The sequence below is a fragment of the Diceros bicornis genome, chromosome 2 (assembly GCF_020826845.1).
Source record: "Diceros bicornis minor isolate mBicDic1 chromosome 2, mDicBic1.mat.cur, whole genome shotgun sequence".
Lineage (NCBI taxonomy): Eukaryota > Metazoa > Chordata > Mammalia > Perissodactyla > Rhinocerotidae > Diceros > Diceros bicornis.
The window spans coordinates 44,624,685-44,767,240 of record NC_080741.1 but is presented as its reverse complement, the minus strand read 5'-3'; the positions used below and the strand labels follow the sequence as shown (position 1 = coordinate 44,767,240).

Here is a 142,556-nt window from a genome sequence, read left to right as displayed (position 1 = left end):
GTGTAGAGCCCCTCCCGTTCTGGGCACTTGGGGTGCAGTATATAATGGTTAGCCACCAGGATAACCCCTAGGGTCATATAGTACAACCCATTTCACAGATGGGGAAACTAAGACTCCAATTAGTTAGATAAGTCATCCAAGACCATACAACAGAGTTCCGGCCAAGTTGCTCTGACTATAAAGCCGCTCTGCCCTCCTGCCCCTAGCCTGGCCTTTTCTCTCTGGGACCTGAGGCACCCCAGGGTTTTGGTCTCTGAATTCCAAGTTGTGCCCATAGGCCCCTGCAGTAGTCATGCCTGGCTGGCCTAGGGTGCATGAGGGAACTGATGCTGGCTTAGGCACCACCTTAGTCCATAATAATTTCACCAGGCAGGGTGGTGGGTGAGGCACAGAAGACCCGAAATCTGGGCCTGCCTCTGTTGATGTCTCACTGTGTGACCCAAGGCCAGCAGCATCCCCTCTGAGCCTCAGCTCCCAGTTGTTAAATAGGGTGCGGGGCTGGATGTCCTCTGAGGTCTCTGTGTGCCGCCATTCTTTGTCACTGAAGATGGCACGAAGAGGGCGACAGACCTGCCCCAGGCCTGCCATTCACCAGCAGTGTGCCCTTGGGCTCTCTGGGCCTCAGTTTCCTCCACTATGGGGTGAGGACAACAGCCCTCACCTGTTCCAAGTCACTGACATGGTCCTTCCTGGCCTCCCAGGCAGGAAGCCTCCACCCCAGGACTTTCCTGGGGGGCTTCTCCAGGGGATAGGGTCAAAGTCAGGTGCTGGAAGATCCCTGGCAAGGGGTCCAGGTACTGCCTTCAGGGGCTGTCTCCCAGCAGGGCATAGGGTTTCTTTTTACCCAAATATCTCCCCCACTGGCTGAGGGGCCACCATCTAAGCTGCTTTCTGTGGTCCTGAAAGCCCCTTGGATGTCCTTCTTGGCCTCGATCTCAGGGGGAGGGAAGTTGAGGACAGGAAAAGGGCATGGTCCCCGCCTGCCTGATTGAACCCCCCAAGGGCAGGCAAGAGGGTGTTCCTCCTGCTTCTCAAGGGAACACTAGTGTCCCACTGTTAGGTTCCTGCAGCAGCAGGGAATGGGTGGGTTGCTGGGGGTGGGGGGAGGCGGTCTTCCCTTGTCCTTCTCTACCCAGGGGCCATGGCTAACCCTCACCTGCCCTCCTGCTTGGCCGCCCAGGACCAGCTGAAGCAGCTACAGGAGATTCTGGGCAGCCTGAGTCTGCAAGAGGAAAAGACACGAGCGTCCCAGCACCACCTAGACCAGCAGCTCAACAACGAGGCTCAGCGGAGCGGCAGCCTCGTCGCCCAGCTGCGGGCCCTGGTGGCTGAGCGGGAGGCCAAGGTGCGGCAGCTGGAGTCGGAGATCGGGCAACTCAGTGTGCAGGTGAGTAGGGCGCTGTCTGGGCCCAGCATCCATTTCCAAGTCCTGGCAAGTCCATCCACCACCAAGAGAAATCTCAGCCGCTTCCGCTTCTTTCCACCTGCCTTCACTCAGGCTATACCTCGTCCTAGTTAGTCCACTTTGGCTCCCTGCTTCCATCTGACTCCCCGGCCCATTCTGCACACACCTTTCCTCTCTAAGGTACAAACCTGATTGTCTTCCTGTTCTGCATAAAGCCTGTCCATGGCTCCCCATCACCCTTGGCCTCGCCCAATCCTCAAGGGTCCAGGCTACTTCCAGCTCATCGTCTCCCTCCCCAGCTGTGGCCCTCATCCTCATGATCTAAGATGGTGGCTACAGTGCCAGCTTTTTCACTGACATTCCAAGCAGCAGGATGGCAGAGGGAAGCCACACTTCATCCAGCTTGCAGGGCACCATGTGACTGTCTCTTGCTGCCACCCTTCCTTCATCTTCCCTTCACCCCTCCCTTTCCCCCACACTCTGGTCACATGGATGCCATTTAGCTCCTCACATGGCCCGGCTTTCTCCCCACTCCAGGCCTGTGCACATGCCTGAAGCACACACCTTCCTTTCCTCCCCCACCGCCTCTGCCTGGCCAGCTGTTCCTCACTTTTAGGTCTTACCTAGTCATGAGCTTCTCTGGGAAGCTCCAGGGTTCCCCCCATTTTGTGTAACATGCCCCTCCTGGGTACTCTCCTAACTCCCTGTGCATCCCCAAGCCAAACTTTTGTCACATTGTGGGATCATTTTCCTGTTTTCTCTCCCAAACTCCCCTTGAGGGGGCACAGACATGGTACCTCGGTGCCTGGCACAGGACTGAGCACACAGTAGATGCTCAATAAATGCTTGTCTAACAAGTGAGCACGTGAAGATATTTTGCCTTGGCAGGTGTCTTGAGGACAGCCTGATCTGCTAGGAGTCAGACACCGTGGGCTCCCTGTGGCTCCTTCCTGTGGTGGCCGTGGTGCTCAGGGGGAGGGGAGTTGGTGGCCTCTGGGGAGAAGGATTCCTTGACATTCACACAGGTTTCCCAGCGACAGAGGAGCCTCACAGCCAGGTTGACTGGTACAGCCCAAGGTGTGTCACAGAGCAGCCCTGTCCTTTGTTCCCAGGGCTCCATGGTCCAGTCAGAGGCATGGGAGCCCAGGAGCCCTTCTGCCCTGGCCCCAGGCTGGTGTTGGCTAGTGTTGGGAGTTTGTCCTGCAGCCGTCTGTCTCCAGAGGCCAGGGCAGCCTGGGGCCACAGGATTGGCTGTGGTAGAGAATGCTGAAGACCCCGAGGCTGAGGAAGAGCCGAGGACAGAGTATGTGTGGCAGTGAGTAGGGGCATCACCTTGCGCTCCTCACCCTGCTTCTCATCCCGGGCTCACTGGGGAGTGAAGTCTGAAGGGGCACACAGGAACATTCCAGCATCTTCACCTCACCACTGTCCTGGCTCCAGGCACACAAGAGGACTGATCTTTACCTAAGAGGTCACCAGCCAGTGCACTACCCACCAGACAAGTTGGCGCATGCTGCAAGTCTTCTCAGAATGGGTGCGGCTGGGGGACATACCAGGTTGTTTGGGGCTCACACCAACCGTCTGCCCCTTGATGGTGGCCTGACCTCCTGCTGGGGGTCCTCCAATGTTCCTTTTTCAGCCCAGCCTCCCTAGCTATCCAGAAGAGGAAGGGGTGTGGGGAGGAAAGGGGGCCTGAGCAACCCAGCCTCCCCGCAAGGCTGCCGGCCCTTGCTGAGGCCCTGCTAGCCTCTCTGGCTCCAGGTGTCTGGAAGGTCCAAGTGTCTCCAGCTGACAAAGGCAGGTGGCCTCAAGTCACACCTGGCATTCATCCACATGTGAGTGGGGCTGCCCGGAGAGGTGGGCCCACTTGAAGATGTCAGTCTCTGATCTGCCCCGAATCATAGGCCACGCACTTCCCTTTGGGACCCAAATGTAGAACAGCTTCCTGGCCCAGTCACCACCTCACGCCATGTTCCTCCCTTTCTGAAGAGAGGCATTATTAGATGTCATTATCATGCATGGAGTGCCTTCACCAAACAGGCCTCGCTTTTCACTCCTGAAAAGAAGCCTCTTTCATATCCCCTGAAAGCCCCAAAATCAAGCCAAGGCCCCCTCCTGCCTTCTCCAGGCCTCTGAGCCAAAGCCCTGAGAATCGACCCCATATCTGTTCCCTGCAGTATCTTCAGAATAAAGGAGTAGATGAGGGGTCCAGTGGGCCTGAGGTCAACTCCGCCTGCACCAAGTTCCTGGAGGACTCGGGCCTGACCAAGTCCCAGGCATCGGCAGGTGACCACATTGGCAGGCTTGGATCTGCTCGGTAAGAAAACAATGGGATGGAGGGGTTGGAAAGTGAATATTAATTATTCAGAAGAAAAGCTGTTTCCTGCTGCCTCTGATGGGAAGCCACAGGTGCAATTTTAAGATGACTGTGGCGTTGTCCTTCCAATGCGTGGGTCTCTCCTATTCCATTAGCCCCGCATCTGCATGAAGGAACCAGTTGGGCCCAGATATTATTACTTCAAGAGCATCTGGTTGCAGCTCCCTGTAAAATCTTCTCCAAGCTGGCCTCAAAACTCACCTGCTTCTAGGATTCTCAAACAGACCTGTGTTGGATTGTTCAAGGCTCTGATGTCTCTTGGTTCTGTCTCGTTTTGAGCAAGCAAGTGTTCTGGAAAGAAGGGCAGTAAATCCACAGGGCTGCTACAAAGGCTGGCAGTGGCCACCTCTTCGGGTTCCCCAGATCCCTGCTGGCCCCTGCTCTCCTCCCAGCTGGGTGCATGCAGAGGTGAGGCCCAGGGGGGCCCAGCCTGCCTTCCCATGGTGATGAGCCCCTTCTGCCTTCACACAGCTCCGTGACCAGCCTGGGCCACACGCTGGTGGAATCTGCTCTCACATGGCCTTCGTTGCCCAGTCCTCATGGGGCCTCACCCAGGTATGAACTCAGGACCCCTGGGCCCTCACAGCCCTTCTCATCCTTGATGGGTGAGCCAGTGTTGCCATCCCATTAAAAGGAAACTGAGGCCAGGCCAAGTCCAGGGACTCTTCCAAAGTTACTTAAGGACATAGAGGGTCAGGGAGGTGCCTTGTCCAAGATGATAGAGTAAGTGGCTTCAGAACTATGGTCTTGGCCTCTGATTTGCAATCTAATGTTCCTTCCTGCTACCACAGAGTTAACATGAAGAACCTTCCAGAGCCTTGAGCCCAGCACCTTCCCTTGCCTTCTCTTGCCCATTGAAAATCAGTCTCTAGGGGGAGAACTTCATGTCACATGGGTTCCCACTTTAGGCCACTGATATCCCCTCGGCTCTCTGGCCCCCTCTTTGTTGATAGAATCAAGCCTTAGGGCTTAAATGGGCCCCTTGTTCTTGCTGCCAGCTCACAGACAAAGGGTGGCTTTGTCCTGCCTCTGAGTCCTATCCTGAGCCCTGCCCACTGTCCACTGGAACCATGCTCCTGCTGTCAGCCCCCACCTCCACCCCTCAGGCAGGTCAGCTCAGGTTCTGGTCAAGGCCTCTGAGTGGCCCTAATCCCATGTTTGACTTGCTGTGGGACTCGGGGCAAATTGGTCCCCTCTGGGATGCTATTTCCCAAAAAGTGCCTGAGACACTTCTGGCCTGACATTTGGCAGCACAGGGACCATGGGCCAAGGCCAGCCCTTTATCTGCCCCACCCATCATCCTGGAGGCACGAGGGCACTTGGGGGAAAGTGGGCAACTCGGAGCCTCAAGGGCACATGCCACACTTTTCACACCGTGGGGAGAAGGGACAGGCTCTGTCTCTCTGAGGTTTTAGTCACAGTAGTATGAGCAGGAGGATGGACAAAATGACCCTTCAAGATCCCTTCCAGGCCTATGTGGCTGTGACCTTTGTACTCCACAGGGATGCAGGAGCCAATGTGCTCCTACGCTACCCAGACTGCTGGTTCTCAAGCTTGTTTCTTCCACAACACACAGATATTTACTGAACCCAATCATGTGCAGGCCCTGCCCTCATGGAGCTTACAGTCCCCTCCCTCAGTGACTGGACAGGTGTTCCTGGGGCAGGAGTGACCCCAGAAAGTGTGTCTTTCAGGGCCGGTGTGGTGACTCAGATGGGGTGCCTGGGAATAGGGTGGGGTAAGGGGATCAGCTCCTGCCTCCTGTTGCTCCTCCCCAACATGTGAGATCACGAAGATGACGATAGTAGGGTTTTCCAGAATGCACACAAATGCAGCTGGGTATCTGCCAGGTTAGATGCTGGTTCTGAGTCAGTGGGTCTGGGCTAGAGACTGGGATCCTGCATTTCCAACGAGCTCCCATGTAATGCCACAGCCACTGATTCAGAGACCACACTTTGAGCAGCAAGGCCTTAGAGTATATTTAGGAGTCAGAACATGGAGGAGTCTGCAGTCTGCAGAGTCCATCTCAGCCAAGCCCCCACTGTTCAGAGGGAGAACTGGGGCCCAGAAAGGGGAAGAGACCTGCCCAAGACCACAGAATGAGTCAGCCTCTGGGCTCGCCTGCCCCAGCCCAGCACTCCCTATGTCCTGCAATGCTGGAAGAGCAAGCCCAGGGTCACCAGGGTCTTGCTGGGAGAGGTGAGAGCAAAGCAGAGAGCAGCTTAGGACTCACATGTGGGCTCTGGGTATTGGGGTAGGGAGAAGAGCTCACCTCTGTCCTGACCCCAGCCAGCAGGTAAGGGGCTGGTAGGCAGGCCCAGTGGTGAGGAGGGAAGCTGTGATGGGAGGGATCAGGGCTGGAGAAAACTGACCAAGTCACAAAGCCAAGTGTCCAGGCTCCAGGAAAGAGGGCTGGGCTTAGGGCCAAGCCAGAAGATGTAGGAGCGCTGCCAGGGAGAGAGAGGCTGGGCCCACCTGGCATTGGGCAGGGTGGCCAGGCCCTAGGCCACACAGGTACCCAGGGCACCCTAGGTCCACAAGAGCCAACTTCCATAACAGCTAGATAATTCCAGGCCCCTACAGGGATTGGATGGGCAGAGGTGCTGTTGCAACTCCAGCCCTGGTGGGGTTGGGCTTTGGAGCCAGCTACATGAGATCTGGAGACTGGAGCAGGGCCAGGAATGGTGGGCTGAGAAGAAGCCAGAGGAGGAAGACCAGGGGGGACTGGACTGACTTCCTTCTTTCTGGCTATCTCTGAGGACCCCTGAATGTCCTTCTAGTCCCTCCCACCATCACAGGGGTAAGTGTGTCTTCAGGTAACCCCATGAATGACCTCTGTCCCCACCCTGGTCCCCAGGTTCTCGGACTCCCCAGAACAAAAAGGCTGGCAGGCACAGGTGACAGAGTTCAAGGCCCTCTGGCAGGCCGCTGAGGTGGAGCGCGACCGGCTTACTGAGTTTGTCACTGTCCTGCAGAAACGGTAACAGATGTCACCCAGGGACACACTCTCATGGGCCTACATGGGCTGGGTGGTAGACAGCTTGGCACGAGGGCATCCCTCCTGGATAGGGGCCAGGCCTCATCCATGTGTAGGTCCACCTTACTGGAGACTTTGGCTCCTGCAGTGTTGGTCCAGGGCATTCCCAACCACAACTCATGTGCCCACCCAAGTGCCCCGCAACCTTGGGCCCCTATGGGCATACTTGTGGTTTGCCCTGTCCTACGTGTACCCAGTGGGACTGTTGCATGCATGTGGACATGAAGTAGGAGTCTCAGGGGAGAGACTCTCTGGCATAGTTAAATCGGTCAAATCAACCCACTAATAATTAAAACCTGTGATGAGCATGGCACCGTACTCGGCACCGTTGGAGGGTTTGGTGGGAAGAAGACAGGCTAGACTGACATCTGGAATTACAAAGAGGAAGAGAGCCGCTGATAGATGGGGAGCTGAGACTTCTCTGGGGAGGGAGAGGGAAGCGTGTGTCCCTAGGCAGTGGACCAGGAGGTATGGTTTTCTCCAAGGGATTGTTGACAGATTTCCATTCAGATAAATCAGTGCTCATCGTTCAAGTGATCCTTTTGGCAAGAATTTCAGGTGCCTGGGCCCAACCATGTGACCTCCACACTGAAAAACATAAAGGACACCACTGAGTTTCTGCCCTAACAGGCCATATCACATGTCAGTCAGGGCTCTTTGATGACGGACAATAGAAACCAGTTCTGGCTAGGTTAAGGGAAAGGCAGATTTTTGGAAGGTGCTGGAAGACTCCAAAGTGCAGGGCAGGAGAGAAGCCCAAGAGGATCCAGGAATCCTGGTAGCAGGAACCCTTTGGGTGATCTCTTCTGGGCCACTGGAACAACACAGGCCCAATGGCTTTCAGTTCTTGTGCCAGTGGGTCTGGGAGAGAAGGTCTAGCTGGCCTGGGTTTCTCCCATGTCTGTCCCTGGACACAGGCCAGGCACCCTGACTGGAAGTACCTCCGGGTGCTCATAGAGTGGAGGAAGGGCAGTTTGTGAAAGCGAAAAATGGAATATAATTACCAAAGATGGAGTTAGGGGTGCTGGGAAGTGGTCAATGGGTATCCGCCACCTACGCAGTGAGAAGTGATCAGCTTTAATTGTTTTCTTTTCATGTAGTACGTAGAGAGGACATGAATTTCAGACATACCCAGGTGTGTGAGAAAAGTGACATTGTCTTTTTCTATAATGGAAATGTGATGGACAGTACAAGCCTCTAGTCTATTAAATGGAAGAAACTTATTCAATTCAGGCTTTCTCTCCCATTTCTCTTGAGTTGCACCTGAGTTTGGGGGGTTTTTGTGAACCAAGTAATTCAGTTGTCTATTGCTGCATAACAAACCACCCTAAATGTAGTGGCTTCAAAGTTGATTTAAAACAACTTTTTTCGTTTAAACCAAACAGTGGTTTATTCTTTCCCATGATTCTGCAGGTTGCCTAGGTCATTCTTTTTCACTTAATGCCAGCTAGGATCCCTCACATGGCCCTATTCAGCTGGAAGCTCAGCAGGGGTGCCTCAGTTCTCCTTACGTGGCCTCTCCCTCCATGTGGGATCTCGTCTTCCAGGGCCTCTCCACGCAGAGCTGGGATTAGGATGAGGCAGGCAAGGCACCTGGGGCGCAGGATTTAAGGAGGCACCCGCTGTTAGAGTCATACATGTGTGATTCTCCCTCAGCTGATACCCTTTCCCTTCTTGGGTTCATTCTGCTGCTCTGTGTCATTTTGGGGTATGGGGAGCTCATGAGGCTGTCCTAGGCCTGTTAGCCAAGACACATGGCCTGTTCTACTCTGGGGCATTGCTAGCTCTCTGGGGTCTAACAAAGAAAGGGGGCCCAGGCCTCCTCGGCCTGATCCCCACAAACCTATTTGGATTTCTCACCCCGAAGTATGGGACCTCCCTTTCTCAGAGATCCTCAATGTCTACTCCTTTCTTTCTCTGAAGAGTCTGTCCCAGCCTTGCACAGGGGGAGATCTTTCTCTCATACCCTGCCCTACCAGTTCCACCTGCCTCAGCCCCACCCCCAAGCCCCCACTCTCCATTCTTATCCCATTGAGACTACCATGCTCTGCTTGGGATCCCCCTCACCCCCATAGTACAGTCAGGGGCCCCAGACTGAAAATAATAGTAGAGCTCGTGTCATTTGTTTCCCTTCTCTCAAGTCCTGTGTCCATTGTCCAATGTCTATTGTCCTGTTGTCCAGTGTCTGAAAACAACGTACTTCTTATATTTTATCCATTTTTCTAGTTGTTTGCAATAGGAGGGTCTGCCATGACAAGGTCACTAAATATGTCTCTTTCAAAAAACCATACAGGGGCCAGCCCAGTGGTGCAAGCGGTTAAGTGCACGCGCTCCGCTTCGGTGGCCTGGAGTTCACAGGTTCGGATCCTGGGCACGCACCAACACACTGCTTGTCAAGCCATGCTGTGGCGGCGTCCCATATAAAGTAGAGGAAGATGGGCACAGATGTTAGCTCAGGGCCAATTTTCCTCAAGGAAAAAAAGGAGGGGGGAGGATTGGCATCAGATGTTAGCTCAGGGCTAGTCCTCCTCACAAAAAAAATAAATAAATAAAAAGGCATATAGTTGGCTTTGTTTTTAAATTCAATCTTAGAATTTGTATTTGAACAGAAATTTAATCCATTTTCATTTTTGTAATATTTGGGAGTATTTTGATCATCTCAGTATTTTCTGTTTGCTATGATTCTGCTTTGCTCTTTTTCTCTCCATTCTTCTCCCTTATCTTGGATTGATCAAGTTTTGTTTCCCTCTCTTCTGTACAAGTTTGGAAGTGATACATTCTATCTCTATTCTTGGAGTGGTTACCCTGAACTTTTAACATAAAACTCAGCAAGTCTAAAGTCAGTGGGTTTCTTTATTATCACTTTGAGCAATAGAATAAATTTAGAATGTTTTGACTCTGATTTTCCTATTTGCGTCTTTCATGTTAATGTTTTCTAATATTTCTCTCCCATATTCTTTTTTAAAACCCTCTGAAATTAACCCTCCAAATTCATCTTTTTAAGAAATAGTCAATATTCCTTTACTTTTGCCAACGTGCTTAAAAAAAAGTCTTCCGTCACTGTTGCTTCTTACTTCTTTTTTTTTATTTTTATTTATTTGTTTATTTATTTTTGTGAGGAAGATCAGCCCTGAGCTAACACCCATGTCAATCCTCCTCTTTTTGCTGAGGAAGACCAGCTCTGAGCTAACATCCATTGCCAATCCTCCTCCTTTTTTTCCCTTTTTCTCCCCAAAGCCCCAGTAGATAGTTGTATGTCATAGCTGCACATCCTTCTAGTCGCTGTATGTGGGACGCGGCCTCAGCATGGCCGGAGGAGTGGTGCGTCAGTGCGCGCCCGGGATCCGAACCTGGGCTGCCAGCAGTGGAGCGCGCACTTAACCACTAAGCCACGGGGCGGCCCCTGCTTCTTACTTCTCAATCTTCCTCCTGGGTTCAGTTTTCTTCTTACTGAAGTGCATCCTTTAGTTCAGTGAGGCCATGTGAATGGTCAACTCTCTGGGTCTTTATTTTTTAATGTCTTTATTATGCCTTTCTCTTGAATGAGAATTTAATTGGACATAGAATTCTAGATGGATGGGTATTTTTTCTCAGCAACTGGAGGCTGTGATGGTCCATTGTGTTTGAGTATCCACTGTTGCTAAACAGAAATCTGTTGTCAGTGTGATTGTCGTTCCTTTGTACATATGTCCTTTCTCTCTGGATGCTTTTTCAGATATTCTCTTTGTCTTTGATATTTTGAAGTTTCACTCTGATGTGTCTAGGTATTTTATTTTATTTTATTTTATTTCTCCTATTTAGGAATTAGTGTGCTTTTTTAATCCAAGGACTTAAATCTATATATTGCCAAAGCCTTCTCTCCGTAAGTTGCCTCTCCCCCACTGTCCCTATTCTTTTCATCTAAAACTCCTAGTCAACATGTATTAGACCTTCTTATTCTTTCCTCCACAACTCTTAAAACTTCTTAATATTTTGGGCTGATTACTGGGTGGTTTCTTCGAATCTATCTTCCAGCTTACTAAATCTCTTCAGTTGCACTTCATCTGCCATGAAACCTATTTTAATAACTGTATTTTTTATTTCCAGCCATTCTTTTTTGTGTAAAACCTCCTGTTCTCTTTCTTATAGCATTTGTTCTTTCATTGAGATTTCTTGCCTTTTGCTTTTTAATAATTTTGAACTTACTTAGTCCCTTTAAAGTTGCTCTATCATTGTCACTACTTAGGATTCCAAGTAATGTCTATTAACTCCCCCTCATGGTGGATTATTTCCCTATGTGGTCTGTATTTTTGTGTTGTTTTTGTGAGCTTATCTTCAGTGGTTTTTTTTCCTTGTGAGAGTTCTTAGGTTATGAAAATGCTCCAACAGAATGGTTCTGCTTTTGTTACTGTGGGGCTTTTGAGGTTTCAGTGGTCTCTGATCAGTACTTTATGCTAATTTATTGGTTTAGGATTTCCTGAACACATGAGTGCTAGCCTTGTGTTTCAATTTAATTGGTACTTTCTTTCCCCCCTCTTAAGGCCCTGGTAGACTACAAGCTTCCTCACCACTTCCCTGGCTTACGGATGGGTATTGTCTCAGTCCTCTTATCACAAACAAGGCACTCTTTATAGGAGCCCAGGTTTATGTGTTCTGCCGTCACATTGGCATTAAAACCCTGCCTTATGCTACTGGAAGTTTTATTAATTTTCCTATTATAAATGTATACTTATTGCAAAAAACCTCTTTTACCAACCCCCAATTCGCCATTCCTCATAGAAAAGAACTATTAGAACTTCCAAAAAGGTTTTCTTTGCACATCCAAAAATACATATGCATATATATATTTATGTGTATATGTATATACACATGTATGCACACACATATATTATTAAAAGATGGACTCACACTAACCACGTCTTTACATTTTTGTGGGAGTATATTGGTATCATAAATTTCTAAAAGTAGAATCACTGAATCAAAGAATATGCACATTGAAAATGTCCACAAGTAATGGCAAATTGCCCCTTTAGAATGAATCAATTCACATTCCCACCAATAATGTGAACTATCAACCATTTCCCCATTCCCTCACCTGTACTAAGTTTTATCAGTCTTTAACATTTTTGCAAAACTAATAAAGGAACACTAACACCTCATTGCTGTTTTTATCTGCTTTGCTATAAGCATAAGTGGGGATAAGCATATTTTTCGCGTGTTTATAGCCTTTTACATGTTCTTTTCTAACTACCTATTCATACTATTGCACATTTTTTAGAGAATTGTTTATATTTTTTCCTTACATCTGTAAAGAGCTCTTTACAAATTATGTATATAATGTATAATAGTATGTGTGTTTGTCTCTATAAAGATCTTGTATCATTTGCATTAAATTAATTCCTGGGCAGGGGGACCGTCTTATCTGAGTATTCTTTCTCAGCATCCCAACAGTTACAGTCCCTATGAAAGCAAAATTTTTAACATCAAAATATTCACTAATGACTTGACTACTTAATATTCTTCACTTCACACTGCCATTGGGTCAATTTGGTCAGACTCTTGAAATAAAATGAAAATCAATTGCAAAGTAAAAAGGCAAATCTTTAAAAATATTTGGAATTTCATGAGGTTGATGCATGTGGTGTTGGACAGCTGTTAGAATCACCCTCAAAGCCATTGAGACGCGAGGATCTAGCTGAATTAGCCCAGTTAATGATTGAAGAAGAAAAAAATCAGTGAGAATGAAGACTGCTCAAAAGAGAATAATCGGAATCCCAGTGGGTCTGTTGGTCTTGCGTAGAAACTGAAATCTATAGAGGCAGGCAGAGGAGCAGCCCCAGACCAGGCCACAGGTGAAGCAGTGAGAGGGAGCTGGCTTTGGTGTGTGTTTAGAGGAAAAGCTGTAGGGCCTGCTGATGAATTGGAAGCTGAAAGCAGCAAGGAAGAAAGAGAAAGCAAGAGTGACCCCCCAGGGTTTTTGGCCAAGGAACTGCATGAGTGATGGTGACATTTATCAAGACGGGGAAGGCAAGGCACATTTGGAGGAAGAAGGAGAGAAATCGAGTTTGGTTGTTCCTAAATTTTGTTAGCATTCATAAAGTGCTTTAGCATTTTATATGGTGTTTGCTGTTAGATTCTTTTATTATTTCCCTATCACAAATGGAAAGCAAACATTAATGAAATACATAACAGAAAAATGAAAGCCCTTCCCCCACAGACAACTAGTCCATAACTGCTGGCTAGTCCTCTGTTTTCAGTACATCGGCTGAATGACATTAGCATTAGTATTTATTTGTTTTTACATTTTTAATTTGTTATAAATTTTTTAATTAGGTCATATGCATAATCTTCTACTACTTATTTCTACTTCTTATTTCTACTACTTACTAATATATCACAGACATTCTCTTCATGTCAGTACATATTCTTTTTATGGTTACAGAATATTTTATTGTGTTACTCCACTATGATTTATTTACCATTTATTGACAAAAATGGTATTATATGTATTCTTGTGGCACTTGCTTTTTTTCACCAATCGCATGAGTTGGAGATCTCTCTGTGTTTATACACGTAGCTCTACCTCATTCTTTTTCATTGCTGGAGCAGTGCTGTCCAGTGGACCTGTGATGATGGAGATGTTCTGTATCTGCGCTGTCCAGTGCAGGAGCCATTAGCTACATGTGCCTTTCAAGCACTTGAAATGTGGCTAGCATGACTGAGGAACCGAATTTTTTTAAATTTAATTTTCATTAATTTTAATTTAAATAGCTACACTTGGACATGAGGCTGGCAGCCACTGTGTTGAACAGCACAACGCTATCACGTTCTATCATATTTCATGGTATGAATATGTTATCACTTATTTTGTCTTTCCCCTATTGATGAACATTTAAGTTGTTTTAGTTTCTTGCTTTTGCAAATAAAGTTTCAAGGAACATGCTTGAACAAGTTGTGTTAGTAGCTGTGTACTGAGTATACAGTTTTGTGTTAGTAGTTGTATACTGTTCAAAACTGTCAGCATTCTGTTCCTTTTTGACTCTTCACTGACATGGAGAGACCACTTCCTCCAACACTGTAAATTTCCAGGCTGCCACTCTGATTTGCACATGTGTATGTAACGTTCTGCTTGGGTTAAATCTCAGAGAGTCCCGGCCTTTACCTGAGCCTTTGGTATCACAAAGATCTGGAATGCCATACCTAGCCACAGGAAGGACCTTAGCCCCAGCCCCAGTGAGATTAAACACATCCTTCATGTGAAATAACCAAATCACAAGGTCTTCAAGGCCCACGAATTCATGACAGGCATATAGAAAATAATAATGATAAATAATAATAAACAGAAAGCAATCACTAACTCCAAGAAAAGCAAACAATTAAGAACAAAAATGTAATCATTGCATTTCTAATGTAACCCCCTGTGGTAGACAGGATTTTGTCCCCCATGCCGTTTGCTCACTGCTATTGTGCCTGAGAATACTTGATGTTATATGGCAAAAGGGACTTTTCGGATGTCATTATCGTTATGGACCCTAAAATAGGAAGATTATCCTGGATTACCAGGTGGGCCCAATCTAATCACTTGAGCCCTTAAAAGCAGAGAAATTTCTCCAGCTGGGATCATAGAGATGCTGCAGGAGAAGTCTGAGAGATTCAAAGCATGATGAGGGTATCTGGCTGGCTTTGAAGATGGAGGGGGCCAAGTAGCCTCTAAAAGATAAAAGTGACCCAGCCAACAGCTAGCAAGAAACAGGGACCTCAGTCCTTCAACTGGAATTGGATTCTTCCAACAACCTGAATGAGCCTGGAAGCAGATTCTCCCCCAGAACCTCCAGGTAAGAACCCAGATCAGCCAACACCTTGATTTTGGCTTGTGGAACCTGGAGCAGAGAAACCAACAGAGCCTCCTGATCTTCTGACTTACAGAACGGTGAGATAATAAATGGGTGTTGTTCTAAGCTGCTAAGTTGGTGGTAATTTGTTATAGCAGCAATAGAAAACTAATATACCACCTAATATTAATTCAGCCAAAAAATGGTAATATAAGTACGTTGGGAAGTAGAGAGGTGATTCTGTTTGGTAAGGGGAGAATACTAAAATAAAACTAAATTCTCATGTTGTATGACAAGAAGTCAAAAATGATATTTAAACCTTAAAAAATAGCAACATAAGCATTTGTAGAAATATGGCAGTAAATAGTCAAAGAAACAGCTAAAAGTGTTATAAGTGTTGCTTTTGAAGAGCAGGAATTGAGAGTGAGGAGGGGCCGCCGATTTTTTCATTTTAAGCCTTGGAGAGAACTATATGACTCTTAATGCATGTTCCTGTGTTACTGCAATAAAGAACGAGTCCCACCACCACCAGTGTAAGATGTGCCCACCTCTGAGAGCCTGAGTACGTGGGGTGAGGGCTTCCCCTGCCTGCCGGGGAGTATGGCAGCCCCTCCTCTCTAATCACAGGGTAGAGGAGAGCAACAGCAAGCTCCTGGAGTCAGAGAGGAAGCTGCAGGAGGAGCGGCAACGCAGCGTGGTGCTGGAGCAACGTCTGGAGAAGATGCGCCTGGAGCCTGGGAGGACGTCAGCTTCTCAGAAAGCAGCCCCCAGGAGCAAAACAGGTAGGGGCTAGACCCGGGGCCCCCGTGGTGGGGGGAGGGAGGGCCACCTTGCTGCTAATGGAGGAGCCAGTCGGCAGCACCGTTCAGCCCCATGGAGGAGAATGTGGCAAGCAGAGGCCTCCATCGGGTGGAGCTCTGCCTGCCCCTGCTGCTGCGTGTCCTCTTTCCCTGGCCTCCTAGTCAGAACTAGGGGCCCCAGAGTGCTATGGGCCCATGTGGCCCTGGCCCAACCCATCTGCACGCCCTGAGTGTAAGGTGGCAGTGCCTGTGCTGAATGCCCTCAGCCACCACCCCCACTGCTGCCCCCACCCCGGCCCTCAACCCTCTGTCCTGAGCTGATTTTATTCAAAGAGGCAAAGTTGGTCTGCTGGGGAGGCCAGAGCGGCAGTGGCTGACCAGGAGAGGAATCCCTTTCTGCCTCCTGCAGCAGTCAAGCAAAGCAGTGATGGGGTGGCCTCTCCACAGGCTTGGGCACCTCCTCTGTCTTGTGTTCCGCCGTCCTCAACACGCAGCTTCCATCTCATGGTCTAAGATGGCTGCTTCAGCTTCCCCACCAGCAGCAGGAAGGGGGCAACCTGCTTCTTGCCGTTTAGGGCATGACCTAAGGTTGCTTGTGTCTCTTCTGCTTTCATCCCATTGGCCAGCTCTAGTCACATGACCACACCCAGCTGCAGAGAGAGGTTAGTTGTCCTAAACTGCAAGGTCTATCGCTCTAACACAGTGGCTCTCAAGGTGTGGTCTCCGGACCAGCAGCGCCAGCATCATGTGGGGCTTGGGCAAGCTGGGAGTGCAGGATGCCAAAGCCAGAAGCCATGTTTGGGGTAGCAGACTCCCATGGAGGAAGACTCTTCAGTGTGGAGGGGCTAGGCCTGCCTCCCTCTGACATCCCTCCCCATCCCAACCCCCTCCAGGCTCTGGAGTGGAGGTGTTGCCCCCCCACCATCCTGCCTCTCAACACCTCAGAACTCCCTCCTCCCTTCCCCCAGCCAAGGACACTCAGACCTTTGTTCCCGGCCCAGATGAGATCAGAACGTTTCAGAAGAACATGCCAGAAGTGGGGCACAAAGGGGGAGTTGTGCCCTTCTCCCTTCTCCCATCAGCACAGCCCAAGACTCAAGGCCCAGGAGCTTCTGGGAGTCGAGGCTGAGGAAGGTCCCTGGGGCTTAGCCCTGCTGACCCTTCTGGGCCCTCAGGAATAGGTCCCCTAGGACTGTGGTGTCCCCAGGGCTTGAGCTCACCTCCTACAGGTGGCCAGGCTCCCAGCCAGGGAGGGCTGAACCACAGCAGGAAAAACCGCTGCCTGGACTGTGAGAGACAACTGCCTGTGAGAATGTATCCATGTGGCCTCTGCCACCTGCCGGCCTGTGACATGGGCAGAGCACTGCCCCTCTGGCAAGCATAGCACACCCCCCAATCTGCAAAATGAGGAATCTTGATTCTGGAATTTGGTCCTTCATGGCAGTTCTACTCCAGTAGGGAAGATAGACAATAAACAAATAAACTCATGAAAGACACGCTGGGTTAGGTAGAGGCAGGTGCTCTGGCTTGAAGCAGAGGAAGTGGATAGGAGGTGTGAGAGAGCAGCTGTCTTCTATGGGATGGCCAGCGAAGACCTCAGTGACGAGTTGACCTCACTGACCAGTTGACATCTGAGCAGAGACGGTGGAAGGGTGAGGGGAGGTGGCATACAGATGACTGAGGGAGGAGCAAGTGCAATGGCACTACGGTGGGAGTTGGCTGGAAGCTTAGAGGAGCAGCAAGGAGGCAGTGAGGCTGGGGCATAGTGAGGGGATATGAGATGAGGTCAGAGAAGTCACTGGGTGCTGAGGAGGTGATCTGATCACACAGGGTCTTGAGGGCCCGATGTGAATTCACTCAGGCTTCAGAAAGCTCTAGAGGCAAGAACTATTATCCTCATTTTACAGGCGAGGAAACCAGCTCATGATGGTTTACCTGAGGCCACACAGCAGGGGGTGAAAGCCAGCTCTGCTGATGCCAGGTGATCAGCACCACCCCTGAGAACCACGCCTCCTTTGAGGACCTTGTCAGCACAGAGGTTTTCTAATGCTGTGGTCCTGCCCAAGTCCCCCACCAGGGCTTTGGTTTCTTTTTCTGAGCATTATGTGGCCCCTGACCCAACCACCCTGGATCCCCAGTATATATGTATGGAGCTGCTGGCCAGGATGGAGACTGGAGGGGGGACCCAGTGGTATGAGGGCATCAGATGCAGTAACAGCATAAATCAAGGCTCAACCTGCAGGCCAGATCTCAGGCCCAGCTGCCTTCCAGAAACTTGTAAACTGCAAAGATGGAGACAGTAATGAGAGGAACCGCCTTGGTACAAAGCAGGCAGAATCAGGGCTGTAGCAGAGGCCAAGCCCAGGTCTGGGGAATGCAGAGCAGGCTTCAGGGAGGGCTTCTGGAGGGAGCCAGCCCTTGTCCTGCACCTTGAAGGAGGTATAATGTTTCAACAAGTGGGCAAGCAGGAAGTGGTCAGTCAGGACAGGCGAAGGAAAGTAACACAGGGCCATGGCCTCGTCACAGAAAGTGGCTGCTACTGCCCCACAGGTCTGCCTGCCTCTAACACCAGGCACAACCCAAATGGGAACGAGAGAAAGGACCCATCCTTCGCCCAGCTCTCCAGTGTGCCTGTGGAATGCCAGATGGAGGAGCTGACCACCAGGTGCTCCCCTGCCCCATCTTCCTGAAAGGGTGGCATTGTCTGGGTGGAGTTGCTTCGATGGGCAGAAGGATCATATCCCTCCCCCTTTGACTTCTGTTGCTCTGAAGGCTGGTCCTGCTGGGTCCTGGGTTCTAGGCCAGCAGTTCAGTGACTGGCCATCAGAGGGCAGAGAGACCCAGCCGTGACCCTGATGACCCCAAAGTCCCGAGAGAAGTTTTATTAAGCATGGGTTGCTGAACCCACTTTTCTCACTCAGTTAAACCTTTCAAGGTCAAATGTGGTGATGAGAAAGGAAGGAGGGGGAAGTTCTACAAATCAGTACTCATCCTTGAGGCAGCCAACATTTGGGGGAGCTACTGGGTGCCAGGCCCAGGGCTGTGGGCGGGCCCAGAGAGGAATCCCACATGGTATTTCCCCAGGGGTCCGTGAGAGGAGGGGACGGGTCAGACAGAACCCTGAGCCTGAAGAGCAGCCGTGCTGGCAGCCCCATTCCCAGGGCCCTGTGTACACATGCATGTGTACACACACACAAACACATATGACAGCTCAGGCTGCACTGAGCCCTCTCTTCATGTGGTCCAGGCTGGCCATCCAGGTAGAGGAGAATGAAATGCTGAAGGCTGCTCTGGGCAGCGCCCTGCGGGGAAAAGAAGAGGACATCCGTATGTACCATGAGACCCTGGGCCAGGTGAAAGGGGTCTTCCTGCAAGCCCTGCGGCAGCAGAAGGCTGACAAGCACTAGGATGGCGGCCCAGTGTCAGCCTGGCTGGACGGGGCCACCTCATGCCTTGAGAGGACAAGGCTCTGTCTGAGGACTCCATCTGCTTCTGGATGCCAATCTGAGGCAGCCAGCTCAGCCCCTTCTCCCAGAAGAGGCTCTCCAAAGGGAACCAAAGCCAACATCTCAGGCCAAGAGAGCAAAAGAGGAGCCCTGGTGGAGCCCTGGAGGAGACCCTGGGCAGGCTTGGCGACAGCAGGGGAGGGGACCCACCAGCCTGCTCGGGATCAGCGAGAGCTCTGGGACAACAAACCAGCTGTGAATAGACAGATGCAATCCCTTGAGCAGGTGCCCATTGCCCTTGTCCTAGGGCCTAGCTGGGGGCCACTGCGTGCCCGCACCACTCCACATGCACAGGATTGCCCTCTGTGCTCCAGGCTGGGCGCATCCCCCAGGCCACCCAGCCCCAGCCCACCTCCCTCACCAGAGCATCCCCACATCCCACTCCCCACCCTTGGCTCCATCTGTGGCCGTCCCCACCCTCCACAGACTTGGAGGCAGCACGCTCCCAGTCACCTTGTCAGCCCACTCCTGAGAGCTCCTCCTCAGATGCAGACCCTCAGACTTGTAATAATAATGATTATTCTCATAATCACCACAGCTCCCAGTGAGTGAGCATCTACTGCGGAAAGCTGGCCCCATCTAGTCCTCTAGTAGCCCAGGGGATTGTCACCCTATTTTCAGATGGACAAATTGAGTCTCACAGAAAGATGCTGAGCTAATATTTAACCCTAGCCTGCCTGACTCCAAAAGCCGGGGCCCTCCAGTTGAGCAGATTACCCAGGGCAGGCATACCCACCCCACTGCTGGGCAGTTCTGCCCCCAGCCAGCTGCTCCAAGAGGCACCTCCTTTTGCTTCCAGAAGATGACAGCTGGTGGGTGCTGCTGGCAGAGCGCAGAGGTCGGGCTGGGCTGCAGCTTTGGACAGGAGGATTTTGAGGCAGTGAGTCCAGGCGAAGGTGCGGTGCGCCTCCCTCACTGCAGCCCAGGGGTGAGGTAGGACGGCTGCTGCAGGAGGGCCCCCAGGCCCCTCTGTGACTGTGGCACTGTCACCCCTCTTGACTGCATTACTGCCATGGGGAGGGGTGGCTCCAAGGAGAGTCATCCGTAGCCACACACCCCTACCCCAGACACCTGGCCACACCTGTGCACACACAGGCCCACACAAAGACACAGATGCACACAAATACTGAGACTCAGGAGCATGCAGCCATACGTGTACACACACACGCCCACAGTGCAGACTCCACACTCACAGGCCCCTCCACACAGGTGTGTGCGCACACATGCATGTGTGTGGATGTAGACATGTGAAGACCAGTCACTTGTGTCACTCGTGCAGTGACTCACAGATGCAGTGCACATGCTGTGAAAACACCTCTTCCCCAGAGGAAGCTGCCTGGGCCTTCTGCTCAAGCCCTTCCTTAGGGACGGGGCTGTGAAGGGACTCCGTGCTGGCCCCCACTCAGGGAGCCCCTGACCCTGCATGGGGTGACAGGTCTAGAGATCCCCCGGCGAGGTGTCGTGAAAGCCATCAGGACAAAGCAGTGATTCTCATGGGGTCCTGAGGGTCCCTGGGAAGGAGGAGTTTTTCTCTGATCCCTTGTGAAGGGAAATGGCCAGGCAGAGCCCGAGACAGCAAGAGGGCCTGTGCTGGGAGGGGACAGTGTGTGACAGCAAGGAGTGGGCAGAGTCAGCACCTTCTCCTGCAGGCGCTGGGGGGCCCCAGAGGGTGATCTGACTGTGTGGGGGTGCAGGCTCCAGCCCTCACTGGAGTCACTGGGAGGCGGGGGCGGGCACAGGACCAGCCATCCTTCCTCAGGGATGGACCAAGCGGCAGCGGACACCTCAGGAGTGCAGGGTGGCATGACCCACATCCTGACCTCTTCAGGGTAGTTTTGCTTCCCTTCTTGGCTCAGGGCTGGGTCTGAGAGAGGAAAGGGCATCAGGTCACGGGGTCTGAACAGGTGGGGTGCCTGGCGCAGCTCTTCTTCCCTACTCACCAACTGTGTGGCCTTGGGCAAGTTAACTAACCTCCCTGAGCCTCCATGTCCTCATCTGTAAAACGGGGACAATAATGGAAACCTCCCTCAAGGGCTGTTGTAAGTGTCAAGGAATAACTCAAAGACATTTAGCTGATTGTTAGCTTGCTGTTGACTTCCGTAAAAGGGGCACGTATCGACAGATTAATTTCACTCCACAACGATAAACACAGGATTTAAATAAGAGGGAGGGAAGGAAAACCGCAGTCAGGCATGGTAAATCTTGTTTGCACATTTTTGGGTAAACTGATTAGCTGGCATCTTGCAGGGGTCAGTCTGGGCATTCAGTCTTTGCTTCAGCCAACTATGGGTACAAAGACAACAGTTTCAATGTACAGATTCCACGGGTCACCTTGAGAGCTTTGCTGTGGAGCTATGTCCCGGATGCTGGCACCTGACCTCTGCTCCCCCTGCATAGTCAGACCAGGTCAGCTCCATTCCCCATCAGAATCCCTCTTCAGGAGTCACTGAGTTAAAAACTGTCAAGTATTAGAGCAGAGGCTGGCACACAGTAAACACTCAATAAACGTTAACCCTTAGTATTATCTGTATTGGTTCAACAAATACCTGTGAGCAGCTCCTCTACCCCAGGCACAGGGGTGCCGGGTGAGGCAGACACAGTCCCCGATCTCCAGGAAGCCCCAGGCCAGCTGGGGAGACAGACGCACAGGCCACCGTCCACTCAGCCAGCAGGCCACAGATGGTCAGTGAGTACCAACCGCAAACCAGCCTCTCCAGGCCTGTGAGGGGCAGGGAGGTGAATCTGATTCCCCGCTGCTTTCAGGGAGCTGCTGGTCCAGGCAGAGAGGCATGGGAAACAGAGGGCTATGATGGAGAGGGAGGGTACAGGGTGGTGGTGGGGGGGAATGCAGAGACAGAATGGGGTGCCTCAGAGCCTCCCACCTTCCCTGCTGTAGCTCCCAGGCTCACTGCCCAGATCTGGGCAGGGAGGGGCTGTCCTTCATACCTCCCTGAGGTGTGGGAAGGTGGAGGGTAGAAGGGGAAGGCCCAGGAGAGCCTGGCAGCAGGATCTTTAAGGGAAAGAGGGGTTGTCAAAGGAGCCAAGGACTGGGGCCCTGAAGGATCTAACCCACTGGGCCAGGCAGGGAGTGGGGCAGCCTGCTCTGCCCAGGTTATTGCCCTTGGTCCCTCCTGAGCAGCACTACCTTCCCTGGGACCCTGAGAATGACCTCCCCAGCCCTCAGGCCTATGGGCAGCAAGTGGGCTGGACTTGCCTTTCACAGATGAGAACACGGAGATCCCGGCCCAGAGCCACAAGGTGGTGATGTTGGGAGGGGGAGATGGGCCTGAAGGGAGGAGGGGCGAGGACAGGAGACTGGGTGATAGAGAGGCCTCATGGGAAGGCTCCCTTGGCTGCACCCCAGGCAGGTGCTGCAGGCCTGGGCGCTCAGATTCCAACACTGACAGGTGAGACCTGGTTGGGCCATGGGTGTGGCCTGGCCATCATCCCCGTGGGGGCCTTTGGGGCACCACAGTTGAGCTGGGCATTGTTGTAGCCTGGCTCAGGCTGATTCGAGCCCCAAACACAATTCATTGCCACTGGGCCTCTCCCGTGCTCCCAGGAGCCAAGGGCAGGGTGGCCTGCAGTGAGAGTCCTCCTCTGGGCTTGCACATCCAGTTGCCAGAACCAGCCTCTCCTCCCCATCTCCTCCCGCAGTAAGCCACAGCCACCCCACAAGGAAGTCTCTGCCTGCCCACCCCCTCTCCACACACGCTTTCTCTCCTACAGTCCCTGAGCCTTGCATACACACACAAACACAGTACACACATCACACACATATATATACAACACACGTGCATAAATAATGCATGCAGCATACACACGCCATAAACAGCCTACAACACAAAACACGCACAGACCCCACACACAACCAACACAAAACACAATTATACACACACATAGGATACTTTCCACACATTTTTACTTTGAGCAACAACAAAAAAGTGAGAGATGAAAAGGGACTCTGAGACTTGAGAGAATTGGCCCCCCCACCTGCCACATCTTTCTCAGTGGCCCTTGCGGCATTTAGGAAGTGACCCCAGGCCCTTGTGCTGGTCTTAGCCCAGTCAGCTTCCTGCCCCTCGTTTTGTGGGTTTGCCATCCCATGCACCCCACCCCTCACACAAGGTGGAGCTGGTCTCTGGCTGTCCAGCCCTAGGTCCAAGGGCCTCCCTAGCCCTCACCCCTCCTGTCATCCCCACATGCCAAGCTCCCTACAGCCCCCCTGCATGGGGGTCACCCAGTAAAAATCTCCTCCTGCTGTGTGTGAGTCCTGCCTCTCTGGGCCTCTGGAGTGAGGTTGTCTCTGCCTCTCTAACAGCCTCTCTTTATGAGCAATTCAGTGAGCCTCACCCTTGTCCATGGAGTGAGTCATGGAATCCTCCCATGAACCGGAAGAGGTCAGGGCCAGCAGTATGCCCACTTAGAAATGAGGAGCTGAGGTTCAGAGAAGTGGATGGCACCAGCGAGGCGGAGCTCAGGCTCACGTCAGTTGGCTGAACCTGTGCTCTTAGCCGTGGAACCAAACAGCCCCTTCTGCTTCCCTGGGCCATTCTCTTCCAGCTTTAAGAGGCCACCAACTGGATGGCTGGCCCAGGCTGGTCTCGGCCTGCACGAGGTGTGGGTGGGCTGGGTTCTTACCCCTGCAGGACGATCAGCTCCAGAAGCTGATGGGGCTCACCCAACTACTTAACCTCCCTGTGCATGCATTTCCTTTTCTATCAACTGGGGTTAATGGTAACCCCTTCCCTATGAATTTGGTGACATTAAGGAGTTAACCATGTACAGAGGTCCGCCCCTTACCTGTGGTTTCACTTTCTGAGATTTTTCGCAGTCAACCACAGTCTGAAAATATTAAGTGGAAAATGCCAGAAATAAACAATTCATAAGTTTTCAATTGTCCGCCATTCTGAGTAGCATGACAAAATCTCGCGCCATGCCTTTCCATCCTGCCTGGGATGTGAATCATCCCTTTGTCTGGCGTATCTATGTTGTATATACTACCTGCCTATTAGTCACTTATAACCATCTCAGTTATCAGACCGACTGTGGTGGTATTACAGCGCTTGTGTTCAACCCTTATTTTACTTAATGGCCCCAAAGTGCAAGGGTAGTGATGCTGGCAATTCGCATATGCCAGAGAGAAGCTGTAAAGTGCTTCCTTTAAGTGAAAAGATTAAAGTTCTCGACTTAATAAGGACAGAAAATAAAATCATATGCTGAGTTTGCTAAGATCTATGGTAACTTTTATTACTGTATACAGTAGTTCCCCCTTATCTGTGCGGGGGACCCCCAGTGGATGCCTGAAACCGCAGATAGTACCGAACCCTATATCTACTGTTTTTTCCTATACATACATACCTGAGATAAGGTTTAATTTATAAATTAGGCACAGTAAGAGATTAACAATAACTAATAAAAAAATAGAACAATTATAACAATATAGTGTAATAAAAGTTACAATCCCACTAGGCAAGTTAGTGGTCTACCGGGCACCAATGCCTGGCCAGCCAGGATTCTCGGCCTGATGAAATGAACCAGGGCAGGGAGCTGGATGGTCTGCCCTGGGACAGCCCTCAGGAGTTCACATGTAAAGGTGAGGGCTGGAGTTCATAGAGCTGAGCGTAAAAGTGTGTAAGTATGTACATGTGTGTCAGTGTGTGTGAGTGAGTGTCTGTGCAGTGGGGGCAGAGCTCACAAGCCTAGAGAGACCAGTGGGGACCACCCGGAAGGCTTCCTGGAAGAGGGGAGTCCTGCCCAGCAGTGAGAGGGAGCCACAGGCTCTACTGACCAGGGGGAGCTGGCTGAAGTGAGGCCCAGGTGTCCCTGTCTAAGCCTATGCCACTGGCCACCCCTTCCCCCTACCCCTACCTTGATCCTCCCCACGGCTCCCTGTGGCCAGCAGCTCTGCAGCACTCGGCTCTCCTCCACTTCACTCAGCTCCACTCCAGGAAGGCCACCTCCTCCCTGCCCTCCTCCTCCCCTCCTCCTGCTGTCACCACTTACCGCTCATAGCCTCGAGGGGGTGGGGACCCCAGGGCTGGACACACCCCATCGTGGCCCCAGAGCCCAGCTGGTCGGACGAACGCAAGGTCGGACGCAGGACCTCGGAGCCCTGAGGGGGGCAGTGTGCCAGGGTCCCTCACAGCCTCTTCAAGGTCAGTGCCAGCTGGGGATGCAGCCACCCTGGGGTCCTTGAGACCTGTGGAGCCCACCCTAGGTCTCCCATTCCAGACCTCGGGCCCTAAAGTGAGCTTTACTCCAGGTGTACCTGAGGCAAGCAGGCCCAGAGGGCAGAGAGCACCCCTGTACCACAGCCTGGCCCAGGTCCGGGGGTCTATCGGGAGAGGTCCCAGGCGGGGGGCCAGCCCTGGCCCTGTTCACAGAGGCCTCACTGGGGACACCCTGCACCGGCCATGGGGAGCTAAAATTGGAAAGTGGCGAGTGGGAGGCAGCTGACAAAGCTATTTTGCGGACTCTTCACTGTGCTCCGGTTTCAAGCTCCTGCTCCATTAACCCGATCCTCAGGGCCTCCCTACCCCAACCCAGCCGATGAGGAGGTGCCTCAGCCCTCAGGCCGGCAGTGCAGAAGTCAGGCCTGGCAGCCCCCTGGCATGGGCAGGGGCAGTGGACGCTCTTCTCTTATCTGAGACTCCAGAGGGGCTCACTGAGAACACTTGATCCTGTACCAGGCTCGCTGTGTGACCTTGACATGTCCCTGCCCCTCTCTGGTGCATGACCCCTCCATCTGTGTAGTGGGGAGAATGCCGACTGGGAGATCTGGTTGTAGGGCTGGTGAGGGGGATCTGGAGGAGGATCTGGGGTGGGAGACAGGGCCATGCCAGCCACTTCTTGGCCCAGCCCAGCCCAAGAGGGTGCCTAGACATGTTCCTCCCTTTAATTTGGGCCCTGAGTCTGTACCCATGGGGCCCTTGGGAAGGCCCCATGCCAGGCTGGAGCAGGATAGGAAGGGCATAGGTGCTAGCTGAGATGCCAGGGATGGCACAGCAGGACTTCTAGGGACGAGCTAGGCCCTGGCAGGAGGGAGTAGCTAGGCTCACCCTGAGCCCGATACCGATCAGCACCTTGGACAGTGGCCAGTACCCTCCCTGGTGCCCGCTAGGCCCTGCCTGGGCCCATACCCACTACCCCAGGGCACCTCTTCAAATAGCACAGTCTCCAGCCAGCATCCAGGGCCTGAATACACAGAGCACTGAGAGAGTGGGCCGGTGTGACCACGGACGCAGGCAGGGACCAGGGACGTGGCAGGCTGGGGCTCAGGGACTGGTTGGGGCAATGGGGGTCAGTGAGAAATTAGAGGCTGAATGAGAGGGATGGAGGCTTGGTGCTGGGGGCAGGACCTGGGGAGATCACTGGAGGTAAAGACAGCTCAGGAGGGGTGTGGAAATCAGGGAAGGGGGCATGGAGGAGGTGGGGCTGTGTTAGGAGCTGAGGGGGGCTTACTGAGGAGGATGGGGACCCTGGGGGCCAAAAACATGATTTAGATGATACAGATGGGGTTTCTCCACATGAAGGTCATCCGAGGTCTTGGCAGGAGCAGTTTGAACAGAGGGTGGGGACAGGTCCCCGCAAAAAGTATGGAGGAGGAAATGAAGGTGAGGAAGGCAGGCTGAGTGAAGATTATGCTTTCAAGAGCCTTCAGTGGGAAAGGCAGGAGCTAGACCAGCAGCTAGGATGGAGCACCAGATGTTGGGGGGCCTGGGAGGAGTGGGGGAGGGGGGGAGGGGAGAATGATGGCAGGAGAGACAGTCTCTCTTCAGATGGGGTCCCCACCACCTCAGTGGGGGACGATGAGGTGGGGCTAGGCAGGGCTGGGGGGCAGCAGTGGCCTCACCCAATCTGTCTCCCCCAGCCCCATCCAGGCTATGGGCATCAAGACATCATTGCCTGCAGCGGAGCTGGGCCTATACTCCCTGGTGTTGAGTGGGGCCCTGGCCTATGCTGGCCGGGGCCTCCTCGAGGCTTCACAAGGTAACAGCCGGGCCCTGGGGCAGGGGGACCCTTCTTCCCCTGGGGACCTCGGGGTTCCAACCAGCAAGGCCGGAAACTTAGCGGTTCCAGACCCAGTGTATTCCCTAGGCCCTGGGGGATGGGCTAAGGCTGGTGCAGAAACAGGGAGACACAGACGCAGAGGCACTGACAGAGACCTGGACACAGAGTGACAGAGAGAGACACTCTGACACTCAGGGATCCAATCAGAGACCTGGCCCCAGACACACAGTGGGACCAGAGAGAAGCAGAGGCAGAGAGAGAGAGAGAGAGACGCAGACCCACTCCCCTCCTCCCAGGGTGGGAGTCAGCCTTGCTGTAGGGGCAGATGGAGGGGGGTGTATGTGAAGGGCTCCCCCCACCCTGAGGCCGCACTCTGTTCTCAGATGGGGCCCACAGGAAGGCCTTCCGGGAGTCTGTGCGACCCGGCTGGGAGTACATTGGCCGGAAGATGGTAGGTCCCCCACAGCCCAGGTCCCTGACTGGGTCCATGACCCCTAGCACATCTCTCTCATCCCAAACCCTTCCCTACTCTCCCTTATTCCAGATGTTTCCACATAACAGAGGGCTCATAAGGGGGAGGGTCTCTGGCTTGAGCTTCAGCTCCTTCAGTTTCTCCACTGGCCCTCCCTGTGTCCTCCTGGGGCCACATCAAACCTGCCCCAGACCCTGCTCATTTAGGAAATAAATTGAAACGTGCTTCAGCAGGGGCCTCCAGCACCATCCCTCCCAGGAACAATGCAATAATGGTGGAATGTCAGGCAGTGGCTGAGCAGATGGGGAGCTTTGAGGGGCTGGGCAGCCCACATGTTGTCCCTCATTCCTCTCTACCTACCTACCTGGTACTTCCCTCAGAGGTGAAGGCAGGGACCTCCAGCCATTGTTCCCCTCTAATGCATAAGAAGAATATAGGGGCTGGGAAGGTGCGGGGACTCTGACCAGTCCAAGTGCCAGCCCATCCTGCCCCTGCCCACCTTAACCTGCCCGGACCTGCTCCAGGATGTGGCTGACTTTGAGTGGGTGATGTGGTTCACCTCCTTCCGCAATGTCATCATCTTCGCCCTCTCTGGACATGTGCTGTTTGCTAAATTCTGCACGATGGTTGCCCCCCAGGTGAGCCAGACCTGAGCCACCCCAGCCTCCCCTGCCAGCTCCTCCTCAGCTACAAGGGTTTTGGGGAATCCATCCTGGGGTCCCACTTCCATTTGTATGGACAGGTAAACGAAGCCTTCTCCCTGTCCACAGCTCCGCTCCTGGATGTATGCTGTGTACGGGGCCCTGGCCGTGGTGGGCACTATGGGCCCTTGGTACCTGCTGCTGCTGCTTGGCCATTGTGTGGGTCTCTATGTGGCCTCACTCTTGGGCCAGCCCTGGCTCTGTCTCAGCCTGGGCCTGGCCAGCCTTGCCTCCTTCAAGCTGGACCCCCTAATCTCCTGGCAGGTGTGCACTGGGGCAGGGCAGGGGTGGAGGGTGCAGGGATAGGACCCCAAACCTCTCACCTCATCCACAGTCCTTGCCCCCCAAGTCTCCCCAAGCACTTCCTTCACTCTCCCACCTGTTTCAAAGCCTTTGACCATGCAGTACGCCCTGCCCACAAGGTGGTCACCTCCACCACAGCGGGTACGTGTCCCACTCAGTCCCTGCTCTATGCCAGGACTTACCATGAGTTAGCCCTCAATGGCCAATGTTCACTGGCTCTAGAAGACAGAAAGGGGCAGGATCAGGCTGGGCCCCTGTGGGCAGCTGGGTGGGCTTCCCAGAGATGAGGGGCACCTGGTGAGCTGGCGGCCTGTTCTCTCCCATCCAGAGCGGGTTTGTAACAGGCACTTTTGATCTTCAAGAGGTGCTGTTTCATGGGGGCAGCGGTTTCACAGTGCTACGTTGTACCAGCTTTGCGCTGGAGAGCTGTGCCCACCCCGATCGCCGCTACTCCCTAGCCGACCTGCTCAAGTACAACTTCTACCTGCCTTTCTTCTTCTTCGGGCCCATCATGACCTTCGATCGCTTCCACGCCCAGGTGAGGGGACCCCTTGTGGACTCCCAGAGCAGGGCTGGGTCTCCCTCTTCAGAAACGAGCTCCCCTGATGTAATCCATGCAGAAATAGAAGTATAATGATGTACACCTGAAATTTATGCAATGTTATAAATCAATGTTACTGCAATAAACAAAAAATTAAAAAAAAAAAAAGAAAGAAAGGAGCTCCCTTCTCAGATAGGACTCCCAGGGCAGGCTGTGTCCCCATCCTCAGGCATGACCCCAGGATAAAGCCATGACTCCCTGCTCCTCAGACCCCAGGATCCCATTTCCCCCCTCAGATGGGGATCACAGGATGCAGACTTGTCTCCTCCCTCAGACAAGACTCCCCTCCCACTCAAATGGGCCTCCCAAGACAGGACCGTGTCGCCCCTGGGAGGCTGTGAACCTTCCTGAGACACCAGAGTGGCCTGTGTCTCCACCCTCAGGCAGGGCTGCCAGGATGAAGCAGCGTTTCCCCCCCACCCTCAGATCCCCAGGCAATTGACGACTTCCCATTCAGACAGAGCTCCTCCAGAGCTCCTCCGGCAGAGCTTGCCTCCCCCCTCAGACACTTGGCATCCCCCAGGTGAGCCTGGCGGAGCCGGTGAGGCGCGAGGGCGAGCTGTGGCGCATCCGGGCCCAGGCGGGCCTCAGCGTGGTGGCCATCATTGCCGTGGACATCTTCTTTCACTTCTTCTACATCCTCACCATCCCCAGTGACCTCAAGTTCGCCAACCGCCTCACGGACAGCGCCCTCGGTGGGTGCGCGCCGGGCCCAGGGCCGCCACTCCAGAAAGACGGACCCTCTGCGCCCCCACAGCATCACAGCTGGGGCAGCTGACGTCCCTAGGGGGCACAGTACCCATCCAAGGGTGGGGGAGTGTGGGACTTTGAAATTCGTGGGACTTTGAGTTAGGTTTGTCCTGTGAAGTCAAGCGGTATCCGACGGATTCCACCCCACTTCACTGGGGCCTGGGGCGGATCTCCACCAACCGGTTGGGGTCCCCCTGCGGCGGGCAGGTCCCGCCACTCCCCCAGGAAGCGGGGGGCGGGGTCTCCGTGGGGGCAGTCCTGGCGCAAGGACCTCCCCCAAGACCTGGGGAGAGAGTTTCCGGAGGGGAGAGCCGGGCTGAGCACCTCCCCCGGACTTAGGGAGTCCGGGGAGGGGAGGCCGGCACGACGCCACCCAGGCAGTGACGACCCCCTGTCCCCAGCTGGCCTAGCCTACTCAAACCTGGTGTACGACTGGGTGAAGGCGGCCGTCCTCTTCGGCGTCGTCAACACCGTGGCGCGCCTTGACCACTTGGACCCGCCCCAGCCTCCCAAGTGCATCACAGCGCTCTACGTCTTCGCGGAAACGTGAGTGCGGGGCCCCGGGGACGCGCCCCTGGGATCCCCACCTTCTCTTTGCCTCTCCCACCATGGCCCCTGAGTCTGCTCCTGGCTGATTCACACCCGTCTGCTCTCCTCCCACAGGCACTTTGACAGAGGCATCAACGACTGGCTTTGCAAGTGAGTTGGGGTGGGGTGGGGGGATGGCCACAGCTATCCTGCCAGGTGTCTGAACAGGGCGTTGCCAAGATTGGTCTCTGTTTTAAAAGATCACTCCTGGGCCAGAGGAAACGAGGAGGGCAGTGAGGAAATCATCACAGAGGTCCAGATGAAAGATATAGAGGTTTAGACTTGGGTGGGGGCCCTGGAGGTGAGAGAAATGGTCGGAGTAGAGACACACAGCGGGCAGCCTGGACAGGACTTGGCCATGGATTGGGAGTATCAAGAAAGAGAGGGAAATGACTCCCAGATTCCTATCGGCAGCCTGGGAGGATGGAGAGGGGTTCAGTTTGAGAAGTGTCTGCTTGGAATCTGGGAGACATCCTTGTGGAGGTTCAGGGCGGTGGTTGGGTCTGAGGGTCTGTGGTTCAGAGGAGTCTGAGGACTGATGGGACTCTGAGCATTATGAGGGGGTGGGTGGTCTTTAGGCCTTGGGAGTGGATAAGTCCAAAGGAGGAAGAGTAAGAAGAGGAGAGAAGGAATAGCTGAGGCTGGGCCTGGAAGGACACCAGTTGAAGGGAGAAGGAAGAGACAGCAGAAGGGACTGAAAGGGGTGGTCAGAGCAGTCAAGTCAAGACCCTGTGACACCCTGGAAACTAGGGGAAGAACATCCAGGCATGGTGAGGGCAACTGGCTCAGGTGCTGCTGGGGTCAAGGAAGCTAGAGACTGAGCGTTAGTGTTGGTGGCTCGGAGGTGTTCAGCACTTCACTGGAGGGGCAGGGGCAGGCGAGCAGTGAAGGAAGCCGAGGAACTACAGGGGAGTTCCTGTGTGGACAACTCCTGGAAGAAGCCTGGTACTGAGGGAAGACAGAGGAGTGGCTGCAGGGAGAAGTGGGGTGTTTTAAAGACGGGAAGAAATAGGACATGCTTGACTGCTGAGGGGAATTATTCAATAGAGAGGAAGAGGTTGGTAAGGCAGGATAGGGGGGTGACTGATGGAGGGAGGTCCCTGAAGAGGGAGGAGGAGATGGAACCAGTGCCAGGCACAGGCCTCGCTTCAGGATGGGGAGGAGAAAGAGAAGCCAGTGTGGATGCAGAAGGATGGCAGGTTAGTGGAGAAAGGTAAGGGATTCCACCTGCAGGCTTCGGTTTTCTCCATGAAGTAGGAGTCAAGGTCATCAGCTGAGAGATGCAGGGTTGGGGACACGGGGAGAGGCAGCATCTGTGTGCCTCCTTCCCTTCTGCCTAGATCCCCCCACGCTCACTCATACTTGGCGAGGAGAGGTAAGGGGGGAGTAGCCACTGCAGAGCATGGAGGAAGACGCTGACTAGAGAAATCTTGGCATTGAGGGCCCAGGTGGGATTGGAGGTAGTGGATTTATGGACTCTAATATGTGAAGGTGTGAGATTTTCCCCATCGGGGCTTAGCTTCTTGGGTGCTGGTGAGGAAAAAGTGGGTGACTAGGCTCTCTCAGATGGCTGAAAAGGAAGAAGTGAGGGATAGGGGGTTTTAGGTTATTTATAGTGATGACTCATTGAATATAAGCCTGTTACGGCGTGTGGTGAAGATAGGAGGGATCACAAGGTGAGGAGGGCGGGTGTCAGTGAGATTGAAGAACTGGAGCCAGGGGGCCAGGTCAGGAGGGGCTGGGTGAAGAATGGTAATTAGGAAGGAGTGAAATTTCAAGTGGTGACAAAGTTGGGGTGTGGCCATGTGAGTGGGTGACAGAGGTGGAGTGGAGAAGAACCCACTGGAAATGAGGAGGTCAGGGGACAGAGAGGCTGGTTACTCAATGAGTCTTCCACTAAATTTATTTAACAAATATTTATTGAGCACCTACCGTGTGCCAGGCACTGTTCTAGGCACTGGGGATACAGCATGAACATGGCAAAAACCCTGAACTCATGGAGCTTACAGTCTAGTAGGGAGAAACAGACTTGTAAACATGTAAATGAACACATTGATAATTCTGGAGAGTGGTAAGCGTTAGGAAGAAAATAAAACAGGGCAATGGGACAGAAGCTGGACACAGGATAAAGCTTCTATAGTTGGGGTCTGGGCAGGCTTCTGTGAGGTGATATTCGAACTGACTTGAGTGATGAGGAAATCTGGGGGAGATAATTCCAGGTAGAGGGAACAACATGTGCAAAGGCCTTGAGGCGGGAGCCAGCTGTGTGTGTGTGTGAGGGCAAGAATGGTGGGTGATGAGGTCAGGGAGGGAGGCTGAAACCAGACAACGTGGGATCTTCCAGCCATTGTAAGGAGGTTGAGCTTATGCTAATCATAATGGGAAGCTATTGGGGGAGGGTTTTATTGGGGGAGGGTTTAATTGTGGAAGTAATGTGATCTGAGTTATACTCCTAGAAGATGCGGCTAGCTGCTGTGCAGAGAACAGACAGTAGGGGGGCAAAGGCAGAAGCAAGGAGCCGACTTAAGAGGCTCTTGCAATAATCTATGTGAGAGGAGATGGACTAGGGTGGTGGTAGTGGAGGTGGTGAGCAGTGGTCAGGACTGAGTGGAGCCCATCGTATTTGCTGGCTTGGATATGAATAGAGAGGGGAATTGAGAGTCCAAGATGGCACCAAAGCTTCTGGCCTGCAGCTGAATGGATGGTAGTGTCATTAACTGAGATGGGGATGGAGTGGGTTTGAGCAGGGATGGGGGCATCAGTCATTCAAGTGAGACGTCTGGTAACAGTTGGATATATGAGTCAGGAGAAAGTGGGCTAACGTCACAGACTTGGGGCTAACCAGCATAGAGACAGTATTCAAAATCTTGGGTCTGGCTGAGATCACTTGAGGATTGAATGAACAAAGCTAGAGAAGATACGAAGTTTGAGGCTGAGCCCTCCACATTTTGAGGCTGGGTAGAGAAGGAGCAGCCACTTGAGGTCAGCAGTGTTGAATGTGCCCAGGATGACAGCGTTGAGTAGGGCTGCCCCTGTCGTGTGTCCTTTACCCATCTCCCACCTGCTCTTTCCCACACTGCTGCCCACCCCTTCTCCTGCCTTTCCCACAGGTACGTGTACAACCACATTGGTGGGGAGCACTCCAAGGTGATCCCAGAGCTGGGGGCCACTGTGGCCACATTTTCCATCACCACTCTGTGGCTCGGGCCTTGTGATATCGTCTACCTGTGGTCATTCCTTAACTGCTTTGGCCTCAACTTTGAGCTCTGGGTGCAGAAGCTGGCAGAATTGGGGCCGCTAGCGCAAATTGAGGTGAGCAGGGAAGGTCTGGCGCTGGGGTTGGCTGGGTCACTAGATAGGGTGACACTACTGCTCTCTGGAGTCTTGCAGCCACACTTGGCCCCCAGTCCATAACTTTCTCATCACCACCCTCCTGGTTGTCAGAGCAATGGCTCCCCCTGTGGGTAAATGGCCCTCTGTAACTTCTGCGTGGTGTGGGGCACCCAGGCCTGGCTCTGTTGGTCAGGCCCTGCCCTCTCTCCAGACCTCAGTTTCCCCATCTTTAACTATGAGGGAGAGCTGACCTAGGACTCTCAGAGACACAAACATATCCCCAGGACCTGGATGGCCCTGTGGGCAAGATCTCTGAACAACCACATCTTCTTTCCCTTGGGCCTCTTGCCTCACTGCCAATGCTTTCCTGGACCGGGCAGGCCTCTCTGTCGGAGCAGACGTCCCGCAGGGTCCGGGCTGTCTTTGGGGCCATGAACTTCTGGGCTATCGTCACGTACAACCTTGTAAGCCTGAACAGCCTCGAGTTCACAGAGCTGGTCGTCCGGCGCCTGCTACTCACAGGTGAGGGACAGGGGTGTGGGGATACAGAATGTGCCAGACGTCAACCTTGAGGACTGTGACCTTCTGAAATGCCCCCACCCACCCCAGTTCCCCAGGGACTCAGCAGGGAGGGCCAGTTAAGTGGGGAGAGGCCTAGGTAGAGAAGAGTTTCTGAGGGGATGCTGCTCCCAGGCATTGATGACCTCTTCCCCACACAGGGTTCCCCCAGACCACACTGGCTGTCCTGTTTGTCACCTACTGTGGTGTCCAGCTGGTGAAGGAGCGAGAGCGAACCCTGGCTCTGGAGGAGGAGCAGAAGCTGGACAAAGAGAAGCTGGAGTAGGTGGGAGGAGGAAGGGGGAGGGCTCTGCTCAGCTATTCCTGGGCCCAGGCCCAGGCCAGGCCAGATGGGGCCTGACTGATAGAATAAAAGACTTTTCTACCACAGTTCAGCTGTTCCCTGACCTTTCCCCCAGCAGCCTTCTGGCTCCTTGTCCATGCTGGATGAGGAGCTGCAGGTTCTGGGCCTCAGAGAGGGAGGTCAAGCTCTTGGCACACATAGAGTGTGGAGGAGACACCACGTGGAGGGCAGAGACCACCAACCTTGGCAACCCAACAGCTGAGCATTGAAGCCCTGAATCTTCAAATCACCTGGTCACTGACTCAGAGCACCTGATTCCAGACCCTGAGCCACGTGCTTAGAAGGCACTTTATTCTTCTTACAGAAGGAGACTTACCCATACTGCAGGGACTTCTTGATGGGGACACTCCCCATATGACAGGTGAGGAGACTGAGTCCTGTGGGAACCTGACTGGCACACACAGCCAGGCTGGGGCTGGGCCAGAACACGGCCTGGGACGCCTCCCTGCGGTTCTGGCTCATGCACCAAGAAGACCGGGGGATATGGAGACACCGGAGAGGGCTCGAGTTTCTCATCCCTGCCCAAAAGGCTAGGACTGGGCAGCGGTCTCCATTTCCTGGCTAAAGCAGCCCCTTGGGTACCAGACGGATCCTGGTGGGCTCTGGCCTCTCCCAGCCTCCCCCCTGGAGCTCCCAGAAGGCCAGGCCTGTGTGGGCCGCAGGATGGGAGGGGTGCTTGGTTCAGGCTCTCTGGACTGGTCACATCTTGGTCAGGCGCAGCACGTTGAGCCGCACCGGTAGGAAGGTGGCACCAGCTGCATAGGCAATCTCCCGCAGGACGCCTTCCCACTTCTTCTCATCCTCGTTATATCTGGGGTTGGGAGGGAGTGGGGACAGGGATGAGGAGCTTGGTCAGCAGAGGCCAGAGTGGGCCCCAGCAGGGAGGAGTGGCTGGGTGCACTAGGCCCACCCTAAGGCGTGTTCCCCCCAACCCCCCAAGCTGCAGGCCCCTCTCCAGGAAGGCCTGCTTCTGGAGAATTCCCATGCTCTGGGAAAGGGCCCCCCCACAAGGCCCACCCCCAAAGAACACCCACCCCACATTCCAGGAAGGGCCACCTCTCAAGGAATCCCTCACTCCTTGAAGTCCACTTCCCTCCAGGAAGGCCCACATCTCCCCAACCCCCTCCTCTTGAGAATTTCTGTACTCAGCACCCCAAGAAGTACCCCCCCGAGTCCCACTCTCCCTGCAGCATGCTCTCTAGAGGCTGCCTGCAGTGGAGGGGATAACTGAAGGCTCCCAAGGTGCCCCAGGTGGCTGAAACCTCTCCCCTCCGCCCCCAGGAAGGACCAGCCATGGAAAGCAATGGCTCTGAGAAGCTGGGCTCCAGCTACTTCTCAATCCTGGCCCCAGCTCTCCCCTCCAGAGCAAGCATCCTGGCTGCCTCGTCAGGGCCCCCTCTACTCCCTGGGGCCTCTTTCCGTGGGTCTGTGCCCTGAGCCTGGGGTCAGCTCTTGACTGTGACACTGTTGATGCCCCACAGTGGGGCGTGGTGCCATATGTGCAAACCTAGACTTTCCCAACCAAACCAGAGAGAACCCTCCGGCTCTCTCTCTGGGGGATGAGCAAGGCATGTCTGCCGCCCCTGCCCCACAGGAGTCCCTGGAAGAGGGATCAGCTCTGTCCCCAGATGAGTTTGCCAGGCACCTCGGTGCCTGGCCACCGTGCTGTGGGGCATCAGCCTTGCTCGTGATGCCCCTCACCTCCCTGGGGCCGGACTCACCTCCAGATGTCATTGAGCTCTGTGGGAACCAGCTCCCCGGACTCCGTCTCCAGCGTGGCAAAGCCACCGATGGCATAGAGGGTGCCCGCCAGGCTGACCAGGCTGAGCGAGCTGCGCTCCTGCGGGAAGGCCTCAAAGGGCGCCCACCTGGCGGGGAGGTGGGGGCATGAGGAGGTGCATCACCCGGGGGCCTCAGTGAGCCCAGTGATTGTCCCACCCCAGCACCCACAGCTTCAGCTGCACCCCCTTGAAATCCGAATCCCAGACACCCATGCTCTCAGCAGAGCCTCCTGTTTCCTGACCCTCTCAGGAATGCCCTCTGGTCTTCACTCCTTCCCCATTCTCTTGCCCCTCCCATTTCCCTTCATTGTCCCCTTGTCATTCCATCCAACCTGCCCTGTGAAATCCACCCTGGATCTCCCCAATGTCCCTCCTTTGCTCCTGAACTAACTCCCCTTGCTACCTCAATGGCCATTGAGCCCCCAACCCCTTGCCCTCCTGCCCCATCCCTCTTCTCCCCTTCACAGCCCAATTACTCTCAAGCCCAAATACCTCACTCCCCTCCTCTGGCTCCTGAAGTTGGGCCTTCATCCCCACCCTCCAAAACTGCTCCCAGGTGCCCAACCACCACCGGGCTTTGAAATCTAAGGCCCACAGCACACACCTCTGCTGACGTGACTTTCTTCACGTGCCACCTCCCCAGCCTCACCTCCTCAGACTCCTTCCTGGATGCTGCATCTGCTCCCACCCTCCCTCAGGGCTTGGGCCTCAGCTTCTCCCACTTACACCCTCTCTCCTGAGGGAGCTTGTCCCTCTGTGTACTGTTGACCCCCAGATCTCTCCCTCCAGCTCAACTCTCTCTGCCCAGTTGGCTCCTCCTGGACACTCCCAGGCACCTCAGGTCCTAACTGGACTCTCCCTTCTCCTACCTAACTCCAATAGTTCTCCAAAAAACGACCTCCCACCCTCACTCAAAAGCATCCACTTCTTGCTCTCGCCCTCAACATCCAATCAGTCGCTAATTCCTATTTCTTTTATCTCCTAAACTCTCACTACTCAAAGTGTGGTCCATGGACCATCAGCATCCCCTGGGGGTTTGTTAGAAGTATGCCCTTAGGTCCCAGACCTGAGAATCAGAATCTGCATTTCAACATGATCCCTGGGAGATTTGTGTGCACATGAGAAGCCCTGGCCTAAGTCCTTCTCCAGTGCATCCCCTCTGCCCCATCCCCACTGTACCCTCATCTCCCGGCCACCATCACCTCTTGCTATACAGCTGCATCTCTGCCTCCTGGGAAATCCCTAATCTGTTCTCTACCTCAGCTGCAGTGAGGCGTCTTAGTAAAACACAGATGGGAGCTTAGAACCCGTCAGAGGCTTTTTATTGCCCTCAGGATAAAGTCCCTGAGCCCTGCTTGCTGCCTCTCCAGCCCCAGAACCCCATCCCCACCTCCCTTCACCCACCACACTCCATTCAACCTGAGCAACGCCCTTTCCCCCAGTGGGCCCTGCCTATTTTTCTCCTAACTGCCTTGGCACCAACTTTCCTTTGCCCGGGTCCTCCTTCTCCCACCACCCCTTTTGTCGGCTGAGTCCAATTGGTCCACCAGCTCAGTTTTCTCTTTCCTGACCTCCCAGAGTGGGGGAGCTTCTGTCTTGTTCACCGCTGCATCCCTAGCACCAGGCCAGTGCCCAATATGAGTCTCTGAATGAGGAACCCGGCATCTCCTACCCCACTCCTGGGAGCTATCTCCTGCAGACCAGGCTGGCCATAACCCTTGCCTCACCTTGCGGGGGAAGCCCACCTCCCAGTGATCAGGGGGGAGGGGCTATTTCTGTGCTGATGTCCAAGCTCAAGAGTGGAAACCCAAGACCAGGGCTATGGTTCCTGCCAGGGCAGACACAGAGGGCTGACAATAGGCCCAAAGCAACACAGCAGGGTGGTTACAGTGGGGCCCTTGGTCCCTTGCTATCCTGCCTGGGGAAGGGGCAGGGAGGTGGAGGGGGGGTGTGCAAGCAGCCATACTTGTTGTCTGCGATGCTGTACACCTCGGCTGAACTGGTCAGCCCTGTGTCTGTGACCCCAGCAACCACAAAAATGCGACCATCATGGATGGTGGCCCCGAAGAGTGAGCGGGCAGTCTGCATGGGTGCCAGCTCCTTCCACTCGAACTTCTTAGGGTCATAAACGCACATCTTATTCAGGCACTTCCTGTGGGATGGGGGGCAGTGAATTAGTGGGAGGAAGCTGGAGCAGAGCCTCCTCTCCCTTGGCCCAGTCCTTCCAGCTCTAAGCTACAACCCTGCAGCTGCACTGATTCAAGGTCCCAGCCTCACCTGTTGCTGTCTTTGCCGCCAATGACGTACACAAGGTCCATATGGGAGAGAACCGCGTGGCCATACACAGCATAAGGGAGAGGGTCCGATTCGCCCCATTTGAATGACCTGGAGGGGACGAGAGTAGGGCAAGCGCCTGCGGGCTCAGTCCCTGGCTCTGCATTCACCCACCCAGCCAACACATATTGGAGGTGCACCCGACACATTATCAAACTCCCCAGATGGCTCAGTTCCTCCTCCTACCCCACCTGCCAACCGCCCTGCCCCAACCCAACCCCGCGCCCGCCCCAGTCCCCAGCCTCCAGGCTCCCGCCCCCGGGCCCGGCCGCGCCCCAGCCCGCGCTCACTGCCGGTCGTAGCACAGGACCGAGTCGAGGCTGCTCTCGCCGTCCTTGAGCTCTCGGCCGCCGACCACGTAGATGGCGTTGAGAGCCTCTCCCAGGCCGAAGAGGCAGCGCGGCGAGGGCAGTGGCGGCATCCCCAGCCACTCAGAGTCCAGATGGTCAAACTGCGGGCCAGGCGTCCCATCAGCTACCGCCCCCCACAACTCCAGCCCCAGCCCAGACCCGTCCAGCCACCAGGGGTCCTAGAGGAGCCCAGGCCTCCAGGTAGGGCTACCACAGCCCAGAGGCGGTCCCTGGAGACAGGGCCCCTCCTCCCGTCAGGCTGAGAACAGCCGAGGGCCCCCGGAGGTAGGTGCCCAGAGACCACCATTATAGCGCTGTGATGGAGCATCGCGCTCAGAGCGGAGAAGGGGCCTCTGAGAGGGAAGTCCAGGTGTGGCCTTGGCCCTTTCCCGGTACAACTCCCGAACTGAGGCCTGCCTGCCGGCTGTCCTCCACCCCATCCCACCGCACAGGAAACTTCCAAATACAGCCCGCCACTCGCCCCTTAAAATCTATGATGTAAGTCTGTGGCCATGTCTACCTCCACAGTCTCATAACAATGATACTAGTGGCTCATCTTTTTGGACAGTTTTCTGAAGGCTGAACACTGCTGATGAACACTATAACCATCATTTACCTTTCAAACAAGCTTATCACGCAGGAAGAATAACATCCCCATTTACAAACGGAGGCCCAGAGAGAATAAACAACCATGCCCACGATGTGTCCTGGCTGATAACTCGTGGAGCTGTTCCCCCTGCCCCCCCACCCCAGCTTAACACTGGCACCAAGCTGCCCCTCACCCTTCTCACACCTGGTCAGGCCTCACCGAGCCCACCACTCCCTAGGCTCATGCCTGTCTCTGCCAGAAACACCAACACCCTCCCCCTTCATGCCTCCAGATTTCACCTAACTGGCAAGGCTCAAGCCTACGTGGCCAGTCACCAGGAAACCATTTCTGCCCTCTGATATCCCACTATCACCTACAACTTAGACTGGGCATCCCACTCTAGTGGGCCTCAGTTTCCTTATCTGTACAATGGGAAGACCAGACAGGATGGTCCCTTCATTTGGGGTACTTGGTTCCACATTCCAATCCTGGCCTCATGCAAAGGCCCTGCCCAGGACCCCTACACTGACCTTGCTCCTCCTCCTCACTGTGCCTGACCCCAACCCCTATGCAGGACTAGGGCCTCCAACATGTCAGACCATCCTGGGCCTAACATCCCCCTGAAAGGGAGACAGCAAAGTTATACAGCTCATCATCAACTGCCTATAACCCTCTTCAACCTTCAGGCAAGTGGCTATCAGCTTCCCTGGTCTACATCTTACCCTAGACCCAATGACATTCCTCAACAAGTAAACACAGCCTTGGGCCCCAAGGCTGCCCCCCAGTGCCAGCAACCCAGCACTGGCTGCCCCCTCCCAGGGCTGGCCAGGCACCTGCAAGAAGTAAGCACTCATGGGGTCCTCTTTGTTGTCCTCGTTGTAGAAGAGGCCCCCAGCCACGAAGACCTGGTTCTCCTTAGTCACCAGGCTGACGTGGTTCTTGGGGATCTGGGTGGAGAGGGAGGCACAGTAGCACTCGTTGGCTGCCGGATCATAGGCCACGGCGCCCTCCTCACTGATCATGAAGATGAGGTCCTGCAGGAACATGCCAAAGCGCAGAGTGTCATTGAGGATCCCGGGTAGCACACGCTCGGCCTCCTCCTCGTCCTCCTCTGCCTTGGCTTCAGCTGTGTCCTTGTCAGCCGCCTTGGCCCCGCCGGCCTCCTTTTCCTTCTTCTTCTTCTTGCGCAGCACGGTGATGCGGCCCTCGTGTGCGTCCTTCACCATCTGCACCTTGCGCAGCAGCTCGGGCTGGGCCCGCACGAGGGGGTGGCGCTCCACGCGGCTCTCCAGGAAGGCGCGCGGCAGCAGGCGGCAGCGCACGCTCTCGAAGACGGTGGGCAGCGCGCGCTGGCGCTCAGCCTGCGCCTCCGCGTCGCCGCTGCTCGCCCACTGCATCACCGCCTCGAACACAGCCTCCTCCTTCTCCACGTTGAGGCCGTCGCTGGAGATGATGGCGATGAGCTCGTCGGCCGAGAGCCCGAGGAAGTCGGCGTCGCGCGCCACGAGCGAGAAGCGCGCGCAAATGAAGTCGCGGGCGGCCACAGCAAGGCGCGCGCAGTCGAGCAGGAGGCCGAGGCGGAAGACCGCCAGGCAGTTGGCGAGACACAGGCGCTTCTGCAGGAAGGACACGCAGATGGTGAAGATGGACGGGATCTGGAAGCGGTGCGCCGCAGCAAACAAATCCTGCACGCTCGCCTCGTCCAGCGCGATCTCCGACGTGTACAGGTAGTGTAGCACCTGGGCCACCACGTCCGGGGACACCTCCTCCAGGCGCAGCTCGCCCGCGCGCTCTGGCTCGGCCAGGAAGCGCGCCCGGAAGTAGGGGCTGCAGGCGGCCAGCACCAGGCGGTGGCACGGGAACTCGCGCTCACCCACCCGCACCACACAGTCGAGGAACTTGCCGTGGTCCAGCATGTCCTTGAGCCCGTCCTGCAGGAGCGTCTGCTGGTACAGCCGCTGCTCCTCTGCCTGCTCCAAGCCCAGCGCCATGGCGGGTGGCCTAGGGTGCAGCGACGGTGCCCGGGGCCTCCTCTCCGTACTCCCCTGCTTTCCGGCTGGGTCGCTCTCAGTCTGCGCAGCTGTCTTCGCGGAGCTATATATAGAGGCGGACTGGGCCCTGTAAGGCGAGCTGCCTGGCCTCCTGCACATGACGCAGAGGGGACAGCTGGGCAGAGGCCCCCACCCAGAGCAGCCTTGACTCAGCCCCTGAAGGTTCATGGGACGGGGGTGGGGTGTGGCCCTCCCGGAAAGATGAGGGCCTCCGCTGCCTCGTTTATAATGGAGCACAGGGAGGCCTTGACTGCGCTCCTTGGTTGGGCAATGTCCCTCAGGGGAGGGGACGACCCAAGTCTGCCCCTCAGTCCGGGGAGGGGGAAGCATTGGGTCACTCTTTCGGGTCTCCCTTCCTTCATGACTTCTGGACCTTTCTGTCCGAGTGTCTCAATCTTCCTCCCTGGAGTATAGCTCACTCCGGTCACTCCTGGAGACAGTGTGCTTGGGTTTCCTGCTCAGTGAACTTGGGCCTGGCATTCACTCACTGGGGACCTTGTTGCCCCACCTTTAAAATGGGAAGAACTTCTCCTCTTTCTACGCCAGCTCTGAGACCCTCCTTGGACTCTGCAAGAAAGCAAGAAGTTTCCTTAGGTGAACAAGGTCACCCCTTCCTGTGGGGCTTGGGGCAGGTCAGATCGCTCTGTCGAGCCTCAGTTTCCCTCCTACGCAATGAGGAGGTGGAGGCGTTAGACTCGAAGGGCCTCAGTTCAGTTCTGCTGAGGTTCGGAAGCGCTGCGGTTCTGTGTCCCTGGGAGTACACTGTCACAGTGTTTTAACATTGTAAGGTGTCGAACATGCTAAAAATTAATTTCTTAGGATTTGACTATTCTAGGTCTTTAAACCCCCAGCGTTTTAACATTCTGGGGGAGTGACATTCTGGATTCTAGTGTTTAAAAAGTAACGCTCTAAGAGTTTAATATACCGGGTCATTAGCTGTCTGTGCTCATTGATCTTCGTCCATACTAGGATTGTCCTGAGCCTGCCCGGGCTTGGCGCCTCTGCACCCTGTCTCTCGTCTAAGGGGTCAGGGTAGAGGCCCAGGACAGCTAGTCCTGATGCCCACCCTACTCTGGACTCTTGACCACCCTCCCCCACTCCATGTACATATCAGCCTCAGCCACCAAGATTAACTTGTTCCCAAAGTGCCAGAGGCTGCAGCTGTGGGTTAAATTTAGCCCCCAGGACACTGGTGTGAACTGTTATGGGGCATTCTCCCATCATTCCTCTGAGTCATTTGTTTATAACCTCGGGCTTAGGGGGCAGGGGGATTGGAGAAGGGACCTCAGGCTGGGCCAGGACTGAGTCACCTCCCCTTTTGTGATCTCAGCAACGTCACTGCCTGTCCTCCTGAGCAGTGCATTTCATCAAGGCTTGCTCACAGCACCAGCAGGTCCCAAAGGGCACGGCACCTGGGAAGGTCCTGGAGGTGTTCCTGTCTGTCCTGTGGAAAGAACAAGGTGGGCAAGTGGTGGGCTTCCAACCCAGCCCTGGACTGCAAGGCACTTCCAACAAGCACCCTCACCAAGGAGACCAAGCTCTGAGAGGCTCGGAAAGTTGGCCAAGTCACACAGCTGACTAGTGGCCAAGCCAGGACTCAAAGCAGATCTGTCCACCTCCAAAGACTGTAGGAATCCCTTCCTACCTTGATGCTTCCCACAAATTAACAAAAAATGTCCATTTATTGTAGTCTCATTTTCCAAAGACCAGGACAGAAGGTCCTGACTGAACAATTAACTTATATTTATCAAATGACTCAGTGATGTATTTTTAGATTATGATGAATCCCATAGTGCTCACTCCCTACCAGGCATTCCACGAGAATATTTATATGCAGCTCATTCATTCATCGAGAACCTACTGTGCACTGTTTTGAATGCTGAGGATTCAGCAGTGAACACATTAGGCAAGAATTCCAATTCCAGTCCTTTTTTTTTTTTGTGAGGAAGATCAGCCCTGAGCTAACATCCATGCCAATCCTCCTCTTTTTGCTGAGGAAGACTGGCCCTGGGCTAACATCTGTGCCCATCTTCCTCCACTTTATATGGGACGCTGCCACAGCATGGCCTGACAAGCGGTGCGTTGGTGCGCGCCCGGGATCCAAACCCGGGCTGCCAGCAGGGGAGCACGCGCACTTAACCACTACACCACAGGGCGGACCCCACTCGTGCCCTTTTTAAGTCCCTCCCTCGTCTCTCCCCACAACACCCCCAGTCTGGACAATCACTAATCTGCTTTCTGTCACTGTAATTCATCTGCATTTTCTAAGGTTTTATATAAGTGGAATCATACAGTATGTTCTCTTCTTTTTGGTCTGACTTCTTTCTCTCAGATAATTATTTTGAGCTTCATTCAGGTTGTCTGCTCATGTTCTGCCTTTGTTGGGAATCTTAGCACATCACAGGGGTTATTTAAGAGAAATGGCAAGTGAAATTTTTGAGAAAACTGACACTCATTTTGCCACAGTCAGAGAACACCTTGCAAATGTGCCAAGGAACCCAACAAAGTCTGCAATCCTCCTTGCATGAGCAGGCCCCACCCAGATGTAGGTTCCAGGCTGTAAATCAGCTGTTGAGAACTTGCTGGAGTAGCCATGCTATCTGTCCATATGTGGCAGACGTTTGTGGCACACTTGGTGGCCTCCCCGCATCTCCTAAATAGTCTTCCTGTGTTTGGGACAGTTTCCACATCAGTAATGCTTCCCTGAGACAGAAGTCAGAACTTATTTTCCCAGCTTCTCCGGGGACACAGACACGTGACTGAGTTTCACCCATCAATATGCACCCCTCCCAAACTGCAATTCAGAAGAGGAAGCAGGAGCATGAAGAATCTATGCTTTGGTGAACATGGCTGACGGACAGCACCATTAGAACTTCTGGAGTCCACTTCCCAATGTCTCCCATACGAGCTGCAGGATCTGTCCCCACTGGCTGTGGTTTGGCCCTTGTCCAGGCTGTGTGGCCTGCGACCTTGACTCTTGGGGATCCTGTGATCTGTTTAATTCCAAACTAGCCAGTGATAATTTTGTGCTCTGCTGCTAAGAAGACTGCGTGATAGAGAAATTCGTTGCAGGAGTGTCCCACACCTCAGGCGTGAGAGGGTGGACTTGAGCAGCTGAGAGTGTTTCTGATGGTCTGCTTGCTTCTTGACTGACTGCTGGGTTAAAGGTGGCCTGTGCTGCGAGAAGTTGAGACGACAGAAATGCCTTCATGTCACGTAGAGGAGGGAGTCCAAAGACAGGGCGGTAGGAATGTTGGAGTGGATTTACTATGTGTGTCACTGTCATCCAGCCCCACCTGTGTTTGCTGACAGGGCTTAGAGGACACTTTCACCTGACATGGAAGAGTGTGTTGGTGAGGAGTGCTGGCAACTTTGACATATGCTGTGGTGGCCAAGGATGCGGGTGAGAGCCGCTGCCTTTGAAACATCCTGCCTGATTCCAGGGAGGATGATGGGATCTGAGAGGTGGCAGAGGCCAAGCAATGGCTCATAAGTGCCAAAGGCAAGATGGGCATGGTCACTGTAATAGGCAGCAGGGCTGGAGTGGGTTGTAATCAGATGGTCTGATGTACAGGGATCTCTAGGGGTGCATAATGGATTGTGAGTTTCCTAGGATTGAAACAGAAGGTTACCCTACTAAAGTCCTACTGATAAGCATTCTGAATCTGCATTCACCTTCCCCTTCTGCCACATTTCTGCTAACCCCTCCATCCATGAGCAAATGCCTTGCTCATTTTCATGGAACCCTACTCAACACTGCTTCTGACCCAAGATCTCATTTTGTAGCAAGAGAAGTGAGGCAAGCCTTCCAGGTAACAATGGCAGATTAAATGCACACATTGATTTTGCTTCCTCCTGAAACCTCACTACAATTAAAGTAGAGGGATTAAAAGAAAAACATGTTTCACGGAGACATAGCATACAACATAACTCCACAGGGACATAACTTGAGAAAGCTAAACCCTAAGTTAGCAATGGGAAACCCAGATACAACTCTTAGATACCTCAGAATTCCCAGAAAAGATCCAGAATTGGCAACACCAAAGATACCTTTGAGAATATAAGAGAAGGCTGAAAATGGGAGGATTGGTTGTAAGATTCTTTAAAAAGCAGTTAGACACAAAGGACACCAGCCCCATCTGGGTAGAAGCCAAAGGTTTAGTTTCTGAAGATAAACCAGAGGGCTCTTGATTGAGGGACACCCAGCAGAGCTGAAGGTGGCAGTCGCATGTGAAAACTGGTGATTAAGATCAACTCCATAACCTAAACAGAGAGGTGGAGAGCCCCTGCTCCTACTCAGCTCCCAGAAGGCTGGAAGACCACCTGTGCCCTCCAGACAGGGAAATGAAATTGGGGCATCTGACAGCCCAAGAGGAAAAAGGAGGGACCTCAAAGAAATACCCCGGTCAGATCATTGTCCCTAAAAGCCCTGCAATTAACAAGTCCCTTCATGCATACTGAGTTTCCAATGGGTTTTCTGGTGCTTCACTTTCAAAAAATGGTTGAAAAGATGACTTCTGGTCTAGTCAACACGGGACTGGTTTCTCCCTGTTCCTCCCTGTTAGGTACAACTATAAACCGTGGAAATAGGGGCCAGCCCAGTGGCATAGCGGTTGAGTTTGAGTGCTCCACTTCGGAGGCCCAGGATTGGCCAGTTCAGATCCTAGGCGCGGACCTACTCACCACTCATCAAGCCGTGCTGAGGCGACATCCCACATGGAGCAACTAGAAGGATCTACAGCTATGACATACAACTATCTACTGGGGCTTTGGGGAGAAAAAAGGGGAAAAAAAGGAGAAAGATTGGCAATAGATGTTAGCTCAGGGCCAATCTTCCTCAAAAAAAAAAAAACATGGAAATAATGCAAGAGACAATTAAAGGATAACTCTGCAAGGTGGTAAAAGAATGATGAATTGGTTTGGGACCCTAAGAATGAAGGAAGAACTCAGCAGCGGGTGTCTTATACACCCCCACCCAACCGAAGAAGACCCAAGCCTGGTGTTTCCTGAGCCCACCCTAGCAACAGAAGATAGCTCAAGTAGGCTCATTCCTCTTGCAAATTAACAAGAGTCCCTCCGACAGCACCAGGCGAACCCAGCACCACCAACAGGGGGATTAATTAGGAGCCCACTAACAACAAGAACTGAGGGAAGCACTGTCCTTCCACACCTGGCCTGAGACCCTGCCAAGAGACACTGGGAAGCCTGGCTTGGAGAACCCTTCCTGCCCTATCAGGCAGCAGCAGCAGAAACAAGTGGGAACCCCAGCAACATCAGACAAACCAAGCAGATGAAAATAACACTGCAAAGGCTCTGAAAATTAAATCGTCATTGGAAACTCAGCCCACAAAAGTAAGCCAGCACCTGCGTGCTAAACCTAAACAGGGCAACTGCCTGTTACTAAAAAGAACCAACTAGAACCCGGAGTCTTCTAATATAATAGCCTAAATGTCCAGGATACAATAAAAAAAGATCACCCGTTATAATAATAACCACTTATGTAATCACAACATGAATGTAGGAAGAATCAATTGATCCCAACAATGAGATGAATCAGATGTCGGAATTATCTGGTGAGGATTTTAAAGCAGCCATCATAAAAATGCTTTAGCAATCAGTTACAAATTCTCTTGAAACAACTTTTAAAAATAGAAAATCTCGGCAAAGAAATAGAAGTTATACAGAAGAACCAAATGGAAATTATAGCACTGAAAAATACAATAACAGAAATAAAAGCTTGCTGGATGGCCTCAAGAGGAGAGGAGAGATGGCAGAGGATAAAATCAGTGCACTTGAGGGTAGATTAAGAGAATATACCCAATCTGAAGAACAGAGAGGTAGTAGAATGAAAAAAAAAAAATGAACGGCGTCTTGGGCCCATGAGACAATAACAAAAGATCCATCATTTGTATCTTTATAGTCCCAGAGGAGAGGAGAAAGAGAGTGGGGCTGAAACAGTGACTGAAGTAATAACAGCTGGAAACTCTCAAAATTTGGTGAAAGACACAAACCTGCAAATTCAAGAAGGTGAGTAAATCCCAAACAGGATAAACCCAAAGAAATCCATGCCAAGACACATCCTAATTAAAATTCTAAAAACTAAAGACACAGAAAAAATTCCTGAAAGCAGCCAGAGAGAAACAACACATTACCTACAGGGGAACACCAATTCAAATGATGGCAGGTTTCTCAGCAGAAGCCATGGAAGCCAAAAGGTAGTGGCACGATATTTTTCAAGAGCTGAAAGAACTGTCAATGGCAAATTCTCTATCTGATGAAACTCTCTCTCAGGAATGAAGGGGAAATAATCCCAGGGAATCTACAAAAAACTTCCAAGAACTAATGAATGAGTTCAGCAAGGTCGGAGGGTATAAGATCAACACACAAAAATCAACTGCATTTCTATCTACTGACAAGGAACACGTAGAAACTGAAATTTAGAACTTAATACCATTTATAATCATTCCAAAGAAAGTGAAATATTTAGGAATACACTTAACAAAAAGCATATAGCATCTGTCTGCTGAAAACTACAAAATGCTGATGAAAGAAATCATAGAAGATCTAAATAACTGAGAGACATACTGTGTTCATGGGTTGGCACACTCAACATAGTAAAGATGTTAATTCTCCAATTGAACTATGGGTTTAATTGAGTGCATGCCTACCAAAATCTCAGAAAAATTTTTAATAGAGACAAGACAAGCTTATGCTAAAATTTATATGGAAAGGCACAGGCCCTAGAATAGCTAAAGCAATCTTGACAAAGAAGAGTAAAGTGGAAGGACTCACTCTACCTGATATTAAGGCTTCCTGGGTAGCTACAATAATCAAGATTGTATTGTACTGGCAGAGGGATAGACACTTAGATCAATGGAACATAACAGAGGACCCAGAAATAGATCCAAATATGCTCGACTGACTTTTTTTTTGGTGAGGAAGATTGGCCATGAGCTAACATTGGTTGCCAATCTTTCTCTTTTTGCTGAGGAAGATTGACCCTGAGCTAACATCTGTGCACATCTTCCTCCATTTTGTATATGGGTCCATGCCTGGGATCCAAACCCGTGAACCCTGGGCCGCCGAAGCGGAGCACACAAACTTAACCACTACACCACCAGACCAGCCTCTATGCTCGAATTATTTTTGACAAAGGTGCAAAAGCAATTCAACGGAGGAAAGACAGACTTTTCAACAAGAGTGCTGGAGCAATTAGACACCCATAGGCCAAAAAAGAACCTCAACCTAAATCTCACACCTTATACAAAAATTAACTCAAAATGGATCATGGACTTAAAATGTAAAACATCTAAAACAATCTTGAAAAAGAAGGACAAAGTTGGAGGCCACACAGTTCCTGATCTCAGAACTTACTACAAACCTACAGTAATCAAAACAGTGTGGTAGTGGCATAAACACAGACACATAGACCAAGGGAATAGAATAGAGAGCCCAGAAATAAACCTTCCCATATACAGTCAGATGATTTTCAACAAGGGTGCCAAGACCATTCAATGAGGAAAAGATGGTCTTTTCAAGAAACAGTGTTTGGAGAACTGGATATCCACATGCAAAAGAATAAAATTGGACCCTTATCTTACACCATAAATAAAAATCAACTCAAAATGTAAAAAACGAGCTAAAACTATACAGCTTTTAGAAGAAAACATAAGATAAAATCTTCATGACATTGGATTTGACAGTTTCTAGGATATGACACCAAAAGCATAGGCAACAGAAGAAAAAATAGATCAGACTACATCAAAATTTAAAACTTCTGTACATCAAAGGATACAAAGGCAACTCCTGGAATAGGAGAAAATATTTGCAAATCATGTATTTGATAAGGGGTTAGTATCCAAAATATATAAATAACTTCTAAAATTCAACAATAACACAAAAAAACCAACAACCCAATTAAAAAATGGGCAAGAGACTTGAACAGACATTTTTCCAAAGAAGATATACAAATGGCCACTAAGTAAATGAAAAGATGCTCAATGTCACTAATTACTAGGGAAATGCAAACCAAAACCACAAGATACCACCTCTATTATCAAATGAATGGCTACTGTCAAAAACACAGAAAATAACAGGTGTTGGCGAGGATGTGGGGAAATCGGAAGCTTTGTGCACTGTTGGTGGGAATATAAAATGGTGCAGCCATTATGAAAAAACAGTATGGCAGTCCATCAAAAAATTAAAAATAGAATTGCCATATCATCCAGTAATCCACTTCTGATTATATACCCACAGGAATTAAAAGCAGGATCTCAAAGAGATATTTGTACACCCACGTTCATTGCAACTTTATTTACAGTAGCCAAAAGGTGGAAGCAACCCAAATGTCTATCGACAGATGAATGAATAAAATATGGTATATACATACATACATATATATATACAATAGAATATTATTCAGCCTTAAAAATGAAGGAAATTCTGACCCATGCTACAACAAGGTTCATCCGAACCTTGAGGACATTATGCTAAGTAAAATAAGCCAGTTACAAAAGAACAAATATTGTATGATTCCACTTATATGAGGTACCTAGAGTAGTCAAATTCATAGAGACAGAAAGTAGACTGGTGGTTGCCAGGACTGGGGGGCAGGGGTGGCAAAGGGAAATGGGAAGTTATTGTTTAATGGGTACAGAGTTTCAGTTCTGCAAGATGAAAAGTGTTCTATATTTAAATAGTGGTGATGGTTGCACAATGATGTAAATGCACTTAATGCCACTGAACTGTACACTTAAAAATGGTTAAGATGGTAACTTTTATGTTATGTGTATTTTACCACAATTTTGAAAAACACACACACAGAGCCTTGGCAGTCCCAAGACTGGGCTTGACTCTTACAGAATAAAGTAAATGAGCATATTTTTAAAAAATGTAAAACAAAACTATAAAACTTTTAGAAAAAAAAAAACCATGAGAATATCTTTGTAATTTAGGGTTAGGGAAAGAGTTCTTAGACTCAACACCAAAAGCATAATACATAAAAGGAAAATTTGATAAATTAGTCCTCACCAAAATAAAAAACTTTTGATCTTCACATGCAAAAGCCCACTGAAGAGAATAAAAGACAAGCTACAGGCTGGGAGAAGATATTTGCAATATATAGACACACAAAGAACTCTCAAAACTCAACAGTAAAAAAACAAACAAACCAATTAGAAAATTGGCAAAAGACCAGAACTGATATTTCAACAAAGATGACATACAAATGGCAAATAACTGAAAAGATGTTCAATAGCATTAGTCATCAGGGAAAAAACCCACAATGAGATATCACTACACACCTACCAGAGTAGCTAAAATAAAAAATAGCGACACCACCCAAGTGCTGGTGAGGATGCAGAGAAACTGGATCACTCATCCATCACTAGTGGGAACATGAAATGGTACAGCCTCTGTAGAAAACACTTTGGCACTTTCTCATCAAACTAAACACGTGACTATTATACAATTCAGCAGTTGCCTCTTGGGTATTTATCCCTGAGAAATTAAAATTTATGTTCATAAAAAAAAAACCTATACATGAATGTTCACAGCAGCCGTACTTACAACAGCAAACACCAGAAACAGCCCTGTTCTCCTTCCATGGATGAATGTAGTACATACAAATCATGGAACACTACACAGCAATAAACAAGAATGAACTACTGATACACACAGGAACTTGGATAAATCCCCAGCGAATTAAGCTGAGTGAAAAAAGTCAATCACCAAAGATTATATTCCGTATGATTCCATTTATATAACATTTTGAAATGACAACATTTTAAAAATGGAGAACAGATTGGTGGCTGGCAGTGGTTAGGGAGAGAGTGGGTGGTGGCAGGAGGGAGTTGTGTATAGTTATAAAAGGGCAAGAGAGGGATCCTTGTGAGGATGAAACAGTTGTGTGTCTTGATGGTGGTGGTGGATACATAAATCTACACACATGATAAAATTCTATAGAACTAAATACACAGAAAAATGAGGACGAGTAAAATTGGGGAAATCTGGATAATGTTGATGGATTGTGTCAATGTCGATATCCTGGTTGTGGTATTGTACTAGTTTTGGAAAATGTTACCATTGCAGGAAACCAGGTAAAATGTACAGGAGATCTCTCTGTGTTATTTCTTACAGCTGCATGTGAATCTATAATTATCTCAATAAAAATTTCTATTAAAAAAGATCAAAGGGCCGGCCCCGTGGCTTAGCAGTTAAGCGTGCGAGCTCCACTACTGGTGGCCCGAGTTCGGATCCCAGGCGCGCACCGACGCACCGCTTCTCCGGCCATGCTGAGGCCGTGTCCCACATACAGCAACTAGAAGGATGTGCAACTATGACATACAGCTATCTACTGGGGCTTTGGGGGAAAAAAAAAAGGAGGAGGATTGGCAATAGATGTTAGCTCAGAGCCGGTCTTCTTCAGCAAAAAGAAGAGGATTAGCACGGATGTTAGCTCAGGGCTGATCTCCCTCACAAAAAAAAAAAAAAAAAAAAGATCAAAGATTACCTAACATTTAAGAAAAGTCTCTAACATAAAATACAGAAAACAAAGAAGAAACTAGAGAAAACAAACAGAAAAAGCAGGAAGCAGAAAAAATTCAAACATTGCTATTAATAATATCATCAGAAAGCTGAGATACTTACATAATAAAAAAACAAGTGCTATGAAAAAGGAATTTCCAGAGAACAAAGAAGAGCTTTTGGCAGAATTGTAATACTCGATAGAAGAGTTGGAAGATAAATTTGAGGAAATCTCCCAGAAAGTGGAACAAAAAAAGATGAAGAATATGAGAGATTAGGTAAGAGAATTAGAGAACAAGCTCAGAAGTCCAATATCTAAATAAGCTTAAGAGAGAGGAGCTTAGGAGAGAACAGAGAAAGACTTATGGAAAGAACTATTTAAAGCCATAATTCAAGAATGCTTTCCAGACTGAAAGGGCTCACCAAGTATCCGGCTCAATGGATGAGAAAAATCCCACACCAACCCAGGGATCCTCCTGGGTGATTCCGGTTACCCCATATTGAGAGATAAAAGAATACAGAATATATTATTCAGCCATAAAAAGGATTGAAATAATGAGACATGCTACAACCTTGAGGTGGATGAACCTCGAAAACATTACGCAATGTGAGAGAAGCCAGATGCAAAAGGCCACGTATTGTGTGATTCTATTTATGTGAAATATCCAGAATGGGTAAATCCGCAGAGCTAGAACGTAGATCAGTGGTTTCTAGGGGCCAGGGGAAGGAGGAACGGGGAGCAACTGCTGAATGGTTATGAGGTTTCCTTTTGGGGTGATGAAAATGTTTCGGAAGTAGATAGAAGTGGTGGTTACACAACATTGCGAATGCACCAGATGTCACTAAAGTTCACTTTAATGTTTAATGTCAGTCACATTCACTTTAAAATGGTTAATTTTATGTTATGTGAATTTCGCCTCAATAAAAAAATTGAAAAAAAAAAAAAAAGGTGGGCAACAAGAGAAAGCCCATACCATAGGACCACCAGGGGCTCCTAGCCTTCAACACTGCAGACATGAGGCACCCTCCAGGTGAGTTCCCGTGACCTCCTGAGGTGCTGGCTGAGGGCAGAGGAACATCAAAGGGGAGAGCAGGAAGAAGTCATCAGCACCATCTTGACCTTACAACCCATGGCTGATCAGGGATGGGAGCACCTTCCTGTCTTCCTTGCTGGGTAAGATACCTGTGTATATTCCAATTAGTTTTCTCCACCCCCCATTCCCCTTCTATTTTGTAAAGGGTTTGGTTGATGATGGTTACATTTACAATACAGTCCGTATGTGTCAGAACACCAAAACGGGATCACAGCTGAACAGGAAGAGAGCTGCTATCACTGCAGATCCTGATTTGGGGCTAGAGGCAGTCAGTAATGAGAAATGACGTTGTCCCCTTTGGGAAGAGGATGAACACATATTTATTTGGATGAGGGAGACTGTCAAGAGCATTTTGTTGTTCTTGTATGGAAGACGGTGCATGTTGCTATTGAGCAGCAAAGGGCTAGACTGTGGTGTGTATTTGTTAACACTTCTTAACTCAAAGTTAACTTGTTAGGCTCAGAGAAGTAAAGTAACTTGTACATGGCCAGAAAGTGTTGGAACGAGGATTTGAACCCAAGTCTGTCTGATTCCAAAGCCACTGAATGATGCCACTTCGCCACATTCGACTCCTCTGTGTCCCCCTGACTCAGCAGAGCTGGGCACACCAGAGCATTCAGGAGAGCATGGCAGTGGATGGTGAACCATGGCTATTGGCTGCAAACAACAGAGCCCCCTCTAGCTAATTTAAGGAGAAAACAATTTAATGAAAAGGTATTAATTAAATCTCCAGGAAAACCAGAGACTCAGGCTCTGGGGTTACGCGCCTGGGAACAAACCCAAACCACTCTGCAGGACTTGCCCAGGGGAGGTATGACTGCTGCCCCAGATGGGAACTCGATGCTGAGGGTTGTACACGAGAATCTCTGTCTCTACTACCCCCAAAAGCTAATTGCCCCCTCTGCCACCCTCACAAAATGTTGGCGTCTGCATGGTGCCTGCTTCCTTGCTTTCCTCTCCTCTGAATCAGTCTTGCATGGGTGTGTCTAATTGGCAGATCCAGGTCACATGTTTATACCCTAGCTGCAAGGGAGGCTGGGAAAGGGAGTTATGTTTTCTACTTTGGGAAGGTGTCCACAATCAGAGAAAGGCTGTCCAAACATGCTGGGTCAATGAGAGAATCTTTGTCGATATAGAGATGCTGGATGAGAGCAGCCTGGAATTCTGAGCCACTACCTGGAGAATGGCTGCCCTGGAGCTCCACCCAGAGCTCCTAGGTGTTGAGCCACTGTGGTCCAAGCGGTTTGTTACTGCAGCAGAACACAGCCTATCCTGATTTATTTCCCAGTCACAGCTCTAGAAAGTCACGTATCAGGGGGTAGGCCCAAGGGCACCACTAAGCCAAGGGTGCATCACTTCCTCATCTCACTGACCCCCACTGTGCGTCAGAAGGAAAGCCCAGTTTTCCCCAGGAGGCCAGTGCTGCTCTGACTCGTCCTCCAGGACGTGAGGTGTTAGTGAGCTGTTTTGTCCCAAAGGGCAAAACTGGGGAGAGTGAGATGCCAACCATGCTCACCATCCACAGCCCACAGCCACCCAGCGCCCTCTGCCTCATAGCCTAGCATGACATGTTCCCGAGGCTCTGGAGTGTGAAGTTAGAAATACTTCGAGAACGAGGGAGGTGGGGTGGGGCTGAAGGAAAAGGATGTATAGAGAGGTGTCACACAAACGGATGGGTAGCAAAAGGGAAGAGAGCAGAACAGAGACGCAGAATCCCCACAAGAGACCAGGGCAGCAGCCAGGCCCTCAGGTCTGTCAGCTAGCGGTTTATTTTTAGGGTGACCTGAGTGAGGCCCTGTTCCCTTCAGTCAAAAAAGTGGGACTGTGTGGAAAGGCATTTCCACATCCTAAGAACCAGCACCTCCTCTCTGGCCGGTTCATGAACCACCCACCAGCCTCCTCTCCCAGCTCCCTCCCAGTCAGCCCCTCCCCATGTACCCAGGGGTAAGTGCCACAAACACAGGGGCCTCATTCACCACGTACCCTAGAGTTCCACCCGACACAGAACCAGCGCACCATATGTTACCTGTGCAATGCAATAATTCTCAGAGGTCCCCAGAGAGAGCCACCTGCTCCCTCCTCGGAGGCCACTGTCTTCCACCTGAGCTTTTGTCCTCCCAGGTGCTCACGTCAGCATCTCTGATATCTGGCTCCTTCAGATCTCCCCTGCCTGACGAGGGAGGGATGGTCCATACTGCTCGTCACAGCACCCCCAGTGTTGAGCACATGAATGGGAGAGGCTGGTCCCTGCTGTCCTGGGGCTCTTGTGGCTACACTCCTGCTGCCCGTGGAAAACCACACCTGCAGGAGCCCAGGCCTCCTGTGGGCACTACCTTTGGGGCCTCAACCTCAGCAGCCCAAGGACCTCTCCTCTTTTAAGCCTTGTCTGCATCCTGCCCAAGACTCAGCACCAGTTTGGGGGTACACCTCTGCTGTTGCCTCATTCCCTAACTCTGGGTGTTCCCCGAAGCCCAGCCCACCATTAAGGGAGGGGGATGGGGTCTGCGTACGCTCCAGGGCACAGACGGCCATGTGGTCCACAGCCGAGCTGTGGGGTTCCACGCTGTGCTCGCTCTAGTCCAAGTCTTTCCAGCCAGTGGTCAGGGAAGCGTGTAAAGAAGAGGCGGGCCAAGGGACAGTTGTACCGACTTTATTCTCCTTCACTCTTCTCAGTCGCCCTCTGCTGTCCCCCACGCACTCGGGGGCTGTGGGGTGGCCACATATGACCAGACATCAAGGGTCCACACACCTGAGCACAGCCGTTCTGCCACCGCTGAGCCCCCTGCAAGGGGCACTGTGGCAGCCGTGGCAGCACACGCCAGGGTCGGAGGCTCAGGCTCTGACTCAACCCTGGCTTCCAGACTGTGGTTATGGGGCTTGAGGCCCACCTCATCTCTCTGGCCACTCATGCCCAGCTGGCCCAAGACCAGGGAGCCCAGGTTCCGGACCTGAGGTCTGACCAAAAGGGCTGAAAAGTCCAGCTGGACAGAGGACCCCCCCCCCCAAGCAGATCTCCAGCGGGAGGTGATGATCCTGAGCGCCCTCTCCCCCCCCCACCACCACCACCAGCCCTGGGAAGTAGGGCTGATGCCCTGTCCCCTCACTCTGTATCCAGGTGCTTGTTAATTTGTTTTAAAAATAAAAAGGAAATGTAAAAGCTGGTAAAACAAGAACCCCTCTCCATACTGGTACTGCTGAGGTTCCATTATTGCTTCAGACCCCTGTGGTCTGGTCAGAAAGGAGCTCCCACCAACACTGGCCCAAGGGGAAGAGAGCATTTAGCACCAGGGACACAGGGCTCCTGTCCCCACTGAGACCTGGGCCTCTCAGGAGAGGGGTTGGCCGTACCCATCTACAGCCATAAGACCATTTGACCAGTGCCCAGCCTGCTGTCTGGACCCCTCTCCTGCCCTCAGAGGGCAAGTGTACACTAGGAAACACAAATCCTGGGTCAGGGTTTTATCACCAGCCCCCCACACCCATCTCTGGCCTCTGCTTGTCAAAGTCTGGCCTGACAGACCAAGGGCCCGGCCTGGTCTGGCCAGGGTCCCCCAGGCTTGCTAAGGCCACAGTGGGGCTAGGAAGTGACAAGGCCACTAACCCATGGGAGACTCTGGTATCAGTGACAGGGGTTGAGGAACCCACAGGGGTCCCGGCCTACAGCCCATTGGGGGAGATCAACTTTTTTGGGGAAAATATGAGCCAGCTCTGAAGAGCTACCAGGCACTGGAACCAGAGGTTAGAAACAGCAAGGGGAGGGGGAAAACGGGGAAGGGGGACCCTGAGGATATCATGGAAGCCCAGAGATCAAGGGGTGAGGGAGGTTAAGAGCTGCAGTAAGGCAGGAGCCTGGGAGGCCCAGCCCTGGGCCCATAAGAGGCTGGAACCCCCCCAGCCCAACACAGAGCAGGGAGCCTTCGTCTCTGAGGGCAGGGCCCACCTTCTCTCCACATGGGACAGCGCGGGCGCCTGAGGGTGCGTTCTATAGGCTCTGGCTTGTCCTGCTCCTGCTGCAGCCCCAAACTCATCAGGGCCCCTCTGAGCCCAAAGAACAATCAGGACTGTGTGGCTTAAATTATAGATCCTCAAATCACTCGGGCTCCTTGGGCCTGCCCACATCTGTACAGAATAAAGTGCTTCGTTTATTGATGATTAAAATGTCCCCAGCCCCCTGCCCCAGCGCCATGGGCCTCACAAGGAGGTCAGAGGGGTTCCGACCCCCTCAGCCCTTGGGCTGATGGGGCCCAGTCCTCCCCACTGTCCCCCTTGGGCTCAGGCCTCTTCCCACTCCAGCCATGCTGGGAAGGTGGTGTGCAGGGGGTAGTAGTGGGGGGTTAAGGTGCAAAGAGTATAACAAACAAAACCGTATAAACACAATAGGAAAGAGCTTAACTAGGAAACATGTAGCTTATGGAACTTTCCTCCCCATTTCAAAGGCAGGAATAAAGATGTTAAATGACAACAAAAAAGGGTGTCCTATTAGCGCAGCCTCATGGGGGCAAGCATTGGGCACAGGCGGGGACTCCCCCAGTACCCCCGCCCCACCCCAGGGGCCTGAACACACAGGCTTCTCTCACCAACATAGCTGCAGGCGCCCCGCCCACCAGCGCAGAGGCCCAGGAGGGACAAGGATGCCGGACAGCAGCAGGGGGCGGATTGTGGCCAGGCCTAGGGAGAGAATGAGGCCTGGCGGTGCCTTCCGGGAGCAGAGACGGACACAGACACACATATCTCCTCGAGTGTGGGAGACACGGCCAGGGCAGCTGGTGAGGGACGGCGTGCTCCATGAACAGCAGCCCTGCCACCTGCCCCACTGATAGCACCTTGAAACCTTAAAACAGTTACCCAAGCCTCCTCCTTAAGGCCCTGCCTCTGGGGTCTACCCAAGTGCAGGGGCTCCTTGACTGCAGTCCTGGGAGCTGGTGCTTCGGGAGCCAGCCCGTCTGCCCACCCAGGGCCTGGCCCACAGCACCCTGAGGCCCAGAGGCTTCTTGGGGACATCCTCTCCAGGACTCAGGGCCTTCGGTGCAGCCTGATGCAGGTCGGGGATCCCTGTGCCTGCTGGCAGGGCTGTGGGTGGGGAAAGCAAATGCCTGGGGTCCAGCCCCTGCCTGCCCCACTCCACACACGCAGAGCTGGGTCTGCACTTCACACCTGGCCACTCCCCACCCAACACGCCCCTGGGGGCATCCAGTCTCCAGCCCCTGCCACAGTGTCCACAGCCCTCAGAATGCGTCCACAACTCCTCCAACTTCTGTTCTGGCATCTCAACCTCTCCCCAAACCCTCCAGGATGGGGGGGCAAGTTGGGGGCACAGAGGAGGCAGGGATGAGCCGCTGAAGCTGACCCAGGCTCGGCCTGGCCAACCCCCTCCAGCTGAGGCCTCAGCAGAGCGACCTGTCACATCTGCTCCCCAGGCCCCTCCCCTCCCCACTGTACCTGCCGCCTCCAGCAGCCCCCTCACCTGGAGGGAGTGCTGCAAATAGTTTCCTCTCTTTCCTTTTTCCTTCACTTCTGAATAAAGTAAAGGCTTCAAGGAGTCTCTGGCAGGGGGGCACTCAAGAGTGGTGTCCTCCCTCCACCAGCTCTGGGGGGCTGCCAGCCTGCACATCCCCCCAGGGTCAGGGGCCTCAAGCAGTGTGTCCAGCCACCTCTGGGGTGGGGGGTGGCGGGGCCCAGCCAGTGCTGCTGCCGTCCCACGCGGAGGCGAGGGCAGTGGGGGGCTCCAGGTCCCGCGTGGGCGGCGGGGCAGTTAGTTGCTGGCGTTCATCCTCCCGCCGGAGCTGGCAGTGGTGGGGAAGAGCGGGGGCGGCGGCGGTAGGTGCGGCGGGGGCGGCAGGGTCTGGGGCAGCCCGGGGAGCAGGGGCAGTGCGTGCGCCGGCGGCTGGGGCGGGGACAGGCCTGAGGCAGAGGGGGCGCCGTCGCCGGCCAGGGGGTGGCTGACGCGGAAACATTTCTCCTTGTGCGCCTTGAGCATGTTGGAGAAGCGGAAGCGCTGGCCGCAGACGTCGCAGGGGTAGGGCTTCTCGCCCGTGTGCGTGCGCCGGTGCCGCTTCATGTTGGGCCGGCTGGTGAAGCTCTTGCCGCAGATCTCACAGATGTACGGCTTCTCCCCTGGGGGTTGGCGGTGGGCAGCAGGGAGTCACTTGGGGGGCCACCGCACCCCAGCCCTGGGCCAGCCTCCCTGTGCCCATGGAACCATCGGGGGGCTCAGCCCTGGCTCTCTCGGATCCTTCCCACCCTGGGCCATTTTGTACCAGCCTCACCGTCCCCTGGGAGGCAGAGAATGGCGCTGAGCCTCACAGAGAAGGGTATACTGAGGTCCAGAGGCGAGAAGGGGTGTGACCAGGGCCATTCCAGGCATCCGGCCCAGGGCTGAGCAGGCGTCCCAGGCCCGGCATGGAGCCCCTCCCGGGGGCAGCCGTACCTGTGTGCGTCTTCATGTGCTCATCAAAGTACTGCTTCATGTTGAAGTCCTTGCCACACCACTGGCACATGAACTGCTTGTGGCCGATGTGGATGCTCATGTGGGACCGCAGCTGGTACTTGTACTGGAAGCGCTCGTTGCAGTTCTGAGGGTGGGGTGGGGGAGAGGCCCAGGGGCAGAGCAGGGAGCAGCCTTCAGAGAGGGAAGTGCTCGCCTGTGACCACAGGGCCCACGAAGGACACACACGGGGAGGGGCTCCTGGGCAAGGAGGTATGGATGCAAGAGCAGGCTGAGTGCTCCTGGGGCGTGGCAGTGCATGGGCAGAGGGGGAGATGCCATGGGCATGCAGGGCCCCGGCGGAAATGGGGGTCAGGAAGTTGGGAAAGGCTGTAGAGTGGAGGGAGGCCTCATGATTAAAGCCGAGGGCCCCCCATCACTCCTCCTTGTCTGAAGGCCCCCCGCATCCCCAGTGTAGCGCCATCTCTGATCTCTGCCTGAGATGGTCCTCTCTACCCCTCCAGAAAGCCTGCCCCTCACTTCCAGCAGACTTCCCACCCGCCCCCCAGCCCCAATGTGTGTGTGGGGGGGGGTTGGGTTAGGGCTAGAGTGGCAGTGTGGGGGCGGGGGCAGGCCCAGCAGGTGACCAGGTAAGGATGGAGTGGGTGGCCACAGACATCAGGGTGGGCCCCTCTCTTTCTGAACCTTGTGCCCTACTCCCCCCACTCCCCTGGTTTTGAAGCAACTACCGCCCCATCCCTCCCCCATGTCCAGGGTGCCCCGCAGGCGGAGACGGGCCCTCACCTCGCATCTGAAGGGCTTCTCCCCGGAGTGCTGCAGAGAGTGCACCTTGAGAGACATGCTGCGTTTGAAGGACTTCCCGCAGGTCTCGCAGGTGAAGGGCATGTCCTTGGTGTGGGCTATAGGGCGGGCACCGAGGCCGTCACATCTCAGGGGGCTACCATGGCTCCTCCCAGGGGATCCTTGCCTGACCACCCCCCACACTGGGCCCAGACACCACATCCTGGGGCAGCCCCATGGACAGCCTCCTGGGGCACCACCTACCCTGGGCCTGCCTCACAGCCTCTGTCTCAGGACCTGGGGCTGACCCCCAGGCCAGGCCCCCTTCCCTACAGGCTAGGTCTCCTTGTCTGCTCTGAAGTCTGGCCCAGACAAGCGTGGAGGCCCTCATGGTTCCTTAGACGCTGGGCAAGGGAAACAGCCAAGACTGCCTCACCCCTAAAGCTTCAGAGAAAGACTGAAGGATTCCAACTGGGACGGGCCTCAGTTCAAATCCCAGCCCAGCCACGGACTCCCTGCGCAGCCTCTGCGGACCTCAGTGTCCTCTTCCACAACGAATGCTAGGGGTGGTGGTGGCCGTTACAGGGGATGACACTCGTAAAGGCCACAGCCTTGGGCCCGAGCAGTCCAGAGGGAGTTAGCTGCACTCCCCCCAGAACCCACAGATAGGTGAGGATCAACAAACTCTTCAGGGAAGATCTGGGAGGATGCAACTGGAGACAGGGAGGGCCCCCTCAAAGCTCAGAGCTGGGGAATCTGAGCCCAGGAAGGACCACTAATCCTGGGTTACCCAGCATACTCCTGGGCGAGACCTAGACCCCGGGTTCCCAGCTCCCAATCAGTTCACGCTGGAGACCCCCGGCACTGTCTGGTGGAGACAGGGGGCAAGGCCAGGCCAGGGGCCCACTGCCCACCCCTCCCTTGAGCCCCAGACCCAGAGCAGGCAAGGGAGGGAGGGCTGCCTGGACACCAGACTCCCAGCCAGGCCCACCTACAGAGGAGGGACAGCCACGCCTAAGGTAGCAGGGTGGCCCAACACACACTTGGGGCCCTCCTTACTGTGTCCAGGCATTACCCCTTGGGGGGAGGGTTGCATTCAGAGAAGCCTGAAGCCTTGTGAGGGCCAGAAGGTGAGAAAGAATCAGAGGCACAGCTGTCCTCAAACTCAGCAGGGCCTGTGCCAGCCCATATGGCACTTTGTGTAATTTAGGAAAAGGTGCTCCTTTTCCTGGTGGACACAACCCCATGCCACAAGGCACAGCCTGGTTAGCAGTGTGCCAGCTGGATTCTGGTCCCCATGTGCTGTCTTAACCAGGAGCCCTTGTGCAATGTGCAACCTGCCCAACTGAACATGGCAGCCCTGGCCCCAGAGCCTCCCCAGGCCTTACCTGCCACTGCAACCAGCCTCCCCAGGCCTCCCAGCAAGAGGGGCCTTCTCACCCCTTCACATTGCCCTTGGATGGGAAGTCCGTCCCAGCACACCCAGCAGCAGGCCTAGCTCTGTCCTCAGGCCTCCTCCCCCACCAGCCCAGACTTACCAACCATGTGCTTGCGCACGTGGGCCATGGTGTAGAACTTCTTCTCACAGATCTCACAGGAGAACTTCTTCTCCGCATAGCCGTGCACGATCTTGTTGTGCTCATGGAGGGACCAGAGCTTCTTAAAAGCTTTGCCACATGTCACGCACTGCGGGGTGAGAGGACTTTAGGCCCTGGGTCTTGAGTCAGGGCCGTGTGACCTAAGACAAAGACCTCCCTGGGCCTCAGTTTTCCCACCTGAATTATGCTGGAGAGAGAGAACCCTTGATGGAGCAGCCGGATCTGAAGTTTTGGGAGTTGGGGATGGTAACTCCCTAAACACCCCCCTACCCACCCACCCACCCAGAGCTGCAGCCTGGGGCCTTCCTTCATCCTTGAACTCAACTAGGGTCAGGGGTCACCTCTTCCAGGAAGCCCTCCTCTGTGCTCATTTCAACAAGTCATCTCTCTACAAAGGGATGTGGAAGGGCCACAGTGGGTACAGAGGCTGTACACACAGTTCCTAGAGAAAGCCCTCCCAGATAACAGGTCTCAGCAGAGTTGGGGCATTATCTCTGCTGCCTCCCCCTGCTGGGACCCATGCCCTGACACCATGGAGATCCCCAAGGAGACAGCTCCTAAAGGGCTGGCTAGGGGGGGCCTGCAGGAGGTACCAGGTCCCATCAGGCAATGGAGGGTGGTGAGAACCTTGGGGGCTCTCCACTCCCCTCCTCCTCTTCCCCTGGGCCCTTGTCCTGCCCATCCCTGCAGGACATCCCCAGAGGCCTGAGGCAAGGCCAGGGCTTGGGCAGAAAGTGGGTCAGGGTGCCCAGGTTGGAAAAGCCACAAGCGTCTTTCCCTTCAGGAGTGGGGCTCAGGTGTGCAGCAGGTGGAGAGTCAAAGGGCAGCCCAGCAGGCAGGCAAGTGGGAACGGGTGCACGAGGGTGGGGCAGGACACCAGGAAAGCCCCAGGTAACACTTTCTCCACAGGGCACTGCAATTAGCAATTAGTTTCGGCAATTAGCACCCGCCTACCTGCTGCTCCCTCACCTCCTTCCCACCAGAAAAGGTAAAAACCAGTCTGGCTGGCCTTGTGCCTCCCGCACCAAGAGGCCAGGCTGGCCCAGACTCAGGCAGCCAGCCCCTCGTCTTCCCCGATTTCTCATGCAGTCCCTCTTCCTCATGCCCAGGCCAGCTGGCATCTCCAAAGAGCTGAAGGCAGGGGCTTCCTCCTGCCGGGCCCCTCTAGCTCTAGTCAGCCTTTGCGGCAAGTGGAAAATGGCCCCCCGCTCTGGGCAAACCCCTCCTCCGTTCATCTGTGCTTTTGTGCAGTGCACAATCTGTGAGACTATTCACAGCGGCCCTGCCGACCTTCTGGTAGCGCTAAGGATTTAGTAAAACACTGACTCATCCGCCCTCAGAGCTGGCTGTCCCCCAGCCTCGTGTGGCTCAGACAACTTTCTTTTCTCATCCAGCCATGTCCATGCTCCACCATGCCCCTCTGGCCAAGGGTTTGTTCCAGTCCTCTCTGCACTTCTCTGCACATGCCAAAGCACAGCTCTATCTGCCTCCTCCAGGAAGCTCTCCTTGATGTTATCTCCTGAGCTCTCACCACCCTGAGAACTTTTTGGCTCACCCTGGGCCTGGGCTGGTCTCATGGTCCGGGGGCCTACATCTGGCCTCCCCAGACTGTCTGGGCAATGCAGGCAGCAGGACACGGGGTGCCCAGGGCCCAGTGCTGGCCTGGCCCAGCCTGGATGGCTGGGTGGCCTCAGCTGGCCTTCCACCCCATCCTGCCACCCCGAGGCCCACCTGGATGTTGCGCTCGCAGTCTGTCTGCCGGTGCAGCAGCAGCTCGCTCTCCAGCAGGAAGCGCTTGCCGCACTGGTCGCAGATCTGCATGCGGCTGTGGGTCACGTTCATGTGCTTCTCCAGGTACCAGCGGTTGTTGAAAACGCGCGGGCACTTCTGGCACGGGTGGTGCTGCTTCTCCTCCAGCTTCACCTTGGCCCCCAGCCCGTCAGTGGCCTGCGGCCCTCCAGCTGGTGCGGGGGTCGCTGGGGGTGGCTTTGGCCGCTTCCCACCCCGTCGCCCGGCCTCCTCAGGCTCAGGGGGGCCCCGGCGCTGAGCATTCTCCCGGGACCGCGTGGCCATGCGACTGTGGGGAGGGGGGTCTGCCCGGCTGCCACGGCGTCCCACCAGCCCCTGCCTGCTCCCCGCCTCTCCTTCCTCCCCCTCCTCCTCCTCCGAGCTCTCCTGATCCTGCTCACTGTGCCCTTCCTCTTCCTCCTCCTCTTCCTCCTCCTGCTCACTGTGCCCTTCTTCCTCCTCGTCTTCCTCCTCTCCCTGACTGCCACCCTCCTCTTCCTCCTCCTCTTCCTCCTCCTCCCCTCCACTGCCACCACCCTCCTCTTCCTCTTCCTCCTCCTCCTCTTCCTCCTCCTCATCGTCCTCCTCCTCGTCCTCTGAATGTCTCTGCAGCCCGTCCTCCCGGCCCAGCACCATGGTGGCCGGGCCTGTGGCAGTGCCTGGCTTCCCCTCGGGCCCCGTAGACACGTGCAGTGTCTGGTTGTTGAGGTTCACCTCCACAATGATCTGCGACTGCTCCCGGCGGCTATAGGTGCCAGAACCCCCAAGCTCTTCCTCCAACTCCTCCCCACCCTCCAGCTTGCACAAGCTGGCTGGGGGTCCCCCTGCCTCCTCCACACCACCCTCCTTCTCCTCCTTGAAGAAGGGCTGAGCTGGCCCAATGGCGCCAGGCACTGTGCCACCCTCGGCCCCTGCCCCGTCCTCGACACGCACCGAGTAGGGATCAGGGCCCTCGCGGGCGTAGATCTTGGGCAGGCCCGGGGCGTCGGCCTCCTGCTTGATGTCGCAGTAGTAGGGTGGTGCGGCCGGGGTGCAGCTGGCAGCTGGCTGGGCCAGGGCCACAGCGCCAGGGCCTGGTGGGCCAAGGGAGCGGGCGTCCAGCAGCTCCTGGCAGGATGCGGCGATGTCAGCCATCTGCAGCAGCGAGGCGGCACTGAGCACCTCGTGCACGTTGGCCGCGTTGACCAGCAGCTTGGACGTGTAGATGAAGTTGAGGATCTGCTGCAGGCCGCCGGGGGCCAGCGCCTCCAGGGACAGCTCCACACGCTGCAGCTGCTTGTTCTGGGTGAAGAGCGAGTGGAAGAACTGGCTGTAGGCAGCCAGCACGCCCTTGTGTGCCGGGAAGACGCTGCGCTGGGGCACCAGCACCAGGTCCACGTCGCAGAGGTCGGGCTGGAAGAGGCGCTGCTCGTTCAGGCGGCCCATCAAGCAGGCGAAGTGCAGCGCCACGTCCTCCACCAGCGAGAACTCGGCCGCCGGTGAGTCGGTTGTCTTCTCAACCAGCAACTGCGGGGCAGAGGGCACAGGTCAGGGCAAGGCCAGTGGGGCCCCGGCGGTGCCCACCATCCGGGAGGCAGCCCACCCTTCACTCCTGGCTCCACGTTACAGAAAAGGAGGCGAAGCTCAAGCAAGGACATGGGGGAACCGGGATTCAAGCCCCAGTCAGCTGCTCCTCAGAGCTCAAACTCCACTGGTGACCTGAGAACGAAGATCAGCTCCTGGGTGAGTCGGTTAACTTTTCTGGGCTTCCAGCTCTTCCTTGTGAAACAGGAAAAGTCATCCCAGGAAGGGAAGAAAAGGAAAAGGGAAGAGGGTGACCAACCATTCCGGCATGCCAGGGACCAAGGCGTTTCCCGGGATGTGGGACTTTCAGTGCTAAAGCCAGGGACTAGGTGGTCACCCCGCAGGACCCCCAGCATCCTTCAGCATTTCCTGAGCCCCAGTCTCTCCCCCACACGCACTCACTCACACAAATAAAACCATGCCTGCCCAACCCCAGACTCCTCAACAACAGAGGTCAGGCTCACTGCTCGGCCTCTAGCTACTGCACCCCTGGGGGCAGCACCCGAGGGAACCCCACACCTCACCAGCAGCGGGCCTCAGGCCTGGGCCTGAGGGCTGCAGAGGGAGAAACTTTTGTGAAGAAATCCAGGCCCAGGGCCTGTAACTTCTCCCAGCCTGGTCCGCTGCCCTGCTGGAGGAGGCTGGCAAGATCCAGCCAACCCCGCATTACTCGCCAGAGCTTGGGCCAGGCCGCTGCCCATGGCCTCAGGCCTGGCCGCCAACAGCTCTCCCTCACACAGGGGTTCTTCAAGGCAGGAGGCCCCCAAGGCCTGCCCCTGACCCCTTTCCCCCTAAGCCCCCAGACCCCAGGTCAGGTATGGTCTGGCCATCTTGGAGGCCACATGACTTGGAGCCTCAGGGAGGTCCTTGAAGTCTGATGGTCAGATTATCAGGCCCTTGGGCCACATCCAGCACCTGTGAATTGTGCAGAATAGGGACCAGCTTAATCATTCCCGGCTCCCCGACAGTGCCTCCCCAAGAGGTGGGCAGCACAGACAAGCAGGCTGCCCAGTCCCTTGCATGGGTCCAGTGCACAGCAGATGTTCAATTAATATCTGCCGAACTACCTGCCCGGCTGGACCAACCCCACAGGTTCTAGGTTCTGGCTTCCCTTAGGCCCTGTCCAGCCAAGCCAGACCATCCTACATTTGAGGGGTACCTTGCCCCACTGCCACAAAGCCATCAGCTCCCCTCCCCCAAACACCTCCTTAGAGGCCCTGGCATGAAACCCAGGTCCATCCATCCACAGCCCACCTCTTCTTTGCCAGTCCTTCCATTGGTGGGGCAGCAGACGGGGTGCTGCTGGGTGCACCCAGACAGGGCAAGGGGAGTGGGGGTGTCTATATTCAACTTTTCAGTCACCTGAATGAGAATCTGCCCTGGACCTCAAGGACCTACCAGGGACAACCGCCCTCCACACCCAGCAGCCCAGGGCAGCACCCACCCCATGCTCTCTCAGATCCCAGTCTGGCCAGGCCCTTGGCCATGGACACCATCTTCCTTGAGTTCTCCCACTACACCTCCGTCCCCCCCAGCCAAGAAGTCACCCATCTGCCCCTCTCTCTCAGGACTGCTGGCCCGTTCAGGCCCGGCCAATCTAACGGGGATATGATGCCAAGCCACTCCCATCTCCCTCTTCTGACTCATTCTGATTCATCTTCTGGGACCAAACCCTACTGCACAGATGGGGAAACCGAGGCTCAGAATGGGAGGGTCTCACAGTGAGCAGTAGCAGAGCTCCGGGACTCCCAGCTCTGCTAAGGCCACCCCTTCCCTGCTGGACTGGACACCACATGGATGGATTTCTTTAATGACTTAAAAAGCAGGAAGAGGCATCTGGAGACCCTCTCACGTAGGGTACCAACTGTGCTTCCTCAGACTCCACCACGACCCCTGCAACCTGCAACCTCCTCCCCAGAGCTGCTGCCACCTGCAGGTTAGTGAGGGGTCAGGGTGCATCTTAGGTTGTAACAGGGGCTCCTTAGGGCCTCCAGGAGACAGATAGTGGTAGGTGAAGTGGCTTGGATAAAGGCTTGTCAGCTGACAAGCCAGGCCTGCTGGGGGGAGCCCACCCCAGGCCACAGGGCCCTAGACTACCCTGCTCCCCCGTTACGGAATGCCCACCAGTGCCTGCCTGCCCTGGGGAAAGGGCAGTGCCCAACCTTCTCATGTGCAGATCTGGTCCCAGGGCCCAGGTGAGGCCTGGCCAGGGCCCTCTGGCTTCAGCAGAGGAGGAGGGGTTAGCCTGAGGGATAGTGCTGCCCCAAAGGCTCCATTCCCAAGGCAGTACCCCCAGCCAAGCCAGTAGCATCCTTGGCTCTTGACAAGAACCTCTCGACCAGGCACCCTGACTGGCCTTCCTTGAGAGGGCACACAGATGCTGCCCGAGTCCACGACTGGCAGCCCCTCAGCAGGGTACAGCAGCCCCCTAGCATGGCACCTCCCACGGAGGGCCCACAAGATGTGCCCTGCTCCCCAGGCAGATGTGCCAGTTCCCTGAAGCTGCTGACACCCCTCCCCATCTGGCCGTGCCAGCTGCAGCCACACACCGCACCCCTGAGGCCAGGCCAGCCTTGCTATGTTGCAGGACCAGGGGAGTGGTCAGGCAGTCCTGCTGTCAGGCAGTTTCATGCCCTCAAACCCGCCCCCAAAGCCAGGTTGAGGGGAACACCTGCCCAGGCTGCTTGCCCGCCGGGGTCAGAGCCTTCCACACCTGAAGGGTATACCCTGCCTCACTGCCACGAAGCCACGGGCTCCCTACCCTGCCTCAGCGCCTCCCTGGAGGCTGCAGGGGGAAAAAACCTGGGTGTCCAACTGCACCCCATGGCAGGGCAGCAGAGGGTGGGCCCAGACTGAGCAAAGGGGGCACAGGCTCATGACTTCCAGGCTCCTCCTTTTGGGGAGGGGGTGTCTATGCCAGCCTCCTCTGCGCTCATGCCCCCCCCTTCTTCACCGGGAAACAGGCCCAGAGAGGGCGGGGGACCAGCCCAAGGTCACACAGGAGTTTGGACCAGATCTGCAGGCGTCCCACCCGGCACCCCACTTGGCCCAAGCGCCCCGAATCCCCGGGCGGGGAGGCTCCAGCGCCCACGTGGCCCAAGGCCCAGGCGGGAATCCGACCTCCCCCCTTCCCCCTACATCACCCAGTCCGAGGGCGGCGTCGTCCCAGGCTCAGGGAAGCGCCCCCCTCCGCCTGTTCTTAGCAAGACCTCAGCCTGTCGTGCCCGGGCCCCCACCCCAGGAATTTAACCCCCTCCCCGCCAGGGCCGCGCCATAGCGCCGCATTCCCGGCCTTCGGGGACCCAGGAGAAGCGGTCGAAAAGAGCCGGCGAGGGGGAAGATCTCTCCACCCCAAGCCCGCGGGCCGTGCGCTACGAGGGCAGAGCGGGCAGGTGGGCGGATAAGCGGGGGGACAGGCAGGGCCTTGCGTACCATGGTGCCGTGGCGCTGGGGGCTCACAGGGCCCCGCGGGATCGCGCTGCCCCCGGCGGCCGGGCCGGGGCCGCTCCATGAAGCGCCGCGCTGGGGGCCGCCCCCGCGCAGGGCCCCGCGACCATGGCCCCCGGGGGCGCGGCCGGCGGGCGGAGGCGCAGGGCCGCGGCGAGTCCAGCCGCCGAGCAGCTGCGGCCCCAGAGCCTCGGGCGCGGCGGGCGGGGGGCGCGGGGCGCCGATTGGAGCCCTCGCGTCAGCTGGGGCCGTCGTCTGGCCGCTTAAAGGGCCAGGCCGCCCTGCGTGCCGGCGGGGGGCGCGGACACGCGTGGCGTGCGCCGTCCCGGTGCAGCCTGCTCTGCCTCGGGCCGCCGGGGCTCCCAGCCGGGCCCCACTGCTCCCACCCTAGCAGATGGACCCCGGCCTCACTCTCCCGCGCTGAGCCCCCTTCCCGCCAGGAAGTTCGTCCAGGAGTCTAACCTCGGAGCCCTCCAGCTGCGCCACAGAGGCGGAGTCGGAGTAGAGTGCGGCCTTGAAATCGGGAAGCTGGACGCGCCTGCCTCCCAACCAGCTGCAGAAAAGGCTTCCACCTGCTCCCCTGAGCGACCCCACGCTGAGGGACCGAGCCCCGTACCCTAGCCGCGCTCACCACCCCACCCTCTGGCCTGGGCTGTTCTTACCTGAGGGTGAGTCTGGGATCTCCAACTAGCCCGGCTCCCCACCGCTACCTCAGGGCAGCCCACGGCTCATTTTGCTCTATGCCTCCAGGACGTGGCTCTGGTCGACGCATAGCTGGTGGCCTCCTTTGGCTGCACAGGGCCGCCCAGGGCAGGAGGTGCAAGCACCCGGACCTCAGCTGCAGTGATCAAATCCTTTAAGGTGACTGGCCCAGGGCCAGGAAAAGGCGAGACTAGAGGAGTGGGGGCCGGAGGCCCAGGCCCCACTGTGTCCCTCAGCCGTGTGACCTGCCCACTGCTGAGCAGCCTCCCTGCTCAGTCTCTGCTGGGGAGAGGCAGCCACGCCTGCGGAATGCTGCTCTGGCATGGACACCAGTGGGGGCAGGGGGCTGGCTGTGCTGGCAGGAGGCTGCAAAGGAACACTGCCAGGCTGAGCAGGCAGCAGGGTGGGGACCACAGGACGCTGGGCCTGGCAGGGCCCAGGTGGTGGCTGGGCCACCATTGTGGAGAGGGGGCTCCTGTGGGCTTCTCATGTGGCCCATGTCATTATTCAGATGCCTTTCTGTGCCCCCCCACCCCACCCCCAGCTGACTGCTGCCCCATCTTTGATCACTCTCACATGGCCCCCGTCCCAGCAGTACTGCACAGTACCCCCACCCTCCCCCCACACGTGTGCTCGTGCCTACACACCAGCCCAGGCCCGGAAGTAGCAGTATCACCTGGGTATGCCACCTTACTCTTGAGGGGGCAGGGACGCTGGGGCCTGTTCAGAGTGGCTTGGCTCTGGGTGTCAGGGGAGGAAAGGGAGCGGAGGCCGAGATCCCAGGCAGGTACCATCATATAGTCTGATGGTCTGTCCTGTAAGATTGCAAGGGCCTCCCCTGAGGCCAGGATGCAGAGGCCCCTGAGATGACACCATCCCAGAGCCGAGGAGAAAACATCTCAGGGGCAAAGCTGGGGATGACCAAAGAGTGCCAGGAGGAAGGGGAAGAATGCACAAGGCCAGATGGAAGGTGACGAGAGACCCTAGTGGAAAAAGAGATGGGAAGAGAGGAAGGAGCACAGATGGGGACATGCCCCCAGAGATGGCCAATGCAGACATCCTGCACTTCTGTGCCATGGTGGCTGCATAGACAGCTGGCTCAGCTCCCAGAGGCCTCAGGGTGAGGCCAGGCCAGAGCAGCCTACATGCCTGACCAGCCGGTCACCTCAGGGCTGCTGTCTGCCTCTTCCTCCGTCCCAACCCACTTCCTCATCTGCAAAATGGATCCTTGCACCGGCCTGGGAGGTGGCAAGATAAGGACTGCATACCCATTGGTTGGATAAGGACAGTGAGGCCCAGAGCAGCCAGGCAGCAGCGTCAGGCGCAGCGAAAAGGGGAGGCTGGGAGGAGCCTGGCAGAGAGGACTGCAGGGACACTTCTGGGCCCACTTCCCAGCAAAGGCTTGGCAGGGGGTGTGACCAGCGGGACCAAGGTAGGGCTGCTGGCCCCTTTAGGGAAACACACCATGGGGTCGGTGGGGTGGCAGGGAAGTTTAAGCTACCCACTAGGTGCTGACCCAGGGCCCTCAGGGTTGGGGAGCATAGATCTCTGGGTATGGGGTTGGGGGCGGGGGTTGCTCCTGTGTTCTGCCTCCCCTGAGCTTGGCGCTAATAGGCTACAGCTGCTTGGGGGGTGGGGGCCTAATTCAAACCAGCAGGTTGCCCACTTCCCTCCCGCAACATAAACATCAGGCCTTGGATTCAAGGCCTCCCTAGCAGCTTCCAGAATCCTCTCCCACCCTGTTGGGTGAAGGGAGCCTGGACCTCCATGTGAAGCCTGTGGGATTCCTACTCTCCTCCTGGAGGCGAGCCCAGGGGCCAGGGGCCCTGAACCACCGATGTATGCTTGGTTCTAAGCATTTAATCCTCACCACTTCTAAGAGGGAGGAGTCCTTAGTATCCCAGTGTTTCAGATGAGGAGCTGAATTATAAAGGTAAAGCAATTTATCTAAAATTACCCAACTAGGAAGTGGCAGAGCAGAACTTGAACCCAGGCAGTCTGGCTCTGGCCCAAAACCCTTAAGGATTGTGCCATAGAATAGTTGCTCATGGAAGTCTTTTATTTCTTCAAAATAAAATCAAATTAAGCCAGAGACATTGAGGCCAGTGGGATCCTTCTCAGCCTTTCACTGGGAACCTGGCCTGGTGGCAGAGCTTTTAGTTGCAGGAGGCCCTGGGTGACCTAGGGCTGGGAAGTGCCAGCCCAAAGGCCTATCCTTTGTGGGCCCTCTGGGAGGCCGACTTATCTCCAGGCTCGTCCGAGAAGGGGGGGATGAGCACCCCTGGTTCTCACGTCTGGTTGCAGTTTATGCACCCTCTTTCGGAGCTTACAAGCTGAGAGACGGGCAGTCTAAGGATCGTTAACATCGTATAACAGATGAGCAGTCAGAGACCCAGGGTCAGGCCTCCAGATGCAGAATGCAGGTGTCTGTCCTGAGACCTCAGGTCACTCTTTTTTACCCTGATGTCCTCAGGACTCTAGGCAGGTTGAAGAGACACAACTCTCCCCAGACTGGCCTGGGTCCTGCAGGCCATGGTATTCAGCTCAGTCTGTGGAGCTAGAGCTTGATGGGCTATAGATGGTGAATGGGGGGTCTGGGGTCTCCAAGAGGCAGAAGTGCTTGGCTCCAAGCTTGGCACAGCCCCCCTACCCCCCAGGCCTTCTGATTCATAGGGAGCATAGGAAGCAGGGGCAATGGAGCATTGCCTCTACCTTCTACAGAAACCTTTAAAGAAAACAGAGCACTAAAGCCTCCAGCCCCTGTAGTGTGCGTGCCGCAATAGGCTCTCCTTGCTTCACACTCATCAGGCGCTGACTGGAGCTGCCCGGTCTGTCCTGAGGCAAGCAGGTGCTGTCCTCCAGGATACCCAGCTCCTCACCCTGCCCTCTCGACTCCTGAGACCCTACCACCTTTATGGCATCAAAGCACTTCTCCCTGCCGGGCAGGTCCTCTTGGCACTCTTCCCAGCTCCTTCTATTACCACTCCCTCATGGGACTCAGGCTCTCACTTCCCACTGTGAGCAGCAGCGGAGTTGATTCCCTCTCCTAAAAACCAGCCATCTGAGCCCAGGCTCTCCCAATTTGTGAGGTATGGCTTCCAGGTCCCTCACCTGGCCACACAGTTTGCATCACTAGTGTGCAAGTCTTCTCTCTCTACACTGAGTGGAGCCTCCTTTCCCTTCCAAACAAACAGTGATGCCTGCTCACTGCTCATGGTCGCTCATGAGAGCAGCATTTTCTTGAATTCTCTTACCTCCTATTTGATGCCCAGCTAATTCAGAAGTCAGGACCAAAGCTCTTGACACATTTCCCAACACTGCCTAGCTGATCAAGATTATCACTATCAGAATGTGAAAAAAATGGAGCACATTAAAAAATAAGACCCTAAAGGAAGTTCACTTGGGGATTTCCCTACAGCAAACAGACTGCAATTATCTTTAAATTTTAAAGCAATGCATCCAGATTTGACTATTTTCAGGAATTACCTGACTTAAGGGATCTACTGTTAACTCAATTTTGAAAACTGAATCTCTCTATAAGTCTTACTGTGAGAGATTATGTAGTATTCCCTAAGAAAATACAAATTTCTTTGAGTTCTGAGGAGAAAAAAGTTACTTGTACTTGCCTTGCAAATTCTCATGTGGATGCTAAAAATATCAGCATGACTGTTTTCTCCCAGAGTGAGTGCTCTGCGCCTGCCTAGTGAACTGCTCTTGGGGAAGGCAGTGTGAAAGCTGGAGGTGGTTTTGCAGGTAATATGCTGTCCCTAGGCAGCAAGTCACAGATGGAAGGGACATAGTCCTTCCTCAGCAAAGACATCTGTATGCAGGTCACCTCAGCTAGATGACAGCAACAACGCCTGGAGGAAATCGGGTTTGCAGGGGCAGGAAGACCAGCACCATCACTGCTTTTCTGGCTAGGTGAGCATCTCTGCCTGAGTTCTCTCCAGCTCCACCTGGTGCCCCACCACTAATACTCAGCTAGAAGACAAAGATGAGCTGCAGAGATGAAGTCTCTTCACTGGCTGGGTCAGCAAAGAGACTCTGTTTTCGTATGCATTTCAGAAAGACTATTTGAAGTCTGGATGAGTAAAGCAAGACGAAACATGCACAGACTCAGACTTAGACTAAGAATATATTTTAATTTCTACAAGGTCCCCTTTGCAAGTTTTAGGGCAATTTAAATGAAGTGTATACAAATTACACATTGTCAATATTTACAAAAGTATTTTCTACAGTTTTTGAACGATACCAGCTATATCATTTGTTTCATTTGCAGTAAAGGACGTTACAAAAACAGTCCAATAATGCATTTTCTATTAAGAAGCACAATTCACAACATAATTCAATTTTATTAAAAAATAACTTAAAATACAGAACAATCCCCTTTCGGAAGAAAAGTTATTTCTGTAGTTCATTCAGTAAACACACAAGTTGAATGCTGCAGCTGAGGGCTGTTCTTTTCCATGGAGAAAAGAAAGGAGGCTTCTAGGGCCCACCATTTTAGGATAAAATTCCACCCACAGCGGCATTGGGCACTTCTTGCCTGTGGTAGGCAGAATTCTAACATGCCCCTCCCCCACTCCAGGCCCCAATCCCAGGAACCTGTGACTATGATACCACTCCTGTGGTTATGTTATGTTCTATGGCACAGTTGACCTTCAAATAGGCAGGCTATCATCTGAGCGGGCTTGATCTAATCACATGAACCTTAAAACAGAGGAAGAAGGCAGAGAGATTTGAAGCACGAGGAAGAGGACTCCATGCGCCATTGCTGGTTCAAAGATGGAGGGAGCACACAGAAGGAATGTGGGGAGCCCTAACGAGCTGAGGGAGAGGTCCCCGGCTGACAGCCAGCAAGGAACTGAATACTGCCAACAACCTGAATGAACCAGGAAGCAGAATCTTGCCCAGAGTCTCCATTAAGGAATGCTGCCCTGCTGACCCTTGATTTTAGCCTTGTGAGACCCTGAGCAGAGAATCCAGCCATCCTGTGCCGGACTCCTGAGCTACAGAACTGTGAGCTAAGAAATGGGTGTTGTTTTAAGGTGCTAAGTTTGGGCTAATTTGTTAAACAGCAATAGAAAACTAATACAATGCCCAAGGGTAATTTTCTTAACCTAGTTAGATTTGGCACTTTCTGTTTGGGTTCTGAATGCAGTTTTTTCCACTGAGTACTCTTAAAGCAATATTCTCCTTTGCAGGCAACTTTTGAAAACCCTTCATTTGAATCACACATTGTTTCATATTCACTAGCAAGTATGTTTGTTTGACTTACATCCTGTTTTCTCATGTACTCTCGTCTATCAATCTGGCAAACAACTGACCATTTAACCCTGTTTATGAACCTTTTATGGGCAAGGGTTTTAATACATCCAAGGTCACCCCTCCATCCATCAAGGGCTGTCAGATCCCTCCAAATGAGGGCTCCTGTCCACTTCCCAAGTACCCCAGGCAAGGCCTGGGGTAGGATGGCACAGAGTGCTACATCAAACATCCAATATGAATTTCTTCTGCACAACTGGATTAAACTGGCACTAAGGTGATTAAGTACACTTGGGGAAAAAAAAAACTCAAACTAGAGATTAAAAAAATAATCACATCAGTTTTTACAGGTCAAATCATTTTTGGAGGAACCACCCAAAACTGTGAAAATGTGTAATTTATGTAGTGCCGTACACCTCTCTTCCCCTGTCTGTTGTCTTGGGTTTACTCATGTCATGCAAGGCTTCATTGACTCAGTGTAGGTCACAGTGGAAACAGGAAAAACATGCTGGTGCTTAGAACACTTCAACTGCTGTTGTGGTATATCTCTTACTTAAAAGACTTAAAAGTAAAGTCCTGCGAAATGTCTCCAGGATGTTGGCAGTTAGACTTTGGTGTTACTTCTGAAGTCCATTCATCAATCCACTGTTTCAGAGGCACAGACATCAGTTATGTGCAGTAGACCTGAGTGGCCATACAACCCTCTATGCCAATCCTGCTTGCTCCAGGGGACCCCCAGCCCACACCCCCAAATATCCAAAAGGAATACAGCTCAGAAGGAATCATGTTTGGTGCCAATGAATTAAAAAAAAACAATCTTCTCTCTCTCTCTCATGAGATTCTAATGTATAATATATAAGAATAACGCTTAGAGGCACCAAAAGGTACCAAGCACCAAAGCATGAATTGGAGTAGAATTGTTTTTTACAATCTAAACTTCTGATAGCATTGATTAAAAAGCACATAAAACATTAAGTCCTTAGAGACAGTGCCAGTATTTATAGTTAAGGCTGATTTATTCTTCTTAACCATACCCGCCACTGCAGTAATACAGACAGTGGGCTGTCTGATGACCACCTTCCTGATCCTCTGAGACAACACAGAAGTAAGGAATGAGTTAAGAACCCAGAGCCACTGCCTCTATTCCTGGCTACCATCAGTATCAATTCTGGGTGGTTTCTTTTTAAGAGCACATATGTATAAGACTCTGTGTAACTGGTATATAAATATTTGGCCACCTTTAACAGTTCTCCACAGTTCTACACTTGGCAGCATATATGCTAAAACCTGAAAAATGGGTGAAAAGAATCTGTATTCTAAGGAATACATGAGATGGAGAGAAATAGTCTATCTAAAATAATATTGCAAATTATACTTATATTTCATGATTTCTTGATTCAAGAAAATGAAATTCATTTCTGTAGTTGGCTACTGTAAAATGTGGCATAAAAATATTTTTAGGAGACATATCTGTATTTTAAATTCTACACACATGTAAATGAAAATTAACAAGAAGTGTCTATTTTTGAAATTCATCTCTAATATTGAAATAGAACAACAGACTGCCATTAAGTTTCTTAAACTTTTAAGTTACCAGATGTTTACAAGTAAGAGATAATTGGTATCAAAAAAGGGGACATTTTCAACTATATCTGCTGCTTTCACTGGGACTCCGGTGATGAGAGTAACTTCGGTCACTTTCACTGTCAGAGCCATAAGATCTACAACTCCTGCATAACAAAACAAAACAAAACAGACATACAAACACCTTTTAACTGTCAACCCTCTGAATTCCTCTTGCAGCAGCTTCTTTGATATGAGTGGCTTGAAAGCAATACTGATGTGGCATAGCACAGTGGGTGGACAAGTGGGGTAATGACTGTGGCAACATTGTGGACTTCTCAAAGATGTTTTAAATAACAGTTGGTAGTAATATTAAGGTTAAGATAAAATAAAGAAAAATGACATCTTGGGAAATTACCTGAAATCCACTCATGCAAATAAGCAGAATAATGTTACCCAAAATGAACATCAATATTTAATTAGACAGAGGAAGTAAAGGAAAAAAGGTACATGAAGGAGTTTCAGTAAAGATAAGGAAATAAAAATGGAGGCCCAATGAGGGGTGAGCGTAGGGCGGGGCATGGACAGGACCACTGGGATAGTAAGTCAAGAGGACCTGGTTATGGTCATCATTCAGTTATTCTGACAAATATTCACTGAGAGCCAGTCACTTTGCTAGATGCTGGAGACACGCACACAAAGCAGACCAAGTATACCGCTCCTTGGGACTGAAGAATAGTATAAAATAGTGGGCAAAACAAATAAGGCACACAGCAGTGGGCTGGGGTGCGGGCGGCACAGCTCAGGCTCAGCAGTCAGGGAGGGCTTCCCAGGGGCAGTGGAGCCCTGTAGAGTAGGTGGGAATTGGCCACTTCAAGAGGCAGGAAGGGAGATGGCGGAGTGGGCGTTTGTCTGTCCAGGCAGAAGGAAAGGTTCCAGCACATTGAAGGAGAGAAGACAGAAAAGCCTGAGCTAGAGTTGGTAGGTGGAGAGGCCAAAGAAGTGGCCTCTCTCTTTACTCCTTCCAAAAGAAATGTTTGTCCAAGGATATGTGAATATTTAAAAATCCATTTTAGATTCAAACATTAACAATAACCAACAAACATTCCCAGCAACTCTTAATATAAAGGTCACTTTAAGTAGCTGCCTGTGGGTTGCTGAAATTCAAGAAGAGAAAGAAGCATTTCTGTCCTCAGAAGACTATGCTTTCTCTTCTACTAGTGGTCTGTCACCTTGTACACCAAGTGCCCACAGTAACTTGCAGTGCGCTAAGGAGACCCACCTGGACCGCCTGTTGTAACTTCTGCCTCGGTGGTAACTGTCACTCCTCTGGCTTCTACTTCGACTCCGACTCCTGCTATAGTAGCTATCATAAGTGTAGGACCTGCTTTAATAGCAACGACAAACACTAAATTTTCCCATTCAAATACTCATATATTCCCATTTCTTTTTAGGATCTTAAGAGTGTTCTCTTAGAACATGGGCATTAAATAACAGTGTGAGGACACATTTGCATAACAAATACTGAAAACATTTAACAATTGCCCCAAATCAGACTTACCATATTAAACAGAAAAATGTTAATTTCTGTATTGAAAAATATCACAAAATTAACACTGAGTTAGTTTGACCAAATCTGGTGGCTCTTATTAGGCAATTATATTCAATAAACACCTGCCATTACAATTTGACATCGTCACTTTTGACACTAGAGTACAATGGGCCAACAGATAAAAACTGTCAGAAACACCTCATTTATTAGAAAGGGTATGATTTCATAAGACAAATACATGTGTTTAGTTTTTCAATAAAATACATTTGTTAAAAGGGAATTAAGGGTTTTATACAACAAGGCCTTTCAATTCTGCCTCCGCAGGTGGTCACCCAATCCCTGTCCATACCTGGACCGACTGTGGGGATCATACGAGCTGCTCCTGGATCTGCTCCTGCTGGACGTCCTAATAGTAATCACATGAAGGACCATCATCTTGTGGATCAGGACAGGCTATATCAAAAATCTAGACATTTATTTGCCCGCCAAGGAGAAAACACAATGAAATCCAGCAGCTATATTTATTTTGTTTTCGTATCAAAAGTATGTTGGATTTAAAAAAAAAGAAAAAAATATTGGATTTCATAAGAAAGATTAAGTTTTATGCAATTCTTCTATGAGGTATGCATAAAGAAAGTCACTGGGGAGGCTCTAATAGGGTGGGAAGGGGGAAAGGTCTGCACAGGTAGGACACTTCTAAGTAAAATGAAGCTGCAGCAGTGGAAAACACCTGAGAGGCAAAAGAGGGTTCAAAGAAGGAGGGAGAATTAGAAACCTGGGGCCACCCCCCACACACTTCTTCCTTTGGTCCCCTTTTAACAGTCCTCCTCTCCTAATCTCTACCCCAAGTCAACAGGTGACAGCAGATGTGAACTCAGATTAAGGAATATGTACTGAGGGTGGAGGAGAGGTGAAGGTAGTGGTCAGGGTCTCTCACATATTTCTACTGCTTCTTTTTCCTCATCCTGATAAGATCCCATCCTGAGAATAGCCAGTAAGAATCTGGTAGCTAAAGGAAAGAACCAGATGAGAAAATAGGCCTGTCTGGTATTTAGTGATAGGATTCTTCTCTACAGCTACCCCACTCTGCCTGTGCAGGCCTTGAAAAGCAGACAGGATGGAGACCACATAGGAGGGCAGAATTCACAAGCTCACCTATGACTTTTGTAACTGCGGTAGGAACTGCTCCGGCTTCTGGTGTGGCCTCTGCTGTACCATCCTCTGCTCCGACTTCTAGAGTAGCTTCTTGATCTACAATTTGAAGTGGAAAAAATAGAAATATATTAACTCACCATGCTGTTAAAATTAATTACTACTAGGGCAGGAAGGGGAAAACACAAGAGGAAAGGTCTTTGGAAAGGTCATTCATGAACTCCTCATGGTGAGTATGACATTGAGAGCGAAGGAGGGTTTAAATTGAACAGAATGAAATAAAGACAAACCAGAAAAGGCTGGTACAGGTATGATCATAGGAGCCCTATTTGTAACACCAGAAGAGGAAATAATCTGAATCTCCATTAACAGTAGAATGGGTTAAAAAAACATTGACATACAGATATATACTGAAATATTCTAAAGTAGGAAAATGAATGAACTCCAGCTTCATGTATCAACAGGTATCTCTTTGGAATATAATGTTCAGTGAAACAGGCAAATGCAGAACATCTATCTATATAAATCTATATACAGATATATATATATATATTTATAAATATGTATAAAAGGATTTTGTTAGAAAACATGCAAAAACAATATTATATACGGACAGAACCATCTGTGGTAAAACTATAAATAAAAACAACAAAATTAAAACAAAAGTTGAGAATAATGTTTAACTCTAGGAGAGAACAGAGAAAGTAGGGTGGCACTGGGTAGGGGTACATCAGGTATGCCAAAGCTTTATTTTTGAAGCTAGAGACATTTTTTATTCTTTTTTTCTGCTTAATCATTTATTTTTTCTATTTAATATTTAATAAAACAAACTCAAGTAACGCAATCCTGCCCCTCTGCATTCACTTGCTCCCCACCCTTCTCCCCCTACTTTATACCTGTCACTCAGGAACAGAACAATACCCCTATGTATAGGCTACTTATGTAATATCTTCATAGGTTTTATTCAGCATGTACTTATGTTTTGGAAGACATGATCAGCTTCCAGTTTATCTGCAAGAGAATGAGTATATTATGTTCTAATAAGATTCTAATCATTTACTCAACAAACAATTATAGAGCAGACTCTGTGAGGTGACTGAAAGATGAGTAGGAAACAGTCCCTGAATTCAATGAGTTCGCAGCCTAGTAAGGAAGCCAGGCCCAGGCGGATAAACAAAGCAGAGAGAGCAAGTTTAGCTATCTCAGCTTACTACCCATGAGCTGCCTAACTTAGAGCAAATTTCTTAGCCTTTCTATGCCTGTCTGCATTTACAAAACGAAATACCACGCACTCCAAAGGCAGTGGTAGGAAAGTAAATGAGTGGCCAGCATCACCAACAGCTCAGAGCTGTCTGAGTGTAAATGGTAAGGCAGATGATGAGCAGACAGGAGGCCAGAGTAGCTCAACAGGCAAGTGCATGTGGGAATATGAACTTGGAGAGAAAAGGCCAAGACTCACCAGCTCTCTGGGCCTATTGGGAGTCAGGGCAGGAGGAGGAGGATCCCACAACACAAGTATGGAATGGTTTGAGAGGGATGAGGAGAGCTGGCAGAGGGCCTCCAGAAGGAGTGAAAACAAGCCCTGGCACTGGCCCTGTGGAAGTCCCTGAAAACCTTAGTCAGTGTAGTGAGATGGGGGAGGGAAGGCACAGAAGACAGACTGCAAGTAACTGAGGAGTAAATGGGAGACAGTTATTACAGATGGCAAGTGTTGGTTCTTATTTTTAAACAAATCTGGTTAAGGGAAGAAAAAGACTGATAAATAACTAGAAGGGAAAAAACAGTCAAAGATTCTTACTGTATTTTAAGTTCAAGTGATGAAAATAAAGCACAATATAATAAGAGATATGAGTAATTAAGAGACTGAGGTAAAACCATGAAATATTTACAAGGAAAAGAAAAGAATACAAATTACTTATTAAATTCATATCACTATCACCAGTTCTTTTAGTTTTTAAAAATTCTCACTCTCTGCACTATCCAGTCTATGCTGATGACAAAAGTCAGATGCAACTTGAACCAAAAAAAAAAATCTAAAGATGACTGTTTTTTACCATTTCCCCCCTTGAAAAAAGATCAACTAGATGCATGTCTTGGGCAGGTAACTGCCTCTCTGGCCCTCACCTTCCACTTGTGTAAAATGGAGGGTTAGATTAACGATCTCTACATGCTATATATTCTGTAAATTCAGGATTCTCTTCTAAGGCATCACTGACAGGGGAGAGAGCAGCCTCACAACTTTAAAGATGAGCTTGTCACCTATCATGGCAACTCATTTCTACTGCCAGAGCACCTTAATTGATAGCAAGTTTTTTACACCGAACTCAAATTCCTTCCCCTGAAATCGCCACTCCCTATGTCCTCAATCTGCTCTCTGAGTCACACAGCACCAAGCCTTCTCTTTATTCTCTTCCAGATATTTGGAAATAATGATCTTGTCCCTAATTCTGATGTTCTTCCAAGCTAAACAGTAACAGACTCTCCTTGAATGAAAAAAAGGAGAGAGAGGTTGCTTACAGGTTGCTTACCGATAAGATGACGTGGAACTTCGTGAACGACTTCTTGAGTGACTGTAGGAGACAGACCTTGTTCTGTGTCTTGATTTGGTTTCAGATTTACTTCGAGATCTACTTTGACTCCTGGACTGGCTATTACCATCTCGACTAGGTGTCTGCTCGTCACTTGAACTCTCCTGATTTCGTGGCCTCCGGTTTAAGCGTGCTGTCTTTCTTACTTCATCAAAGAGAGACCCAGGCCGAACTTTATTTTTGCTTTTAATTTCTATTCTCAAGCCTTGTGGTTTCATTTCAGGCACACTACTCAATGCCTTAACTTCCACAGCACTGGATGTGACAGCAGTCGGTGCTGCCAGGTTCCCCACACCTTGCAGGGGCTTCCATTTATTATCCATGAGGCTGATCTGGCTCTTCTCAGCCACCTCCCTCTTCACAACAGTGCTTTCTACAGCACTGGCCAAGCTAGCAGAGGGGCTGTCCTGTTTCCCCACTTCACCCATCATTTTGCTTTCCGACATGCTGCTTTCCTGTTTTACCACCTCTGCTTCAGGATGCTCTGTTGATATATCCTGCTTTAGAACGTTTATATCCAGGGTGTCAAGCCTTGAATTTCCCAGAGGGGAGGCCCCCTCTACCTTTGCTGGGGAACTCCTATCAGGTGTGCAAATCTCCATGTTATCATCTGTTTGAAGCACGTCCTCCACTCCGCTTGGGACACTTTCTTCAATATGCTGAATGTTTTGGGGAGAACTGGGTACATTTTCCTCAGTATTTAAAGCTGTGGGAGAAATGCCGAGTTTACTGTCATCTTTAGTAGGCTGATCAATATCTGATGGAAGTGTTACTGTATTACGTTTACCCGAAAGGTTGCCATCTTCACAAGACTTCTCCGTTTTGGGAATATTTTCTTTTATGGTTTCACTGTTTTCAGAAACTTGTTTTTTCTCTTTTGCCTCCTGAGTAACTTGCTTTTCATTAATTTCCTCCTCCTCATCTTCACCAAATTCGAGTGGAGGCTGCCAGTGAAATGCCTGTTTTCGTTTTGGAGCCTTGTGCTTTTTGTCTTTTTTCCCTTTCAATTTCTCTTTCACTTTTTTAGTGTGTTCCCTTTTAAGATTTTCCTTTGACCCATGTTTGTGCTTCCGTGGCTTTCCTCTAGTGTTCTCTGAATTGGAATAGGACCCCTCAGAATCAGAGGTTGATGACCGCTGTTTGCTTGATTTCCAAGCCCCATGACCATCAGGCAGTGAAGTATTCACTGAAGATTTTGCTGTGGGTTTGGCTTTGATGTGAATTTCACCACACTCAGATTCAGAATCTGATGTGGCCTCACCTTCCTCCTTATCAGAAGATGGCCGGGAATTATTTTTACTGCTTTTAGTTACATCTCGTTCAGAATTTGACTCCGAGTCCCATTTACTCCCAGCATAATTCTTCCTTTTGGGCTTACTGCCATTTCTAAAGTGTTCAGAAAGATTTTCTTTCAAAGTTCTTTTTTTTGAACGAGGGCATTCCCATTCAGGCTTGGATTTCTCTTCATCTCTGTTTTTCTCTTGTTTATTATTCATTTCCATTTGGACTTGCTTCTCTTTTTCCTGGGCTGACTGTGTAACCTGAACACTTGACTGTTCACTGTCTGAAGAATAATCTAAAGATGATCTGCTTTCGCTATACTTTCTCTGACATGAAGACTTGCTTCTGCCTTTGACATATTTATTGCGAAGTGTCTTTTCAGAGCTGCTGCTGTATCTTTTATTTGAAGCGTTATTGTTTTTCCCATTGGATCTAAATTTTCTCTTGGCTCGTCTTGCATCATCACTGCTAAGAGAAGAGTATGAAGATGATCTACTACACTGTGAATGATCGCTATATTTATTTCGTGAATGAGATCTGGATGAGGGAGACCTGGACCTTGAATGTGAACTAGCTAGACTTCGTGACCTTGTGTATGATCTAGAATAAGACCTACTCCTAGAAGATCTGCTCCTTGACCTTGGTGAACTTTCTGAACTTCTATCACTGTATTTTGAATAAGCACTCCGATCACTTTCTGAATTTTTTTCTCTTTTATGGTAGGATGATGAACTATCAGTCTCTTTAATATTTGCTAAACTATAAGTGCTTTGGATGGGCAGCAAATGAGTTGTTTTAGCTTTCATTTCCTGAATTCGCTCATAAGAGGGCTTCCAGGGCTTCTGTCCGGGCTTCCACCTTGAAGGAGGGGGACTGTCACTCAGTGGTATTACAGGAATATTTTCTGCTACCACTGGTTGTACTACAATGTTTTCATTTTGTGGCACTGTTGCTCTTAAAGGTTCTGTTTTAACTGGTTTATTTTCACTTAACTGAGAGGCAGTTTTTCTTGGTGATTTTGATGCTGTCCTTTGGTGCCCCAACTTGGAACTAGATCTGGACTTTGATCTACTTCGAGAATGTGATGAGGATTTTGATGGAGTTCTTGATCTTGAGCTTCCTCTAGAGTAAGACTGTGAGTGAGATTTTGATCTGTATGAGTCTCTGCTGGAATGGGTTGAAGAGCTCTGTTCATCCTTATCAGATTTAGACCAGTCCCTCTTTGATGAATGATGAGATGATACCGAGGAAGAACGAGATCTCCTTTCTCTATCACAAGAAGATTTCATTCGTCGGGTGGAAGATTTTGAGAATTCTATGTCAGATGGTACAATAATCCTTCTCTTCTTAGTCTGTTTGTGTCTTCTGCAATGTTTCTGCTTTTTAGCTTTCTTTTTATGCTTAACCTTTTTCTCTTTTCTGCGTTTTTTACGGTGACCATCAGAGTGTCTTGCTGTACTAAGATCTGAATAATATCCATTATAGGACCATGATCTGGATCTCTGGGACAAGCTTCTTTCATCCCATCGGCTTGAACAGGGGTCACTTAACCTATAGAAAAGGACATAATATGCATGCAGTTATTTACTAAGCATGTTTTCTATGCTTTAAAATTAAAACACATTTGTTGTCAATACAAATGCATTGACAAAAACCTAGTTATCAAGAAGTACTGACTCCATCAACACTTTAGCACATGTAGGAAGGATAAACCAAAGAGTGAGAGGACTGGTCTCGACCTTCTAATTTCAAAGAGACATACTGACAACTACTATTCACTTACAAAAGGAGTTTTTACAACGCAAAGCAAAGAATTTCAAATTTGATAGGAAGATAGTTTTGAAAAACCAAACCAACTAATCACCAGAGCACTGCTGACATACCAAGTTCCTGGCTGTGATCCACTCATAACCCTATGCCTCCAGGAACAACTTTTGAGGGAGAGTCAAATCAAGTTCCCAAACAATTTTGTTCATTCTCTGCAGATACAGGACAGCTGCCTCAACTTTAAGAGAAGCCTCTTTTTCTTAAGAAGCTAGCATGACTCTTGTTTTATCTCAGCCTCACAGAGAAGATCAAGACTTTCCCCTAAACTATTAGTTAAACTACTTACTATAGAAATTGAGGAAAGAGTACATGAAAATAGATGCAGGCTTCACAATCTCAGTGGTAATGTCAGCGCTCAAAATTGAGAGTTCTCAGTACCACTGTGTCTAAACCGCTTCTACATAGCAGATGCATACCTTTTCCTTCCTATTCTAATTTCAAATCTTCTGCTGAATGCCCACAGAGAAAAAGAGAATTCTACCATGAAAAATTATACAAGGTCCCCATTGGTCTATTTTTCACTAGCTATTCTGGGGCCAGCCCCATTTCTAAAATAGATATTCCACTGTGGGGTGTCACTGAGAGTAAGAGATGGGTACACTTCTGAAGAAGCAACAGTCCCTGCGCCAGAAGTTAATAAGGCACACCCTGGGTACAGATTTTCCTATCTACCAATTCATTCATCAGTGACTAAGAGACTTGACTAGGAAAGAATCTGCTATATAATTTTTAAGTCATTATTTCTAAAATTGAACAAGAAATCTTTAAGAGCTTCAGTAGGTTTATAGTCTCTTTAGGGAAAATAGAATTTTGATTTAAAAGCACCCCAAAGCCAATCAGCACTCTTAGTTAATAGCACTACTTTCGCCAAGTATTCTCAAATGTATTCTCTTTGGTCACAGTCTAATTTTAAATGTAAATCTTTAATGAAAAGTCCAAAAGTAAGTCTCTATCCCCCTAACACTTAAAACATAGCAGACACAGGATTGTGCTTATACTCGAAGCTCTTACTTATCTCCTTTGCTCCATTTTTCCCCACTGGGTGGTCTATATGCTCTCAACCTCTGCATTTCCTCTTTCCAGTGAGGAGGAGTTTCACTGCTGTCATCGTCATCCGACTCAGAACAGGGTCTGGATCTTGGAGGTGTGTGATAGCGCTTTAAAGACAAAGATAAGAATATATGAATAACTATTTTTAAAATACCTCTCAATTACAGTCTGCTATAGCACAGAGTTAGGTATAAGACCCAATCTCAGAGCCCATTCAAAGGCAGTAATGACTGAAGTACCAAAAGGATTGTATGAAGTTATGTCAAACATAAGAGACTTTATAAAAAAAAATGGGAAAAGCTGAGATTCACCTGTAATCACACATGAGATTTCCACTTTGAAGTCCTCATGGCTACATTCATGAGCCTAGATTATTCGACACACTAAGATTTCTCAACATACTCAATGACTGTTTCACATGTTCATTTCATACTTCACCCATTCGAACACACTAGTAAACTCTGATCTAACAGCAGTACCTTCTCGTAACTACGGAGAATACAACTAGCTCCCTGAACAGATTTTGGATTATACCTAAAATTAAAGCTAGGATTTTGCCTATAGGTAAAAACATTTTACTGCTTAGATAAGTAATTTGAAAAATGAAAAGTCTTAACACACATACAATTGTGCCCCTTCCTTTAATCTTCCGTCCAGACTTCGATACAGATGGTTTCTGATCACTTACGATGGGTGTAACATCAGGAATCTTCCTGGAAAAGAAGACTGAAAATTTTAAAATTCCATATAACCTAATTTTCTAAGCAACACTTTAAATGCCAAAACTTAAAAAAACGAAAGTAACCCAACTGGGGAGAAACACACAATACTAGTATCTAGCTTTTTAAGCACTTTTTACTACTTTTAAACAAAACCCTTTTTTAGATGTCTCTTGTCCAAACAGTGACGTTCTAAGGGAATCCTGGGGTATTCCTGACTCTGATGCTTAATTGTATTTTTAATAGTTTTTAATTTTATTTTATATATTTTTAATAGTTCATCTCCCCCACTCTACTATAAGCTGCCCCTCCTTCAATGCTCTGAATCTGCTGCCTTATCTTACGGGTAATTCTAATAGTATAGTTTTTGTGGCACCTACAGTCCTCCATGCATGACAAGTCTTTTCATACCTCAGTTTGTTTTCTATCTGTTATTATTAACATAATGGCTAGCTTTTATTGAGTACTTACTACCTGTCAGGCATTACCTTAAGAATTTTTAACATACTTTTTTAATTGGGTAAAATATATGTAACATAAAATTGGCCATTTAAACCATTTTTAAGTGTACAATTCAGTGGCATTAATTATATTCACAATGTTGTGCAACCATCACTACGATCCTTCCAAAACTTTTTCATCACCCCAGACCAAAACTCTACCCATTAAGCAACATCTCTCCATTACTCCCGCATTCCCTCAGCTTCTGGTAACCTCTAACTTATGGCTAACATTCCATTATATGTATACACCATATTTTGTTTATCTATTCATCTGTTGGTAGATACTTGGGTTATTTCCACCTTTTTGCTATTGTGAATAATTTTGCAAAGAACACTGGCTTACAATTATCTGTTTGAGCCTCTATTTTCTTTTCTTTTTTGTTTTTGTGAGGAAGATTAGCCCTGAGCTAACATCTGTGCCCATCTTCCTCTACTTTATATGGGACGCTGCCACAACATGGCTTGACAAGCAGTGCATCAGTGTGCACCCGGGATCCGAAACTGCAAACCCTCGGCCGCGGAAGCGGAGTGTGCGCACTTAACTGCTGTGCCACCGGGCAGGTCCCTGAGCCTATTTTCAGTTCTTTTGGATATATACCTAGGAGTGGAATTGCTGGGTTACGTGGTAAATCTACGTTTAGCTTTTTGAGGAACTACCGAACTGTTTTCCACAGTGGCTGCATCATTTTCGACTCCTACCAGCAGTGCATGAGGATTCCAATTTCTCCATATCCTTGCTAACACTAGTTTGTTTTTTGTTTTAAATTATTGCTATCCTAGTAGGTGAGAAGTGGTATCTCATTGTGGTTTTGATTTGCATTTCCCTAAGGACTAATGATAAGCATCTTTTCATGTGCTTATTGGCTATTTGTATATCTTCTTCGGAGAAATGTCTATTCAAGTACTTTGCCCATTTTTTGAGTTGTCTTTTTGTTGCTGTTGCTTGTGCTTTTGGTGTCAAATATAAGAATCCATTGTCAAATCCAAGGTCATGAAGATTTACCCCTATGTTTTCTTCTAAGAGTTTTATGGTTTTAGCTCATATTTAGGTCGTTGACTCATTTTGAGTTAATTTTTCTGTATGATGTGAGGTAGTGTTCCAGCCTCATTCTTTTGCATGCTGAAATCCAGTTGTCCCAGCAATATTTATTGAAGAGACTAGACTATTCTTTCTCCACTGAATGGACTTTGCACCCTTGTCTAAAATCAACTGGCCATAGATGTCTGGGTTTTATTTCTGGACTCTCAATTCTATTCCATTGGTCTATATGTCTGTCCTTATGCTAGTACTGCACTATTTTGATGACTGTAGCTTTGTAGTAAGTTTTAAAATCAGGAAGTATGAGTTCTCCAACTTTGTCCTTATGTTTCAAGATTGTTTTGGCTATTCAGGGTCCTTTGCAATTCCATATGAATTTGGATACTGACTTTTCCATTTCTGCAAAAAGGCTGTTGGAATTTGACAGGGATTGCACTGAATCCATAGCTCACTTTGAGTAGTACTGACATCTTAACAATATTAAGTCTTCTAATTCATGAACATGAAATGTCTTTCCATTTATTTAGGTCTTCTTTAATTTCTTTCAGCAATATTTTGTAGTTTTCATCATACAAGTCTTCTGCCTCCTTGATTAAATTTATTCCTAAGTATTTTATTCTTTTAGATGTTATTTTAAATAAAATTGCTTTCTTAATTTCTTTTTCAGATTGTTCATTGCTGGTTGTTAATAAACATTTTAAAGGCATTAGCTCATTTAATTTTCATAACAACACTATGAGGTAGATACTATTATCATATTCATTTTAAAGATAAAGAATTTTAAGATTAAAAATCTTGCCCAAGGTCACAGAAAGAAATGAAATTTGCCTCTTACAACCATTATATAGGGTTTTCTAAGGCTCCAGGAATCTAGCTCCAGATAAATATACAAAGTTACTATAAGAAAATCTTAACTACAAGGTATATTATAGTTTTTTCAGTCATTTCATATTCATGACATCACTTGATTCTCACAATGAGATAAGTAGGTACTCTTGATAGACAGCTGTTAATTCCACTTTCCTCATGAAGAAAAAAAGCACTGAACACCAAATAATTTGACTACAGGTGTTCAGCAAGAATTAATGTTCACCAGGGAACCTTTTGATCTAATGCTGTCATCCTCCTCTCCTCCCTACCTCCAACATTCTGATTTGATTTGCTGTATGGCCCAGAAATTGGCATTTTTAAAAGCCTGCCAAATCATTCTAAAGTGTACCTGAGGTTGAGAACAAATGAACTAGAGCAAGTGTGGAACCCAGCCTCTGCTAAGCAAATTATAAATGATAATAAGCTTAACTGCTGGTAAATCAGTAAGATGACAAGCTCACTATAGCTGGCAGTCGCTATTTCTTATCCTTGCATATGTCGAGTTCTTGAAGCACACTTAATTCTAGCTCCCAACAACTGATCAAAATCTCAAAGATCCTAATAAAATAAATTTATCTGCTATCTTTGTATGACACATTACCACCCAATTATGATTTAAAATAATTCTGCACAAAATAACTTCCAAAGATGTTATGTGATCAAAGAAGAGTGATGACCAAATAAACTCATCAGCAGTATTCAATCACAAACGCAAGACAGTGGTATAAACTACTTTAACAATACCAGATAACACAGGTCGGCAAACTTTTTCTGTAAAGAGTCCAAGAATAAGCATTTTAGGATTTGCAGGCCAAAAACAAAATTAAGGCTATTATGTAGGTACTTATATATCAAGAAAGAAAACCAATTTTCAAAAATATTTTATCAATGAAATTCAAAATGTAATAACTGAGTATCATTTTTTGTAATTCCGATCTACTAATGAGGACTGGAATTCTTTTTGGTGGGGATAACATTTCACTTAATTAGGGCTCATAGTTAATGGTTCCCTATCAAAACAGATAATGTTAATACTATTCATCTGGTAATGCTAATCTGTAATGAGATTTTACATATTTCATCTTTGAAAATACCTTTTCACGTAGATGGGTTACACATGTAGCACTTGAAATACTGGCGAGTTGTAACGGCATCACTGTGATGTGTGGTGCACCAAGCAGCAGTGTAAAGCAATGGGAGCACCACATACGAACTCTGTTGCGACTACTCGATTCTGCTATTGTAGGACAAAAACAGCCCAAGAAAATAGCAAACAAACGGATGTGGCTGTGTTCCAGTAAGAGACTTTGTTTATGGACACTTAAATTTGAATTTCATATAATTTTAACATGTCACAAAATATTTTTTGTCTTTTGATTTTTTCCACAAACATTTAAAAACATAAAAACGATTTTTAGCTCGTGGGCTGTACAAAAAAACAGGCAATAGGCCAAATTCCGCCCATAGACCATAGTTTGCTGACCCCTGCCATATGACACTGAAATTGACCTTTCAAGTTTCCTACCTTCTGAAAGCCAAATGGATTTAATCAATGAACTTGGTGTCTTATGCTTTAAGAAAGAAGGGTCCCAATAACATTTATTTACAAGCTAGAATTTTTAAAAATGAAAACATCAGCATATTAAGCTATTAATTCAAAGATACATCCCATTTCGTAATAGCTTTTTAAATGAGACAATACCAGGCTTTAAAAATATTTAATGAACTAAATGATAACATTATGTAGAGACCTGATTGTGAACAGGGGACATCTGCATAACTTCTCAGCCTTCAGTGTAACTCTTCACAGGGAACTTATCAATTACATCAACCACATTATGGTATTTCTCTTCATACAACATTTCTTTTAATAATTCTAAACTTGAGTCTAATACACAAAATACACTAAATACTATTTTTTGAGACCAAATCTAAGCTACCCATTAGCTTTTCCAATGCAGAGAAATTATCACTGAGCACATTAAAAACAGTAATATGTTTATGACACTAAATTATATTCCCAAACACCATGTAATTAATTTTGCATTATTCAAATTGGAACACGTTTTATCACTTGATTGGATCCAAAAAGTTCAACTAATCCTCTGACAACCAAAATCTCACATCTAACAAAAAGCCAAGAAAACAAGATTGGCAATAAAATCTTTCAAGATCTCCAATAAGAACTTCTCCCCTGACCAACCTGCCTAATCCCCTTTCCCTACTAGTAGAATGTGAATTCTGAAAGGTAGCGTACATGTCATTCATCAATCTGGCATCTCTCACAGTACCTTTCAAAGTGCTTTGACTACGGGTCATGTTCAACAAATGAGTGTGGAACTGCGATGAGCTGAGGAGGAATGAAAATATACAGGCTAATCAGCCTACTTACGGTTCAGGTTCCACCGTGACAAGAGGCATATCTCTTCTCAGTAAAAATCGGTTCTCAGGCACAGGAGGAATCTCTTCTGGGCGAACCACAGGCTTTTCCCTTTTAGCATTTGAATCGACTGCCCGTTTTTCATTGGTATCACTCCTCTCAGAGTGACTTAGAGAGAACAAACCAAGTCATCAATTAAGATGTATAATGTTTGCATTTCATAATAATAATATAATACTTAATATTAAATAGCAAAACTACTGATAACTTACAAATCTCACTCAGAAGTGAGATGTTTTTTTTTTCTCACAATTTTCAAAGAGAACAAAACATCAACCCAGTGAAAAAGCTGCAGTACGAAAATTCTGATATGAAAATTGTCAAATGATCTTAACTTTTTTCTTTTAAGAGTTTCAGGGATTATTTTCACCTGCAAACACATAAATCTTTAATGTGATATGTCTATGCTACCCCTAGATTTCCCAATTTCAATTTAAAGTCCAAAAAATGCTTTCCTTTTTCAACAATAGGTAATAACACTAAGTCTACGGAATTACACATCCTTTCCCCATTCCAGACTGTGTCTTTGTTTTTTAGGTAAGACTACCCTGGTGTTTCACACTTACCCCTTTGGGCTCATTATATGTTTATTCCTTGGCTCTTCTGAACTGCTTGCTTCCTTTCGTCTCTTTTTAGAATGTTTAACTTTTGGCCTCCTCTTATGTTTCCTTCTTCTGCTTCTCTCGTGTTCAATTTCACTTTCTGAAGATGATTCAGACGAGGAAGAGGAATTGGAAGATGAATCCGAGTCTTCTGAATGAGTTGGTTTCTTCCTTTTTTTCTCAAAAACTTTTAAGAAATATTAACAAAAATATTAGTACTGGATTTCAACGCCTACCTTTCAGAGTAAAAAATGTGATTACCGAGTATCATAAAACATGCTTTACAGATAGCAAACTAAAAACGAAATTTAAATAAACTTTTCTTCAAGTTGATAATACAACCTGCTGGTGAGATTGTAAGGTAACAAAGCCCTTGCCCTCATGAAGTCTATATTCTAGCTGGGTCAGAAAAGAAAATAAGTAAGTAACTTCATAATTTGACAAATAATAAAGCTAAAAGAGAAAAAAAACAAAAAAGCAGGGTAAAGGGAATAGGGAGAGTTGGGGGTAATTTAAAATAACATCTGAGCAGAAACCTGAAGAAAGTAAGGGATGGGGTCATGTCGATATCTGAATGAAGAGTGTTCCAGATAGAGGGAACAGTCAGCACAAAGTCTCTGAGTTCCTGCACTTTGCATGTCTGAGTAAAGGTCAACATGGCTGGGAGGACAATGAATGAGGGAGAAGAGGTCAGAGAAACAGTAGACAGCCAGACTGCCTTATAGACCACTGTAAAGACTTTAGCTTTGTCTGACTGAGAAGGAAGCCCTTGGAGAAGATCACTCTGGTTGCTGTTAACGACAGACTGTAGAGGGCCAAGAGTATAAGCAAGTAGACCAGTTAGGCCACTACTGTTGCTGAGAAAAGATTATAGAGGAGCAAGGACAGAGGCAAAGTGAACAGTCTGAGGCTATTGCAACAATCCAGGTAAGGGATACTGGTGGTTTGGACCATGTTGATAGCAGGGAAAATAAAAAGAAGAGGTAAGGGGGCCGGCCCGGTGGCGCAAGCGGTTAAGTGCGCGCGCTCCGCTGCGGCGGCCCGGGGTTCGCTGGTTCGGATCCCGGGCGCGCACCGACGCACTGCTTGGTAAGCCATGCTGTGGCGGCGTCCCATATAAAGTGGAGGAAGATGGGCACCGATGTTAGCCCAGGGCCGTCTTCCTCAGCAAAAAAAAAAAAAAAAGAGGAGGATTGGCGGATGTTAGCTCAGGGCTAATCTCCTCACAAAAAAAAAAAAAAAAAAAAAAAAAAGAAGAGGTAAGATTTGCTAAGAATTGCTGATGGATTGGATATAGGGTATAATATAGAGGCATGATGGCTATTGTTATACTACTTCTATGAGTTTTTTCCACTACTGAAATCCAGAAGGTACCTTTAAGTTATAGTCTTCCACATGCGTTAGCTGTATCCTAGCTCCCTCTACCCCCAAAAACTCTTACCATCTTTTGTTGATTTCGTGGCAAGCACCCCACAGTCAATAACTCGCACATCTGCATAAGGCCTGCTTGCAGCATCAGTTTTCAGATTTTCAATTTGTTCAATTACTTCAAAACCAGAAATAACTAGTCCAAAGACAACATGGACCCTGTCACAATACAAATTCAAGAAAGAATTGGTTTGATGATAATTAAGCCATAAGCAATAATCAAGACAACTGTTATAAATGACCATGTCCATAGACCTGAAAATAAAAGCAAAGTGTTTGATGTATGAGGCCACTAGAAGGGAATTGGAACTTGAAATCTGCTTAATAAAACGAAAAAAACAGTTACTCAAACTGGGCCTTAGTTTCTGCCTTTAAAACAATGGTTCTTAACTATTTTATTTTACGGTAAAGAGTCTGATAACAATCAGATTTTACTTGATACTCAGAAACTGTCCTTAGAGGGTCACTCAAGAGAGCATAGCTGAGAAGTCCATCCATAAGCCCAGGTAAAGCCCCCTTGGCTATGAGAGATTAACTCAGAGATCAAGAGCGCCCCTTGAGGGTTCACTCATGGTCCAATCTGTCTTGGATTGGCCACCCAAACACCTCCTCAAGGTATTAAGAACGTAACTCTTACCCATCCAGGTGTGGAGCAGGTTTTGTGGTACTGTGTAATAAACATCGACACAAAGAAGATGGCAGAAACCAGGTGTTCAGGTAAACAGAGCAGAAGGGATTAAAGCACGGCATGTAGAGAACAAAGAGGTAAAGATAAAATGGGGAAAAAGTTAAACATGATATATGTCTAAACTTAAAAACTTTAAAAACACAGCAAGAGTAGCCATTTTATTGATTTAAAAAAAACCCTCAAGATTATAATGAATTACAAAATCATTTCTATTTCTCCAATATGAAGACTATACATGTATACATATGAAATAGGTTTGAAATATACAGCATAAATATACATTAAAATTAAAGTTACTCTCAAATCCAAAACAACAACAAAAACAAAAACAAACTCAAAATTCATCAAGATAATTAAACAAGAACAAAAAGCACCTATCATCTGCCCTACGGAAAGAAAAGTGTGATCAACCCTTGCCCACACACTTATATGAGTTCCTCTATTTGTTATTTCTCATACTGAGTCAGTCTGCATCTTTTAGGCAGGCAGATGGAGATAGGCCTTAGGTGTCCTGTTTTCAGAACTTCCAGCCCCTCTTCCTTCACTTAAGGTGAAGCTCTGCCACTCACAGCAACTCTGAAAATGTAATAGGGAGCAAACCTTTCATCTGCCAACACTTGTGACAGCAAAGTAAGTAATGATGGATAACATTATAGACACTTTAAATTTCCAGGGCTCAGAAAACACCCAACCAACTTCTTCTACAGTCACAAACTGGGCAGTCACTCACTCTTGGGAAGCCTAGGGGGTACATGTGGTTAAAGATATTTTGAACCCAAGCTGGTTTTCCTATAGCATTTTCACAGATCTTCACACTATGTGAATTGCAGTGGAAAAAAATTCAAAAGCAGATAACTAAACTCAGAAGTGTATACCACAAACATCTTTGTTTCTAAGAATGAGAAATAGATATTTGAGAGAAAGGTCACTGGGTATCAGGCCATGTGAAAGCAGTCAATTGTACTAAAAGCTCCCATATCAATTTTTATATTCATTTTAGGGCAATTTGAAGACATGTAAGTCAACAAAACACAATTTTAACTTTCACATCAATGATAAAAATCATTATTCTACAAGGAATTGTAACACTTATACTTACATTAAGAATATTCAGTTCTGTAAGAGCACTACAGAATTTAATTTAAAAAAATTAAAATGTCAACTTAAGAAGTTCCAGAATTTTAAAGGGTATCTTGAGTTGTAAAACCACTAGTCTCAAATTTTCCTTAGAAGATTGAGAAGTGGTAATTTAAGCCAATGTAATAGTAAAAATGAATAAAAACAGGAAAAAGAAAGAAAGAAAAATCTAGCAAACTGGTGAGGCAATAATGCTTAAATCATTAAACTAACATCCAGAAACTACAATGGACAAAAACTTTGAGATAGAACTGTGCTTCCCATAATTATAAAACTTTACCAAAGCACATAAAAGATAGGAATAAATTAGTATATACACTACACAGAGATTCCATTGTATGAAAGATGTAAAGAGGTAAAATTTTTCAAGGTAAAAATGTTCTACAATGTAAGGGATCAGTCTCAAATATGTAGCAGAGAAAACAATGAATGGTTTATTGATTAGATACATTCCTCTTCCTTCCTTGATTCTTTCTCTCACAACTCTCTGATCTGGTATTGGGGAAAAGCCTACAGATTTCTCTAAAACACAGAGCCCAATTCAATTTGCCACCTTGGCTAACAGTGCGGTAAAAACCACCTTATGGCAAACCTTTGGAGCAACTGGTGAGATTAAAACATTCTAGCTAACTGCAGTGATGCAGCAACATACTACTTGAGACTCAATCAGAGGATGGAATAGCTACCTTCATGATAGATTCAAGTTTTATTTTTAATTCAAATGAAAACTGAAGACAAACAAATTTGGTCCTTTATTGCAGTAGTGAAGAAAGCAAATGAAGAAAAAAACTATTCTTTCAAGGACAAATTTCAGCTGGCCTGCCGTGCCTAACTGGTATAAATAATTAAGCCATTGCTCACATCTGCAACTTAGGATGCAGAAATACAAATTTATACTTTAATTGCGTTAGACTACATATGAAGAATACTGAAAGTATCGTAACAAAAAGAAGCCCTCTAGGGTTCTCAGCCTACATTCCAGGAGTAGAAATCCCAATGTAAAGCAGGCTTACTGGCACGCAGCTGACACTAGACATGGATAAACAGAGGACACTGCCAAAAGGGGTTACAAAAGGGCAGAGGGAAGTCCCAGCTATTCAATTCTACTACAATGGACAAAGAGATCTCAGCCCACAAACTGTATGGATCTTTCAAAACTATACAGTTGTCAAGATCCATGCAGTGGTGACATATGCTCAGTAAGTTAAGACCTTAAGAAAGGCAGAGACTATCATAAATATTTAAGTTTATACATGCTTATGAAAACATACCTAAAGGAGAAACAATCACAAAGAACATTTCAAATTATAAAAGCTTTCAATATTTTCACATTTCCATGTTCTCCTGTCACTTAGACATCGATTTTCCAGTTTCTTCCACCCCTGAATCTACTTTAAAAATATATGCACAAGGGTTCACTTAAACCTTGTAAATCCTAGAAATTGAAAAGTGTCACTGTTACTCCAAAAAGCAATCTACATTTTTATACCATTATCAAAGAAGCTTTTGGCCTTATACAGAAATCAATAGTTCTGTACTGAAATGAAATCTAAACCATTATATTATATACAGTATACCACCCCCGCCCCTAAAGATGTGTGGAAACAAGCCCTGAAATTAAAATATACTTCTCAGGATTAACCATGGACAAGAAAACACACTTGTTTTACACGTATTACTGCCATAGATCAAGCAGAAAGGGTTTTTTTCTTAAAATGGTTCAATGCATATAACAATAGGATTAAAGAGATAAAGGCAAAGAAAGAAAAAGAAAGAGCCTTAGAGTAATGAGACATTACCTTTGGAGCGCACGGTGTAACACTCTTTCTGTAAATTTTACACAAAAATGGCAAGAAATAAATTGTAATACACTTTTAAGACAAGACTGAATCTATGTTTTAATATCAATATAACTTTGAAATTAAATATTTTCAAGTTTTATGCAAAGCAAGAAAGCTTTTTAAAATGGAGGGCTCTAAATTTTCTTTCACATAAGATACGTATGTAGAGATGAATTATGCTTAAGAAAAGCACTGTGGTTAAAGTGGGAACCTGCTCAGATCCTTAATACTGTAACACTCAAGTGTGAATAATAGCTATTAACAAAACATTACATTTCACTTCACAAATTCTAGAAACTAGCCAAGTCAACTAACAACTATCTCAAAAAGGGAATAACATATCCTGAGTACATACATAAATATATATATCTGAATGCCCAGGAGCAGTTGTTACCAGTGGAAAGCAAAAATTTCCATGGACAGAATTGAGTTAAGAGAATTCAAACCAAACAAAATTTCAGGGAACTCATTTACTATTTCACTTCAAATAAAGAACCTTTCATGTTTCTATATTTGAAATCTTTTTTCCGTCACACAACACAACAGACCACTATCAGGAGTTAATGAGGAAATGTTTAAACTGTAGTTGCTGTTCACTTCCATTACATATACTTTTGTAGTTGTTAAGTCATTTAAAATGATAATAATAATCTAAAAGAATAAAGCAGCATAAGCAGAATTTTAAGGAACTTCTCAAAGAATAAAGGATAAAAAGATGGAAGTATAAGAGTATGCTGTCAAATCTTGGTCATAGTACTTTCTTTTCCTATCTAATCTGATTTTCCTCATTATAAAAAAATTTTTTTTCAAAGAATATACACTGTTTGACCAATTTTAACTCTATTAAACTTTAAACATATCTAGTACTACTCAGACCAAAAACTATATTATATACAATAAAGAAAATTCTTTATAGGAGTTTTGGACATATTAAATCTTGAAATATTTAAAATAAGCTTTAATTTCTTATAAAGGCATTGATACACAAATTACTGTCAAAAAAGAATGTATCGAATACTGCAGTGTTTTCAACGAATCTGTAAAAAAAGTGACTCTCGATGTAAAGTAGTACAGGAGAAGAAAATAAAGATAACCTATTTCTAATGTCTAACGTAGCCTTTAACATGCAATTTTTCCTTCAACTCCCAAAAATACCACACCATCGTGGAAGAGGCATCAAATTGTACACAGTGACAAAGCTTGTAAGGGCAATGGAAACTAAGCCACATGACAGTGCTCTAGCTATGCGTTCCAAAAGTCACCAAAATAGAAGAGCTTTAAAAAATTCAGCACTAATGTTAACAATACACATCAAACACTACTATATATAAAATGCCTTCCAGGTTGCTAATATGTATGTGTCATATACATTAAGTAATATTAAGACTGAATGTTAGGGATGATGTGATATTCAGAGAACTTGGCTTACGGTTAAGTTTCATGAACATCTTTGTTCATGAAAAACCTTGAAATTAACATATGAAGGTATTACCCAAAAAAAGAAAGGAAAAAGCTAGACTTCTCAGGTTATTAACACTTACTAGCATTTCTTCTCACAAAAATTCATGAATATGTGGGGGGAAAAAGTATTTCTACCCAAATTTACCTTTGCTACCCAAAATGTCAACATAGCTTTATAAATCTCTTAAAACCAAACCACCCCTGTAACTCCCCTTGCTCTGCTACTCTGAAATGATCAGCACTTGTTTCCCATTCAGGTGAGTAGCCACCTGCAAGTCTGATTATTAAATGACAAAGAACATATCCTAGAACTTCTTAGGTTTCCCTCCCATTTATGTCCTATTTATGACTGTTAAAATGTAATAAATACTTGCTGTTTGAAGTTCAAAGTTTGCCTTTTCTACATTATCTTGTTATATTTTTATAATGATCACGACCAACGACTAACAGTGGCCAATGACAGAGACTGTACTCTAAAGCTCTGCAGTTGTTCTCCTCCATGGCTGTGAGATGAAGCCTGCACAGGCTGAGCGGAAGGGGACAACTGTACCCGCCGCACCAGCGTTCTAACAGCGGCTGGTGAACAGTGCTGCTGCTGCTCCTGGTTTAGGCAAGACAAGCCCAGGGCTTCCTTGTAGCACCTTTCAGACTGATGAAAATTAGGCAAGTACATTTATTCCCTTTGGGCAAGACAAGGTTTGCACATATGTATCATTCCACATATTCAGAAACAGATCAATCTACGAAATGCTTTCTTCCTTTTATATTCACATTTTCACACCAAAATGTTGACTTTATCTTTGAAAGTGGGGTAGATACTTTATAAATAGAAAAGGAAAGACAAAACTAACTCAAGGTACATAGTAAATAAAACTAGAACCAAGGCATCCTGATAGCTCCGTTAGTGCTTTAACCCAGGAGAGTAGTTATTTAATACGAAGCTATAAACCACCTAATTAATCTTTTTAATGACTACTTTATGCAATATCTTCTTTATCGTTTTGAAGAATGTATATAAAGAGAATAAAAATTAGAGCCAGAATTAATGGACTGTTAATACTAACAGCCAAAGGAAAAGAAAAATGTTTCCCTGCACGTCATTTTATTTTCCAGCAATGCCTGACGCTTTTAATACCTAACTAAACTAAATTCAGAGCAGAGGGGTCAATAAAATCCTGTAGCTTACAGTGTGCAGCATTCTCTTTCAAGCTATCAATTTCTTCTAGATTATGAATAAAATTTCCATAACCTGGACTTTATATGGTTTTTCTTCCTTATTTAGCATTATCTGTAGAATGAAAAGCTTGGGCTAGATGATCTCTAAATCCTTTTCCACTCTAAGACTTTACAACTCTATAGCTTTTATTGTTGTTTCTTCCTAGTCTTTGCCTTGAAAAATAAATCATATTAAAAAGCACAAAATAACTAAATATCAAGTTAACTTAGTTATTACTTCAGTCCTAGGTCTTTGAATTCCCTCAAAAACACCTCAACATGAACACACCATTATATCCTCAGTGATTCATAGGGATAGTACCATACATCACTTCTTTCATGTTTCTTGAACAGTACTATTTCAAAAAGAATCAGTTTTCTTCCATTTAGGCCCCCAAAAGCAAAATCATTATGGCTAATTAACCGTAGTAGATATAAGCAGTTATTGAAAAAACTACAAATAGCTTTATAGAAAAAAATCTGATTTTCATCATATACATAATTGTTTCACCCAAAGAAAGCAATATATGCAAAATTATATTTAATAAAAATGATATATGCCTTAGAAAGGGGAAGTTTTAAATGCATAAGTAATGAAGACAATAGTTATTGCCCAAAGCACAAGAATCTTTGTGGAACATTTTGCAAACACCCACACTAACAGCACCAAATTTACTCCTTAGGAATTACAAAGTAGAAGATTTATAACACAAACTAAAAATACAATTTTACAAGAATATATTAAAAGTCCTTATGAAGCCTATAAAACTGCAACTATAAAGGCAGTTCTTGGCACTTTACCATCCATTCTTACACTACCCTTTTTTTTTCCAGATTACAGAACTGCTGCTCAAGGTGGCATAGGAAGAGCTGTGGTAAGAGGGTAAAATGCAGGAGCCACCCCTGGGATGCCACCAGACGGCTCTGCGACCATCAACCCTTGTAACCTCAACTTTTAGAGCGATTATCTGTGATCATATACACAACTTGAAGACAGAACATTATATTTTTCTACTACTTCCAACTCCAAAAGATTTGGGCTTGCAAGACAGATTTTCAAAGATTTTTCCTTTATGGGCCACCATCTCCATTTTACCTATCCTTTCTATAAAAGCAAGACAATGTTTTGTTTAGAAAGGTGAATATTAGTTTATCCTACAATCCATGGAGAACTGGTACTTTCAGCCAGCAAAAAAAACCACATACACAAAAACTTCTTAAAAAAGAGATAAGGATTTTTTTGTGTGTGTAAAAACGCTCAATTACTTCCAAGATTGCTTTTAACTCCAAACTTATTTCCAGAAGTAAATTTCAAACTAAAAGTAGAAAATTTTCTTTCAATCACAAGTTCACAGTGATTTTAGTGCCATCTACAGTTAGTTAATCATGAAAACAAGTTTAAAAATTTTAATCTTAATTTACTGATATTAAAATTTTAATTTGGCACTTCTTGTCAAAAATAGCAGTCCAATGTAAAATTAAGCTATGTAGGAAACAGCAATAGCCTTAATTTTGTTTGATACTAAACAGAAAGACTTAAGCAAGTACTAAATAACACAGAAACAAGATACTCTAAATTTTTTGAAGGGAGAATCTCATATATTGGATTTGAATTAATGTATATAGGTGCACCAGTTTTAACTCTTTAACATTTTATAAAGAAGCTAGTCGGTATTAACAATGGGAAGAAGCTGCTGCTACCTGCTAAATCAAATTTTAAATGTACTGACATAAAAAAGCAAATCTAAAAGAAACTTTAGAGCCCTCAGATGATAGCTTCTTGACCAAGGAATCATTAGTTTATCATGTTCACAGTTCAGATAAGCTTAAAAATGGAAATGGGAAACCTCAATCAAAGAGTAAACAGCTTCTATATTAAAGTACTATAAAATAAGTTTTTCAAAATATTTCCCACTACATTTTTTTTGGCCCTTAAAGAAGGTTAAGAATAGAAAAATACTCTAGTAAAGAAGTGTAGTAACGAATACTCTATGAAATCAAAAGAAGATACAGGAACAACTGTATTAGGCCTTCCTTTTTTCCTGCACAACTCCAAGCATTATCATCTTCTATCAGCTTTCCATTTTTAGGACATTCTTAGGAACAGAATGTCCCTTATCTGAACTTTATCAGATCATGTTGGAAATCTGTTTTTTCAGAAAAATTTAAAATGTGAGATTTAGTTTATATGAATAATTTACTCATTTAAAGACAGGGAAGCGCCATTCATACTCCTCCATTCAGAAAGATGACTTACTTTTTCTGGTAAACCATGAATAAAATATTTCTCCAATATACATGGCACAACTGTAGAGATTTACTTCCAATCAAAAGCATTAAAATTCATGCTAACCAATTATGTTTCATATTTTATATCATAGGATTTTGGTAAAAATAGGTTTTGGAGTAACTTTAGATAAGAATACAACTAAAAGTATGCCAAAGATCTTTCAGATGAGAAATAAGTAAGGTTTTGGTTGTGCAAGCATGTACATGTAAAGGAGATTTTTAAAAAGCAAATTTAGCATTCTGACGTTTCCTGAGTGATAATCTCATAAATTTCGGTAGAAATGACAGCAATATTGGGTTAATTCAATTATGCATAGAGATCTCACAAGGTTTGAGATTTTTCTTTTTTTACAATGCTGGCTCAACAGCAAATCACTTATCTCTATACAATATCAGAAAACAATGGTACCTCTCTCAAATTGGCTCAAAGAGCAATAGTAAAAGGAAAAGCAACCATACAATGGTTTACTCAAACCAACTGCTTTCCATGCCAAGGGTACACCTAGTCCTAGTCTATGAACAATTTTTAAATGTTCATCAACAGCTTATGTTCCAATCTAGCTTTGGTAAACTGAGCCCCCAAATTTGTTAAGAGTCAAAGCCAATTTCTTTTCTGAAAATGACAATGTATTTTGAAAATAAAGTACATCTTCAAGTTATGTCTTTTAAGTACCATTCTTCAAATCCAGGATATGTGCTGAATGCTGAGGCAGCTGTTAGAGCTTACCAGTTACTATAACATTAAAATTAATAAATCCCAAATTGACAGAATTCTAGCATTAAACTTGGTTTAACTATACCATCTTTCTCATGAACAGCGCTTCTCTGTTTAAGAAAAGCTCATCTCTGAATTATGCCTACTCACATGAAAAACTGGGAACCATTGGTATGTTTCCCTCGATTTGCCATTGACAAAAGGAACGCTCTGTCATGTTTGAGAATAAAGTTTTCATCTGTTTGAAGAAAACACAAATTTGTCAGTTTCCAATTACAAGCGACTTTTAAAGTGTAACGTTCACAGTAATAAATAGAAAGCAAAGGATGAAATTCCTCTTCTGGTCAGTACAGATACTTGACTGAATATTTAGAAAAAAAATTTTTTAACTACCCAAGTAACAAAAGCAATAAAGTAGTAAAAAAATACTAAAGCCTTGAGGAAAAGAACATGTATTTAATACTTTATACAAACAGCCTTAGAACAGTCACTTTTAGTAGTAACATATTTTGGCTACATGATATTTAAACTATTAACTTTGAGGGAAAACTAGTAAAGAAATTTTAGAGAAATCTCTATAGTAAAGCTCATTTCTTTCAAATTTCCAATTATCCTGCCTACTGCACTATACATGGAGAAGTTTAATAATTCTCTTATTTTCTATATGGTAAATTTATTACTTAATTATTTAATATGTAGTTACTTTTAATTATAATTACTTATTACTTAATTCAACTGAATTAAAGCTAGACTATGAGCATAAAAACCAAAAAATTACATAAATTAAGTTGTAAGGACATGCCTAAATTAAATTAAGTATGTGGATTCCTTCTAATCAATAGGATCAAAAGTTATCTAAGGAAGAAAGTCCTGTAGAAACAAAAGTTAAATGGCAAAATACAATTTTAAGATACACAAGTATCTGCCACAGGGAACAACCACATTAAAGTGGCCTACAGCATTAGTTTCCAATTGCTACATGCTAATAGAACCAGCCAAAGAGCTGTTTCCTACTAGTTCAAAGGAAAAACTCTGTCATAAAAATTACCTAGAGATCCTTTTAATTCCAGCAGAAATATACTGAAAACTAATTTCAATTTCCTTTTAACATTCATACAAACAAATCTCTCTTTAGAACAAACAGAAACATAGAAAACTTTAAAAAATGATTACCTTGGGAACAGGCTTCTGAAAAAGAGTAGTAATCCATTTTCCCCCAAAAGAAATATAAAAGACTATTATAACACTGAAGCTATCATGGCATTAAAACCTAGTAATATTGGTTCCCATTACAAATCTCTGCAACTGACTTTTCTAAGGCTTTTTGGGGCAAGTGCAATAGTTAGATTTATGCAAATGCTACTACTGTAGGAATAAAACACAATCATATAGTTCTAGTATACAAAAGAAAACATACAAACCTTTGAGAAAGGAGAAAATACCAACTTTTTCTACCAAAGAAATTGCTTGGTTTAGGGAAAAAAAACACAGCTAGATTGCTTTCCCTGATGTGGAACTAACAACCCATTGGGAAAAGAAAAAAGATACAGATGCATGTATGAAACAGTGTACAGAATTTTCCAAGTCTTCAAGCAAAATAAGAAATCCAGCCACAACCTGACCCAGACTGTCCATAAATTTATTAGGAAGGGTGCAAGGGAACAGAATTGGAATTTGTGTTACTGAGCTTCGTTCTCTTACCTTTTCATTTTGCAAAAGACCACATTCTCTATAAACAAAAGAATATGTTGACAGTTTTAGGCAGGAAGATAGGAGTTTTCATGTATATAGTTGCCTAACCTCCATGCTGAAAGTCATGTTTAACGATAAAGTTAGCTTTAATTAATCTTGTCAATTAAAAGTTATATATTACAATATAATTTATCCCCAAGTTCATGCAAATAAAGTATTTCATGCAGCATTAGTTTCATGCAAAAAGTGAACTATAAGTAAACCTCTTCTCATTAAAAGTACATGATCAAACCTGCTTTAATATCAGAACTGAAACAGAAGACCATAAAATATTAAGTCTTACCTTTAAAATATCCACCATAAATTGATTCTCCACCTTTTCCATTACCTGTAAATAATGAGCTACATTAAGCTATAATGAAAATTAAAAATAAACTAATACATATAAATTACTTTTTATGGTTTAAATTTGCTAACATCTTGTAATTGCTGCAGATAATCAAAATTCTAAGAATTCTTAATTAACCTCATCTTTAAACTATAAGTCCAATCTTATTACAATAAACACTATTAAAAAAGTTATCTCCATAACCCATTTATTTCAAACTGTAATCAGACCAACAAAATTCTAGAATAGGAACAATTGGACAGTAGTTTGGCATTCATTGTAAGCAAATTGACCAAGTAATTATATTACTAAAATTGCATAAAAACAAAATAAAATGTCTTAGTATTTTGTTTTTCAAAAATTCTAGGTCTACAATATTCACTCATCTAACAACTCTTCACTGACCACCTAATATTTACATCATACTATAAGTGACAAAATATTTACAATTAAAAGTAATAATAAGATACTTTAGAAACTGGTAGATGGAGTTATTAGGAGCACAACTTTTAGCTCTACCTTCACTGAAGTCCCCACCCTGAATCATAAAGTTTTTAACCACACGATGGAATGTAGAACCTTTATAACATAACTTCTTCCCAGTTGTTTTCCCAAGGCCTTTCTCCCCTGGAAAAAAGAGAAATGAAGTTTAGCTACAAACATATCCTTCCATGAAAAGTATTATTCAATTAGTCCTTTGTCAATCCCTCCTGTGTTTGGGCACTGTAAGAGATATAAGAAGTAGACAGTGTGACAATTTAATATACATACAAACCAAAATAAATAACACAAAGCAGCATATAAATGTTAAATTGTGTGGTACAGACTCTACACACTACCAGAGAAAAGAAAGATTAGAAACGGCTATTACTCCAGTAAAAGAATATAATCAAGGAGTTGGTACAAAGATTGTGTGTGTATGTAAGTGCATCCAAGTATAGATTTTAAAAATTCAATTTGCTATTTTTTTTTTCTTTTTGTGAGGAAGATCAGCCCTGAGCTAACATCCATGCCAATCCTCCTCTTTTTGCTGAGGAAGACTGGCCCTGGGCTAACATCTGTGCCCATCTTCCTCCACTTTATATGGGACGCCACCACAGCACGGCCTGACAAGCAGTGCATCGGTGTGCGCGCAGGATCCGAACCCCAGGCCACCAGCAGTAGAGCGCGTGCACTTAACCACTATGCCATGGGGCCAGCCCGGCTATTTCTATTTTTAAAGTAACATTATAGACGTTTTTCCTCCCAATTTTTTCTACTTTTTAAAAATGTAAATCCACAAACACTGCACGATTTCACTCATGTGCAAGATAAACCAACACACAGACAGACAGAACTGTTTGGTGGTTACCAGGGGCAATGGGGGTGGGGGGTAGGCACAAGGCGTGAAGGGATGCATTTATATGGTAACTGACAAACAATAATGTACATCAAAAATTTCACAATAAAGGGGAAAAAAGCACACAGAGGAAAACTACACATTACATTCAAGAAAACAACATTAATAATGATGGCTGGATTCTTATGAAAAATAATGGAAGCCAAAAGACAATGGAAAACATCATTAATGTGTTGAAAGAAAAAAATCCTGCGAACCTAAAATTCTATACCCAATAAAAATATCCTTCACAAATGAAAGTAAAATAAAGACATCTTAGACAAAAAAAATTAAAAAAAAATAAATCCAATTATGTATAACAAAGAACAACTTCATAATATGTTTTGCCTTGCTATCTTCTAATCCTAAATTTCTTGTGAAATCTGGAATGCTAAATTTGTTCAAAGCACTGAAATTTGTAAAATTATAACAAATCGGTTTTGAATATGCTATTATTTTATAAACTACAATGTATAGAAAAGATTTCATTACATATAGTACTTTCTTTTTCACTTTTGAGACCATTTCTTTTTCCTTTCTTCCCTTTAAGAAATACTTTCCTGATTTCATATCAGCGCATTACTTTTTAAGGAAAATATCTATTCTGTTAAATGTTATTTCACAGCCCATCACTTTATAGGGAAACTATCTACTCCATTAAGCAAAGTAAAACCATTAAGTTACGACTTCTCATTGGAAATAATTTAATAATTCATTTACCTGAGCATAGGCAAAGGAAGTTTTTGCATGTTTTTGGACATATGTCTGAGAAGAGCTGAAACATAATGCGACCAACTGAAATAAAACACATGAAAAAAAAGGTAAGCAAGTTGATTAAATATACCACATTTTATATCAGAAGGAATAAAATAGATAAATAGAATTAACAAATTGAAAGGTCTATTTTTGTAATTCATTTTAATTTGTTAAAAGATTTAACTGGGCAATGCCAACAAGAACTCTACTCTATTTGTTAATGTTAGAATTCATGTGCAGCCAAAGTGGTTTCAGCCCTAAAACTGTAGGATTTTAAGTGTCTTTTAAAGGGGGCATATATTATTAGAACCCTTTTAGTATAGTCCTCTACCTGAACTATTAATCTTCTTTAAAAATACTCTTGATAATAGTTGTTTAATCTATGCTTGAACACCTCCAGTGATGAGAGCACATCATATCATAAGACAGTCATTGGCCAGTCCTGTTAGAAGAAAGTTCTTTTGTCCTCTATATTCAGCTTTCTACCTTTATGCAAGAACTGTTTATAGTCAACTTCCTGAATTGCCACCTACAACTAAAACTCACATTCTATTCCCTGAGAGAGCAGAAAGAGAATAGGTTATGGTTCCTAAAAGCAACAACAACAACCTACAATAAACAGGAAATGAGAAGGAGCAATGCAAATTCGATTTAACTATATGCCATAGAGAAGTCCTTCATAAACTTTTTGGTCTCAGGACTCCTGTAAACTCTTAAAAATTACTGAGCTTTTAAAATATGGGTTCTATCTATTGCTATTTACCATTTTATAAATTAAAACTCAGCAATTTTTAAAACACAAAAATACACATGCACATATTCCATCAGCTGATGACATCATTACATATTGTGTAATCTGTGGAAAACTCGACTTTTAAAAATGAGAGTGCCAAAGACAACTCATCTTATAAAAATAGTTTTGACTTCACAGACCTCCTAAAAGGGCCTCTATAAAATAAGAAATGGGATTTTGATTTATAATTACTTTCCTGAGTCTCCTTTCCCCTTATCCTACAAAACCTTTTCCATTATGAACATTTTTATTTACTCAAAGGGACTTATAGAATAAATCAAAATTAACTGTGGATCAAGCCTAAGTCATTTTCAGTACAGACACAAAATGATTTGATTCACTCTGTATCACTAAGATTTTAATTTATTCCTGGCCATGTCAGTTCCCTAGAGGACAAAACAAAGCCACTGCATAACAGATATCCTTAAACGATAAAATGTGGGATAATGGCATCATATAAGAAGACTTTCTTGTGTCAACACTCTGCCTATAGCTTTAATGGAGCCAAATTTTAAAGTAATTATAAAACCTTCTAGCTGATCTTGATATCTCAGGGAATGAAGAAAAAGATAAGAAAAGAAAGCAAAAAGGAAGACAGCAATGTATCTAAAGTCATTTCAGAATTTTTAAAAATGCATGTATTATCAGTAATACTAAATACCACTCTTTGTATTTACACAGAAATATTTTACTAGTGTGATAAAAGTTATTTTCATCAATCCTCATAAATCCCTGGGAAATGACTGGCTAGGTGGGTATCAAGTTCAAAATCATCTAGCTCTGTAGACTAGAATATATTTAGATCTTTGGAATCCCTGTAAGACGGTTACTTTTCAGGATAGAAGATATAATCAAAGCAATCAAAACTCAGACTTTTCTTTTAGGACTATAGTAACTTCAACATCCAAGTATTTTTTCAAAACCTTTAATGCCTCCAAATGAAAACTGGTGAAAGTTTCAAATGTTTTTAGTTTCTCCTTTACAGATGATTAGGAGTTATGAACCCTCTAGTGGTACAATAAATTTGAAAACAGTTAAATATGATTACTACACTTCCGGATCTAATATTCAGAGAGGGATAGCTAACCACAATGATTTTTTTTTAAAATGCTCATCTCTAGTAGCTTACCCTCTAACTTGATGAAGAAAAAAAATTTCTATTGACCTCTCACTCTTATAGGGCAGGGGTTAGAGTAGAAGTTTTGTCTCCTCTATGGCATTATATTGTTAAGAGCAAAAGAAAAAACAGAACAAAACCAAATTGTTTTGGCCTCAATACCATGGTGCAAGGTTAAAAACACTACCAAATCCAGAAAAATAATTTAAAAATCCATGGAAAGAACAGATTAACCCAATTGGGCTTATAAGGCATGACAAAGGCTAGGAACATTCAGACACTGTCAGTCTCGGTTGAGACTGCTTTCTCAATTTAAAATGTTTGTATATGTACAATTTGAAGAGTTTAAACACATAAAGCAAGGTCAAAGTTTTCTATTAGAAAAAAGGAAAAAATAAAAAGATTATGATTTTCTACAAATAGGTATACTAGTATTAATTCCCTCCAGATTGAATCAAAAATACTTAGACTGACGCAGGGTACAAAATCAATCTACAAAAATCAGTTGCATTTCTGTATGCTAAAAACGAACTAACAAAAAGAGAGCTCAAAAAGATAATACCATTTACAATTGCAGCAAAAAGAATAAAATACCTAGGAATAAATCTTACCAAGGAGGTGAAAGACCTATACAATAAAAACTACAAGACATTATTGAAAGAAATCGATGATGACATAAAGAAATGGAAAGACATCCCATGCACATGGATTGGAAGAATAAACATAGTTAAAATGTCTATATTACCTAAAGCAATCTACAGATTCAATGCAATCCCAATCAGAATCCCAACGACATTCTTCACGGAAATAGAAAAAAGAATACTAAAATTCATATGGGGCAATAAAAGACCCCGAAGAGCTAAAGCAATCCTAAGGAAAAAGAACAAAGCTGGAGGCATCACAATCCCTGACTTCAAAACATACTACAAAGCAACAGTAATCAAAACAACATGGTACTGGTACAAAAACAGACACACAGATCAATGGAACAGAACTGAAAGCCCAGAAATAAAACCACACATATACGGACAGCTAATTTTCAACAAAGGAGCTAAGAACATGCAATGGAGAAAGGAAAGTCTCTTCAATAAATGGTGTTGGGAAAACTGGACAGCCACATGCAAAAGAATGAAAGTGGACCATCTGCTATCGCCATTCACAAAAATTAACTCAAAATGGATCAAAGACCTGAAGGTGAGACCTGAAACTATAAAAGTCATAGAAGAAAATATAGGCAACACACTATTTGACACTGGTCATAAAGGAATCTTTTTGGATGACATGCCTACTCACACTAGGGAAACTAAAGAAAAAATAAGCAAGTGGGACTTTATCAGATTAAAGAGCTTCTATAAGACAAATGAAACCAGAATCAAGATGAACAGACAACCCACCAGCTGGGAGAAAATATTTGCAAAACATATATCTGACAAGGGGTGAATCTCCATAATATATAAAGAACTCACACAACTGAACAACAAAAAAACAAACAACCCGATCAAAAAATGGGCAGAGGAAATGAACAGATACTTCTCCAAAGCAGATATACAGATGGCCAATAGGCAGATGAAAAGATGTTCAACATCACTAATCATCAGGGAAATGCAAATCAAAACAACACTAAGATATCACCTCACGCCCGTTAGAATGGCTATAATCACCAAGACAAAAAACAACAAATGTTGGAGAGGATGTGGACAAACAGGAATCCTCATACACAGCTGGTGGGAATGCAAACTGGTACAGCCTCTATGGAAAACAGCCTCTATGGAAATTCCTCAAAGAATTAAAAATAGAAATACCCTATGATCCAGCTATCCCACTACTGGGAATCTAGCCAACGAACCTGAAATTAACAATCCAAAGAGGCTCATGCACCCCTATGTTCACTGCAGCATTATTCACTATACCCAAGAAGTGGAAGCAACCTAAGTGTCCCTCGACTAATGACTGGATCAAGAAGATGTATATATATATATATATATATATATATATATATATATATATATACACACACACACACACACACACACATACACAATGGAATACTACTCAGCCATAAAAAAAGACAAAATCGTCCCATGTGCAACAACATGGATGGGCCTGGAGGGTATTATGTTAAGTGAAATAAGACAGAAAGAGAAAGACAACACTGTATGATCTCACTCATATGTGGAATATAAACCAACACATGGATAGAGAAAACTGTACTGTGGTTACCAGGGGCAGTGGGGGTAGGGGGTGGGCACAAGGGGTGAAGGGAGACATATATATGGTGATGGACAAACAAAAATGTACAACCCAAAATTTCACAATGTTATAAACTATTAAAACATCAATAAAAAAAATACTTAGACTGAAACTATAAAATACAGACCAGTATATATTAACTTGAACTAATAAAGCTCATTAGCAAGACAAACAAGAGGTTTTCAACAAATGTTTTTCAATTGAATTGCATTATTTTATAGAAAACAGATACATTTTTTAAAAAATCAAAAAAGAAAATATTCTGAAGGTGTAGTCTTGAAAGAAAAAACAAGTCAGTGTGGGTTAGTAGTCTAGTTATTTTCAGTGATGGCAGGCATAAACTGTGATTATAAAACATAGAAAAGAAAAACATAAACTATAGTTACATAAGGAAAAGACTGGGAGTGAATTTGCAGGAGAGAAGATTCTCTGGCTCCCAAACTGATGAAAAACATGAGTGTGACCATAACACCATTTCCCAAGAGTAAATGCCTGAGGTTTATCGTCTTTTGTAATGAGTTAACAAACTCTGCTGATGCCTCTTTGAAAACTAATGCTGCTTTTGAATGAATGAATAGGATCTCAGGAATATTTGTTACTCAACACTACTTATATTTTAGTGGGACTTAGTAATCTTTTAGGATCAGTCATTACTGTCAATAATATTATCTTTTATATATACTAAGATTTATTCCAAGGAATTACTGGTATTCCAATAAATACACTGGTCTATAACGGTAAGACTAAAATCTGAAACTGGTTAGTATAAACATTAGTATGGTGTTTTTAGAGTAAAAAACACATGGCTAAGCACAAAAACGACACAGAGCAGGAATGGCTTCTGACCTTAATTCCAACATACCAGCATGCAGATCCTTAAAAATAACTAAGACAGGGAACATAGAGAGATTAATCAGGTAATATCAACACATTTTATTTATTTATTTATTTTTAATTTTTATTTATTATTTATTTTTTTCCCCCAAAGCCCCAGTAGATAGTTGTATGTCATAGTTGCACAGCCTTCTAGTTGCTGTATGTGGGACGCGGCCTCAGCATGGCCGGAGAAGCGGTGCGTCGGTGTGCGCCCGGGATCTGAACCCGGGCCACCAGCAGCGGAGCATGCGCACTTAACCGCTAAGCCACGGGGCCGGCCCAATCAGGTAATATCAATACATTTTAAATGTTAGCTACAAAGAGGAAAAGCCAAGACATGCCTATGCCATGCTGTAATCCTGATTTGGCCACTAGGTGGCAGGAATAAAATCAGCAAATACACAGAATCTGGATAAAATTGAACATCACGTTTCAATAATGTTATTGCTCCTTGTTCTCAGAAACAGCTGTTCTGGAATTGCAGGTGCAGTGGTGAAAAAGGAGACATACATCACGGACATAAAAGATATGGTAGTTGGAAAAGTGAGCAATGGTTGAAAAAAATATTGTGGAAGACAACACACTACAGAAGGCAAAGAAAATCACATTTACAATCACAAGTAAGGGATGAAGATAAGAGCAAAGATAGAAACAGATTATACTGGGTAGACAGAGCAAAATCTAAGAGGAAATTAACGGATGGGTGTAGTATTTCAACAAAACCAGGCCATTTACTCAAACATTATTTACTGAGATCCTCCCCATGTGTCAGATTGTCTAACAGTATATAAGGCACAGTGCTGTTTGGGGGAGCTCATATCTTAGCTGGGAAGGACAGATACAAATTGCTATACAATGGGATGAGCCATCAAGTGGTATGAACAAAGTGCACTTATATCCACCCCTTGGCGTTACTGATGTGTATAAGGTCAGAGGGATACAGACTGTGTCTGATTTATTCACCAATCTATTCCCATTGCTTTGTACCGTACCTCGTACAGAATAAGTGCTCAATAAATATTTGAATAATAACAATAAAAACACTTGAAACAAAATTATTCCAAGATAAAGATTAACAAAATATAAATGAATATCTAAATATACAGATCATTATATACCAGGAAAAGTTATTACAAGTGGCACAACATCAAGACACAGCTTAACAAAATCTATCTATTTTCAGAGATATAAAGGAAAAGAATACTACCAGCATCCAGGCGGTAGAATCATGTCACCCACAAAGAAAAAGAAATTAGGCTGGCTTCAGACACCTCACATTAGAAACTAGAGATAACAGAACGCTGTCTACCATCTTAAAGGAACCAATATGCTGTGAACAAAAAAATTCTACACCTAGCAAAGGAAATACAATAATCAGATTTTATCTTGAAAAATCTATTTGAAATATACCCCTAAGATATGACTCAAAGAATTAATGAGAAAAAGTAGTAAGAAAAGAGTGGCATTGAGCACACGAATCTATTACAACACAGAATTAAACCTAAATAACTACGGTAATTATGGTTATAAAATAAAATATAAATGTTACAGCTAGTGGGAAACAAAGTAGGTAACAGTGAATTTTTTTGCTATTTCTAGTTACCTTCTAAAAAATGTTTTTTCTTTTGAATATGTAATGTTTTCATGATTCAAAAACCAAATAGCAGAAAAAAGTAAAGAATGAGAAGTCTTGTTCCTACTCCTGTCAACAGTTAATTACTTTCATTAATTTCATAGTTTCCAGTTTCTTTTTGTACACACAATATTGATATATTATTCTTTTTCTTTTTTTTAAAGAGGTAGCATAGTTGCTAAGAGAGTATATCTTCAAAGTTCTCATCACAAGAAAAAAAAATTTGTAAGTGTGTGGTGATAGATGTTAAGATGACTTACTGTGGTGATCATTTTGCAATATATACATATATCAAACCATTATGCTATATACCTGAAACTAATATAATGTTATACGTTAATTATATCTCAATTTAAAAATAAAATAAAATGAGCAATTCCTTAGTTAAAAAAAGGCAACATATTATGCAGATTATGCTTTATTCACTTAACGAATATATTATGTAGAGCTTTGCATGTCTAGAATATAAAACTAATTTAAACTGAAGGGAGGCTGTAAGGAATCACAGTACATACTGTATCGATAAAAACCAACAAGAGGGGATTGAGTTAGTGAGACAAACTACATTTCCTCATATTTCATAGTGGGAGTCAACAGGCAGACTTTGCTGAAGTAGATAAAAGAGGAAACATGGGTTTTAGTATACTTAAACATGTAATCACCAGTAGAACTAAAAATATATTAAACATCTTTCAAATTACTGTGGTGGAGCAACCCACAGTAAAAAGATATAAAACAAAGGAAAGGAAAGAGCAAGAAAACATAAATAAGATATAAGATAAGTAAGAGAAGACCAAAACAGCTCTATAATTATTTAGGCACACAAAGCTTTTTTCATGATATGTCAATCAGCACCCAGCTAAAAGTATCCTGCAGACAGTACAAGCAAAAATTCCTAAGAGAATTTTATTTATTGGCTCATGTAGTTAGTTGACAAGGATATTGTTGCAGATCAGAGAATCAAAGAGCTGTAAGAACCAGGACGTAGGGGAATGAGGCCAGACCTTAGAGCCGCCAAGTCTCACACGGCAAAAAGCACTGAATACTTCTTTGTCCCTATCAATGTAACAGCCCTAAATACTTTCATTAATGAATAAGATAAATTAATCACTCGTCAGGAAGATAAAAAAGCAATAAACAAACCTATGGAAAATATAAAAAAGGTTTTCATAAAAGTAAAAGCAGAAATAAATGAATTAGAAGACAGAAAAATATTAGATTTGATAAATCCCAAAGCTAGCTCTTTTGGAGGAAAAATAAAATAAAGAAGGAATACCAAAATTCAGTAAAAGGAATTATAAGAAAATATGGGTTACAACTCCATGCTGATACAGACTAAAAAACAGACCCAAGAAAGAAACTAAAATGTGGTTAAGTAACTATCCAAAAGAGTGCTGTTAAATAACTCTTCAGTATGGGTAAATTACTTCTAATCTTTGAGTAACGTTAAAGTGTAATATCATCTCTACTGTTTCAGGGCACAGCAACAGATGAAAAGCTTAACAAATTTTATAAAGCAAATTACATCGAAACCAAAGCCTGAGAAAGATGATATAAAACAAATTTAAAAACCCTATATTTCAATCTCATTTTTAAAAAGATACTATTAAATACTAGAAAATCTATTAATATAATTTACTAAAGTGAAGGAAAAACTCTATAAACATCCTGTGACAGAAACCAAGAGCACTTCATGAAATTCAACATTCATTCCTTAATTCATAAAATTCAACATTCATTCCTTAACATAAACACAAGCATTCTCAGACACCCTTCAAATCAACAGCCAGAATTATGTTTAATGGTGGAACACTAGCATAGCATGAATCCAATAAAAGTAAGGAACAAGTCAAAATAGTGTTAGCATCACTATTGTTTAATGCTGTCCTAGAAATTGTAGCCAACGTAGTACACAAGAGAACCATAAGAGGCATGTATATCAATAAAAAGAATAAATTTATCATTATTTGAAATACATAACTATACCTAGAAAACCTAAAATAATCAACTGAAATATTAATGGAGACACTGAAATTGTTGATCAACAAGAACTAGTAGAAAAAATAAGAGAATAAAAATCACATTCTCAACAGCAACAAAAACATTTTAGCGGGCTGGCCCTGTGGTATAGTGGTTAAGTGTGTGCGCCCGGGGTTCAGATCCCGGGCACGCACCGATGCACCACTTGTCAGGCCATGCTGTGGCCGTGTCCCATATAAAGTGGAGGAAGATGGGCACGATGTTAGCCCAGGGCCAGTCTTCCTCAGCCAAAAAAGAGGAGGATTGGCATGGATGTTAGCTCAGGGCTAATCTTCCTCACAAAAAAAAAAAAAAAAATCTTAGCTACTTAGCAATGAGTGCTATAAAAACAAAACTACAAAACTTTGAGAGGCATAAAGGTAACCTGAATAAAAGGAGAGGCATACCTTGTTCTTAGACAGGAAGATTGAAAATTGCAAATGCGTCAAATTTTCCCTAACCTATATTCATTTAATTGCAACCTCCTAAAAGTACTAATGAGATTTATAGAGGATTATAGAGATAACTAAAGGTTATCTGAATGAACATGCAATCCCCCCTACTGTGTAAACTTTTTATTTTGAAAATTTTAAATCTATAGAGACGTTTTGCCATATTAAAACTTTATCCTACCCTCTCTATACACACAATTTTTTTTCTGGAACAAACTGAAAGTTAAAGACACTGTGATGCTTCACCCTAATTATTTCAGTATATACTCCTGAAGAACAAGGATATTCCCCTACTTAACTCCAATACCATTTATCACACCCAAGAAATGTTAATGGTGATGAACAATATAGCCCAATACATAGTCCATATTCAAATTCACCTACTGCCACCACAATGCGCTTTATATCTATTTTTTTAAATCTAGGAATCTAATCAAGGGTTATATATTACTTTGGTTGCCAGGCCTTGGTCTCTTTTAATCTAAAACAGTCCCCATCTCTATCCCTTTTTTTGCATCCCATATGTCACTTTGACCTATCACTGGTGATGCTAAAGTATTAGCCAGGTGTCTCAGTTGTAAAAGTTACTTCTTCCTTTTCTAAAAGTAATAATCTATGGGATGATACTTTGAAACCATGTGCACATCACATTCCATAACAACTTTTCATCCAATAGTTTGGCCATCTATGATCCTTTCCTGAACTAATTATTACATGGAGGGTTGCAAAATGATTCTTCTAATTCCATCATTTCTTCTACATTTATCCAGCTTAAATTCTTTTGTTAAGAGGTTCACCCACCCACCCCACGTTAAGACTGACAGAGAAACAAGACAAAGAGCCTGGGTCCCTGATACTGTCACCTCTCATCTGCTGACTCTCTGGGAGTTGTGTGAGAGAAAAATAAAATTTACGTCTTATTTAAGTCACTGTTATTTAGCTTTATGTTAGCAACCAACAGTATCATATATTCTAACTAATCGAGATACTTTTATATGATAATAAACTATATAGACACTAAAAGTGATTACATAAAGCTTAACTTATTGAAATGGAAAAAGGACCAGAACATGCTGTTTAATGGAAAAAGGAAGGTCACAAAGCAGCATGTAGCATATGGTATTATTTTTAAAAAATGTGTATGTGCAGGTACATAGAATTCAGATAAGATACTCAGAAAAGGTTAGTTATGATTATCTCTGCATGGCAGGTTTACTTTTTAAAAAATATGAGTAGGGGGCCGGCCCAGTGGCATAATGGTTAGGTTTGCACGCTCTACTTAGGCGGCCTGGGGTTCACAAGTTCGGATCCTGGGCACAGACCTACACACCACTCATCAAGCCACGCTGTGGCAGCATCCCATATACAAAATAGAGGAAAATGGGCACAGATGTTAGCTCAGAGCTAATCTTCCTCAGCAAAAAGAGGAAGATTGGCAATGGATGTTAGCTCAGGGCTAACATCACAAACAAACAAATAAATAAATAAAAATGAGTGGAATTTTTATAATAAGCATGTACTATTTTTACTAACAGAAAAAACAACGAAGCTCTTTTCAGCTTAAAATGAGGCAAACAGATGCAGCTAGAATTCAGGTTACACAGTTTAGAACTTGCAAATTAACTTTACTGATTATAATAATCCTTTCTTTCTCTAAATGTATCATTCATAATCAGTGGCAGTCTCCACCTTAAATCTTACATTTTAAAAAAATCATCTTTAAATTGGTGGTTTGGAATTCAGAGAGCATTTTCTAACAAGAACAATGTTATACATGATGATTAACTTCTGAGGACAGCCAAAAAAGCCTATCTGATCCATAATACTGATGTAATTAAGCAAATAACTAACAGTATTAGCCTAACTTCTAGGAAGAGAGGAAGAAGTAAAAGAGGAATTTTTCATTCTCTCTTGTACACAATGATAGTGGAAGACACATTTGGGAAATAAGTTTTTGGTTTTTTGTTTAAGAATTCTCTACTGCCCTTATCTATCTGCTTGCCTATCTTAGGTGCTCTACTCTGTGGCCAACAAGTATCTGAATGCTGCCCTACTCAGCACTCCCCTCAAACCCGACCTAATTCTTCAAGGAACTCCACAATACTAAACCCTAGGTTTTGCACAGCAGCCATGGTATAATGCATAAGAGAGAAATCCTAGGCTAGAGCTCTGGCTTTGACAATTACTAGGCATGTGATCTTGGACTAGTCAATTACACACCCCCCCCCCCACCGCCCCAAGTCTCCTCATCTGTTAAATGGGTTTAAATCTGACATCACAATGTTGTGTGGATTAAGACACCTTGCCAATGTACAGTATTATTATCATAGCCAAGATTATTACCCTGGTTTCAAACACACTCAGCTATTAATAATGTAACTTATCAAAGGCCACCTTTGTACAAATGAGCAGAACCGGAACCAGAGCCCAGTCTTCAAGTCCTCATCCAGTGCTCTTTGCAACATACTTCCTGCCTTCCCAGGTTCTAACATTACTGACCTTCCCTTGCCCCAAACACAACTCCCAGGGTGGCTCTCTCATGAAGCAATTAAGAAAAAAGCTGTCTTAATGCATGAGTTTAGCTCATGTATGAAAATGAACCTTCCCAAATGTGAGAGCATTCTTAAAAAGAAGATACTAATTTACCCAAATTAATCTTATAAACTGCAGATTAGTATGTAACGGTGCAGTAGAAACTTTCAGGCTCCCTGGGTAAGATGATTATTTGGGGGCAGAAGCTAGCTACCCTAGGGTTACTCCTGCTTTTTATAGTCTCCTTCTGCTCCTGGAATCAGATTTCTAAAAAAGCACCAAATTTGTCAAGTGGTGACTACAGCTATGCAAAACAAGGGAGGCAGAGACAGAGCAGGGATCGCAGATCCTAGTACATATGGTTTGTCTGTTTGCGCCATTTCCAAACTGCTAGTGTCTCTGCAGTTCTGCAATAAAAATGTCAGTCTTTACATTAACTACATTACTTATGAGAATCTCTTCCTGTAGCTTAACTTAGGAACATAACGCTTTCCTTTTTTCCTTCATATTGAGTACCCAACCCAAGTACAGAGAATCTACCCTTTTTACCCCTCTACTCACATAACATTACCTAATTAAGAATCGAGCTTCAATGGTTTGTGCAAGTATAAGGACTGGAAGCAGGAAATCAGGACTTCACTATATGGTAATCTACTTAAGACAGTCTCTTAGAACACAATGGGAGTATAATTGGGGACTACCTATAGCAAGGCCTACATAGTGAGGCATTCATAGCTAGAGATTTTGAATGCAATTTCTGAGATAATCTTGAAAGCATTCCTCAGTTTTAGATAACTTTGCCAATCACCTAAGTCTGGCCCTTTCTAGCCTGAGCTTTTTTCTACCTATCTAAAGCAATCTTTTTAGTTATCTGCTTTTATTCCCAGTAAGGTAAGTGTTTGCTAAACACCTGACCATCCATGTAAGTGCTATGTTCTACCAAGAATTCAGGCTGAACCATATATACTCTGGAAGATTTAAGACTCTCCAGAGCGAAAGATTCTAAGTAAAAGATGTGCAAAACAGAACTGTAAGGAATCATACCGGACACCTAGTTCACACCACCAATGTCAGAATTCCCTTTGCAACGACACTGACAGATGAATACCAACAAAGGTGGAAAAATATCAGAAAAGCACAGGGACTCAAATGGAGGTAGGAGGCGGGAGTTAGACAAGGAACAGCCATCTTATTGTTTAAAGCAGAAAACAAGAAAAATCTTTGTATACTTCACTTGGAATTTTGATACAGAGAAAGGGAAGGAAAAGGAAGGTGCTAAGAAGTGAACTTTCTCTCCTCAAAGTCCCCATAAAAATCCATATGAGTCTGCCTTCAAGACCATCCAACCAGGCCTGGTGTTATTGGGATTCTCCAGGCCCAATTTCTTAAAAAATAAAGGAAAAAAGGGGGAAAAACCCCCCAAACCTGGCTTATAGAAACCTGAAACAAGCCTTTTTCCTCAAATGTGAACAAAAAGGCTTAATCTACAAAGGTCTGTCTGCACAATATGTTAATATGAGTCCCTTACTTGACTCAGGGCTCATGCTCATGTTCATGCACATGCAATAATCAAAGCAACTTTTTAAAAAAAGTGTCAGATACTGTACTAGGTGTTTTACAAATACAGTCTGCTCTGCAATACCATGATAGAATTTTAAGAAACACTGCATTATCAAAAATCACATATAAAAACAACTGTTTCCATGGGAAAATGAGAGTTGAGGGACAGGGAATTTCAGGTCACATTAAGAATGATTTTTTTCCTTAGGAGTATCAATTATAAAGGACGTTTTTAGCTATAAGCGTATGTTATAAACCTAAACATCACTGAGGAAATCCTACAATTGATCACACCTAACCTTGGCCTCCTTTCCCAGCCCTGTCATTAGCATAATCCTTCATATGTTCTTTCAAATTACTGTTAGGACAGAAAAGAATAACTCAAAATAGCAGTGCTGCTCAAACGCCCTTCCTTCCCACACCACTAGTTCCCCACCTTGTTTTATGACTGTGTTAATAACACAAACAGTAGTCTAATTAAAATTGTGCTCCCTAATTAATCCATCCCATTAGAATAAATTCATGTTACAAAAAATAAATCTGTAAAACAGGTGGTTGTATTATTTAATTACTCTTCCCAACAACCTTATTAGGTAGGCACTATTATACTGGAGTCGTATTTGATTTATGAGTATACAAAAAGGGGGGAAATCATTTAAATAGTGCAGACCACTGCATCCAGTCATTCTATTCATGAGCTTACGACCCAGGGTGAACTTGAGATGGGAGATGCATTTCTCCTGTTCCCTAGATAACAATTGATCCTACATGCCTATCTTGAGTGTGAGTCTAATGTTTAAAGTGTAATTCTGAATATATCAAATTTTGCCATACTGCTATCTTCAGAACTACATTAAGACAAAACTGTATAGTATTTCCATTTTACAAAGAGGTCAAGTGGCTTGCCCAACGTTACAAGTACTACTCAAACATTTGTCTGCCTCTTTACTTAAAACTAATTTCTTAGTATCACTTCCAAATATATTTATAATATTTAATAAGGATACATTTTCAATTCAGTTTCTTGGATCCATGTGAATCTTAAGCAGTAAAATAAAAACATCCACTTCAACTATATCCCCATTTTTATCTATTTTGATAAACTGCCAGGGTTTTATCATATTGCTCTGAGGCCCACATAAAGAAAAATTCCAAAGTCAAGCATTCCTTTAAAGAAACACCCTGGATGCACGCGCTCTGCTGCTGGCGGCCCAGGCACGCAATGACGCCATGCTGTGGCAGTGTCGCACATAAAGTGGAGGAAGATGGGCATGGATGTTAGCTCAGGGCCAGTCTTCCTCAGCAAAAAGAGGACTGGCAACAGATGTTAGCTCAGGGCTGATCTTCCTCACAAAAAAAAAAAAGATAAAATTAAAAAAAGAAACACCCTGGATATCACTTTCAAAAACCAAGTTTAAGCCTTCGACAAATACAAAATGAGTAATGTTCTACTTAAAATGGAGGGAAGGGGGCTGTAGTCCTCTAAAATGTCAATGTCATACAATACAAAAAAAATGGTTATAAAAATGTAGGATAAGGAGACATAACAGCTGAATGTAATATCTGATGCTATACTGGATTTTGTATTGGAGGGGAAAGAATGCTATACATGACTTTTTAGGCCAACTGGCAAAAATGGAATACAGAGATGGTATGTAAATTTATGAAGCTGATGGTTATGTAACAGAACATCCCTACTCTTAACAAACACACACTGAAGTATTTAGGAGTAAAGAGCCATGATAAAGCTAACTTACCCTTAAATGGTTCAGAACAAATAATGTGTGTGCAGAGAGAGAGATTAATAAGGCAAACGGGGGGCTGGCCCCGTGGCTTAGTGGTTAAGTGCGTGTGTTCCACTACTGGCGGCCTGGGTTCGGGTCCCAGGCGTGCACCGACGCCTTGTCCGGCCATGCTGAGGCGGCATCCCACATACAGCAACTAGAAGGATGTGCAACTATGACATACAACTATCTACTGGGGCTTTGGGGAGAAAAAGGGAAAAAAAAAAAAAAAAGGAGGAAGATTGGCAATAGATGTTAGCTTAGGGCAGGTCTTCCTCAGCAAAAAGAGGAGGATTGGCATGGATGTTAGCTCAGGGCTGATCTTCCTCACAAAAATAAAAAATAAGTAAATAAAAATAAAGAAATAAAGAAATAAAAATAAAGAAAGCATGGAACAATTACCTAAAAACCGAAACATAAATGGTAGCAGGCAGATAGGGGAAGGAAGTCAGAACACAAAAGCCTGTCGAACTGGTAACGAATTTTGTTTTTGTTTTCCCTCCCATATCCCTTGGCCTGGAATCAAAAGCAATCTGAAAGCCAGAACTGCACACTGGGTACAGAGAGAAAGAGCTCTAAGATAAATCCTATATTTCTAGTCTGGGGAGCAGGAAAGGAGACCCCTACAGATCAGAATGAATGCGGGAAATCTCATTTTTTGTTGGTCTGTTTTTTCCATTTTCTCCTGTTTCAGCTCCTCAGCAATTCCACAGTGGTGGTGGCAGTGAGAGCAGTGGTGACTGGGCAACCACACAAAACTCCAAGGGAGGGGGAACCCTTCTCTCTGACTAGAGGAACTGTGGTCCCAAGAACATAGGAAGAATCTCTGTTGCTTTTTCACTCTCTATCCTCTTGCTACTTAGCCTCACAGATAGATAACACAGTCATGGGAAGTGGCAGAGCAGGGAAACTAAAATCCCAGCTTTCTAGCCAGATGACCAAAAAATGGAGCTGCTAAGGGCCAGAATGTGTTGGGGAGATTTCAAAGAAGAGAGAGCTCAGGAAAATAATCCCATAAAGTTGTATATGAACTCCTGGGCTCATCCATAAACTATGCATATGTGAATCTGACCCTAAACAGCAGAAGATGAGTAGGAACTTGCAGGCTGAACCTAACCTGGTTGACTGGCTGCTACAATAATATCCTCAACAACAACAAAAAAAGTCAAAGAAAGTCAACATTCTCCACAGGATTTAAGCTAGAGCTAGAGCCATATAACAAAATATACAAATGTCTAGGATACAGTTCAACATTTATCGACATTTAAAGAGTCAGGAAAATCTTATATCTCATAAGGGAAAAGACAGTCAAAGACAGCAACTTCACAGTGATACAGATGTTGGATTATTAGACAAAGACTTTAAAGCAGCTATTACAACCATCTTCCACTAAGTAAGGACAAACACTCTTAAAATGAAGGGGAAAAAATAGAAAGCTTCAAGCAAACCAAAAGGAAATTTAAAATGGAAAAACGCAATAACTGAAATTAAAAATTCAGTGGGTGGGCTCAAAAGCAGAAAGGAGATGAGAAAGAAAAAAGTCAGTCAACTTGAAAACCAATTAATAGAAACTATCCAATCTGGAAATCAGAGAAGAAAAGACTAGGGAAAAAAAATGAACAGAGAGCCAGCCCTGATAAACTAGTGGTTAAAGTTCAGTGCTCTCACCACTTGATGCTCGGATTCAGTTCCTGGCCACAGAACCACAGCACTCACCTGTGAGCAGCTATGCTGTGGCGGCAGCTCACATAGAAGAACTAGAAGGACCTACAACTAGAATATACAACTACATACTGGGGTTTTGAGGAGGAAAAAAAAAAAGGAACAGAGCCCCAGGGACCTGTGGGGGTAATATCAAAATGTCTAATATTCGTATTATCAAAGTCCCAGAAAGAGAAGAAAAAGAATGTTGGTCAGAAAACATATCCGAAAAAATAATGGCTGAAAACTTCCTAAATTTGGCAAGACAGACCCAGATTTAAGAGGATCAGCAAACCCCAAAGAGAATAAACACAAAAAAAATTCACACCCAGACACATCACAATTACACTGCTGAAATCTAAAGACAAAGTAAAAACCTTGAAAGCAGCCAGACAAAAACATAACATATGAGAGAACAACAATTTGAATGACTATGGATTTCTTATCAGAAACCGTACAGATTAGAAGGCAGTGAAACATTTTTCAAGTGCTGAAAGAAAGTAACCGTCAACCCAGAATTCTATATCTAGTGAAAATACCTTTCAAGAATAAAGGCAAGGGGCCGGCCCAGTGGCACAAGCAGTTAAGTGCGTGTGCTCTGCTGCGGCGGCCCGGGGTTTGCACGTTTGGATCCCAGGCACACAGCGACACACCACTTGTCAAGCCATGTTGTGGTGGTGTCCCATATAAAGTAGAGGAAGATGGGCTTGGATGTTAGTCGAGGGCCAGTCTTCTTCGGCAAAAAAAAGAGGAGGATTGGCAGATGTTAGCTCAGGGCCAATCTTCCTCACACACACACAAAAAAGAATAAAGGCAAAATAAAATTCTCTGGTAAAGGAAAACAAAGAGAATGTGCTGCCAGAAGAGCTGCTCTAAGATAAATGCTTAAAGCAAATTCTTCAGGTGGAAGGGAAATGATACCAGAGGGAATCTGGAACTTCAGGAATGAACAAACAGCAACAGAAATGGTGAATACAAGAGTATTTTTCTCCTCTTAAGCTCTTTAAAGGATATCTGACGTTTGAAAGCAAAAGTTGTCAATATTTATGGATGTGATTCAAGACAAATACAACATAAAGTGAGAGTGAGGTCAGCATCACAGCGGAGTGAGCTCTCTCCTTAGACTCTCTCCCCTAAGATACAACGAAAAGAACATTCATATACCAACAGAGGACATTCACACAACATAAAAGACATCTGAGAGACCCATGCAGCCATACATCTGAAGGTGAAGGTGCTGGACGCCCCCAGAGCAAGTGGAAGGAGGTAAGGGGATCTCCTCTCCCTCCCCAAACGGCAGCGACGCAGGGCATGGGACTGCAGGCGGCTATGACAGGAGAGGCGGGAGGGGTGGCACTCCACAGGAACATCTAAGCTCTCCAAGTTCCCTCAGCCCATGGGAGAGCCCCACACAGAGGTGACTAAGCTACTGCAGAGGTGTCTCATCAAGCTAGCACCCCAGGAGAGCAGATAGCGAGGGCAGAATGAGAACGCCCCCAGGATCACGCAGGTGAAAGAAAGTGCCCCTCCCTCTGCCTGGCACTCCAGCTCAGCTGGTCAGCCAGAGTGCCCACACATATGATAGAAAAGCAGCAGCTGTGAGTGAGTGAGCCGGGGTTGTGGCAGGCTCAGAATACACAGCTCTTGACCCCCACACAATGGTGGCTGGAGGCATCTGTGACCAGATACTATCACTATGCAGAGGCAGAAATCCATGCCATCAAACAGTATGAAAAAATATATTAATACTCCAGACCAGAAGGAAAATGACAAGCACCCAGAAATCAACCCTGAAGGCACAGAAATTTATAATCTAAATGACAGAGAATTCAAAAGAGCTATCATAAAAAAACTCAACAAGTTACAAGAAAATACAGATAGATAGTTCAATGAAATCAGGAACTTCTTCACGAAAGAGATTGAAACTATAAAGAAAAACCAATCAGAAAAATTGGAAAAGAAAAACACAATGGAGGAAATAAAGAAAAATCTGAACTCCCTGAATAACAGAGCTGATATTATGGAGGAGAGAATCAGCAGTCTGGAGGACAGAAATATAGAAATGCTTCAGATGGAGGAGAGAGAACTAAAACTAAAAAGAAATGAAGAAATTCTCCAAGAAATATCTGACTCAATTAGGAAATGCAACATAAGGATTACAGGTATTCCAGAGGGAGAAGAGGAGAACGGAGCAGAAACAACAGCTGTTCAAGGAAATAATAGCAGAGAATTTCCCAAACCTGGGGAAGAAGCTGGAAATACAAGTGAAAGAAGCTAAAAGAACTCCTAACTATATCAATATAAAAGACCTCTCCAAGGCATGTATTAGTAAAGCTGGCAAAAATCAAGGACAAAGAAAAAATATTAAGGGCAGCAAAGCAGAAGAAAATAACTTACAAAGGAACCCCTATAAGGCTTTCAGCAGATTTCTCAGCAGAAACCTTACAGGCTACAAGGGAGTGGAGTAATATATTCAAAATTCTGAAAGACAAAAACTTTCAGCCAAGAATACTCTATCCAGCGAAAATATCCTTCAGATATGATGGAGAAATAAAAAGTTTCCCAGATAAACAAAAGCTAAGGGAGTTCATCACCACAAGACCCCCCCTACAAGAAATGCTCAAGGCCCTCATACCTGAAAAAAAAAAAAAAGGGGGTTACAAAGCCTTGAGCATGGAGACAAACAGATAGATAAAATCATAAAATTGTAGCTCTCTATCAGAACAGGCTAGCAGACACTTAATTATAACATTAAAGATAAAGGGAAGCAGAACATCAAAAATAAATATAATCTTGTCATCTTAACCACAAACTCACAACACAAGATGGAATAAGTTGTGACCATTATAACTCAGAAGGGGAAGAGGAAAGGGATGGAATCAGCTTAGTCTAAGGAAATAAGAGGCTATCAGAAAATGGACTATATCATCTACAAGATTTTTTATACAAATATGACACAAAGTGAGAGGTAAAAGGGTGTTATATGGTGGGATGGTTTCAACATTTCACTCGAAGTGGTAAAATATTAATTCTAAGTACGTTGTGAAAAGCCAAGTATATATACTGTAATCTCTACAGTAGCCACTAAAAAAACGATAGAAATATCATCAAAAATTTAACAGAAAAATTTAAAAGGAATACTAAAAAATGTTCAAATAATCCAGAAGGCAAGAAAAGAGAAGAGAATAAAAGAGGAAGCAAAAACAAATATTAAATAGACAAATCCAAACATAACAATAATTATATTAACTGTAAAGAGTCTAAATATACCGATTAAAAGATAGAGATTGTGAGAATGGATAAAAAACAAGACCCACCCATTTGCTATCTACAAAAAACTCACTTTAAATATAATGATATAAGTAGATTAAAAGTAGAAGGATAGAAAATGACATACCATGTAAACATTAATAAAAAGAAAGCTGAAGTAGCTGTATTCATATCAGACAAGGTAGACTTTGGAGCAAGAAAATTACCAGGAATAAAAAAGGTCATTACATAATGTGTATGCATCCACCTAACAAAAGAGCCTCAAAGTAAATGCAGCAAAAACTGACAGAACTGAAAGGAGAAATAAACATATTCACAATTATAGTTGAAGACTTCAATACTCTCTCTTGATAATCAATAGAACAAGTAGACAGAAAATCAGCTAGGATACAGAGGAAATAAACAAGACTACCGGCCAACTGGATCTAAATGACATTTATAGAACACTCTATACAAAACAGCAGAACATATATTCTTTTGAGTGCACATGGGAAATTCACCAAAATAGAACATATCAAACCTTAATAAATTTAAAAGAACTGAGATCATACAAAGTATGTTCTCTGACCATAATGCAATTAAACTCGAATCAACAGAAAGACAAATGCAAAATATCCAAGTACTTGGAAATTAAAACACTTCCAAATAACTCATGAGTCAAAGACTAAGCCTCAAGGGAAATTAGAAAACGTTTTAAACTAAAAGAAAAATGAGCAATATATCAAAATTTGTGAAGTGCACAAAATTTGTGGGGTCCTTCATACAGAGGGAAATTTATAGTATTAAATGCTGATATTAGAAAAAAAGGTCTCAAGTGAATAATCCAAGTTTCCACTTTAAGAAACTAGAAAAAGAAGAGCAAAATAAACTGAAAGCAAGCATTAGAAAGGAAGTAAAGAGCAGAAATCAATGAAACTGAAAACAGAAAACAACAGGCAAAAAAAAAAATCAATGAAATTAAATTCTGATTCTTTGAAATGATAATAAGATTGATAAACCTCTAGCCAAACTGACCAAGGAAAAAAGACAAAAGGCACAAATTATCAATATCAGGAATGAAGAAGATATCACTACAGATCCCACAGATATTACATTAAGGGACAATGTCGAACAACTCTATGCACATAAATTTGACAACTCAGATAAAATGGACCAATTTCTTAAAAGCCACAAACTACCAAAACTCACTCAAGGAGAAATAACAACATGAATAGTTCTGTAACTATTAAAGAAATGAAAATCTTAGTTAAAAACCTTCTGAAAAAAAATTCTAAGGAACAGTCGTGGAATTATTGTAACTAGGAACCGTCTTATTGGATTCATAGAGAAAAACATATATAATTTAAAGACTTCTCCCCTTTTAATATATGTGCATTCATTTGGTGGCTTTATCATTCAAAAATCTAGTTAATTTGTTTGCAATAAAATATATAAACTTCCATTGATAGGAATGGAACAGAATACATACTGTGCTGTATTCAACTCAATTTTTATCAATACTTCTTGATCTCTCAATGTGGACAGTATGGTCACTCTTAAAGGATCTCTGCTTACCAAAGTAAATCAAAGATATTACTTTGTATTTACATCAAGTGAATTACTAACTAGACAAGAAGTCAAGAGCATTACTTGAATAAGTACTCAATGACATAGGTACTAATGGTTAAATCCTACAAAGCAAAACATCTCACTTCAAACAACTGAAGTGATCTTTAAAAGTTGTGTAAAAATTAAGTTATCTACTTAGATAATATACTGAAAAGTACTAGAGAACTATTTTATATGAGACTGAACCATATGAAATTGCCAATCATCAAGTGGTCCAACCTAGAACAATGTAATCATTCCTTGTTTTATATATGATTTAATGTTCTCAAGAGTGCTAGTCACTTCTGTCAGAATGGTATTATAATGAATTACCTTGGATGTTGGGGACTCAAGTTTATTCAACATTTACCAAACATATTCTGGATATTTTTTACAATAAAGATTATTTGCAAATCTAGGATATGAACATGTACTAGGAAAGGAGTACTTTACATGGCTATAGAACCTTTGTTTGTTTTACTTCTACTTTTCAAGAGTCTGCTATTTCTAATTCTTAAAAAAATAAGCCCTGTTTTCACTATAAGCATGGATTCACTATAGAGTAAGGATTAAGATCCATCAAGGCTCAAAATATTAAAAGGAGAGAACACAACAAAATTTTTAAAATCACATCATTTTTTTACTCAAAATCCTTCAAGGGGCTGGCCCAGTGGCGTAGTGGTTAAGTTTGCACACTCCACTTCAGCAGCCCGGGGTTCGCAGGTTCAAATCCTGGGCACGGACCAATGCACGGTTCATCAAGCCACCCTGTGGCAGCATCCCACATACAAAATAGAGGAAGATGGGCACAGATGTTAGCTCAGGACCAATCTTCCTCAGCAAGAAGAGGAAGACTGGCAACAAATGTTAGCTAAGGGTCAGTCTTCCTCACCAAAAAAAGAAAAAAAAAAAATCTTTCAATATCTTATCTCACTGAGTCAAAGTTCTTTGACTATGGCCTACAGCCATTTCCTGCTACTATTCCCTCCTCTCTTCCAGCCACCCTGGGCTTCTTGCTGTTCCTCAAACACACAAGAGCATTCCTTCCTCAGAACCTCTTTATTAACTATTCCCTCTACCAGGAAATGCTCTTCTCAAAGATATCCACATGGCTCACCGCCTCATCTCCTTCAGATGTCTGCTTAAATGTCATCTTCTCAAAATGGTTTTTTCTGACCAATCTATTAAAATCTATTTTTTATTCTAATTTCTAATATTTAAAATCTATTAAAAATACAAGCCACTGTATTTTTTTCCCCGGTTTATTGTCTGTCTTCCCCCAACAAAATATAAACTACAAGAAAGTGAGGCCTTTGTTCTATTCATTGCTATATCCCCAGAGTCTAGAACAGTAGCAGACTCTCAGTAAGAATCTGCTGAACAAGATGCTGCACAAAGACTGCATATACGCTCCAATTAAAATTTCTGTCACAGATACTAAAAAAAGCTAAGAAAATGGTTTGGAACCCTTCAAGCCCTGCTACTTAAAATGAAACAACGACCCTTTAGGAGAAAATATCTTATTTTCAACAAATTACCCTAACGAATGGCCGGATTGCCTAAAGACAAAACATTAATGCTAAGTGCACGCATGCTGCAAGTCTGTTGGTACAGAATGCTTTGGTATATCATACAAGACTTTCGCTAAGTCATTTTCCCACAAACCAACAAATTCTGGCTAAAGATACTTAAGGAAAAATAGAAGTGGAGTTAACCTATTATACAAGGATTAGGAAATACAGAACATACGAGTCCAAACCTCACAGTACAGAGCAAGAAGCCAGAAATCGAAATTGGGAGTGCGTGCCCCCTAGGAGACACTAAGAGAGAAAAAGTCCAAAAAGGACTGCACCCCTTTTCTTGGCGCCAGGTATGGTATGAACATTCAGTCCGGGGGTGCAAGGGGCTTGGGATTTGGGAGGGCGAGGGCCTGGTTCCCAGTAGGGTGGGAGTGGTGTACCCGGCCACCCTCCTCTCCACGGATTTTCGCTCAGGAGAAATCGGAGTGCTGACTGTGCCTACCCGTTCTCAAAAAGGCTTGGGGGAGGGTTGATGAAGCTAGAACCCCTCCCCTTCGCCAAGGCAAGCCCAGGCCCCAGCAGGGCTCCCCAGTCTCCGGCTCACCCGGCTCCCGGTTGATCTCGATGTCGAAGTGGCACTGCGGCCGGTCCTGCGCCCCCATCGCGACCGAGGCGGCGGCAAGAGCTGGGAGAGACGGGGAGGAAAGCAGTCAGGGCGGGGGCTGGGGCGGAGCCCGCGCCACCATCGCCTCGCGCCGGCCTGTCGCGATAGCGCGGGAGGCCGAGACGGGGCCCCCTCCCGCCCGGGCCTCCCGACTCCCACGCAGCGCGCACACACATGCGGGCGAGCTCTTTACCTAGCTGGCCTCCAGCCTGAGCAGCTCCGGGCGAGCAAACGACGAACCGCGACCACCGCGGCCAGAGGCCGACGCCACTAACGGACCACCACCCCCTCCCGCAGGCCCAGCCTCCTAGTGCCACGCTAAACCCCGCGAGAGTTGGGACAAATACCGCGAGAGCACAGTCTCGAAGGGGGTGGTTAACCGAAGGGGGCGCGACACGTGGGCGTGACTGTTAGCTTTGGAGGAGCCTCGAGCCTGGCTCTCCTATAGCTGAGCTTGTCCTTTTTTGCCCCGCCCCTTTCCCCCTTTACCGTTGGAGTCGGTCGCCCAATCGGGGACTCCTGGCGCGCCTGTGCTCTGGACTTCCTCTTGTCCTCTTTGAAGAGCCTTGAGCGTCCACGTACTTTCCGATATCGCGAGGCTTCTGGTTGGCTACAGATGGGAGTGAATAGTGAGAATAAGTCTTGGGGTTTAGTAAACCGACAGATCTTTTGGCTTGTTTTCTTTTTCGCAAGGAGTAATTATGACGCTATCCTCCTATTAGACCGTTCGTCTCACTTCAAAGGCCTTTTAGGCTGGGGTGTGTGTTCGTTCCCTCTTTGGCTCCAGCTTCACTAGGATAGTTTCTGTTCATGGCCATTCTACATCTTTTGTGAAGAGTCAGTTCGAGAACTTTGCTCATTTGTTAATCGTGTTCTTCGTCTTATTAATGAATGCAAGGATTTTGGATACCACTGTTTTGTCAAAGAGGTGATAGATGTATGTTCTGATTACAAATCTTTTGTTAGATGTGTGTCATTGCAAATATCTCCCAATCTGCGTCTTGTCTTTTCATTGTTTTGACGGTGGCTTATGCAAAGCAGTTTTTAATTTTGGTGAAGTCATTTGATCAATTTTTTCTTACATGGTTTGTGCTTTTTCTGTGCTAGGAAATCTCTGCCTAGCCCCAAGCTCGTGAAGAGTTTTTCCTATGTTTTCTTCTAGAAGTTTTATAGTCTTACCTTTTACATATAAGTCTATAATCTATTAGAATTTTTCCTTATAGTATCACGTAGAGGTTGAGGTTCATTTTTTTTTTCCTATAGAGATATACAGTAGTTCCACCACCATTTGTTGAAATGGCTGATCCATTGAATTACCTTGGTTTGTGACCACATGTGTGTGGTTCTATTTCTGGACTTTATTTTGTTACATTGATCTATATATCTATCTTTATGCCAGGGCCACACTGTGCTTGTTTTTAGTTATTTTCTTAAAATTGTAAAATATACAGGGGCTGGCACGGTGGCCCAAGCGGTTAAGTGCGCAGGCTCGGCTGCGGTGGCCGGGGGCTTGCCCATTGGGATCCTGACGCCGACCGACCCACTGCTTGCCAAGCCATGCTGTAGCGCTGTCCCATATAAAGTGGAGGAAGATGGGCACGGATGTTAGCCCAGGGCCAGTCTTCCTCAGCAAAAAAAAAGAGGAGGATTGGCAAATGTTAGCACAGGGCTGATCTCCTCGCAAAAAAAAAAAATAAGCATTGTAAAATATACATTCCATAAAATTATCCTTTAACTTTTTAAGTGTACAGTTCAGAGGCATTAAGTACATTCACATTCTTGTGCAACCATTAGCACCATCTATCCAGAGAACATTTTTCATCTTGCAAAACTGCAACTCTGTACCCATTGAAGAATAACTCCCAGTTCTCTCTCCTTTACCCAGCTTCTGGCAGCCATTCTCTACTTTATTTTTTTTAGCTTTACTTTATTGTGGTAAGAACACTTAACATGAGATCTACCCTCTTAACAGATTTTTAAGTGTACAATATGGTATTGTTATCTATAGGTACAATGTTTACAGCAGATCTCTAATATTTATTCATCTTGCATAAGTGAAATTTTATACCCATTGATTAGCAACTCCTCCTTTTCCCTTCCCCATCCCCTTGCAGCAACCGTTTTATTCTTTGCTTCTATGAATTTTAGATACCGCATATAAGTGGAATTGTGCAGTATGTGTCCTTCTGCAACTGTCTTATTTCACTTAGCATAAGGTCCTCAAAGTTCATCCATGTGGTCACATATTGCAGGATTTCCTTTTTTAAGACTGAATAATATTTAATTATATGTATATACCAACTTTATTTATACATTCGTCAGTCAGTGGACACTTGGGTTACTTCCACCTTCTGGCTATTGTGAATAATGCTGCTATGAAGATGAGTGTACAAATATATTTTCGAGATCCTGCTTCCAGTTCTTTTGGATCTATGCCCAGAAGTGGAATTACTGGGTCATAAGCTAGTTAATTCTATTTTTAATTTTTTGAGGAACTGCCATACTGTTTCATAGTGACTGCACTATTTTACATTCCCACTAGCAGTCCACCAGGGTTCCAGTTTCTCCACCTCGTTGCCAACACTTGTTATTTTCCATTTTTCGATAATTGCCAATCTAATAGGTGTGAAGTGGCACACTGTTTTGATTACTGTAGCTTTATAGTAAATTTCAAAATCAGGGTCACTTAGGTAGTTTCTAACCTGTTTCTGCACCTGTGCTATCTGTGTAAAGGGCAGTCAGACCTTTGGCACTTCCACACCATCACAGAAGTGCTATCCCTGTCAGAGGTTGCCAGTTCTACCTCCCGGAGAGTACAGTATCTCTATCAGAGCAACAGTCTCCTGGGTTTCTCGTTTGTAACCTAGGCTGAATTGAGAAGCCAGTGGTCCTGGGTCTCATTTTGCTTACAGTGTTACAGCTAATCATTTATAGGTTTTTAAAAAATGAAACGCACATGCCTATTTGAAGATGAAATGGGTTGGTAAAGCTAACTTTCATACAAAGATTTGTGAAAGGAAAGGACAGGAGCACTGCCCAACTTTGTAATTTCTGTGCTTTAGAGCAGCTGGCTTCAATCTAAGTAGGCTTCAGAGCCCGGGAATGAAATGCTTAATTTGGGGTGTACCTTAAATCTGCAGGAATTCATTCTTATCTTGACACTCCAAAGTGCCACTGGTTATGAGAGCTGGATAAATCACTTTGATCTTTCTAGAGTTCAGTTCCTTCATCTGTAAAAGAAGCAGGATGAAATATACCTTCTATCTAAGTTTCCTCCTTGCTCAAAATTCTTTTATTCTGTCCTGTGAGTTGAAATTATATTTCAGATGATTTGAAGATAAGGTATGCTATTTGGTCTGTGGTTAAGATGAAGAAACTGCCGGGACAAGGCAGGCCTAGGGCTAGCATCAGCCAAAAGGACTGATACCTCCTCCTCCATCCTCAAGAATGGTAGAAAATTGGCATCCAGGGAGTTTACAAACTCAAGCCTAATTTGTCGTGATTACCATGAAGAAGAACTGGTGGTAGTAGGAGTTTTCAGGTAATGATTCTGGATGTTTAGCCTTTTAGAGTGGGATCACACCAGCAGTTGGAACTTCAGTGGATCGCACTCTGGCAAAAATAATCAGGAGTGCTACTGGGGAAACTTAGATAGATAATTTTCTAGAAAATAGAAATTACCAAAATTGACTCAAAAGAGATAGAAGACATGAATAAACTAGTAACCATTGAAGAAATTGAATTAGTAATCCCTAATTCCCCTCCGAACAACTGTGAAAGACATTTTGATACAGACAAATGGGAAATTTGATTATGGTCTATATATTGGATGAAACTAAGGAAATATATTTAATTTTGTTAGAGGTGATAATGAAATATTGGTTCTGTAAGAAAATATCCTGGTGCCAGCCCGATGGTGTAGCGGTTAAGTTTGTGTGCTCTGCTTTGGCAGCCCAGGGTTTGCAGGTTTGGATCCCGGGTGCGGACCAACACACCACTCATCAAGCCATGCTGTGGTGGCATCCCACATACAAAATAGAGGAAGATGGCCACAGATGTTAGCTCAGGGCCAATCCTACTCAGCAAAAAGAGGAAGATTGGCAACAGATGTTAGCTCAGGGCAAGTCTTCCTCACAAACAGAAAAACAAAACAGAAAATATCCTTGGTTTTTTAGAGATGCATACTGAAGCATGTAGGGATGAAAACACAGGATATCTGCCTGGAATTTGCTTTAAAGTATTTAATCAAAGAAAAAAGAAAGAAAATAAATTTTTAAATAGATAATGAGTGAAATAAATATGGAAAAATCTTGATAGTTGTTGCATCTAGGTGATAGGTATATGGGTATTTTTGAGCTATGTTCTCTACTTTTATCTTTGAAATTATTCATAATAAAACTCCCATTAAGAATAAATATAGTCTTCCTTTCCAAAATAACAGAAGGTCCAAATTGTTTCATAGGTAAATTTTGCCAAACACTCAAGGATCAATAATCCTTTTCTCAACCAAAATATTTCAGAAAATAGAAAGAGAGAGAGAGCTACCTAACTTATCTCACTATACCAAGACCAGACAAAGACAGGACAAGAAAGTTAGAGACCAATCTCATTATAAACGTGGATTTAAAAATCCAAATAAAATATTAGGAAATGGAGTTCAGCAGTATTTAAACCCCAAAATGTTCATGACTTAATTGGCTTTAACTCAGGAATGCAAAGGTGGTTCAACCTCAGAAAATCTATTCCTATAATTCACCATATTAACAGATTAAAGAAAAGGCATGTGATTATCCCAATGTACGGTGTATTGGTTATCAATTTATTGCCTCTCAGTTCCTTCAGTATAACCTCTGTAATATACAATTCAGCCTCAAGCAGGGATCCCTGCTCCAACCTCCCTCCCTCAAAGTACATTTTCTCCGATGAGAGGATACATATACAATTCTACCTTATTTACTTATACCATTTTTTAAATAAAAGGATATCTTAGATCTTAAATGAGAAATTGTGCAGAAAAGAATTAGTATAATAGGCCTGAGACTGCTATCTTCAGAAAGGCCTGCTTACAAGGTTGGCCATTGGGTGGACTCTGTGAACTTGAACGATAATCAGTTTCCTACACTTCTAGAAAACTTTCATTAAGTGGTAAGAGTGCCTTGCTATGCCTAAACTATTTGTGCAAACAATATGATTTATGCTGAACACCTGCTTTCTTTTTGGGAATCTGAAATTTTGGTATATGCTAGGCAGAAGAGGCATACTGACCAGCTCTGAGTCTCTAATGAACTTCCCTGGTAGACAACATTTCTCACATGTTGTCACAGTTCATCCCTAGAGGAATTAAGCCTGTCCTATATGACTCCACTGGGTGAGGGAACCTCGAACCTGGTTTCCACTGGGCTTCGCCCCATGTGCCTTTTCTCTTTGCTGACTTTGCTTTGTATTCTTTTGCTATAATAAATCATAGCTGTGAGTCCTCCTAGCTGATCATCAAACCTGGAGTAATCTTGGGACCCACAAGACAGAACCAGAAATATTACCAGAATTTGGTAACAAAATCTATCTATATTGAAAATCTGAAAACACATTTTTTGAAATCCTAGGTTTCTTTTTTTTTTTTTTTTTTTTTTTGGAAAACAAGGAGTAGCCTCTTTCATGGGGTATAGAAAAATATGTATTTTGATAGACTAACATCCTCATGGTATTAGTCAAGATCAGATGGGCTTTCTCCATGGGCACATGGCCATGGAAGCTTCAAGTATACATCCTTATGGCCTGGCAATTTGAGGGGAAAGCATTTTTCCTGCCAGCACCAGTGAAAAAAAATCCTGGGGAGAGATTCTGATTGGCTTGATGAGGTTCATATGCCCATCCCTGGATCAGTCTTGATGGCCATGACAATGGGCAGGTATTATGATTGATTAACTTAGGGTGTGCCAGTAACCAGGAGAAAGGCATGAGGGTGTGGCAGCACAGAGATGGCCACTGAGGCAGCACAGAGATGGCCACTGTGAACTAAGAAGTCACCTTAATTGTGGATACTACACCCATCTTTTGGCCTCTTTAGAGAATTGGCTTATTTGCCACTAACTTGTTTTAAATCATGGCTATGTTTTCACAGATGTCTGCTGCTTCACCCTCTTTAGCTTGGATCCCATCAAATTCATATGAAAAACCCACTACAACAAACAATTCTTGTCAGATAGGGTCCTTACTCATTTTATGTTGATCCTACTTGTTTACTCATTTCATCCTCTAAATTCTGCTTTGAGTCCTTTGCTCTGACACTTTTTCTAGACACTAGTTTTTGCAAGTATATTGGGTTTTGGTGAAAATTTTTCATCTGCCCTGGTGCTGATGGAAGCTATATTTGCTGAGCCAGTCTGGGTATACCCACCAAGGGTAAGGCACTAGACAACTGGTATCTTGGTTGTTTCCCTCAGAAGAAGACTGAGACAATGGTTTGAATGCAAGTTGCTTATTTGGGAAGTGATCCCAGGACACTCCATTCAAGTAGTGGGGACATGAAACAAGGAAGGTAGCCAATAAAGTGTGTGCTATTAAGCTAGCTACCACAGTGGATGATTAGAGCTTAATCCTACAGAGGAACTCTGGCAACTAGTGCAGAAGACATATCTCAGAATTATCCCCATGGAGGGGTGAGGGAGCTGGGATATTAATACTTCATCTCCTTAGAGTCATTAGTTGAGAGCTGCTCCCAGAGGTGATAATGCCCAGATTCTTCTGGCCTGCTACACCTGGGCAAAGCAGATTTCCAGTTTTAGGAAAAGTCCTCAGGAATAGAGATACAGATATGGAGTCTTGGGAGTCAGTTGGAGCACAATTAAAGGAATAAAGTCAGTGAAGTTGGAGTAAAATTCGAGGAATGAGAGTGGGGATGCTGATTGCTTCTGCTACAGCTGGCAATTTTTTGTTTGCAGACAAAGAGTGTTCAAGAATTGAAAAGTACAGACTTTTTCTATGACATATAAGAAGCACTTGATAATTTCCAGATGGAATTCCTGCAGCCTCAACATCTGGAGAATTTCTCAGGCATCTCTTGCCTTGCATGGTGCCCTGGTCCATGCCTGGGTGTGGGTCTCTTTTATCTCGCCAGGCTTATTAGGACTCCCTGAAAGCAGGGCCCAGTGCCCCTCCTCCTCTCTTTTCCTCCCAAGGCCTGCTCGAATGAGGACACACGTTATAATTGAATTGATGACCACATACGTGAATACTGCTCTATAAATGGACTTGAGAGAAAAAAATAGTTGGAATCAAGGGTCTTACTTCTGCCTGCCTGCCCTGATGGTCACATACCAGGTTCCTTGTTATTCATATCTGAGCTGCAATGTTACCTCCTCAGGTCATCCCTGACTCCACAATTTAAAGTAGCCACCCAGACACTCTCCAGCACACTACCCTGTTGAAATTCTCTGCAGAGCACTTATTACCATGTGAAGCTTTCCTTAATTATTTATACTCTATTGTGTGTCTCCCCCATAAATACAGATTATTTATACTGTATTGTCTTCTTTATACCAGAATAAAAGTTTCATGAGTGCAGAGACGTTGTCTGGCTTCCTCCCTGCAGTACCTTCAGCACATACTAGTTGATCAATAAATATATATATATATTTTTTGTGAGGAGATCAGCCCTGTGCTAACATCTGCCAGTCCTCCTGTTTTTTTCGTTGTTACTGAGGAAGACTGGCCCTGGGCTAACATCCATGCCCATCTTCTTCCACTTTATATGGGACGTCGCCATAGCATGGCTTGCCAAGCAGTGCGTCAGTGTGCGCCTGGGATCCGAACCGGCGAACCCCAGGCTGCTGCAGTGGAGCGCGCACACTTAACAGCTTGCACCACCAGGCCGGCCCCAATAAATTTTTTTTGAATGAATGAATTTATCACAAACAGAAATGAAAACAACCTCCCCTTGGATCCTAGACTCTTATTAAAGATTTAGGAAGAAAAGAGAAAGCCCTAGTGATTGAAGAGAACATCTAGATTCCAGAGGAATTTGTGGGATTTTCATTGGGAACAGAGATGACAGATTAATCAACTTTTTAAAATTGCTTTTATTAAAATGGAATTGAAGCAAAACAATATATATAATATGTGTTAGATAGAGTAACAATAAAATGAAGATACTATGTACCCAGCTTAAGAAATCCTCAGATCCTCTTCAGTCATGGAAGTTTATTGCAAAGGTCCAAGGGCACATGAGATCACACTGAACATCACTTCCTCCCTAGCCACATTGTTACTTGGAGTCCCCAAAGGTCACACTAGGATGTCAAGAAGCCTCATGAGGAAGTAGAAAAATAGCTTAACATTTTGTGAAATAAATCTGATCTAAAGTTATCTGCTCTCTGTTTTAGCTGCCATATCCTCATCCCAGGAGAGTGTGATAATGACACAAGTCACCATAGTTGCAAATCCTGAGAAGCATGCTTGGAAACCCAAGAGAATGTGCTCAGGGACTGTGTGGGCTGTCAGGAGATCAGCTTGACCTCCAGAGTTGGAAGCGGGCTGGCAGGCTGAGTGGAGGCTTAATTCTTGAAGTAGGAGTTCCTCTGAGATGAGAGAGTGGTTAATAAAGTCTGGTCAGGTTTGGTCTTTGCCTTTTTAAAATCATTTTTCACAACCATATTGAGTTCTGGGTCCCTCAAGAGGAATGGCAGATGCTTGTGCTTCAGGCCGTCTCTGAAGCAAATAGGTACAGATGGCCTGGGGCACGTACGATGACAGCTAGCTCGCCTGCGCCAGCTTCTCCAGAGTACCTCCCCAGAAATGGGGCCTCTGGAGTGTAGGGTAAACTGTCGCTAAAGCAGCCTCAGCTGTTCTCAGAGGCTTCTGATTTGCCCTCATTCAGTCCTCTGCATGCTGAAATATCCTTCCAAGAAACAAAGGGAGGGGAACACAGCAGGTCAGACCTCTTCCCTCTGGAGGAGAGCTGGGCTTTGTCTTCTAGGCTGCTCCCCTGCCATGCAGGAGGCTGCCTTTAACTGCTGTAGGCTACACTGGCTGGCTCAGAGCCCATACTCCCCAGCATTGAAGCCTCTGCGGCTCTGTCTCAGAACCTTGCCCACCACTGATATGGGCTGCAGCCAGCAGCAGACAGTTCCTACAAGGTATGAATCACCTTGTGCTGGCAGAAGCCCACCACAGGGGCTGCCCTGCAGCTTTCTACTTCCTCCAGCCCCCTCTGATGTCTAGGGGCCCACTTAGCCACAGAGGCTGCTTGTTAGTGTAGGGGAGCGAAATCCTCTGCAGACCACCCCAACCAGTGTCTCAGGGGGACACTTCTGGAACATTCTGCATGTTTCTCAGATGTCCCCGCAGAACTGAGCCCCTATTGCCTACAGCAGTGAGCTCAGTAACACACGGTTTTAGTGTATTTTCCTCTTCCCTGTCTCACTATCCCCCCTGCTTCCTGAGACCATCTCCCAAATAAATCACCTGTACTCAAGGCTTTGTCTCAGGCTTTGCTTTAGGGGGGGCCCAAATTGAAAGATCAGCCGGTGCTCATATTCCAGCTAGTGCCAGGCCCTATGTAAACAAGTTGAGCGGCCTAGTAAAGAGGGGCAGCTGTCAGCCCACTCCAGCTAATGGTTGCCATGTGGATCTGCAAGCCAAGCATTGCTAGAAATCCAGGCTGTAATGGGAAATCTTTTTATCTTTAAATGTTAGCAACAAATTCAAAACTAAAAACATTGCACAGCATCCACCCTATGTGCTGACCGGATTAGGCTCACAGGCAGCCCATTTGGCATAGAGTATGGGCACCAACCCCATGAACAGTGGAGGAGGGAGGGACCAATAATGGGCTAGAACCCTAAGGATGGCAGAATGGGTGAGGGAGCAAAGAACAGGCTCCCTCCCAGACTTGAGAGGGTCTAGAAAGGGCCAGAACCTTCAGATAACACATCAGAGCTAACACCGTTGAATGTTTACCATGTACCCAGCTCTCACCCACATTATCTCAATCTCTCAAACTGAGGAGGCAGATACTGCTTCATTATCCCCATTTTAGAGGTGAGAAAACAGAGCTTTCAGAGGTTGCGATACATGTCGGATTCAAAATAAGGTCTCTCTTCACTATTTACACGTTACAGCCTCCCTGGATTGCAACCCTTGATTCCAACAAAAGAAGCCAAGAACCTGAGGTTCTAAATTTGGGTTGACTTACAAGAATCTCTTTGCCTCAATTTACAGATAAGTCTCAAAGAGGGAAAGTTCTTTATAGAACAAAGCTAATAAAGGTAGAAGGAATGATAAAATAGAAAATCACCAGTATGCAATCCCTAACGAAATAATAGATCAAAGCTGGGTAGATCATAATTTAAATGAAAGTCTATTGGGAACTTGATAAGTCAAATCAAGTCACTTCCTGGAGTGAAGCAAAGCAAGTACTTATCACCTCCTATGATGTATTCTTGCCAAAAATAATAGAATTTGAGTCTGAATGAGCCTCTAGATCTACCAATTTACAGGAAAAGTGGGCGAGAGTGGGACATATTTAATGACACCACAGGGATACACTTAGGCAAATCTAGAATGTGAGAAATTTTAGGGCAAATGACCTAATTTTTTTCAACAAATGGCAAAGAAAAAAAGAAAGGGAACTGTTAAATATTTTTAAAGAGACTTAAGGGACATCAACAAAATGCAGTGTGTGACTCTTGTTTGGAACCTGATTCAGACAGATCAACAAAAAGACATTTTGTGATAAGTGAAGGAAATTGAACATCAACAGGGTTTAGAACATGCTGCTCCAAAATATGGCACCTTGGCATGTTGAATATTTTAAGCTGAAGGAATCTGAGAAAATGGCAGATGCTGGATGGACTCTCTAACCTTCTCCCATGAAGCAGTCACGAGACCCTTGTATTAGAGGTGCCATCCTATACCCAGAGGAAAGGAGCATGCTTATCTCTGAAGACTGAGAGACACTCCCTTATCTCTTTCAACTGAGAATTGGAATGAAAAGGCGTTAAGTTTCCCCCAGCTTACTACACTTAGCTCATACCCGTTTCTCGTATCACATTTTTCCACAACTTTCCACTCTTCATCAAGCCTAGTATAAGAATACTCAGGTTTAACTGTTTGTGTCTTCATTTCCTTATTAAGGCCCCTATGTCACATAAAACATATTAAATAAATTTGTATGCTTTTCTTTTGTTAATCTGTCTTTTGTTATAGAGCCCCAGCTGGGTACATTAAAAGGATAGAAGGAAAAAGATATTTTTCCTCCCCTATAACATCATCTATTATTAGATGATATTTAATAATAATTAAGAATTACTATTAATTTTGTTAACAATGATAATGGTGCTGTTACATATATGTTTAAGCCCTTACAGTTTTTCTGGAAAACGAAATGGAACACTTACTATGTGAAAATTTCTATACCTCAATATCAGTCTTTTGTGGAAAGGCAAGCTTTATTTCAAAGCAACCTGAAAAGAGCAGTCAGGGAGTCCACAGCTACAAACTGGTAGGAGGGAGCACAAAGTTACAAGTCCATTTGGCAGGGTCTTAGTCGGGAGTCTTGCCAATTCCTGCTGATTGCACAACATCTGCTCAGTTTCCTCTTCAGGGTGAAACTACAAAGGTAGACTTGAAGAGCCCATGACGTCTTTGTTATCCAAACACGCCTATTTCAGGAAAGAGGACACTTGGAGTCAACTT

General features: G+C 46.1%; 6 protein-coding genes across 11 annotated transcripts in view; 2 read left to right on the top strand and 4 right to left on the bottom strand.

Annotated features, from left to right (window-relative positions):
- Positions 1 to 20,618, top strand: part of CCDC13 (coiled-coil domain containing 13) — a 39,547-nt gene extending 18,929 nt beyond the window's left edge. Inside the window, exons 9-15 of the mRNA XM_058555901.1 lie at positions 1,181 to 1,387; positions 3,583 to 3,722; positions 4,254 to 4,337; positions 6,640 to 6,762; positions 15,258 to 15,412; positions 17,981 to 18,095; positions 18,678 to 20,618. Of these exons, the coding sequence (XP_058411884.1) occupies positions 1,181 to 1,387; positions 3,583 to 3,722; positions 4,254 to 4,337; positions 6,640 to 6,762; positions 15,258 to 15,412; positions 17,981 to 18,095; positions 18,678 to 18,837 (984 nt within the window). The 3' untranslated portion in view covers positions 18,838 to 20,618. The remainder of the gene's footprint in view (positions 1 to 1,180; positions 1,388 to 3,582; positions 3,723 to 4,253; positions 4,338 to 6,639; positions 6,763 to 15,257; positions 15,413 to 17,980; positions 18,096 to 18,677) is intronic.
- Positions 20,619 to 26,822: 6,204 nt separating this feature from the next.
- On the top strand, positions 26,823 to 34,635 carry HHATL (hedgehog acyltransferase like). The gene is made up of 11 exons (XM_058549517.1): positions 26,823 to 26,928; positions 27,333 to 27,400; positions 27,946 to 28,059; positions 28,192 to 28,386; positions 28,754 to 28,963; positions 29,550 to 29,721; positions 30,178 to 30,322; positions 30,440 to 30,475; positions 33,475 to 33,676; positions 34,078 to 34,219; positions 34,417 to 34,635. The coding sequence occupies exons 1-11, from the start codon at positions 26,823 to 26,825 to the stop codon at positions 34,539 to 34,541; spliced, it is 1,515 nt and encodes a 504-aa protein (XP_058405500.1). The 3' UTR covers positions 34,542 to 34,635.
- Positions 34,636 to 34,897: 262 nt separating this feature from the next.
- On the bottom strand, positions 34,898 to 41,844 carry KLHL40 (kelch like family member 40). Its single transcript, XM_058549504.1, has 6 exons — positions 40,507 to 41,844; positions 39,025 to 39,185; positions 38,678 to 38,785; positions 38,367 to 38,552; positions 36,341 to 36,487; positions 34,898 to 35,430 (listed from the first exon to the last, which is right to left on the bottom strand). The coding sequence occupies exons 1-6, from the start codon at positions 41,821 to 41,823 to the stop codon at positions 35,319 to 35,321; spliced, it is 2,031 nt and encodes a 676-aa protein (XP_058405487.1). The 5' UTR covers positions 41,824 to 41,844; the 3' UTR covers positions 34,898 to 35,318.
- Positions 41,845 to 56,359: 14,515 nt separating this feature from the next.
- On the bottom strand, positions 56,360 to 70,127 carry ZBTB47 (zinc finger and BTB domain containing 47). The gene is made up of 6 exons (XM_058555887.1): positions 68,949 to 70,127; positions 63,897 to 65,459; positions 62,106 to 62,253; positions 60,571 to 60,686; positions 59,770 to 59,914; positions 56,360 to 59,456 (listed from the first exon to the last, which is right to left on the bottom strand). Exons 1-6 carry the CDS (start codon positions 68,949 to 68,951, stop codon positions 59,095 to 59,097), a joined length of 2,337 nt encoding a protein of 778 aa, XP_058411870.1. The 5' UTR covers positions 68,952 to 70,127; the 3' UTR covers positions 56,360 to 59,094.
- A 3,635-nt stretch (positions 70,128 to 73,762) lies between these two features.
- On the bottom strand, positions 73,763 to 131,172 carry NKTR (natural killer cell triggering receptor). 6 transcript variants are annotated; one of them, XM_058555859.1, is made up of 17 exons: positions 131,056 to 131,172; positions 130,803 to 130,883; positions 107,069 to 107,143; positions 105,490 to 105,597; positions 104,926 to 104,970; positions 103,041 to 103,128; positions 94,182 to 94,211; positions 93,558 to 93,703; positions 92,081 to 92,303; positions 91,467 to 91,622; positions 86,569 to 86,656; positions 85,905 to 86,050; positions 81,726 to 84,617; positions 79,201 to 79,296; positions 78,395 to 78,451; positions 77,776 to 77,877; positions 73,763 to 76,660 (listed from the first exon to the last, which is right to left on the bottom strand). In XM_058555859.1, the coding sequence occupies exons 2-17, from the start codon at positions 130,858 to 130,860 to the stop codon at positions 76,573 to 76,575; spliced, it is 4,398 nt and encodes a 1,465-aa protein (XP_058411842.1). In that variant the 5' UTR covers positions 130,861 to 130,883; positions 131,056 to 131,172; the 3' UTR covers positions 73,763 to 76,572. The 6 variants fall into 6 exon arrangements, with proteins under 6 accessions (XP_058411842.1, XP_058411816.1, XP_058411824.1 ...); XM_058555850.1 differs by having other exon boundaries at positions 73,764 to 76,660; positions 77,776 to 77,880; XM_058555833.1 differs by lacking the exons at positions 130,803 to 130,883; positions 131,056 to 131,172 and adding an exon at positions 130,701 to 130,767 and having other exon boundaries at positions 77,776 to 77,880.
- A 7,750-nt stretch (positions 131,173 to 138,922) lies between these two features.
- SS18L2 (SS18 like 2) overlaps positions 138,923 to 142,556 on the bottom strand; it is a 6,549-nt gene continuing 2,915 nt past the window's right edge. The window contains exon 3 of the mRNA XM_058555820.1: positions 138,923 to 142,556. This exon is cut by the window's right edge and continues 294 nt beyond it. The gene's annotated coding sequence lies outside the window, so the exon portion shown is untranslated.

Excerpts from the sequence above, each read along its gene's own strand:
- HHATL (XM_058549517.1), top strand. The coding sequence starts at position 26,823 with ATGGGCATCAAGACATCATTGCCTGCAGCGGAGCTGGGCCTATACTCC. Across the intron at positions 28,060-28,191 it reads GCACGATGGTTGCCCCCCAG|CTCCGCTCCTGGATGTATGC; the intron begins GTGAGCCAGACC and ends CCCTGTCCACAG. Across the intron at positions 30,476-33,474 it reads ATCAACGACTGGCTTTGCAA|GTACGTGTACAACCACATTG; the intron begins GTGAGTTGGGGT and ends CCTTTCCCACAG.
- KLHL40 (XM_058549504.1), bottom strand. The coding sequence starts at position 41,823 with ATGTGCAGGAGGCCAGGCAGCTCGCCTTACAGGGCCCAGTCCGCCTCT. Across the intron at positions 39,186-40,506 it reads TGAGTGCTTACTTCTTGCAG|TTTGACCATCTGGACTCTGA; the intron begins GTGCCTGGCCAG and ends CCTGGCCCGCAG. Across the intron at positions 38,786-39,024 it reads GTCCTGTGCTACGACCGGCA|GTCATTCAAATGGGGCGAAT; the intron begins GTGAGCGCGGGC and ends CGTCCCCTCCAG.
- ZBTB47 (XM_058555887.1), bottom strand. Across the intron at positions 62,254-63,896 it reads ACTGCGAGCGCAACATCCAG|TGCGTGACATGTGGCAAAGC; the intron begins GTGGGCCTCGGG and ends CTCACCCCGCAG. Across the intron at positions 59,457-59,769 it reads GCACATGAAGACGCACACAG|GGGAGAAGCCGTACATCTGT; the intron begins GTACGGCTGCCC and ends GCCAACCCCCAG.
- NKTR (XM_058555850.1), bottom strand. The coding sequence starts at position 130,860 with ATGGGGGCGCAGGACCGGCCGCAGTGCCACTTCGACATCGAGATCAAC. Across the intron at positions 91,623-92,080 it reads CATATAATGAGCCCAAAGGG|TCACTCTGAGAGGAGTGATA; the intron begins GTAAGTGTGAAA and ends GTTCTCTCTAAG. Across the intron at positions 78,452-79,200 it reads CGCAGTTACAAAAGTCATAG|GACGTCCAGCAGGAGCAGAT; the intron begins GTGAGCTTGTGA and ends GATTACTATTAG.